The sequence below is a fragment of the Haemaphysalis longicornis genome, unplaced genomic scaffold (assembly GCF_048455015.1).
Source record: "Haemaphysalis longicornis isolate Haplotype H1 unplaced genomic scaffold, Haemaphysalis longicornis Haplotype H1 scaffold_56, whole genome shotgun sequence".
NCBI classification, from domain to species: domain Eukaryota; kingdom Metazoa; phylum Arthropoda; class Arachnida; order Ixodida; family Ixodidae; genus Haemaphysalis; species Haemaphysalis longicornis.
In genome coordinates this window covers 589802-733980 of record NW_027526397.1, presented here as the reverse complement: position 1 = coordinate 733980, position 144179 = coordinate 589802, and the positions used below count along the sequence as shown (strand labels likewise).

Genomic DNA, 144179 nt, shown 5'->3' with positions numbered 1-144179 from the left:
TTTCCTAGTCCTTCCGCGAAAATCTCGGGAAATTCAGATTCTTCAGTTCTTCAGTGTTGACCTGGTAAGTGGAGCCTCGCTTCCGGGAACATATATAGTTTATTCCGCAGAGTGAGATCCCCAAAGCAGGAAACCAGTCTCTTCCCAGCAGGCTAGGGCCAGATCCACGCACAACAAAGAGGCGAAGGCGGGCGCACTTTGCTTTGCGCGAGACTGTCACTTCCATGAATCCAAGAATCTCTAGGTGCTCTTTTGTATAATGTGGGCATCATCTTCTATTCTTAATCCTTGCCATTAGCATTAAGGAAGAGAATAGAATAATATAATAACGCGCCTTCGTTATTCTCACTGCTCTCACGCAGCACCGAACTGCCCGGCCGAGAGACTCTGCCCACAACGGGTTCGAGAGCGAGCCACGATTCTCGCCGCGAGTGTACGTTGTCAGTCGCTTCACCGGGAAGCGAGATATTTCATAGTACATGAGTTTATTACGCGGGACACCACGATACAAACGCTACACTGCACTACGCACCTAGCCCCTGGGGCATACAGCCGTCAGCGTGTGCAGAGCCCGTAGTCGGGCAGCAGTTAGCGTCCGCCGGCGTTGGCCGGCCGCAACGCTCGCTGACGTAGGGGAAGGGGGCTCTCTGTGGCCGCTACACATTTCAAGCCACTGGACTCGACCGGGCGACATCGGCGCTCGTCCGCTGACCTTAGACGGCGCAAGCCGTCACATCGCGGACGCGGGGGCAACCCACCAATGAGTGGAATATGCCCGCGGAGACTCGCCGGGCATCCTAGATAAACGCACTGATGCAAATCGAGGCATGCGCTAATCGACACGGTGGGTGCTCTGACCCACGGAAGTGGGAAACAACGGCCAATGCAAGAAACGGCCAAAAGTGGCCGAAGGGCATTTACGTACCGTGCGACCGCTGCGCGTCCCAAGGGTGGTATCTCCCGGGGAGTCTCCTGCGCGCATCCCCCGTCGCCTCGTAGGGAAAGGAGGGAGGCGCGCGATGAACGCCCTCGCCGCACCAAGGAGGAGGACGTCGCTAGCGCCTCCTCGCCCCGATTTGAGGGGCTTGGCCCCCACAATAAGAACGAAGTTGCAGAGAACTGGGGTGAATGTTTTGCCTTGGTAGACCAAGCTTATCCATGGTTCTATCACTGATGATGCTGCGGGCAGCTCCGGAATCGACTTCCATGGACAGTGGCATATTGTTGATGCGCATGTCCACAAGGCAGGCGAAGTGCGGTTCACCATGGCGGACTTGGGCGTTCCATGCGTAGGCTCGTCCGAGCACGAATCAGCAGCAGTGACAGGGTTGACGTCCTCAACTGGGTCACGGGACTCCAAAACGTGGTGGTTGCGTCCACGATGCGACTTTTTCTTGTGTCCCTTGCGATGACCGGATTTTGAAGCTTGCTTTTCTTTTGCAGCTTTCTTCCGACACGCTTTTTCGAGATGCCCCTCGTTGCCGCAGAAGTGGCAGACAGCTGAACGGTACGAGCAAGTTTGTGCGTCATGCTTACCAGTACAACGCCAACACGGTTGCTTAGTAGAAGCGGGTCTTTTTGCACCGTGGCGCTTACCGCTGTTTTGTAGTTGGTTGGCGTCAACGACAGAGTTAGCGTTTGATCGCCGCAGTTCTTCAGTCTTGGCAGCTGCTTCCTCCGCTGCACGAGCCAGGAGGATGGCCTTGGTCAGCTTAAGGTTTGGTTCGGCGAGGAGACGCCCCTGAATTGTCTCGTCGCGAAGGCCACAAACCAGCGATCACACAGAAGACGATCCAACCAGTCCTCGAAGTCACAGTAGCGAGCCAACTGTCGAAGCGCTGCAAGGAAATCTTGCACGGATTCACCAGGAAGCTGGTCGCGCTTGTTGAATCTGAAGCGTTCCATCGTGATATTCGGCTTTCCGATGAAATGTCCGTTTAGCTTCGCGATGATGTCCTTGAACGGCGTGTCTGACGGCGCCTTAGGTGCGCAAAGCGAGCGCAGCAGAGAATACACGTCGACACGGAATACACTGCACAGCAAAGCGCGCTTCTTGTCGTCCGACGTAATGTCGTGCGCTTGGAAGAAGAATTCCAGGCGTTCCAGGTAGACAGGCCAGGAAGAAGGCTCGGCCGGAGAGAATTCGCCGATGGTGGCTGGAGGCAGCATGGTTGCCATTGTCGACGGCTGGTGCTTGAAGAGCGGGGCTCTTGGGGGCTGGAGCGGGTCCAGGGAGTTTTGCTAACGCAGTCAGAGCGGGCTGAAGCTGCGTGCTTGGGACCGCGGCGATCCCATCCTCGTCGCCAGTGAGGTGTTCGCGAGTCGGGGTCCGAGGCAAAACTGTTTATTGGAGCCAAGCGTACAGTATACGTTGTGAGCGAGAGGGTCTCGAGAGAAGAGAGAGAAGCGAGAACATAAAGAGGGCAAAGACCCCTAGCGTGCCAGCGGCGGGCTGTAACACGAGACGTGGCGTCGAGGCGACTGTAGAGTTCACGCAAACGGAGTGGCAGTATGCAGGTTCGGGGCTTCAGTCTGCGGGTACATAACAGGGGTTGAGCTGTGGGAAAGACAACTTGAGACCAGCTCACCTGTGAAGCCCCGGAAGCTTGGGCCCTCATGTGTCCTCTGTCGCTGTCAGCATCCGCGGCTGGTCGGGACCTGGATCTGGAGCGGGATCTGGAACCGTCCCGGGTCTCGTGCCTGGAGCCTTCAGGTCTGTGTTTTGAGCGGGACCTCGATCGCCTATCAGCTTCCGTCGTGCACCTTTCCAGCGACGGCCACTGGCTGCGAGGACTGGAGCGAGATTATGATCTCAGTCTTGACCCGTCGTCCCACGAGACCACGTGTTCAGATCTGTCCTTGGATGCTCCTCTTCTGCCGCTTGAGTTCTCGTTACTCTTCTCCCAAGTCTTGCGCCGGAGAACGTATGATTCGCGAAAACGTTTGGGGCATTCTCTACACCCTGTGATGTGGGCGCCATTGCACAGGTCGCATTTCAGATGGCATGGGTGGTTCAGCGCTGGGTCTCTCACGCCGCACCTCTCGCAGGTGCGGATTCTGACGTTGATACATACGTCTGCTCTATTTCCTATACAGTGACAGTGGGTGCAGTATGGAATGGTCTTCTTATATATTGTAACGTAGTATTTTGGTTACATACTGCCGCTACTGTAGCATGAAGATCGGAAGGAAAAAGTCTAGACGTCGAAGAGGTTTTTAAAGGTTAACTTGTTTACTTTACAGATGACATTGGTGACATTTAGCACATATGAATTAGAATGAATACACTTATTACATAGATGAAAAAGGCAGTCAAAAGATTCAGAGTACTTAACGAAACATGGTTGGCGGGCGAAGGGCTCCCGGCGTCTGGCCCCGACGATCAGCAGCAAGCGGCTCTCTGTTGCTCGCCCTCTCGCCCTCAATAGCCAGAGGGGCCGCGTTATATTTGCCTTGGGGGGACGCATTGGGGGAAAAAGCGCATCCTAGCGTGTGCGGACTACCGGACTACCGGGAGCAAGTCTAAGGCACCCCCGCAGCCAATCAGGAAGACGCTTCTAAGCTCCAATCAGACATGTCCCCGCCAAAGTGAAAAGGACCAAAAACACAGACACAAGGTTTCGACTTCGAAGACGCGCGCCTGGAGAATTACGGGCGTAGAGCAAGTAGTTAGACAAAACGCACTAAAGTAAACAGGGGAAAAGGGAAGGTCGTCGGAAGAACACAGCGGCCCGCGTAGGCGCGCAACGGGGGTCGGAGACGCCAGTGCGCGCGGTAATACAAGCCGTGGCGAGGGTTCTCTTCCCCCCACAGCCGTCGTCTCCCGGTCGGCCGACGGGCAGACACACACTCGGAATAGGTTTCTTAGAAAAGCGGGGCCTCGGTGGCCGAAGAGGGATGCTAAAAAATTGAAAAAAGCAAATGGAACCGGGGCTTCGCGACAATATGAAGCATTTCATCTCTACGCCCTTGTAATAAATGTAAAATGGTACCTTATGACCTTGTGCCGTAATGACAACAAAGCCCGACATGCCCAGGCAGCGGCAGCTTAGGAATTTATATCCTGGGCACCAAATGCTGTCTAGACTTGCTCCATCGTGTACTGCGTTGGGACCCCGCGAATGACACCTTTGCACGAATCGTAAGGTGAGAGACCATAGAGATTCACCGGGTGGACCCTTCCTTGGACGGTGAGCTGAGTAATCTGGCTTAGGGCTTTTGCTGCTTGTTGGTGTGGCGTGCTGATAGTTAGAATGCTCTACTTCTCGTCGATGCGGACGCGTATTTCAGCTTCCCTCCATGACAGGTGGGCTGCGTTGATAATGCTCTCTGCCAGAAGTGCCAGGCTGACCGAGCCGAGGCCGAGCCCGTTCTTTGGGCGCATCACAAGCTTGCGGTCTTCCTGTGGTAAGGGCGGCGGTTTAGGCCTAGACGTTTCCTACCGTGGTTTTAAGGCTGGCTTCTTTGGAGTAAAGTCCTGCTGTTGCTTAGAAGTTGAATCGTTGGCCTTGTTTCTTCGTTTCGCTGACTTGCTCATTACTTCTATCCACTTGTCCCACTTGTCATCGACATTGGAATTTTCTCCTTCATTGCAGCGATCCATCTCGCCTCGTGCCCCGTGCTCACCAGGTACAGCGCACACAGCTTCGGCTGCCGCGCTCGTGCCCGCCCCGCGCTCCATACCCGTGGCAGGCGCCGACCACCGGGGTTAGGGTTAGCGCGGTGGCGTCCGCTTCCGATTGTCAAATCGTTGCAAGAAATGAACTCACGAGCTTGAGAATAGGTTCTGCGTGATCCTGGTAGCTTCGCGAAGACGTTCTTCTTGTTTGCACTGTCGAAAACTGAGACTCTCCGTCCACCTGGAAACAAATCGCAGGAGCTCATACGAGACACGTCTGTTCTATGCAATGGCACGTGCGCATCCTAAGCCACGATAGATATCCTCATGAAAACGCGCGATGGTAAGCGCTGGGAGGAGGCGCGAAGCTCTGGGATGCAACGGTCGTTGAGGCAGGTTGTACCGTATTCAGTGTCAAGCCACGAGAGACTTCACACTGAATACGGTGCAATCTGCCTCAACGATCGTTGCATCCCAGAGCTTCGCGCCTCCTCCCAGCGCTTACCATCGCGCGTTTTCATGAGGATGTGTGTCAGTGGACCTCGTTCTTGGAGCGGTTCAACGGTGCAGTCCGCACGAACCGTGCTCGATGTGATGGGCAAGATTCACTATAAAAAAATCAACAGCGCGAAACAAACTACGCGAGGACTCTGCGAGAAATAATTGAAGCACATGATAATGAAAGGCTGGATAGTAAGTGTGTGAGCAGGGCATCAATCACGTCCCAAAAAGAGAGAATTTCCGTCCCGACAGGTGCAGTACGTCGGGTACGAGATAACTTTGTATCGGTGTAGATGTGCCAAGTGCGTGCATGCGTGTTGATGTGGTGGTGTGCTATCAGGGATTCTAAGTCCGTTGTTTTTTTTTCATCTTGTATTTTTTACTGTTGTTAACACGAAGAGTGCATATTAAAGGTGCAAGTGTTTCTCATAATAAATTTGGTTGGAAGTCAGCGCTCATACCTTTGTCTTTCTGTGTTCTTGTTTCTGTTCGCGCTGTAGCTATTTTTAAAATGATCTACCAACTTGCCCAACAGTACACATTATTAAATTTCACTATCTCTACCTCTGCAGCAACCTGGTGGGTGAAGCAGTAGCCGCATCGTCGCTAGACTCCCAACAACTGAGCTAGCTGGGGCTATGTCATCTGGCTCCCGAAGGAGACGTTCAGAGACCAGCCGGGTTCAACAGCTGCATTTCAGAGCGCTCTGCGAACTGCAGCACGCGGCGTCAGGATAGGACGCGAGGAAGCGACGCAGTCTTTGCAACTTTGCCCAGCTGAACGTCCGCCCTGCCTCAACAATATAGACCTCCGAACCCGGGCAACACAAATACATCCTGGATGAATATACTAAGCATGTCCTACAGAGTACACCATAAAACACATCCCCAAAACATACCTTAGCGATCCAGCTGTTTGGTGTTGCCGGATGTCCTCCTTTGAACACTAAACTGAACGCCCGAAGAAAGCCCCATGCATTTCAAGAACGGCTCTTTTAAGACCTAGGTTTTCATTGTTAGTTTTATTATGTAAAGAGATTAGCATGATGATTGTAGACACGTAAAGTAATTGTACAAACCACCCCCTTGTTTGTTTTCATATTTTGCACTGCCGTAAGATCGTATGTTACAGCCCCCTTGGTTATGCTCTAATTGGCGAAAGCACTTGACTGGTTATTGTAGAGCCGAATAAAATCGCTATTTTGGCTTCCTAGGAACCTTACCTGTCGTGGCTTTCTTACTCTGCATGGCTGCATGGGTGGTAGCAAGGTACCTGGCCAGTTTAGGAAAGCGGGGTGGTTTGATAGCGAAATCATAGGGTAAGCGCCAATATCTGTATTTATCACTAAGCGGTCATAAAATGTGACCTTTGTGCAAAATCTGTAAGCACCCTAGTTTAAACGGCTGGTGGGAAAGAAAAAAAAGGGCTTATATCCCCGCGAGGGTGACTCGAGTAAATGCGTCGCATAGGGGGTGGGTGTATTGCGTTAACGTTTAGTGTTTGGGGAGTTGGTGGTAGTGAATGCGTTGTATCAGCAGCTTCTTGACGTAGTTTGAATGACTCAAGGATATAAGGCGCGTTCGTAGCCTTCCATTCTGTGTCGGCTTTGTGGCGCAGTGGGTAGATCACCATGTACCTTGCGTTCCGCCCGCAGGGTCGTGGGATCGAAACCAGGCGCCGGTAAGTATTATTTTTTTATACAGTGTAGGCGGAGGGGTGCGGACCTGTTGTTGAGAGCGAGGAGGGTAGCGTGATGCGGGAGAGGAGGAGTGGGGAGAGGGCGCACCTGGAACTACTGTTGCGGACGCCGAGGCACGCCAACGCCGGGTGACATCGTGAGTTAAAGAAATGCTCTGCATTTAAAAAGAAACATTTGTGGGAGTGCACTGTCCACTGCTACAGGGAGCAAGCAAGCGTGTACATCGAGGCACCCTAACGCGTTGCCGGGAGACTGCCGACTCCGAGACACCCGGCGCGCGTGCTGATCTCCCGAGGTTGGGAGCAGCTGCGTGTCCGAGACAAGAGAGAGGAATAACATTAATTCAAAAAGCTCCCCCGAGGTGGCGGTTGCCCACAGGACTGCCACGACCTGAAGGCGTCGGGAGCTGGCTAGATTGCTGATCCAAAACCTCGGAGCTCCGTAAGGCATGTTCCCGGGTCGAGGGTGTGGGGAGGGCTGGGTAGGGGATATCCTTGGGGCGCTGGCAGACGCAATGAAGGTGTGCGACCAGTAGTATGAAGTGCGGACAGTGGGGTGAGTAAAACAGATGGGGGTGGAAGTGCTGTAGGATTTTGTGCGGTGGGGGAAGGTGGGCGCTTGGATGGTACATGATCTCCATTGGTGATAGGATGTGGTGGAGGATGGGATGGTGTCTGCGACAATGCACCACGATACCACACGGCTGGCGAGAGGTGGAAAACCTCGCGCTCGAAGGCGTTTATTATTTATGTCTTGTACACATATATTGTACTCGAAAGGTCGGCCTTTGTTTTTAAGGACGATAGTCTCTCTTGGGCTGCTTAAACCCAAAAATGTTCGTCTGTATATATGTCTGTCTGTCCCTCGCTTCGGCCATCCAGCTAAAAGTTAAAGGAATTGTTGAACGAGAAAGTTGTATAGCCAAAACCTTCCCGAACAATGAACGTTACAGCGCAAAAATGATGAATTTGCTGTAGAAAACACTTCCCAAAAACAAATAAATCAATTTAAAAAAAGGAGATGCACTACTGGGATTTTACCTAGCGAATTAATCCAGACTTCTCGGCCATAAGCCAGCACTGTCGGGAACAGAAATATGGAGTATTGCGTACATATTTCTCTAGTTTTCGCATTCCAAGCAGCTTAGATAACTATTTCTTCACTAACGCTCGTGCAGTAATCTTCCCCCAAGTTCCTACAGATATCTCATTTCCGGCGACTGCATGCCTTCCTTAGGCAGAAAAGCGATCGCAAATGTGCGGTCGTGCTGCTGACCCCTGTGCTAGTCCACCCAGCGAAACTAGGTGCTTCCCGAACCTTGTTTTTGCTCTGTACAATAAAAGTATGGTTGAGAGAGAGAGAGAGAGAGAGAGAATAGTCTTTAATGATACTGGTGAGGTTAGCCTGGCCAAGGCAGTACACCGGGTATGACATGCCTTGCTACACCAGATGTATGAAAAAATGAAATCAATGAACAGGGGCGGTATTCTCGAGTTTTGTCCCTTTTGCGTCCCCTTCAAAAGTGTCCCTTTTGGCGAGCCCTGATTGGCTAAAAGCAAACAACCGGAAGTGACGTCACGCAAGCGCAACGAACCTATTGTCAACGCTTACTGCTTAACCGGAAGTACGTCACGATGAAAGGGACTCAAAGGGGACGTTTTCAAAAGGGACAGTTACGAGAATACCGCCCCAGATGATGATAATGACTGTGATGAAGATGACGCGCTCATCAAGAGAGTCGTGTTTAAAGAGTCTGATCAAGTCCTGTGCTTCATAGGAAAGACAATAGAGCTTTTGTCGCCCGAGATGCTCGTTTAGCGTTCGACCAAGGGCCTAGCACGTCACTTAGAGTTAGTCCTCTAGAGAGCGGACGACCCAAGGACACTAGAAGGGACGCTCTAGCTAGCTGCTCTATACCGCGTACACTCACTTAATACGTGGTTCAAGTCCTCGCGCACGTCACAAAGATTGCAGGAAAGAGAAGCGGCCTGTTTCATCTTGAATCGAAAATAACTTCTGTAAGCGACATTTAGCCGCACGCGGTGAAGAACCGCTTCGTCATGCTTGGAAAGTCCGTCAGGCATCCTAAAGGTCCCGTGCGGGTCTGTGGAGTGAAGCGGCGCGTAATGTTGCGGCGCAACAGCCCACATAGATCGCTGAAATCTCCAGGCAGCCTTGGACGCTAGGGGAGAAGCATCTCTTCTGGAGAACGGTATCGGTATGAGTGGCCCGAGCAGATCATGCGCTATCGATGCCGCAGTGTCCGCCTTGACGTTCCCAGTTACACCGCAGTGGGCAGGAATCCACTGAAGCTTTACATGATTGTGTGCATTTAGAGCTAGTAAGTGCAATCCATGGATTTCGAAAGCAAGCTGATCTTTCGGGTACGATTTTAAACCCTGAAGGGCCGCCCGAGAATCCGTGAAGATTGCCCACTGACGTGCTGGTTGCTCGATGATGTAGGCGAAAGCAGAACGGAGAGCGGCAAGTTCGGGGACCATGGACGTCGTCCTGTGGCTAAGCGTTGCGCTGTAGGCGTTACAGGAGGACGGAAACCAGATTCCTTTGAATTACTTAACCCATAATAACTTCGCTGACTCTTCTGCCACCTTTAATGTAATTGCAGGGAAGAAAGGGGAGAGCTGACTGCTGGCGTCTAGCAGCAGACGACACAAGAAACGTATGGTACGGACGCTTCCTTTTGTTTTAGTTTTGACGCGTGTCTTGCTTGGGAATATCTTTTTTACGAATGCGGCGCGCGCCTGCCTGACCGTCTTCATGGTATTGCCCCGAGTTTGTTCTGCGCTGGTTCCTTTATTCTTTTAAACTCCAACATTTTTCCCCACTCCGCGTGGCCCTAATATTACTGTGGCCGCACCGACCAATCACCACACTTGGATGACGTGCTCTTCATTCTTTCTCCGACAGTACACTAACTATGCATTTACTTGCTTCTTTCAAGAAAGATGAGAAAATCAAAGAAAAATTCCGTGCATAGCTGCGAGATCTCCTAGAAACGCACACGTGTACCAGTGGTAAAACTCTATTGATACCGGGGAGAACAGTAATCGCAATACGTAGCAGTTTTACTTGTACAGTGTGTCACTTCTAAACTAAAAAATCTCCCACCTCCCCTCGCGGGAACCCCTGTGTAGATGCGACGCATAGGGGGTTCACGTTGCAGCGTTGGACAGCGCAGGAACGGCGCTGGAACGATGGAGCGGAGCGGCGCAGGCACCGCGTTTTATAGCACGCATAACGGTGAAGGGACGCGCCGGCTCCAGTGCGTCTGCCGCGGCTATGACGCAACACAATCCAACACAATCCACTTTATTCCAATCCAATCCAAATCCAATCCAATCCAAGCCACACCAAACCAAGCCAAGCCAATCCTTTCGAATCCAATCCAATGCCCCTCGCGAGAGAGTGTTCGCTATCGGAGAGGAGAGGGGGTAAGCGGCGGGGAGCGCAGCTCCCGCGGCGAGGAGAATGGAGGAGGGGCGGACGCCGACAACAACGCCGACGCCGGATGCAGGAACAAGGCGAGTGAATGAGATGCAGTCGCATCTAAAAATAAAATTAAAGCCGTTCCACTGAATGTGAAAGCTGTCGGAAGTCCAGAGCAAAGGTTCGCCATAATAGGTGGCGGCGTCGGTATACGCTCACTGCTAGAGCCACTAAATAAGCTAGTGGCCCTACTCACTGCTACCGCCCATCACACTGGGAGCGGTTTTTCGCACTTGATTTCACCCTTACTGCTCTCTGCGCATCTGCTGTAGCAATGGATGCGCTGTTTTTTTGTGCCAGAGCTGCCAGTCCAAATGCGTTGCACGGGGCGACGCGCCGACAGCGGGGCTGATTCACGCCTCGTCCAAACCACACCAAACCGCCCGCGGCCGACAGGCCCAAACTTGCACCGCCGCAGAGTCACCTCTTCGTTTTGCGTCGCGGCGGCTCGGCCGAATCATGCTTCGGGTGAACGACCGGCAACCGACGGAGGTAGTTCGCGGAGACGGCGTGGGCGCCACCCTCCGTTTCCCCGTCGAGGCGGCTCGGCTGACGCAACTGCTTCGCTTCCATTCGTCGGATTTCAAACTTCGGCCAGCGAGAGTCGTAATTGGAGCGCTTCAAACTTCTCGGGGCCACAACGGACTTCCGGGGGTATAAAACCCGCCCGGAGGCACTTACCGTAGGCATTCTCCGGCGGCACTTTGCGGAGGCACCTAGCGGAGAGGTGCTGTCGCCTTTGTGCGAGACATGTAAACGCTTTGTTACCCCTGTACATAATGTATACAAACGTTGCGTCAACTTTTCGGCGGCTCGAGAACTTCATCGCTCTGCTCTGCGCCGCGTCGATAGCGGACGGAGCAAGGCAACGCCGCTACACCGGTGGCTGCGCTCGGATGGCCAGTCGCAACAGCGGTGGCTGCGGTGAGATTACCCAGTCCCAGTAGTGGTGACAAGCTGGGATGCGAGTCGCAACATTGCTGACTGCGGTGGGATGCCCAGTCCCAACAGCGCGTTGTCTGCTTTTAGGACGCCGCGGCGCCATATTCAAACGGGTGGGCGCGGTGGTCTCGCACGTCGAAAGGCACTGTCGGCAGCGATCAGCCTCGTCACCGCATATGAGACAGCGACAAATAAATGCGATCGTAAGGCACGAGGCATTCGGCGCATTTAACTTAGCCTAGTGACGAACAGCTGATCTGACAATTCCTGTCAAACTTCGATGTCAGCTGGCTGTGGCTAGGCTAACCGGCGCTAGCATGAGCTTCCTGAGGCTGGGAATTGATTGAAAAAATTAATACGATTAATCGACAGGCATTAATCAATTATTTGATCGGGATAATCGGTTGGTGGCAAAAGCTATAGATTTCGAGTTCGAAGTCTTCTTTTTTTTTGCAATGGGGTCTTCCCGACGGAAGAGTCAAAATTCTTGAATTTTAGGGCAGTTTATTTTTTATGTGTAGTTGTCCAGATGGCCTGGTAAACAGACCCTTGCGTAGCTGGCATATGGTGGCTAGAACCCCTGCTTAGTGTCGCTATTTCTCCAAGACGCGTACCCAGAGCCTCTCGTCGTTGCCACTTCAAACTTGCGGTTTTAATTATGGCACTATACGGGCGGGCTGTTCTGATGTAAGGTGACAGCGTGAGATCGTAGAGTTTTGGGGAGCTTGATTTCTAGTTTAATGCGCTCACGTGAGTTCAACCGATAAATAGGTGAAAAATTCTATCGCGATAATGTACGTATTGATCGGTGGGGTAATCTATGAATCATCCACCTCTAGCTTTCATCACAATCGTCGCTTGATATACCATCGAAGTCCTTGGCTCTCCACCATATCATGGTAGCGTGTGCTTCAGAAACCTACTCCACGATGCAAGTACGATATTGCCATTTGCAAGGGATGTATGCTTTGTTTTGAGTGTCCTGTTTTTACTTGATAAAGATGTTCTGTTACACGTGTGTTGTATAAGGGAAAGGGGGTTCTTGTGAGTTGCTCAACAAGCAGGTTTTTAGGTATGATCAGTTTCATGGAGTTACTAAAGGAGACAGTCCACTTGCCCGTGGCTGTTCTGGTTTAGTAAATAGTGAATCAACAGAAGCAGCTTCTTGTTTAGATACATTTCCATGCACTCTGTACCCCACATACGTATAGTCAACAAAACTGGTCCTATTTATAACATGTGTAAATATGCGCCATGCAGTTCTATTTGTCATAAAGTTTTGTGCAACGCTCCTATTTCCGAGAAACTGGCGTCACATTAGAGAGGCCGTTCTGATAGATTGAACTAGAGGGCTTTCAGTGTAGGCGATGTTAGTGTCACTAAAGGAGGCCTACATTCCCTTGGAAACATAGTGGATTGGCGTTTTGGTGAGACAATAAGTAGAAGAAGCTGTGTATTGTAATAGCTTAAATAATAATGTATTGCTTCATCTTTTTTTAATGTTGTCTATGTTATATTAGGTTTCATTCGTGGTGTGGGCCTAGATTCACACGAAACTGTCTTAATGGAGTGAGGAATTTTTCGGGATTTCTTGTTTGCTGTGAGCACCATTATTCAGTAATGTGGATATTGTAAATATTTGTAGTGCTTATGCAGAGGTTATATACGTGAGGGCTGTACCTGCATTGTGCTCATGTAAACGTGTGAACCTTTTTTCAACAAGTTGGCCTGCTAGACGCCTCACTTTCTTTTTTTCAGATTTTTCTGATGATTACTGTAGAAACTTTCTAATCATCATCGCGGTACCGATGCGAATATCATCATCGGGGCCTGTAATCTCTCGTGATCAGCTCTCGCTCGAGCTGCTTCGTTTGTCTCTCATCCACCATCTTGTTAATAGAACCACCACCGCATCACCGGGACGTCTCGGCCCTTGGTCCTCTTATATTTTATATGGTGCCGAAACCCGGGAAGAAGGCCCTGCTGCGATTCGGTTAGGCCTTTTGGAGGAGGAGGACCCCTTGAAACCGACGACGGACCGCTGTGATGGACTGAACCGGTGGAGGTATGCGAAAGTGACGAAGGCGATGGGCGGACTAGAAGACGACGGATCCTCACCTCCGACGATTTCCTCGATGGGCGGCGACTCCATAAACGGTGAGGGGAATGCTGCAGCGCATCGCGCAATGAAAGAAGCGCTTCATCTGCAACACGATTTGGGACTCGCTCAGTCTAGGACGCACGTTGAGAAACTGAAAATAACACGAGCAAAAGAGCGGATAATAGCTCAAGCACTGTGCAAAGAAGCAAGAGCAACATTAGGCCTGTGTATGACAAGCAGTGGCGTTAGCGATGTGTTGACAAGGTTGCTGCATGAGCTAAGGAAATCTGAAGTTAAATTGAGAATATTGAATGAAAAAATAGAACCGTTTATCGACATTGACCACCTAGACGAAGAATTTGCTACAAATATTGACTATGAAGGCGAAAGTAAGCATGTTATGATCCAGTTATACTATCGATTAAAAGACCAAAAATGTAACCCCATCGAACAGTGCCAGATCATCAAGAAACTGCGTTCCTCGAAAAACTTCAATGAGTTTTATACACTGAACGAACAGTTATATGACCCACTTCATGTGAAGAATTTCCAAGAATGGTCTGCGATAGTAACTTTGCATGAGCCACAGTTCCTACCGCAAGCACAGCGTGACCATGCGACAACTTCGTTGGCTGCGCGTGATCTTCAGACAGTAGACGCCTTGATATTCTGTGCCTTCCGAGAGACCACCGACATTGCCATGAGCAAGTAGGGCATCTCCTCGACTCCCTTGACGTCACCGCAAGCTAGGGATCTGAAGTGTTCCGAAACTGACATCCCGGATGTACCACCTGAAACACTAAAAGGACACGATGAAGCACAAATATCTGCAATGAACAGACAAGCGATCCAGGAAACTAAAGAGAGGGATCCGGACGGTTTCCCAAAACATCTACAGATAGCCGTTGCACTGACCCGTCAACGCATTCGGAAGGAAGCAATTCGCGGCAGACGCCATTCGGAGGACAACAAGGCATCTCACAACGACATCGCTCGAGAAAGGGGCCGATATAACTTGTCCCTTTTCATGAATCTCCGAAACTGCGTCGCACATCGAGGAGACATGTCGTCTTTTACAGCTCAGGCAGGCAATTCTCTTTCTGCACTTTCTCGCAATGTGTCCTTTGGTCAAACAACGGAAACAACGTCCGTATTTGGTAAGAAGGCTCTTCTTCTGTTCCATGGTTACGTTTTCAGCTGCGCAAGACGCTGCGTCATGTGAGGCGGAACAAAATAAGCACTTTCCTATCTCGGGAACTGCGGCATGCAGACACGCTCCAGCACGTTCCTGTTCGAAAATTCCTGTTCGCAGGTGTTGCTTGGCTTGTCGTCCTTAAACTTCGTTAGCTCCGACGTTTCCTGAATAACTGCTTCCACGCACTCAACATCGTTTCCAAAGAAGTCCATCAGTTCGTCAAACTTTTTCTTGTGGTCGATCGGTTGTTGTTCATGCTGCGTCTCGGATGTTAAGGCAGCAGGTGACTTCTTATAATGCTGATGGTACCTCAGGACCATGTCTTGAGGGAGCGTCCTTAGAAGTATCTGACGTAGCATGGAGCAATATGTTTCCGGGTTCGTTCCTAAGGTTTTCAAGCTTCTGCAGTGTATCTGCACGTCGTCGTGCAGCTTCCGTAGTTGAGTTACGTCAGTTGAGGACGAAACAGCTGAAACATCAATCAGAGCCTGCAGGTGGTCTTGCGCAAACTGGGACTGATCGCCGAACCGCTTCAGGAGTATTTCTATTGCGTCGTTGTAGCACTGCTCTGTCATGGGAAGCCCAGTTATTGCTGAAGCGGCCGAACCGGTGACTAGGTTGGTCAATAATGGAATTTTTCCGTTGCTCGCAGTTCCGAATTGTTGTGTACGGCGTGCTCAAACTGACTCCAGAATCTGGTCCAAATATGTCGGTCTCCGTCAAACTTCGTGAGTTCTATTGTTGGTAGCTTTGGTCTAGGGGTTGCGGGCTCGCTATGGGATGATCTCGTCCCAGGAGGCAAAACGAGAGACTCACCAGCCTGCTGGTCTCGGAATCTGTAGCGAAGCTCCGCCGTTATCTTCACCACCTTGTCACTAAACGATGTCGTGTTTGAAGTCTCTTCGGTGACCATTTCATCCATGATGTCCCCCAAAATGTTCTCGTCCAGCTTCAGGATGGGTCGATACATTGTCTCGATCCTCTCCAAGGATACCGCTGCGTCCATCGCCCTGGTCAGAGTGCCACTTCGGAGGCCGTCTTCCATCTCGATCAAGGCGGCTGAAAGCTTGTCTCGAAGGGCCGTTCGTCGCCGCAGCTTCCTCTCGATCGAAGTCATCCTTGGTCCTTGGAGGTAGGTCCGCCGGTCTCTCAAGCAGAAGCCGTCGAAGAAAGGCTGTCGGTCTTGCTTGTCGGTGTCGGCCTGGCAGACACCGACAGAATTTCAGAGTGGAGACATGGACTGCAAAGGCACTCTGCATGGGCTAAAACGACGGCCCAGTTGCAGTGTCGCCTTCTGATGGCCTCAGCGGATTGAACTGGAACAAACTGGAATGACCACGGCTGCTTTGTGGGCGGGGAAAATGGGGCCGGGGAAGATGTAGAAACTTTCTAATCATCATCGCGGCACTGATGCGAATATAATCATCGGTGCCTGTAATCTCTTGTGAGCAGCTCTCGCTCGAGCTGCTTCGTTTGCCTCTCATCGGCCATCTTGTTAATAGAACCACCGCCGCATCACCGGGACGTCTCGGTCCTCTTATATTTTATAATTACAATGTGCTGAACTGGCTTGGGATATTGTTGTGAAAGTTTTTTAGCAGATAAATGCACTGCAAGCAAGTCAACATCAACAAAGAAATTGTCTCTAGTCAAATCGTCCTCTCCTGATATCAATTAAATTTAATGGGCAATGTTATCCTAGCGGGATTTTTATCTTGTTTGACATTTTAGGATCCATCAAACAGTGCCCACGGTGCATTGTTTGAAATTTGGGCACCATGAATCCTACCCTAAATGTACGAAATAAGAAAAAATGAAATTAGGTGATCATCAATTGCATGACATCTGATCATTGAAATTTGAGTATCAGGCGCCCAACCACAGGCTTGTGCAAATACATTTTTTAAAATAAATGAATCCAGGTTCATGAATCCCGGGTGGAACGACCAGCCATCATTTGTCGTTCAAGCAGTTTGTTATTGATTAGCATAATCCAGTTCAGTCAATGAGTGGCTGTGATATATCTGTGACATCACGCCAGCGAGGCCGCCGTTATCACCCCTACTCCTGCTCCTCCTCTCCCTCTTAACCCCTCTTGCATAATGCTACTTAACCCGCGCTATCGCAATGAACGCTTTGTTTTGGCCCAGCCACTGCCCCGGCGTGTTAGTTTTTGTGGCGACGACGTTGGGATTAAAACGGGGCGTCAACTCGCTCCATCGTGGCCGTCGCACACACGGGAGGATACGCCAGCCCACCGCAGTTTGGCGAGACGAACGACAAATGTCCAGCTTACCAAGTTCGTCTGGAAGCCTTCTTTGAGGGCAGTGGCATCACGGAAGACAAAAAGAAACCGGCCCTGTTGGTGACTGCGCTGTCCACCCACACCGTGGACGTACTGAGTGGACGTTGTGCTCTGGACAAGGTGAATTAACTTTCGTACCCCCAAGTAGTAGCCTTACTGAAGCAGCACTTTTCGCTGCCACTGAACGAGATAGCACAGTCTTACAAGTTCTTCGCTCGCAACCAGCTGCCCGGCGAACCGGTCAAGGATTTTATCGCGTCGATTCGACAGATAGCGGGCACAATTTTGGCACATCGTTGGATAGCATGCTACGAGATAGCATCGTAGGTGGACTGCAAAGCGCAGAAGGGGGTCGGCAGCTACTCGCAAAACCACAGCTGACGAGGAGCGAAGCGGAAGAAATTGCGACATCCGCCGACATGGCCGAAGCTAACGCGCAAGATATGATAAGCCACGCCGCTGAGGGAAGTGTACAGGTGCCATCAAAAGTATTTGGAGCACGGGAGCGGTGTCCGCACACTACCGAAGCGTCATGTAGCAGCGCCGGGCGTAACGAAAAGGACCCGACAGTGCATGCGTGCTTGACGTACAGAGGACCCTACAACAGTTCCGAGTGTCTTTCTTTACCTCTGGTGCGATAACTTTTCAATGAACTTCATCGAGCACGCTGGCCGCAGTGATGGTGCTGATAGAAGAACGCGATGGGTCTGTAACCAGCACGTGTGAACTGCCAAAGAAGCGGCGGTATCAGCGCTACCTGAAGCAGCGTATTTTTGAGCGCTGTTTTTTTTATCAATGAGCAAGGGCAATACTGATGTAGCTTTTGTCTCGTGAACAACGCACAGTCGTAGGTTCGAATGGGTCCTAGCGCATCAATAAAAGAACAACCATGAAAACTTTCGTCTTAGATTTACTGCTCATCAGATAAGGCATGCAAACGCATGAGAACCACATGCTGAGGGGACGATATTTTTCGACGAAAGTTAAAAGCAGCGAGTATTCACTTCTTTTTCGCAGACACGAAGTGTCGATTTAAAACGCAATACTATCGGCGTAAAAGTTTCCTGCTTAGTCTCTACCGGCATGTCTTCAAGAGTGCCACGCGCCGAGCGGCAGTACATCTTTAGACTTGCATTTGAAGGCCGATCTCAGCGTGAGAGAGAGAATTTTATTTTTAACCAAAAGAGGGGAAATGTCTCTGTCGGAGAGCTTCATGGAGTCTGGGTGCCTCCGTCCAGGCTCCCACTGATGGCCTTCTCGATGAAGTCCACCAGGCGACGTTGCTCGTCCTTGGTCTTCTGGGTGGCCAGCCACTCTATAGTGCAGTGCCGTCTAATGTGCGCATAAATGGGGCACTCCCATAATATGTGCTGTTGGTTGGCGATCACATTACAGGTGCGGCATACGGGGGGTGTATCTGTCTTTCTACTTTGCATGAGGTGTAGTCTAGCAGGTGTGTGTAGTGTACCGGCTTGCGCTTGTCTGAATGTAGTATGTTGGTGTCTTTCTAGGTGTGGGTGCGGCTGCGGTAACTGCTGCCTGGCTCTCCTGTAGTCTTTCAGGTGAAGCTGTCGTGGGCTTGATTCGGTTTCACTGGGAGTTTCGCCGCCGTTCCTGGGAGCCCAGTAGTGCGCTTCACGGGCGAGATATGCGGCATAACAAGACGGTCATTTGGTGCTGTGAACCGCATCATTCAGGCTTACAGAGATGATGGCGGGCGCATCGATGACGATTACAGGGCAGGAAAACCCCGGTCAAGTACGCAAGACGGGGAACCAGCTTATTGTTGCCGCTGCCATTGATGACCCTTTTTTTAACTCCCGAGAGATCAGGGGCATGTTTCAGCTTGATGTCAGTGAGAGCACCATCAGGAGGCGACTACGTGAGGCTGGGCTCAATTCATATGTTGCTGCCCAAAAGCCGTATCTCACTGATCGACAAAAGCGCCTACGCTTGGAGTTCGCTCGTGCGCACGAGCAATGGAGCGTGACCGAGTAGGGTGAGGCGGTCTTCACCGACGAAAGTACATTTTCCTCAAAGTGGGACCAACAGCGGAAAGTCTGGCGGCCCTACAACTGCAGGTAACATCACCCTATGCTTGCGGACTTCAGTCCATTCACGATGGCCAGCCTAAAGCATAATGTCACGAGAAGATGAAGAAGCGGGCAGTACAGCAGACTGCTATGGACGCAAGCATTAGCGACGAAGCTGTGTGCGCGCGTGCACACAGCTACATTATCTGTATATAAGCCCTTCGCCCGTGCATGGACTTAACTTCTAACTCTTAAAAAAAGGTTGCACTAAACCTTCATGGTTGCTTCCGATATAACTGCGGCTGCTCACTCGGTGTGTTAAACTGTTGATAAAAGATTTTTTCCTAAATTAGAAGAAATTTTGTTACTGCATGCGTTTGCCTGGCTCTACGTTTGCCTACAGCCCTATTTAAAGGTTGCACATTTTATGCTAGTAAGCGATTGTGCGTGTGCTGGCTACGTTTATCTCGTTATTTTCTTAGACAGATACTAGACAGATTTAGTTGGGCGTTCCGGGCGCTAGCGTATTGCTGGGCGTAAAGCGGAGCGTACGCTCGTCGCGACGCGCCCATGGATAGTTTTAGTAGGGTCCCTAGAAATATGTGCTAGTCTGCCGTCCGCCGGCCGCGAAGGGGGCTCCTCCGTGATGCATGCAGCGGCGGCGCTGCAGTCAATCGGAGCGCGGTGGCCGGCCGGCGCGATGGGCAGCGGCGGACGGCGCTCTGCCGTGCCGCTGCTGCCTTCGTAGTTCTGCCCTATTTCTGGGCGGGGTCAGCCCATTTTAACTGCCCCTTTTCGAACCCGATTAGCCAAATAAGTTGGTTCTTACCAGTACGAAGTGTTTTAACCGGAGCGTGAAGTGACAGGAGTACGTTTTCGCGTATTATGAAGGATCGAGCCTTGTAAAAACCGCGGAATCGTGTCGCTATGCTAGCCCCCGAGTATGTGTCGAACCGATTTCGACACATACTCGGGGGCTTCGGGAACACTGCCGGCAAGGCATCGTTTTCCAGCTTGGAAATATCATGCGGGACTTCAGCTAGCAAACAACCGTTCTTTGTGAATACCCCCGCCATTGTTAACTGATGGATTAGTCAGCGCGTGAAAATGTGTGTGGTGTGTGGCGGCGCTCCGCTTTTTTCTGTGGCTCTTTGGAACCGTCTTTCTTTGCAAGTTTCCCAAGATGTTGTCCCCTGTACGTGTATGTAAATAAAGCAGCTCGAACCGGTGCCTCCTGACCTTTCGCATCGTTGATCTGGAGGCCCTTAAGCGCACATCTTCGCGGCCCCCTCAGTTACGTCCAGTCAGCTGGGAATCTGTTAAATGTAAATGCCGAATACAAAAACAAGACGTGTGCACATGCATACGAAGTTTTATCACCTTCAGTCATCAGATACAGTGATTTCTCCATAACTCGAACTCGGATATCTCGAAATATCGGTTAAGTCGAAACCTTTTTTTGCCGTGCATATACCTGCCATAGGCGACATTTTCCACCCTTTGTCTCGAAACGTCTTTTCGGGGATCACGGATATCTCGAAATGTTGACAATAGGACGCAATGCAACATCCGCTGCAGGCAGCTGATAAGCTCTCGGTTAAAGCTTAGCTCCCATTACGCGCCGAACACCGTCGCGAGCGGCAAATTTGCACGGGGTACGCACTGTGCGCGGCCGATGTCCCGTTAGCGGAGTGCTGTCCGGCGCCTACATCGTTGATATAGCTGGGGAAGACGCTTCTGATCATGTGGACGACGACGTGTCTCAAAAAGTCCCCAAAACGGCAGAAACAAGAAAAACATATGCTTTGCCTGCTTCACAGCAAAGATAGAATATAGCGTTGGCGACCAACAGTTGCATTGAGAAGCTCGAGAACACTTTTTTGGGACCAGATGCGAACACGAAACAGGCGAGCATCACGCAGTTCTTTTTCCGCAATACCTAAAAAAATTGTTTTTTCTGCAAATTATTTTTGCCTGTATTCCGGAAGCGTCCCTGTGCATTGGAGCGTTTGTTACCAGCACTAGCTCTTATTCCAGTGATCTGGCCATACATTTTTCGCATTTCGCTTAACCCAACACTCCGCTTACCTCGAAATTTTCAAAAATTTGGGTACTATCAAACCTCTTCTGCGTGCCTGTAATTTTCGTGAATACCACGATTTGAAACAATCGCCAGCATTGGGTACGTGAAACTGATTTTTAATAAAACCCGGCTGCAAATCAGTAACTTCGCTTGCATTCCTCATTGCACAGGTTCTTTTTGATCACCCACACACTCGGAGAGAATTGCGAGACGCACGCGGGGAAAGCAAAACGGGAGAATATTTGTGTTATGGCCAATCATATAATCGTAGCTGTTTGAAACCAAGGAGTAAAAATATTGAGGTTTATTTATACTGTCATGACCATATATACCTTGCTTTATCCCCCCTCCCCCCGCACTCTGCCCAAAGTATATAGGAACAAGTTTTTGCTGGCACAACATTTTACTCAAGCTTTCGCTTTTCTTCTTGTCAGCCTACCAGCCGGCTGCGTGCTTGTCACCGTCAGTGACGTTCGGGAATGACCCGGTAATTTCGATGTGGAACAAACACAGCTTCTGGTGCCGCAGGGAGTTCTTTTTGAACGGGATCTCACTGTCTGAACATTGGTGGTTGAACGCGAAGCTTTCTTGTGAGCGCTTCCTTGTCGTCTCAGTTTTGACTTTGACTCATTGAGCTTACACTTTGACTCGCACGCATTTTGGACTTATGATCGCGCCGGATTTGAAATCGACCCTTTGCCGTTTGATTTCACGCGAAGAAAGCTTCGTGTTCAACCATCGTTGCGGAGTGGAGGAGTGGATAATTTTTCTGACTAATTACATGTGCACGTCCATGCACTCCTCTCCAAATCCAAATTGCTTTGACCATGTTGGAATTGCGCATTTAGATAGACGTCGGCTTCAAAACGCGATGGAGCTGCAGCTTCGATTCTGATCACGGGAAGCGGTTTTTTTCCCCCTCTCACTTTACTCACAAACATCACCGTCGTCAGAGACAGTTGGCTTTCCCGCAGTGCTTTTTCGAGGCGACATAGGCCATCAGTGAGACATAGAAAGCTTTACTTTAATAATGGTCCAAGCGGTGGTAGTGAAACGGCTACGCTGGTTGCTGCGGTTTCATCCTTCGGTCTCACTCGCGAAATTCAACGGCCGCAAAGAGGCTCCGTAGCCCAATTCGCGAAAAACTCGGGGCGTGAAACTAAAAGGTCTTATAGTACTATCGTACCTTCAATTGTGAGCTGATGTACGTCGTACCATTCCATTTCACCGCTCTAACCCGATGCGCGCTCGCGTTCCGCGGCAGTATAGCGCGCGGCACAGGCCGGCCTGCGGCCGCTCTTGCTCCGGCCGCTCGGGCGCTCCGATTGCTCGCAGCGCCCTCTGCGCAGCGCTGTGCGTGCATCAGCGGCGCGGACACGCCTTCCCATAGAGAAAGCGCGCGGACGGCAGACTAGCACAATTTCTAGGGACCCTAGTTTTAGTACAGCGTTTTTCGTAGCGTGCGCTATAGCTTGTGGCGCCACCTGTTGAACCCAACGCGAAGTACCCAAATTTAACTTTTTTACGTGGCTAACCAAGGCAAACTGTAGCTGGACGGCGTTTCTTTTTTTTTTTTTTTTTCAATGCGTTAACGCTGGTTTCGATTGTAAAAATCTTGCAAGTACGATAAAAAATACCCTCTTACCTTGATTCAGTATTAGGGAAAAATATGATACACCCGTCGCGATTGTTTTGCTCAACCGCGCGACGCCGAAGTTTTGAAGCAACACGCAGTGCTCGGGATACTCACTTTATTCAGCTCTGAAATATGGCAGGACCATGCGACAAATACAACTGAGCATGGCATGCGACGCTAATGCGACGCGCAAAATGAAACAGCGGGTAGGCTGGCACGGCGGTTTAGTGATACACTTCACCCGGGTGTAGCAACTCAATAAGATACACGATGCGTTCCTATTACTCACTTCCTCTTATTCGTGGAGTCCAACTACAAATCCTTCACGTTTCACACGGTAGCGCAACGTCCTCGGCTCGCACCCGAGGGCGCGACGACGGCGCAGGCGAAAATTCTTGAATTCCCGAAATGGAGGCCGCCGATCTGCACCAACACTGCGCGCATTCCACCGCCGCGACACGCACACAAACACTGCCGCCCGCTTCGGGAGCCATCCAGGTTGTCCTTGGTCGCTCATTTCTGGTCTGCACGCCTGTTGGAACTGAAACGTTGTCGCCCAACGAGAAAAACACGCGACGGTCCGCGTTTTCAGTCGGGGAACCTCCTGCCACGACCGGCCGCCGACATCGCCGAGGCAGCAGCCATTTTGAAAGCAAGGGGCCTCCCAGCAGGTCCGCAGCGCCCCGCAAGCGCCCCGGAGCATACGCTCCCAGCCGTTGCGTGCGTAGCACCGCATCGCCGGGGCGTTTACGTAGCGTACTGCGCATGCGCAGTCGCGAGCCGCCCCGCCGGGGCGTACGCTCGTCCGGAGCGCGCGCCCAACTAAATCTGTCTATTTACCCAGCTTCGTGCGCGGCGTCCTGGCCAGCGCGGCCGATGCCCAGGCCGAGCTATCAGCGCTGAAGGCCTGGGTCCGCTAGTGAGGCTCCCCCGGGCGTTCAATGCAGCTGCCTACTGCGACCTGCTAGACAAACATCTTCTACCTTACATCTGCGGTGGCCCATTCCCGGACGGATTTTTTTTATTGCAGCAGGACCTGAGCCCTATACATACTGCAAGGACGGTGAAAACATTCTTGGAAGAGCGCGCTGTGCGAGTGCTGGACTGGCCGCCAAGGGGAGCGGACTTCAACATTATCGAAAATGTTTGGGGGACAATAAAGCATCGCATGTCAATGCTTGACCTCCGCACAGCAACCTCGGACGACCTGTGGCAGGCTGTGGAAGCTGAGTGGAACAATCTCCGCGAGGCAAACGGCTTCGTGGAATCCCTAGCTGTACGAGTCTTTGGCACAACGCATGGCTGAAGCAGTAAACGTGCAGGGAGCCTTCACTAGGTACTAGGCAGGCACTATGAAAAAAAGCCACAAGGCACTTTGTTGGATGAATGTATTTTCCCGAGTAGTGAGAAACTTCATATCTTTATTTCGTCTAAATCGTTATTATTTCGGAACAAACTGAGAAAAAAGCATTGCCTGTATATACATGACCATCAATAAATATAATTTGGCGAAGCAAGGAGGTGTACGTGCTCCTTTGCCTGCTACAAAACATAAAATATGTAAGGCGTTGTGCCGCTGAGCCCGAGGACGCGGGTTCAGAAACGTGCTCCACGTGACACGATACCAGCCGAGACTGTCGCCAGGCCCGGGACTAGAACAGCTCCGATGTTATAAAGTGCCCTCCATCCTCAAATGTAATTTATTGGGAGGCCTTCTCTTTCCAGGATGTGTTCGCAATATCCTCACATTTGTATAGTATACAGACAGTTATCAACACAAAGGCCGAATCAGTATCGCCCTGACCCACTGATTTAAAAAATACAGTGCTCCAAAATGCCCTGCTTCAGATAGCGCTCATACGGCCGCTTCATCGGCAGCTCGCTCGCGCGACTTCGACCCATGCGGGTCTGCCATCAGCGCCATCACCACTGCCGGCGTGCTCGATCAGCTGCAGAGGAATATGCTCGCGGCAGAGGCAAACAAAGGCACTCCGCGCTGTTGTGGGGCCATCGGTTCTTCACGCGCGCATGCGCTGTAAAATCCCTTTCGTTCCACCCGGCGCTGCTACATGGCGCTCCGGCAGTGTGCGAACACCGCTCCCGGGTCCAATTACTTTTGACGGCACCTGTACATACATGTGCGCTGGGGGGCCAGTCTTATCGCCCAAGAAGCCGGCCACAGACTGTTGCGTGCAACCGCTGCGGAGCAAAAGTGCACGGACCTGAGGATTGCCGCTTCCGCTCGGCGACATGTTTCAAGGTCGCCCGAGCCTGCTGCCGCCGTGAGAGCGGTTTCTGGGAGGTTCCACCAGTGCGCCAAGTACAGGTGCTCCAAAAATAATACGGAGCACTGGAGCGGTGGCCGGAGCGCGCAAAACTGCATGCTAGCGAGATCTGTGCGTAGATGCGCCGAAGATATCGTGAGTGCGTGGGCACATCCGGCTGGCCCCTCTCGATGTTCTGACGCTCGTCTTATCTTATCGCCGGCTCAAGCGAAGCCGCTCTGCTGCCACCCCTGCTCGACAGGGGCGCTTTCGGAGCTTCACGAAGGCCTGTTTACGCAGAGCATACGCAGAGCCTGCGAAGAAAGCTTCCTCTTCAGCGGGCTCCGCTTTCTTGCTGGTCACGAATGCCGCCGATGTCACTATGGGTGCCTGCCGTGCTTCGCGATCCGCTTGATTTTGAATCATGTGGTTAGAATAATGCCTGGCTCAAGCTAGCGCATAAAATGAGCAAAAAAACGAAAATTTCATGCGCGTACTGGCTGCATTGCCTTAACGATACAAATGGGCGATCAAATAAAATGGGAAGTGATACCATTGGAGTCCAGTTACTTCAACACAAATATACTTTATTACGCGGGAGACACAAACCTACACAAATTCACTTAAAAATGAAGTGTGTCCCGGCTTGAGAGGGCAGCGATTGGGCATATTTTGCAACAATGCTAGGCCAAATGAATCAAGGGTGGTTACCACAGAAGCAAATTCTGGAGCAGCCATTTTTCTTGTCAAGAAATTCTGTTTCAACTATTTGTTTCATTGTCAATACCTTTGATTCATTTTTTAATCAGTGCAAGATATTGTCGGAAAGCCCTGGCTAAGTTCACTGTATTCCCATTTTTTGGAGTTCATTGAATTTTATATAATAAAGCCTGTTTGTTTTGAAGCAACATGGCCTTTACTCCACTCACTTTCTCAATTCTCTTGAGCGGCGCTTAGAACCCTCGCAGCAATGCAGCCAGTACGCGCATGAAATTTTTGTTTTTTGCTCATTTTTATGCGCTAGCTTGAGCCAGGCATTATTCTAGCCACATGATTCAAAATCAAGCGGATCGCGAAGCACGGCAAGCACCCATAGTGACATCGGTGGCATTCATGACGAAGCAGCAAGCGGACCCCGCTGGAGATGAAGCTTTCTTCGCTGGCTCTGCGTAAACAGGCCCTCGATGATGACGATTAGTGGCTCTCCCTTTGAATCGGGGTGTCGGTTGTCATAAACCGACTTGCCTGTTTTATTACGCTTATTTGCCCTACTCCCAGCCAACCTAATAGATTTGCTTCCTCCCGCCCATCTCCCTTCGCAGTTCTAAATTCTCATCCGTACGATTACTCCTCCTGCGTACCCATACCTTCATGAAGCTCCGAAAGCGACCCTGACGAGCAGGGGTGGCAGCAGCGCGGCTTCGCTTGAGCCGGCGATAAGACAAGCGTCAGAACATCGAGAGGGGCCAGCCGGATGTGCCCACGCACTCTCACTATATATCTGCGGCGCATCTACGCATAGATCGCGCTGGCATGCAGTTTTGCGCGCTCCGGCCACCGCTCCCGTGCTCCGTATTATTTTTGGAACACCTGTACACGCCTTGTCGTGGCGGGAAGAAGACACGGCCACGGACGGTATGTTCGCGCTGGAGGCAGCGAACAGTCATATCGGCCACGTCGGCACCTTGGATTGTTCTGGGTTTCCAGTGGACATGCAGGTCGACACAGGCTCACCGGTTTCGGTCATCACGTGGCCCACATATGAGCGGAACAAAGCAGCGTGGCCCAAGCTGCGTGGTTCGCCACTGAAACTGACCTGATTCCTGGGACGGCTTCCAGTGCGGGGACAACTGAAGCTCAAGGTTTCGTGCGGAAACAGGTCGACGGATGGATCTTTGCAAGTCATTGGTTGCTCCGGCCCCAACCTCTGCGGACGCGACCTGATTCAAGCGTTCCACATGCTCGAGGCAACGGTGAGCAACTGCCGTTAGTCGGTGCTGGCGACATTAACGTGGACCGGTTGCTAGCGGAATTCGCTGATGTGTTCGCGCCAGGTTTAGGTCTCGTAAAAGGGTCTCTGGTACACTTCGAGACGCGAGAAAACGTGGTGCCGAAATTCTGGAAAGCACGCGAAGTTTCCAGGGTTTTTAAAAGTCCAAAGGTCGACGCAGAACTTGGCCGCCTTTCGGACGCGGGGATTAATTGTCCCGGTATCTCATTCCAAGTGGGCCACACCAGTGGTACCGCGGTAGTGAAATGTAGTTTCTGCATCCGCCTTTGCGGCGATTTTAAGCTAACGATAAACAAAGCCTGTCACACTGAGCAATATCCGTTGCCACGGGTGGAGGATATCCTGGCGACATAAACGGCGGCGAAGTTTTTAGCACGCTAGACTTGCGGAAGGCGTACAATCAGCTTCCGTTGGATGAGGAAGCCATGCTACTAACGATCATTAACACGCATAAGGAACTGTTCAGCTTCACTCGCCTGTCTTTTGCAGTCACGTCCGCGCCGGCAGTGTTTCAACGTCACATGGAAACCATTTTGCAGGGGCTTCCGGGTTTTCAGGTCTACGTAGGCGACGCCATCACGGCAGAGAAACGCAACGACTGCACCACACTGCGCGAAGTAATGAGGCGTTTCCGGGAATATGGCGTGCGCTTGAACGCGGACAATTGCAAGTTCCGCCAACCAGAGGTGGATTTTTTTGGGACATCGAATTAGTGCTCGGAGTCTTCAACCAAAGACGGAAAACAGAGACGCAATCCTTGATGCTCAGACACCGCGGAACCCCGCAGAATGAAGGTCCTACCTTGGCATGGTAACGTACTACCACAAGTTTCTCCCCAACACATCGACCGCCATGGCATCCCTGCATCAGCTGATCCGCAAGGAAGCTAAGTGGCAGTGGGGTACCACTCAACAACAGTCATTCAGCAAAATGAAATACCTTCTCAAATCCGCAGATTTTCTAGCACATTTTGACCCAGAAAAGCCGCTGGTCCTGGAATGCGATGCCTCCCCGGAAGGAATCGGCGCAGTGCTTTCACACCGTGTCGGGGGCGGTGTACTTCGGCCCAGGGTTCCGTTCTCAGTTATCGACGGAAGCCGAGCAAAATTACTCCCAGCTGGAGCGTGAAGCCCTGGCACTTGTGTTTGGCGCATCGAAATTCCGACCATACTTACTCGGCAGTACTTTCACATTATGACGGAGCATATAGCCGCGTGTGGGACTTTTTCATCCAGACAGGCCAGTACCCGTGATGGCCGCTGCGCGAATCCAGCGATGGGCCCTGCTGCTGAGTGCATACGATTACATCATCAAACACCAGCCCGGGAAAGACAACGTTACAGCAGGTGCCGTCAGCCACGCTGCCCTTGCCAGCAACTTCCCAGCCAGAGACGCCGAAAGAAACTGGGGACGGTGAGTATGTCCTGCTCACGGAAACCCTCAATGACGGTGTCATGTCCGCGAAGCAACTGGTCACTCTCACGGCGCTCGATGACGAATTAGCAAAGGTGCGAAAATGGGTTCAGGAGGGGTGGCCAAGAAATTTGAGGAATGAGGACCACCACAATTGATGTCATACTTCCACCGGAAGTCTGACATAACGGGGAGTTACGGGCTTCTCTACTGGAGCCATCACGTGATCGTCCCTAAGGGTGCCAAAGCAGCAATGTTACGTCTGCTGCATGATACCCATCAAGGCATTTGCTCAATGAAGCGGCTAGGGCGCTACTTGATGTGGTACCCCCGGATGGATAATGGCACTGAGCACATGGTCAAGTCCTGCCCAATTTTCATAGAAGCTGCGCCTACGCCCCCCAAGAAACCCCATGTTGCACGGCCTGAAACGGATGAGCGTTGGTCGAGGCTGCATATCAATTTTGAGGGGCCGATCGATGGTCACATGCTACTGATTGGGGTGGATTCACACAGTAAACGGACAGTAGCGATACCCATGAAGTGTTCCACCACGCCCGCAACCATAGGGGATCTGCGCACCTTGTTCAGTACATTCGGGTTGCTCCGGACGCTGGTATCAGATAATGGCCCACAGTTTACGAGTTGGGAATTTCGTAATTTTATGAAGCTGAATAACATATAGTACACCTCCCAACTGCGCCGTATCACCCCCAGTCCAATGGGCTCGCGGAGCGGGCTGTTAGAACTGTCAAGTATTTATTGAGGAAGAATGTGCAAGGGTCACTGAAAACCCGCCTGGCAAGGATTCTGCGTAGGTACCGCAGGACGCCGCAGGCCGAGGGCCTGACACCAGCGAAACTCCTAATGGGCTACGATTTTCGCTCCAGGCTGGACAACGCAGTGTCGGCTCCGCCCCCGCCAGTTGGCCGTTCCTCCCTCGATGTGTGGCAGCCCGGTGATCCCGCCTGGGTGAGGAACTTCGGGAGAGTCGAGCCGTGGACTCCAGCCAGCATTACGTCGACAGACGGAGCTCGCCTGGTGAATGCCGACGGTCCGGAGGGGGAAACCATTCGGCGCCACAGCGACCGGGTCAAGCCACGGGAGTCGGAGCAGCACCAGGGGAACGAAGCCGGTGACCCCAGTTGCCAGGAAACGGCTAATGGGCCCCTAGCAGGAGGGACGCCGAGGCTGGTGCCGGAAAGGAGCGGGACCGCCAGGAGTACCTCAACTCCCGTGTTGCGTCGGTCAGGCCGGGAACGCAAACCCCCACACCGTTACTCACCGTAGGGGGAACGAGATGATGTATCTGTGACGTCACGCCAGCGAAGCCGCCGTTATCACCCCTGTTCCTTCTCCTCCTCACCCTCTCAATCCCTCTCGCATAATGCTACTTAACCCGCGCTATCGCAATAAACGCTTTGTCTTGGCCCAGCCACTACCCCAGCGCGTTCGTTTTAGCCTGCACCAAAAAGAAATGTTTAAGACTCCGCACTGTTTTCTTTACAACAGCCGCACGTTTATTATTTTTTTTATAACTGCGGTGGTTTTGGCAACTTCAAATTTACGACGTAAACGGGCGTTATGCGGTGCGTGGACGCGTCTGCTCGGGAGTGTTCCATGCCATTTAACTGGTGGGGTCTATGAAGGAGCCGAAAAACTACCGCGTGATGAAGCGTGTCTTGCCAATAACAGAATCATTTCGCTTCCCACAAGCATTTTTCCTGGCCGAATGTAAAAAAACAAGGAATGCGCGCATGGTGAGAAACGCGCGCAAGGTCTTGAACCCATTGGGTTTTTAGGTTTCATGTATTTATTCATCAATCTATCTATTTTGTTTGTTTGTTTGTTTCTACAGCAGGCCACTATTGAGGCCCAGGCAGCAGGGGCAACAAAAAAAAAAAAAAAACGAAGCTAGCATCGTTTCCGACAAAGCAGGAAGCACATAAAATACATCAGAACACATCAAAGTACATTATTTCCATAAACGATACCGTAATTGCATAGTGGAGTCGATTTCTGAAGCAAGCGCCACAAAGATATGGTGCGCAGCCAAGGTCGTCAATGGTATCAAGCGACCATCGCGATGAGAGCCCATGCTATAAAAAAAAGCGCCGATTAGCCTAGCCACAGCCTGCGCATATCGAAATTCGTCGCTAGGCTGAGAAAAATGCGCCAAATGTATGGCGCTGCATGTTCGAACTTTTTTTTTTTTCATCTCGATCGGGTATGCGGCGGCAACGCTTCTCGCGCGTGGACGAGCGGCATGCCGCGCCCGCCCGTTTGACTTCGTGGCCTCGGCACAAGGAGCGGCCAGAGCGGCTGCCTGGAAGCAGACGACGCGCCTTTGTTGCCAGGGGCGGATCCAGGTTTTTTCTGAGGAGGGGGTCAGCTCCTATCAGTGATGATGATGCTAAGGAGGACGAGGATAGTAACCTTTCCTATTCACCGCAATTTTGTAAAGCCAAAACATAGAAAATAGAAAAAAAAAAACATGAACTAGGCGTTTTCTAGACATCTCCTAGACATCTTCATAACTATAGAGATCTTCTTGGGAGTATAAATGAAAAAATTAAGGGGGGGGGGGGGGGGGTCAGGACATCCGAACCCCCCCTCTGGATCCGCCAATGTTTGTTGCCATAGCAACGGGGTGCATACGCAAAGCAGTGGGGGTGAGATCAAGTGCGAAAAACCATAGAGATCGAAAAACGGCTCCCCATCACGCTATCGGCCGCCCTGTCTCACTCCTCTCTTGATGAATATGCAATTCTAATTTCCCGCTTTCGCAGTGCTCGCGCGCCCCATGCCTGAAACTGTGCCAGCGGAAGTTTTGTTCTTTTCGCGCTTCCTATAAAATTTCGCATGCAGGAACTGTTCTGCGTTATTTTATACGTGCCATTTTTTTTTTCTTGTGCGTCTGGAGCCTTTCTGCGTCATTCATAGAGTTAATACTACTGACTGCGTCATTTCGAACACGCCATTTTTTTTTTGCGGCCGCTTTTTTCGCTATCGTCAAAAGCAACCCAATGAGAATTCCTAACTAAATGAACTCGGGGGCTGCCGGTTATATACACAGATTTTGCCTGAAATGTACCGGCAGTTTTCTTTGCGCTAAACAACGGGGAGATGTATGACAAGCGCCGGAGGTTCACGAGGTTCGAACAGTAATGACTATTTAAATCGCGTGGTTTTCTAAGCCTCAGCGTGACGCCCTGACGACGGTACACCAGGCTGTACTTGGGTCCATTATCTCGCTGCGCCGCCTGATTCCGGCAGTAGCATCGACCGTTAGCGAGCTACGACGACGGGTAAGCCCATAAAATGCTCTGCACTTGTAAAAACGTAGGATGACATACTGCCCCTTCAAAATAGTTTCTTGAGCTTGAGCTGGTAATTTATTGACAATAGATGGTCTAGACTAGTGATTGCAGGGTGCTTGATTGCTGACACTAGTCCTTTGTAGTACCCGATGTAGAGCAAGCATTAGAATATTGCTTCAAAATTACACGCTTCAAGAGCAGATGTGAAGGCAGTATTAAAATATGCGAAATTTTTAGAAACTGCTGTTGCAAGTGAACGTTCAGTGTTGCATCTCAATGTTTATCATGTCCTCTTGTGATGACCTTTAAAATGTTCCTCGGACAAATGAACTGAATTATAACTTTTCAGTGTGAGAGGTGAAATTTGAAATGGTTGTGAATGTTGGCTAGCTGGCAGTTGGTTGTTTAAACTGAAGAACAAATACCAGATATATGCGACCAGGGTATGATGACAAGCAAGTGCTCGTGTATGGCCCTCAATATTATTTTCACGTTCTTGCACTATTTTGTTTTAAAAATGGGAAAGGAATGTAACAAAAGAAGGAGACAGTTTTTAGTTTTTTTATTCACAGTTTCACAGCCATAGACGATGAGAGGTATCAGAGATGTCCAGCACAAACGTTGTAATAGGTGCATCCAGATGCTTGTTGAGACCTCTGTCACTGAAAAGTAAAAAAGAAATACCCTTTTGAAAACTGGTCAAGCGCTACAAACATTTTCTTAGGAGCCTCTCATTCAAAATGCGAATGACCAAATAGCTTAGACACACTACACTATTATTGTGTCTTGCGTGTATGTTTTTTTATATGCGTACGGACACACTTTGAAGCTTCTGCGGCATCTTTTTCTTTTATTTTTTTTTTCTTGTATGCGCATGGTGGAATTCTGTTATTCTTTGATTAACCTGCTCATGTACCACACCCACCCCTTATTAAAGGCCAACTGCACTCAAATTTCACTTTGACCAAATTTATTCTTAATGCGTACTAAGTACCCCCAAATCACCTGGGACAAGAGTGGTAGCCCCGTGAAACGCCCCGTTAATCAGTCAGAAGCGTTTAACAAAACGCCGCAAACCACGCCGCACCAGCCGGCAAATTGCGTAAACAGCCATGACGCGCCACGGCCGGACCCGACTCTCCTCCTCCCGCGCTCCACTTATGGCCTCACGGGCATTAAAGGGACACTGAAGTGATATGTAAACATTGCGGGATTACTTGCGCAAATTGTAGTCCGGAGTCCCCAGGCCATGTTTCGACCACCCTGGGCGCGTTTACGCGATTTTATTTAGTAGAAAAATTAATTCGAAAATGCTGTCCTCCTCTCTTTACGCTCGCCCATTTTCTGCGGCGTTTTCGTGTGACGTCAGGAGCCGGCTCCTCGGCCTTCAGACAGAGTCAGTCGGCCCAGCGTTTCGTCCGCCGGCCGCCGACGGGTCGTCGCAATTCGTTCGCTCAGTTGAAACGAAGCCAGGACACGCTTGTGAATGGTAGAATTTGCCTTTCTTTACTTGGTTAGTTTGTACACTGTATCTAGCTCCAAGTCAAGGTCGCTTCACACAAGCGCTGCACAAGCGCACATGCGGCGCTTCGCTGACTGGTATGCCAGTAGGAAAATATAAGGCCTCTTGAAGGCGGGAGAAGAGTCAGCGAAGTCAATATAGGTACTAAGGAAATAAAATCAACTGATATTTTTACCGTACAGCGTAAAACTAGGGTGCGGGAAGCACTTTTTTGCGCTGGGCGAACAAGCACAGCGGTCAGCAGCACGACTACGCATCTGCGAACGCTTTTCCGTCTACGAAATGCAATTGCTAGACGTGAGCTATTGTGGAAACTCGGGCGACGCTTACTGCACGAGCGCAATACAACAAATAGTCACCTAAGCTGCTTGAAATGCCAAAACTAAATAAAAGTGTAAACTGGTTGTACAATATATACCCTATATTACCAATACCGGCGGAGCCCGCTCCGTGGCCGAGTGGTCTGGGTTGCTAGGTTTGCCACTGCAAGTATTTTGCAAGTCACGAGTTCGAATCCCCGCGGGTACGTGCTTTTTTTTTTTGTAAGTTGTCTGGGTTGCTAGGTTTGCCACCGCAAGTATTTTGCAAGTCACGAGTTCGAATACCCGCGGGTACGTGCTTTTTTTTTTTTGTAAGTTAACTTTTTCGTTTTCCGCCGATGTTTTCTATATTGAGTTCACCTTTTTTTGGGCCGCAACGTTCATGGCTCCACTAACTAGTTCACAAAACGCGCGCAGGCTGGCACTGGCGCGCTAGCGAGTTCTCGTTGGCGTGCTGTTGCCATAAGCACCGACTGCTTGCAGGCAGTGGGCACAGGCCAGAATGAACAGACCCTTGGCCTGGTGCGAACACGCTTTTTACGACACAGGCATGAGGGAGGCAAGCTCCAAATATGGGGGAAAAGCGCATGACATTTGGGCGTCTGCGGGTACGCGGAGGGCGTTCATGCACTGCGTAGGTTTCGGCTAGTGAATGCTACGATTCCAATCCGTCCTAGGAGGCTTATCTTTATGCATTTTTACAGCTGACAACATGGCAGAAGCGCGGTACGATGATTACTGAGTTATTGAGAATGCCCATCCAACAACGCCACCGGTTGTGTTTTACAGAACCGAAACCGAAACTTGTATGGTTGCTCACCTTGGGCATCGTCCAATTACGGTGCCCGCTCCTCCTAACGTCACAGCTTTAGTTGGTGCGGCCGCCGCAAACCGCGCATGGTAGTTTTTCTTCTTTCGCGCTTTGTAAAATAATTACCGATTTGTCAACCGAATAAACGATGAAAAGTGTGCTAATTTGAGCCAGTCTACGCAGTGCAAGCAAAAACGGGAGCTTGAGAAATTCACTTCAGTGTCCCTTTAATCAAAATTTCGACCTCTTGAAAACCCCATTTCCGTATAGTCTGCTTGAAAAGAAAGCAACGTGCCAAATACACCAACTAAAATACGCACATGGACGCCACAAGCGGTCAACAAAAATCAGCGATTTTGACCATTACATTGACGTTGCAGCCGTCCAGCGAGCCGCGGGAGAAGGAGAGTCGAGTCCGGCCGTGGACGCGCCTGTGACGTTGCAGCCGACGGGGGCTTCTTCCTCTGGCCAGCCACGCCGCTGGAGAACCGGTCGAGCTCTGCTGCGCACACTTCACCCACTTGCTGCCCAGTGCGCACGTAGAGCTTGCGCGCAGACTTTCTCCCGAGCAGCTGACCGTCCGGCTGCTCGCTGGACGGCTGCAACGTCAATGCAATGGCCGTGCTCTCATCGGTTTCGGTTTCAAAATCGCTGATTTTTGTTGACCGCTTTCGGCGTCAACGCGCGTATTTTAGCTGTTGTATTTAGCATGTTGCTTTCTTTTCAAGCAGACTATACGGAAATGGGGTTTTCAAGAGGTCGAAATTTTGAGTGCAGTTGGCCTTTAATGCCCGTGTGGTCATAAGTGTATCTTGAATACATAAATACAGAACATTAAATACATAGAACGACTGCATCTACAAATTAACGCTCCTGTAGCAATTAAAAAGTGTATAAAATGAATAATAAAATGGCACATTGCCACAAAAAGGCACATTGCCACAAAAACCCCTAACACAAATAAAAACACGGCCAACTCCAGCTTTCCTCAAAATTTTGTACACCAGTCTCTTTAAACCAGGCAATAAAACTGTAAACATCTTGCATACAATTTTGTTTGCGCGTAAATTGTAGGCAACCCAACTTGGGCGTGGCAGAAGCTGTCTTGCAACGATGACTTACTCGCCCGTCTCTCTTTTTGTGATTTTGCCCCTCTGCAAACAAGCACATCCTACAGTCGCCATAAGGTTGGTCGACCTGTTAACATGTTCCAAAAAAGAACGCTTTTGTATAACGCTTATTTCTAACACTATTTTAAAGTTCTTGCTTTCCCTCCTGTGACACCTAAGGCTGATATTGGCTGGAGAGCACTCCTATGTGGGCAGCAAGTTCTGTAGTGGTCCTAAGTGGCAATGATTCAGCAAAACAAAACCCTTTCTGGTGTAAGGATGATCCTCTGACAGGTGAGTGCAAGGGTGGAGATTGCTTGACCTTTGCACGATAATGCATTCATCACGACTAGTTCAGGTAGGTGTCCTCAACATTTCAGAGAGAAGTGCCAAGCAAAAACTGATTTGAAGAACAATTCAAATACTGATGGCCAGAAATGGGCGGCCATAATGTTACGGTCTCTCTTAACTCCAAACTAAAAACAAGTCAGCTTAAAACAAGTAAATAATACCTTAAAGGAGTAGCACCACTATTAAACGTTCATAGCACGATTAGGCTCTACTCTCAGGAGTACTGATACGAAATATCAAGGCTGAGAGAACTATGCAAGAAGTTTCCTTTGTATATGAAGATTTTAATAGCAACCGTTAAGTATAACATATTTTAAATTAATTTTAATCTTTGCATGCACGAGAAAGCTCGGAATGAATACCCTTGCAACTCTGGCATAAGCAAGACGCATTGAGTGCCTCGCCCCAAACTGCCGACATCAGGGCTCCAGTGACTTAGCCAACACACTGGCTGCTGATGGGGCACTCTGCACTGCGTTGTGTACCACGTCACAGTTTTGGGATTGATCTCGTGCGGCCCGGGTGCATGCCACCACGACCAGCCTGAGTGTGTTCGCTCACTCTAGGGTGCGCGTCCAGACTGACCATGATGCAACGAGAACAGTGACACCACGAGCGCCATTCTCTCATGGTGGCTGCCTTGGGGTTCATTTTGTAGAAGCCAAAACCGACACGAATAAACAAAGCTCAAAATAATTTACCCTGCGGTCGAATATCTAATGTTCCATTCTATGATTTCTGGGCTGGCAGGCACCCATATAGCAATAAGAAAAATGTAACACGAAAATTTCATACCAGTACTTGTTTTAAATATTTACATAGACACATGAACTGCCTGCTAACGGCCCTTTCTGCCAGTTGTTGCCCCCATCTGTCCACCATTCTTCAGCTGAGCATGAAAGACTGGTGCAAGAAAGTGTCAAATTTAGATTTTACAAGTCTACAAGCTGAGTGATTCAAATTGATCTTTTTGTGATATTTCTTGACAAGGATTTAACCTATAACCACTCCTCACTGGCTCGGCTCATGTACAATGCTTAAGCTTCATGCACATTCTGTACTTGGTACCGTTTCATTTACTAAAGCAATGCTTCCAGCCTCTCCCTGATGTGTCTGTAGTCTCCACCCAAAATGCCCTGCAGGAAATTCAACTTTTTCTGATGATGATGATGACCATTGAAGTGAAAAAACATTACAACGCTTCTCGTGATATGAACCGTACCTGAGTACCTCATGTTGTAAAGCTGATGTCTACCCCATTGCCCCAATCCAACACAGTCGAAGCAATTTGGATTTGCATGGATCAGCAAAATTACACAAGAAAATTCAGACCTCCATCTAACGACAATGGTTGCGCACTACGGAAGGTCATGGATTGCCTGCATCAGCAAAGCTCTCTAGAGAGCATAACTGCAGCAAACCGTCCCGACGAGAAACAGGTGCTCAGTACTGGGCTGGTAAATTTGGTGTTGGACTTGATTTTGAAAAGCTTCTCTTTCCCCTATTGTTGCCCTTTCGACAGAGGAGTAGTTGATTTTTCATTAGGTCTTCCCGTCAGTAACTAGGTCACGGCTACATACTTGGTTGGCACACTTCCAGAATGGCCTGCAAGCAATGCAGTCTGTCTGCTGCTAATTCCAAGTGGACCACAAAAAGAGCCACTTGTGGAGGCATTCACCTGCTTTCCATGGGTACTCAGAAAGGACGTAGACCAAGGCTTGCCCTCTAGGCCCTGCACCAACATCGTAGGCGCCAGGTCCAAGCACTTTTTTTTTTCACTGGAACCCCTCCTATGGAGATGCTGCCGGAACAGGATTGAATGCTGTGTCAGTACATGTGAAAATTGGGCGAGCTGGTAATACATCTTAGAAAAACAAAATGCGTAAAAGATGGCGATGCGGAATCAGATCACAAAGGACAACCCACTACAAGAAAAAGAACACACAGCACATCGTCCTGTGTGTTGTTCTCTGCAAAAGCAAACGCGGGCAATCTCTGCCGCATTGTTAATAACAAGAATCATCCGAGGAAAGGGAGAAATGAGTGCGGTGTTAACCATGCGCAGCCTTTTGTTCGGTGTACGATTGGCATGGTATACAGAATTTTGTTCACATGTAAGTCTGAGTATGTGGGCCAGACAGGAAGCTGTATAAACATCCGTCGGAGAGCACATGTGTCCACGATAACGAATTCAACAAGCAGAAATTTTCCTGCGCATTATAAAAAGTGTGGGTGTCACCCTTCGTTCGATGAGGCCGTGGTGTTGCACAGGCATAATAATAAGACTGTTGGGAAATGGTTAAGGCCTTCTTTATCTATGAACCTAGTAACAAGTGTGTCAGCAAATCGTCTATCACTCTACATGGGCAGGAGCACGCGCTAATCGGCACCATGTTTCTCTAATCTATGATTTGTTTTCGTGTATTAATTTTGTGTTTTTCAATACAACGGCAGTTGCTAGTACGGGCTTCTGTGTGTCCCTCCCATCTGTACCCGTTATTTGTGCGCTTTCAAGTTTCAATGGCTTTGCGCCCTGCCACATACCATTTGTCCCATACGCAGCTCCTTTCCTTCACCTTCAATGTACACTTTACTGGCAGTTGCTACTGGTGCCTCCTCATAAACGTGCCCAAAACGGTGCGTAACCTTTATAACCCCTCGTACGCTCTGATTCTGCCGCCGTCATTTGTTCTATCATCTTTCTCTTCCTTTTCCTTCTAATTTGGCTGACAATTTCGCGGCACCTTTTTTTTTTTTTTTTTTTTTTTGCCGCGATATTCTTACGCTCTAGGTACAGAAGCGACGCTTTCCATTCATACTCCCACCCCGCAGAGCAACTTAACTGCACGAAGAGCTAGACCTCTGATGCGTGCACACGACATACTCGCGAGATTAACGGAATCAAACACATACATACTTACGTTAGAGGCACTGCATCTCACAGATTCACGATTGCGCTTCGGGGTTCGCCACCGGTTCGATCAGCCTTGAGCAATGTTACGGGCTCCTACACAAAAGGAACAATGAAACGCTTGAAATTGCGGCCGGAGTGTGTGGAGACATAGCATCGTAATTTGAATTTAGCGCGTGTGCACACAAAAGACAAACCACGCTCTGGATACACGAAACAGCTGTTGGTTAGCAACCAACGTCTGGTTTGTTTTTTCCCATTGACCCAGTTGCTCGTTCAAGTATACAGCGCACATCATACTCGGTTACAACTCAAGAACGGCACCACCTCATGTAGTGTATCACTCCGCCAAAGCGCCGGACCCGTGGCGTCAGTGCGCGCGCGTTTTGAAAGGGGTTTGCTATGAATGCGTAATATCGTCTGCCTTGTCTCACGCAGTTTGTTTGTCGTCACTGGAGTCGTTTATAAGCATATTAAGTCGAAAAAATCACGGGAGCGGCTCACGCCATGTTCAAACTATTCCCAGTAACGCCCTACTTGCGCCGCGCGGAGAAACATCCGGCTACGGTGATAAGGCACAGCGGCAACTTGCGGCAACAGCGGGAAACAAATGTCCTTGCTGGGAAAATATGCGCATAGATGTTCTCTTTCCTGGTCTTCGGTGTCTGTGACAGCAAACGCCGGTGACCGGCGGCATGGCTGAGCCATGCTGTCCTAAGTACACCTCATCCGATAAGGAGCTCGCACGGTATATTCACGCAGCTGGAGCTTCCTTTGGTGGCAATCAGCACGCTCAAAGCTCATATCAAAGATCAAATCAGCACGGCGCAAAGCGTTCACTCGCGTACCTAGGGAAACACAGCGTTTATTTTTTCGTTATCCCGAGAGGGTGTTGTCCCCAGGCGCTCAAGTGACGTCATGTTTTGCTCACGTGAGCTAAGGATTTTCTTCCGCCCCGCCTTCTAGCCGCCCCGCACGTCGCGCACGTGATAAGTGGTCGTTGTGTTGGTTGTGTTTCGGAAACTTGCGGCTCGATGGCTTCTGTGAGTGTGGTGGGTTTTTACATGTGCCATCCTGTGAGTGTGGAGCATTGCAAGTGCCACCTGCATGTCTGTCAGCACAAAACGGTCCTACAGTGCCCTGGATTCGGCTGTTGATTGGCGGACAGTGTCGGCAACAGACAACGCGGTGTAGTTTTTATTGGAGGTGAGTGGGGTCTCGGCACGGTCGATCGTACTCGCAACACCGGAGGATTGTGAGCTGACGGAAACAAGTGTGACGGCGATAACTGGAGGATCGAGTTACGACGGGTTTGTTGGCCGCGCGTTGTTCCGCGAAACCTGAGCTGAGTCAACAAAGCTCAGGCGAGCATTCTGATCGCCGTGGCACGAGCTCTTTTTCTTTCCCTGCGATAAGAGCTGCGCGCGCTCAAACTAAATGGCGCGCGCATGTTTTATCTCGCGCGCGTTCTGTTCCAACTTTGTTTTCAGGCTTCGACTGTAAATGTGTAGGATCTCTACATGAGTCCAGTGTCGTCGGTAGAGTACGATTACGCATACGTGAGTGTCTATTCTGTCTCTTGTCCGTGACCTTTTTACGCGGCAGTGGTGCTCGGATTATCCGATGTGCCCACAATGCTACCCTTATTCCGTAGTCGTTCTGTGGGTGACGCTTTTGGAGCTCGGTCCTGCTAAACCGTCTGCAGCAGCCATAGCCGCGGAGTGCAGACGGTTCCGCATGATCGAGCATTGCATGCTGTTTGAGCATACGACGGGAATAGGGAGGGGAGGAGAAAGAAATTGGCGTTGTTGTGGATATTCAAAATAGAGGGAAATCGCAATCGCTTTCCTTTAAAACCTTAGCGCTGCAGAGCCCATATCCTGTGCGACTTCCCGTGACTCCCCCCCTACCCAAAATGCTCGGCTGAAACTTATAGGGACCGTTAGTGACGATTGCTAGTGGTATCCCGTTGTAAGCGGGGTAATGACATGTCATCTTACCGAAAGGAAACTAATGTGACCATGTTTTGTACTCTTCGTTTAATACTAGTTCTGTTCTTAGGGCAGGCACAAAACACTTTTTTCAGTTACTGGTGGTAGCTGTCCTAGGCAATATTCTTCTGTGCTTTTCGTCGCCTCGACAGCCTTGAGGTTAACTCCCTCTGCGCTACCCTTAAATCCTGGGGCTTATGGGAGCCGAATATTTCCCACATGGAGATTTGGATGGATGCATTCGCATTCCAGCACTATGTGCCGCATAGTTTCTGTTTCTTTGCTGCAGACCACACATACCTTGTCATTTTGTGCGTACTTCCCCACAAAGCTCTTAGTTCGCAAGCAACCTGCTCAAGCCCCAAAAAGCAAGGCACTGCCATTGGAATTATAGAAGATATTTTTGTTTGCGTTGTCCAATTTCTCGGCCATGTACATCTCTAACGACGTTTTAGCTTCCAGTTTTTCTCTCCATTCATTCGTTTCTATCTGCCTTGGTTCTTTTTTGGTTGTCTTGGCTGGCTTTGAATCTCCACTGTTCTTTCCGTATTTCATCGTTAGCCTTCTAGTCTTCCTTAGCCACTGCGTGTCCACACTTTTCATGTATATGTACCCAAAACCTTAGTTGTCCACCTACGTTGATCCATTGCTCTCAAATTCCCCACAAAACATATTTTACTCTGATCTTCTCGAACTTCAAACGACGCCCAGCCCATATTTCCCTGCACTGCTTCGTTAGTTGTTTTTCCGTGCGCTTCTAAGGCCAAATGGCCTACCGTTCTCTGGTTGACTTCAAGGCATGATAGAGCATCTGATTTTAATCAGAGCACTGCATTCGCAAATGGGAGGCCGGGAACCATTACTCCTTTCCACATTCCTCTCACTGCTTCATATTTGTTATACTGCCACAGAGCTCCATGCTCCGTTATAGCTGCATTTCGCTTTCCTTTAATTTTAAGTTGAGTTGCTCCTCGCGAGTTCTTAAGTAGTTGTACCCCTCGTTTATCCACGCCCCCAAATATTTATTTTCCTTGACCTGGGTAATTCACCATGCTAAATTGACACTGAGTCAGTGCTGGTGTCATTGAAAACCAGCATCCCCCCCTCTGTAGTCAGCTTCTATGTTGTGGGGTTTAATTGCACTGAAGCTATGGGGCGTGCTGCGACGCAGAGCTCCGGATTCTCCTCTGGAACTGTAGTTCTTTCGATTTTCAGCACGGCCATCACATCATGACCAGTGAGGATGATGAATACAAAGTGCGTGTCACATGAAGGACGCGTTTGTTTACATTTCATTGTGTGTGTGCGTGTCTGCGGACGATGGGTGTAAAGGTTTTTTTTTTTTAACATAGTGCTGATGAAACCAAATGGTAGCCAGCGAAGACGATAAGAACAGGCAGTGCCCACTTTGTTGGTGGTTAACTGTCTGCAGATTTAAGCTCTGTCTTTTTCCCCTACGATTTTCACAACAATCTACTGCAAAATGCTGCGGTTCTTTCTCTGCCAGGCTCTTTCCTGTTTTTGCTGTTTATCAGGTAATACTTCTCATGTCTTGGAATCTTGTGAGCCATTCTGAGCAGGTGAAATGAGAGGGCATTATGTTGACAACTATGAAAATTCATGTAATTCATTTCTGATGCACTGCACGGATTTTTTCGAGCTATTGCAGTTTTTCTAACTGTCACTGTTTGCAGCTGGCAAGTTTATAATGATTGTAAGACGTACATGTTGATGAGCGCGTGTTTTGTTGACCAGTGCAAGCTGCTATGTCACGTATTTCTTTTTTTTGGGGGGGGGGGGGTCTTAATTAATGGCGCTGGATCAGCACAGCAGAGATTTTTTGGCCCTGTCGCATTTTTTCACCGCTCACTGCGGCTACTGAGCTGATTTATTTATTTATTGGTATCTCAACGGCCATTTTGGGGGCATTACATGAGGGGTGGGCAGACAAAATGGCAGGTGAAAAACAGGCCACAGGTGTGAACAAGAATGGTTTCAAATCAGTATGCAGTTCCTCCAGGAAGAGCGTTCGAGTCATGTGCTGTGAAAACAAAAAATGGACGATGAAAAGTTGTAGCATGGGCGCTTGGGAGTAAACAGCGTTACTATGACTGTAGGGTGAGGCTCCGGGCAACTGATAACTGGGAGTATGATAACTGATTATTTTGGTGTAAAGAATTAAAGAACCGGTGATAAAGAGGCAGACGTGGTATCATTCGACGGAAGACAAGGGGAGAGGGGGTGAAGTTGTGATTTTAGGGCCGAAACACTCGAGTTATACGAATTCCCATTAATACGAAGTCCATGGTGAGTGCAAAAACTTTGAATTAACCAAATTTCTAATTAAACAAAAAGGCACAATGATAACATTGGTATTAGTCAGCAACTCATCTGTCTCCCTTCAGAATCTCGACTATTGTCCCCAAGTCAAGCAGACGACATGGGTTGCCATGATAGCTGAGACGTCTCCAAAATGGAAGCGTGCACCACACAAACTCATCACCCGGCCGTGCGTCAACTAAAAGGGGGCTGGGAACCTCAAAAGAGAGAGAGACGCATATGCTGGCCCAAGTGTCAACTGGCCTGCCACTTTTCCAACTGTGCGCTGCCTCATTTTCGATGGTGCGGAAATTAGTGCAGAACGTGGCGATGTTTTGCGCTTGAAAATTTTAGATTTTATCGAGAAAAGACGGTCATGTTGATGCTTTTTAGTTGAAATTACTTCCAGTTGAAATAACTTCCAAATGGAAGTGATTTTGAGTTTTAGCTTCAAATTATCGAGCAATTTCTTCCCTTCGATTGCGTGTAAAATTTCTCGATTCAGCACAGCACTTCCAATTAACTGGGAAATTTCAGTTGAACGACTTCGAATTATTCAGCGTCGACTGTAGTCGGAAATGATGGATGTGGCTGAACAGTTTTGGGCTGACTCAAGGGCGTTACAGAGGTTGTCTCAGTGCAGGGTGTAGGTGGTGTTGCTGTAATCGAGTTTTGAAAGGACGAATGCTTTGTAAGCAGGTAATCAGACAAAGGATGGTTCCATGGAAAGGTTGCGATGCAAATAGCCGAGGACACGATTTGCTGCATTAGCAACATAACTGGTATGATTGGACCAGGATAAATCGGGACTGATGCCTAATAACTTGGGAAGCGTAGGGAAGGATACAGTGGTATTGTTTAGGTGGTGCGTGGGAGTGCATAAGTTGGACGGCGGTCAAAAGAGATCAGAGAGGTTTCACTGACGGAAGTGTCATGAGCCATTTCTTGCACCACGCTGCGTGTCAAAGGCAAAACTGGTACAAAGGGGACAGGATGTGCACAGTCCCGTCCCCTTTGTTCTGCGCCCATCCTGTTCCCTTTGTACTAGTCTTGTCTTTGACACGCAGTTTTGCTGCTCCTAAAACACTGCACCAACTAGTCCAACAACATGTACTGAGAGTGAAGATAGTTTTGGAGGGCATTTACATCAGGGTAATTGATTATCGGCCGGTAAACAACACCATCATCCACGAAGAGATGGGTGCTGGAAGAAACAGCACCCGTCTTTTAATGGAATGGGCGCTGTGAAACAGGAAGAAATGGGTGTCGAGAAGGTCATTTATTTAAATCCAAAAAGAAGCGTCGCCAGCAATGGTCGTCGGCAGGATTTTGTCTTGACGGGGGCACACCCACTGCATTGCGGGGGGAAGGGAGAGGGTGAGAGGAAGGGGGCGATGGTTTTGGTGTGGCTTGGGGTTCAAGTGCCCCTTGTGCACTCACTCCCCACCAACACCCATGGCTCCAGCACTGTGCCTTGGGGGCCACCAGAAAGGACTGGGGATGGAGAGCTGTTGACGGTGTGCAAGAAAACATTGAATCCAGTTTAGTATTGACGGATGTAGCTTGAGGCTTCATAGCTTCAGTATTAGTCAAGAATGGGGGACTCTATGAAATGCTTTCCCAAAATCTAAAAAAAGGGCGTCGATTGGAATGTTGCGGTCAAGATGAGAGTGCAGGTTGTGAAGGAATAGAGCGAGTTGCGTGTCGTGAGAGTAACCTTCGTGGAAACCATGTTGGTTGGCATTAAGGAAGTTTACCAATGATAGGAAATTGCCAACGTTGGAGTAGCTGATATGTGCCATGATTTTAGAGCGCACACACTGTGATAGAAATAGAATGGTAATGAAGAGTGAATTGGTTTTCTTTCTTGAAGACATGGGTGATTTTGCCAATCTAATGGAACAATTCCTGCGTCCAAGGATTGCTGAAATATGAAGGAGAAGATAATTGAGGGTGTATTCATTGTTTTTGAGCGCTTTGGCTTTGATACCATCAATTCCAGAGGACGAAGGATTTCGTAGCACGTCAATTTAGCAATACCAAAGGCCAAGGGATGCGGCTTCGATCCCGGCTGCTGAAGCAGCTTTTCTGATGAAGTCGAAAAGCGAAAACGCCGGTGTACGATATTTCGGCAGGATCCCCAGTTGGTCAAAATTAATCCAGAGTCCTCGAGTACGGCACGCCTCATAGCCAGGGTGTAGCTGCGGCAGGTTAAACCCCACAAAATAAAAAATAATAAAATGAAAAGCATAAATACTAGAGGGATCAAAGGTAATGCTATAATAGGAATAATGTAGGAAATCTGGCAACTCTAAAAGGTCACCAGCAGGCTCGTCAGTGAATACCGAGCAGGAGGCAACATTCAAGATGTCAGCTACCGTACAATCTGGTAGAAGGCACCCTGAGCGATTCAGCTAAGATAAGATTACATTGTTCGGTGTTAATTGTCTTCCAAAATCGTTTTGGGTCGGTTTGCAGCATTGATGGCAATGGGATGGCAATAGCAAGCAGAACTTCCGCTTATTTATTTTATTTATTGATTCATACCGTTAGCCCGTGAGGCCCGATACAAGGTGGGAAAAAAAAATAAACGACGCTGGGATATGCAGCTGACAAAATAAGTAACCGGCACTTATAAGTAACAAAAACAGGCACTTCGAAAACACATACATTGAAGAAAAAAAGCACACATCGACATTTGGAAACACACAGTTCTTCATGCGCGAAACACTGATCAACAATACTCATAATAATGTCAAATATAGTCCTGCCCGTTACGTGGAGACAGTGCTGCCAACGTGCAAGACTACGAAAAAAAGAAAACACTTCAAGGTACTCATCGATAGTCACCCGTTTAAGTGTACATTTATAGTATCTGTATGAACAGACCTTACCTAATTTTCAAGATTCACAGACAGGAAGAAAAAAAAAAAACTACGAAGGAAAGTACGGTGAAATACCGTCCGTTCTGGGGAGCAGGGGGCTGGAAGGTGAACTTTAAAACTGTTGAGTTTCGATTGAGAAATGGTTTAACGCAGATTTTTCAAATTGATTTAGGGTTTCTGCATTTACGATTTCTTGCAGCAAAAGGTTCTATTCTTCTATTGTTTTACGAAGGAAAGAGTATTTGTAAGCATTCATACGTGTCATTATCGGCATAAATTGACCATGACGGCTTATTTTCGGCAATTAGCATATCATACTCTTTGGCAGCAGTGCAGTCTTTTTGCCATTCAGACTGCAGTCTTGTAGATTTAGCTGAACGGAACAGGTGCTTTTGTCATTGTTGAGGCATTTTAAAGCAACGTTAAACCAAGGAAAGCGGATATGCCGCTCAGTTGTTGGGGTAGTTGGTGTATAAAGATTTATCTAGTGCTGCATTTCATCCGTCAGGCAAAGCAGGACGGACAACGCCTATTGCAGCTAGTTTAGTTAAAAAAATGTTGGGATTAATCCAATCGAAAACTTTGGTGAGATCAATGAAAAGGGCTCCAGCATAATTTTCTGCATCAGTTGCATGTTGAATGTTGTCAGTGAAAAGACAGTAAAGCAAGATTGGAGGGATTACCGGCGTGGAAACGCAACCGGTGGGTTGATAAGATGTTGACATTTGATGAGTACTTGCTTAACGCCGCTCAATGCATTTTTCTATTGTTTTGCCAAAAGTGGGAGAGCTGGATGGGCCGATAATTAGAAAATAAAGTTTGGTCCCCTTTTATGAGGACCAGTGTGACCTTGGCTCTTTTTAGTCGGATGGGAAATGCACCCATTTCGAAAACTAGATTAATAATGTTGGCTAGTGGTTGTCGATCGCAGGAGCGATTCATTTAATGTTCAAAGGGCGAATTTGTTTGAGGCCTGGTGGTGTTGATGACTTCATCCGGGCTGGTTGGAAACAGGAAAGATGAATGTGAGGATCACTGGTGGTGCTGCACGAGACTCACTGGCGAGAATATAACGAAGGAATGCATTCGGCATGTTGACGAAATCTAAGGGGTGATTGTATACAGAATGACTGAAGCTCAACAATAGGTGCCTGATGATTATGATTCAGATATGAGGTAATTACTTTTCTTTGTTTCCTTACATCATAACTGGCTTGCAGAATTTCAGCTTCATAATCTCTACCTTTCGCTTCTTTTGACTGCTTATTTAGTACGTTGCAATATTGCCGCAGGCCATTCTCTCAGGTTTTTTTACTTGTGTGTTTTGTTGGCAGCATCTGTCTGCTCCAGGTTGTCTTGTCTTTGTTCGGAGCGTAGCACGTGTTTCCCTCTCTTTCTTTTGTAAGCCGTACAGGCAATCGTGTTTTTGATAGGGAGAGTGGTTCACACTGTTGTCACTACACCACAATGCTCTTCTTTCATCACCGGTGTTCTCGATCAAATTTGATTGTTCCAGAAAGAATAACGCGGAGAGATAAAAAAGTTTTGCAGGGCAAACACCTCAGCATTTGATTCGCCGACTCTTATCTGTGCACATTACTCTGCTGACAGCTATTTCGACGCCTTCTTTAAGTTCATTGTGGAGCACAAGTTCTCTCCAATAAGCTTTCTTTCTCCAAGAATCTGCATCATCCTTTGCAACGTGACATCTGGTGTAGGTACAAGGTGCATGAACTTTAAGCCCCAGGCAAGCTGCCAAGCAAATCCTTCCCGTGCCAGCTGTCGACACCAAGGTCTTCCCCCTGAATATGGTCTTCTTCAAGACAATTTGATGAAAGTGGAGACAGTGACAGTGACCAAAGCTTGCAAGTCCGTCCCCCATGGTTCTGCAACACCGTCATTAAAGGAGGCATGAAGACAAAATACAAGTTGGGTTTATTGGAAAGACTGCTTAGTCCCGATAACAATGATACCAATATCATCGCAATCCTTGAACAAATAACGAAGATATTAAAGAAAACGTGTGAAACAGTCGCGACCCATAGCCAATTTCCCGCAACTTTTCTATGACGTCACGGAACCTTGTTTGTGCGATTGGTGGCCGCCTCACTGACCTGTCGTGACGACACACGACTGGGCGTCTGTAATGGGGCCTCTAGTTCCATTTGACCGCATCACTTGAATGCTAACGTGCAGTTAACGCACGGAAAATTATGTTTTATTGTGGGCCCCTATGACGTCATTCTTGCTCATAACACATCACTGTGGCGCAAAATTTGAAAGTTTTTAAATACTTCTTGCTTTTTTGTCATTAAAAAAACATCTTTTGTGGCTGTAATGGAGCTTAGTGAGATACTGAATCCTAGTTCTTTCAAATTAAACGAAGTTGTATTTTCTCTTCATAACTCCTTTAACCGTTATCGTTCCGGGGATCCCCCACTGAGGACCCAGAAGAGTGTTCGGAGAAGCTGAAGCGCGTCCGTATCTTCAACGAGTGGGACGTCCAAGAAACTTTCTAGCGTGTGTTTTTCAATGTGAAAGATGCTGCTCAAACTTTGTTTAAGAACCATGAAAGCTCCCTGACCTACTTAACTCTATTCAAAAGCAAGTTCCTTAAAACAAAACACAGAAGCAAACAAACCAGGAGGCATGGTTCACGGCAATATTAGTGTAGTGAGCTCTGAGTCTAATATTCTGCGGTCGCTTTCCATTTTTATAAAAATTATTTTTTTTTATGCATGCTTTTAAGCAAACTAGTTATGATCCATAAATTATGGGGAGCAGGAAACTTTTTTGGCAACTTGTAGCAACTGAAGACTCGTCTAGGCATCTATTAATAAACTGATCATGCGCATCATTTGCATCATTAGATGCTAAAATATTGGACCAGTGTACGCTTTTTATGTGGGTAATAAGCGTGCATTGTGTTATCAGTTCTCAGTGTGTAAAAAGGTTGATTAGAACTGAGCAAACGACATGAACAACCAAAGAAAATTGGATATAGAGAAAATGATGCTAGCATCTAGAACGCCGTGGTGATATGGAGTTCAAAAATATGTGGTCAGTTAAAGTGCCTGCATGGCCAGCAACCAATCTGGAGGGGAGAGTGATTAACGATTTGTAGCCATATCCAAGAAAGCAGTTACTGTAGCCAATGCATGTGTGATTGTTGGCGTCTAAGATGACACATGACAAACAACAACATCAGTTATTTGAGATGAAACGGTGCTGGTGAGTGCGAGGCCGTGTCTTTTAAAGTAATGGACAAGCGAGAAGCTCCGAGAGAACTAATATTACAGCGTTTTTTTATCAAAAAGTGCTCCATGCATGGCCCTTTTCCCCGCTCACCTTTTTGCCAGCCTTTTGCCAGCCCTGGGACATTGAGTGAAAATAGCAGTATTTGTATGGCAGAAGTGTATGGTATTGTAGTTGCAGTGGATCCATTGCACAAGACAAAATACAAGAATTCATCATCGTTACGCACTCTCTTAATATGGTTACGTTGTCCTAAAAATGCTGTCTTGAGACACCTTATTAAAGCTCTAATTTCTGCGTCTGTAACACACAACTGAAAATGATTGTTTTTTGCTGGGTTCATGGATACAGTGGCATTTTGGGCAGCAAAATCGCTGACCGTAATGTAGCTATGGCAGCCCTCTGTAGTAGCACAACTAGTGCAGGCATACCATGAGTACCTATGTCGACATGAAATTGCTGATATGAAGGGGACTCTGTAAATACTGGAAGCTAACATGAGACACACAAACAAGGAACAAACTGCACACGGTAAAACCACACTTAGTACGATTCGCAACAAAGTATCTTCGCAGCTTGCACTCATTGTGCAAGGCTGGAAAATCAGCAGAGCTGGTGACCCGTCTCCTTCGTTCAGAGAACTGGCTGCTGCACCTCGCATGAATCTCCGAACTTGCCGCTGAAAGTTCTCCGTGACTGGCAGGCCCGGATCATTTTGTCCCCAGCCTTTCACATCTCTCCCAAAGTCGACCGCATTAGCATGCGCTAGAACCTGCGGCAACCGGCTTCGAATACTCGCCTTCTGTGCTCCCCACTTCAGGTGTGAACGTATGTGAACTGGCACGTAGAAGACTGCGACTGCGTGAGAGAGCACGCCGAGAATGCTGGGCAGAGTGTTCTCAAAGCTCGAGCTGGCCGGCACCGGGGCTCCTCACGAGGCACACGCTTATGTACGCTCGGTATTTTTTCTTGGTATCGTTTTTGCGAGCTCCTCACGTGGTAAAAGCCCAGGCGCAAGCCTGGATGACGCCGGTCACTCCTCCAGAGGTGCACGGTCACGTGCGCGCGGTATTATTTTTATTTTTTTTTAATTTTTTGAGCTCCTCACGTGGCTCAAGCCCACATGCAAGCCTGAATGACACCAGCTGTTCCTTGCGAGGCACACACTTCCATGCGCTTGGTATTTATTTATTTATTTAATTATTTTGTGAGCTTCTCACGTGTCGCAAGCCCACGCGCAAGCCTGGCCAACACCAGGCACTCTTCACGAGGCACACGCTCACGTCCGCTCAGTATTTTCCTTTGTATTTTTTTCTGGTAACAGTGTACGACGGAACTGTAAGTGAAACAGCTCGGCCGTTAAAAACAACAGATTCGTTGTGGTATCCGTTTGCAGACTTAAAATAGCTCACACACTCGTACTCTCTAAATGGCAGACATACACCAACTTGTAATAGGTGCTGTGAATGGCTGAACAACGCTTTAGTGCAGTGTGTTGCTTAGAACCACGCAAGATGACGGCACTTTCCTTGACATGAAAGCATCCAATTCCGTTAAACCCCTCATTGTGTTTAGGCGATCAACCAGTGTTTTCAACTGCGCGTCTTTTGTCATACCTTTATGACAGAATTTTTAACACTTTTTTTATACTGGACAAAACCTCTGACCCCCTCAGAACCGAGGCCATACTGAGGGCCCCCTTGCGTGAGCCAGAGCCTCAGACTCTTGCACGCTCTTCTCTAACACCATGCAGACGGAATCACCTCCTCTGCTTTGACTTTGTGTTGTGCTGTGCACTGTTCTCTCTCCTACCTGTTCAGGGTTCCATTTCATTTGGAGCACTCGTGCCCGTCCCTTCCGGCTCGATCCCATTGTCAGAGCCACTCTGTGTCCAACTGGTGGGGGTCACGCGCTTTCTTTTGAACTCTGAGCGTGAGGGAGCTTGTTTCTAGTTCATCTCCTGCCGTGGTGGGACCTTGGAGGTGCTCTGTGTGAGTGTCCCCGGTTTTGTGACGCAGTGTGTGGCCCACCCTGTGCGAGGGAGGCATGCTGTGGGTGGCGGTGCTCACCCTGGCCCTGGTGGCCGGAGTCCTGTGTGTGCCCCCAAGCATCGACTACACGGACGGGGGCCTGGAGGTGGACGTCGGGGATGCGCAACCCGGCTGGGACCTGTTGGTGGTGCGGGCCACCGAATGGGAAGAGGGGGGCCTCCCCTGTGCGGGCCCCTCCACCCTGGTGAAGCAGCAGACCATCCAGGTGAGCAGGGAACACCGCCTCGGGCCGGAAATGCCCTCTTGAGCAGCTGCAGCAAGAGACACGGCGGCACACCCAGACTTGGCCGCCTTGAACGCCCTGTCATACGTATTACACAGCGTTAAACTGTGAATTGCTGACTCGCCACTTAACTCTTTCGTCACGGCAGAAAAACGGCCGATTTTGAGTGCTTCCACAAAACTATTTCTTTCTCTTGAGCTAGTGGACAAATTTAGCATTGCTATGCATGGAATTGTAGCTTATAGATTGCGCTTACAAACACATAGCAGCAGTTTTGTGAAAGGTACAATTATTTACAGTTTATAAGTCAAATAATCAGAAAAAAATGCACAAAAAAGTATACACGCAACACATATAGGCGATTGTAATGAGCCTAAAAATTATTTTAGGAATTCTAAGATATACAAATTGTTCCTACATTTCTTGGCTATGATTTAATATATATATCAACGCCGTGCACCAAGTTTTCTATTTTTGTGGGCCCATCAACCTAGCGGAACTGACGGCTGTGCCCCACCTCGAAGCCACTGGAGTGTAAGTCGGTCATACATCCAAGCACACTTTTTTGTGTTCTGATACAAAATCCTTTTCACTTTAGTGGTAAAAAACCAGAAAAAAAATCCAGCGCTCTCGAGAAGTGTCGCACATCGCTCCGTAGTGGTAATCTGACACGAGTGCCAGGCTATCATGAAGGTGATAGCGCGATCTGACGCGGCGCATTTGGCAAAATATCCCCACCGTACGTTGACCAGACCCTACACATCAATGTGTAAAGCCGCAGTCGTCAGATAGGAAGCCCGTTTTGTTTATAAATACAGCCCAAAAATCGCGGGCGCCGTTTTCACACAACTCACCACTATCGCGGGTTCAAATTTCACTCTTGGCGCAGTCTCTGCACGCGAAATATCAACAAAACATAATAAAGTCGAAAAATTAGTTGTCAATAAATACGCCAGATGGCGTTAGTTGCCCGCCAGGCACTGTTTTTAGCTTTCGCAGGATGTTTGAAATCATCGGAACCCCATGTCTGATGGACGCCATTTTCACACAACTCGCCACTATTGCGGGTTCAAATTTCACTCTTGGCGCGGTCTCTGCACGCGAAATATCAACAACACATAATAAAATCGTAAAATAGTCAGTCACCTGCACTTGGAGACCCGCACCAGAAGACCCAGGAACATGTCCTAAGTGTCCGGCTTCGGCGGCTGAAGCTGATGTCAATCATCTCTTGTGGACGTGCAATGGAACCAGAACAGCTCGGGACAGTGCGCTAAGAGTGGTTGGTCTTCGGTGGGATAAACCGGGGGACTTCAACCGGTGGGTGAACGAAGACCGCTACTGCAGGTCGCTGCTGAACTTTTTACATGAGACCGGACTCCATGCCTACCTTTAGACTTGTACAGGGTCATCAATTTCCTGACTACCTGTGCTTTTGTACCCGGTATGTTTATTCTACCTAATGTCTTATCTTTTCTTTATATGCCGCATGGCAAAAATGCGAATTAAAAAAAAAAAAAGTTGTCAATAAATATGCCAAATGGCGCTAGTTGTCTGCCAGGCGCCGTTTTTAACTTTCGCGGGACGTTTGAAATCATTGGAACTACGTGTCCGATGGCCTATGGTGCCGTAAGGAAAGAGTTAAGAGTGCTTGCCCATTTTCAAACCACATGAAGCACCCAAACAACCACCTGCACAGTGACGGCAGTGGTGGCGGCTGCTCTTCCTACATACAGTCCCCCAGGATTAATGCCCGCATGGCAGTGCATCAATGTGAAAATGGCAGTGCCCAGAGAGCGTTGGAAAATTTTGGTGGATAGGCCCAGGCTAATGTACCAATGCACCTGGGATACCAGTGCACCTAATGGCATTGGTGTGTGGCCTAGGCCTTTAAACCAATGCAGCTTCAGAACAATACCAAAATAGCTATTGGTTTGTCAATTGGAATTTTTCAATACCTAATCACGCATGCATGTTTGGATATCAAACTTTTTTGTTTTGATAAGGGTTACCTGTACAAATGTCTAAAGAGTAGGGGTGTGCAATTAGTAATTTTTGCTTTTGAAGAGAATACAATGTGAATAATGATTTTGTTTGACTAGGTATACAAATTAAAGCAAATCTTGAGCGACTTCCAATAAGAACACCGAAATTTACAATTTTTTATTAAGCATGCTTCAGTAACTATAGCCTGAGAAATATGAAAGGCTTGTTTAGAAGGTTTTTAAAACCTTTTATATTGCATAAAACAAGCACAAAGAAGCTGTCCTGGTGCTCTTAGCTTTATTGATATATCGCATGAGGGTAGCTTCGACTTGTTGTGGTAACTTCAACCGCAAGTGCTTCAGCGTATTAGTGTAATTAGGGTAAAACTATACCGGGTGTTTCAGTGAACTTTAGCCACAGTTTAAAAATATGCTGATGCACGCTAAGACGATGCGACTAAATGCATGTTGCTCACTTTTGTAGGTAGTGCATCGCACTATTTTTGTATTTTGCTTAATTTGATAATTAGTCAGTTTTAGTTAGCCAACTTCTGAGGCAACAAAGCTAGGAAAAAGATTTCCAGTGAGAAAGTTGCAGAGCGGTTTGCAAAATGTCCGAATAAACAGTTTCTGTATTTCTATTAATTATTTGTGTTTTTCGGCTTACTGATGATGGCCACAAAATACAAGAAAAAAAAAAACCACGTGACACTCTCGCAGACACGTCGTAATTGCAGTGCCCCCAAGTGTTCTGCATACAAACAGCTGTAGGCACGCTGCAACTTAACTCTTTCCTTACGGCGCCATAGGCCATCGGACGATTTTATTATGCTTTGTTGATATTTCGCGTGCAGAGACTGCGTCGAGAGTGAAATTTGAACCCGCGATAGTGGCGAGTTGTGTGAAAACAGCGTCCACTGTATTTGGGCTGTATTTATAAACAAAACGGGCTTCCTATCTGATGAGTGCGGCTTTACACATTGATGTGTAGGGTCGGGACAACGTACGGTGGGAATATTTTGCCAAATTCGCCGTGTCATATCGCGTTATCATCTTCATGATAGCCTGGCACTCGTGTCAGATTACTGCTACAGAGCGATGCGTGACACTTATGAAGAGTGCTGGATTTTTTTTCTGGTTTTTTACCACTAAAGTGAAATGGTTCTTGTGTCAGAACACAAAAAAGTGTGCTTGGATGCATGACCGACTTACACATGAGTGGCTTTGAGGAGGGGCGTAGCCGTCAGTTCCGCTAGGTTGACGGGCCCTCAAAAATACAAAACTTGGTGTACAGCATTGATATATATATATATTGAATCATATCCAAGAAATGTAGGAACAATTTGCATATCTTAGAATTTCTCAAATAATTTTTAGGCTCATTACAAATGCCTATATACATTGCGTGTATACTTTTTGTGCATTTTTTTCTGATTATTTGACTAATAAACTGTAAGTAATTGTACCTTTCACAAAACTGCTGTTATGTGTTTGTAAGAGCAATCTTATAAGCTACAATTCCATGCATAGCAATGCTAAATGTGTCCACTAGCTCAAGCGAAAGAAGTAGTTTTGTGGAAGCACTCAAAATCGGCCGTTTTTCCGCCGTAACGAAAGAGTTAAAAGGCGGCAGGGCAGCAGCGTAAGCATTGGCTGTGCCACTTACGCCAGCGATGTGCTTCCCTCGCGACAGTTCATTATAGTGCTAAGCAGACGGAGCAGTTATCACTTGTGCTGCCGGAAGCAACTAAGCGGCTGCGCTCCTATGATTATGCGCAGAACGCTTGGGAGGACTGCAGTCACGACGCGCAAGTGCGCATGTCACGTGTTTTTCTTTTCTTTTCTTTTCTTTTTTAATTTTGTGGGCACCGTCACTATGCTGAAAAACACCAATACTTTATAGATAGAAAGAATGAAACGGTTTATTCGGACGTTTTGCAAACCGGTCTGCAATTTTTTAATTGGAATTTTTTTTCCTAGGTTCATTGATTCAGAAGTAGGCTACCTAATCCTAACTCATTATTCAATTTACTAAAATAAAAAACAATGTGACACACTATGTATGCAATATAGAACAACATGCATTTTGTCGCGTCATCTTGGATGGCATCGGCATAGTATTTTTAAACTCTGGGTAAAGTTAGCTGAAACACCCTATATATTTTGGCAAGCTATTTGATCACCACGGTATATTTCCTTATGAACAACAAGGCATGTAGTTGAAATTTTTATGGATCTTCACAAAGGCTTTCAAAAAAAAAGAAAAAAAAATGAAGGTAGCACTAACGCGTAAGACTTGAAGGTAGTGGAGCTCTGGGCAACCTTCACGACCACACGACGATTAAAGTCCACGATTGCAGCAGGCTTGCTTCATTTTCGCTGCCGCAACAACATTTACTCTGTCATTGTTGCTATAGGTGTGGGCTTCTTTCATTTTTTGGGGAAGATAATACAGTTGAACCTCGTTATAAGAGACATGGATAAAAGAGACAAATGGGTATAAGAGATACTGCCCACCCACATGGCTGGCTGCCCTATCTTTCCCACTAAATTGACCTCTTTTATAACAGACATCGGATGTAGAAGACAGTGGGTTATAAAGGACAAGTCATCCTTGAACTTTAATCAATAATCTCGCTTGTAACAGACATTTTAACTTACGCCTGCAGTCGCTATTTATTATTACTTCAGCAAACACACAGTGGTTCAGTCAGCTATGAAATGACGATGAGAAGCCCTGCCAATGGAAATGCAACTTACAGAAGTGATTGAAGCTTAGTGCCATCCATTGGAGCGCGACCGCACATGCGGGCTCTCCCACGTGCGTGGCTCCCAATCAAGAGGCATCGCACTTGTTGAGTCCTGCAAGCGTAATGAATAACCTGAGCAGACAGCGGAGGAAGCTGTGCGCTCTGGTTATTCATCAGGCTTGTGAACCCAACATCTACGATTCATCTTCCACAAACAGTGAAAGGAAAGAAAGCTTGTAGAATCGGTTGTAAAAAACAGTGTAAATGCAGTCATGAAGCAAACAAAGATTCAGAACTGTTTCATAAATTCTGGGGGCAAACATGAATTAGAATGAATCTATTGCAACATGCTGTAGCGTTCTTTTGAGCTTATTTTAGTCATACGGTGCCCACATTGAACTATGGCCTGATTAGTAAGTGAAAACATGGTTCCCTGCTTATAAGAGACATCTCGTATAAGAGACAGAAACTGCTTCCGGGTACATGTCTCTTATAAAGGGGTTCAACTGTAAATGTACGTCACCTTGGAGGGGCGTACACTATGACGTGTCTGTCTTGTTCCGAACAAGTGTGGCCACGATTACAGTGAACGCTGGATTTTTATTTATTTATTATTATTATTTTTGTCAATGTTAGCCAATTTCCTTAAGTGGAGTACTGACGCCAATTTTCGGCGTTAATATTATGGCACAGTTCGCTTCCTTCACTCAACAGAATACCCTGGCTGAAATATGAGCGGCCTGCGACGCGAAGAACATAGTTCAATTGGATCTCATTTATCGCGCCGACGGAGCAGCGCATGGAGCGGCACTCAGCAAATGGACATCAGCGTGACATCATCCTGCGATAGCCAAAAGAAGTGACGCGACAGCGCTCGTCAAACATTCGTGACGTCACTACACGCGCGCGGCCCCGTGAGCGGTGACTGGGCGCTGGCGCATTCACAAATGTGTGCACGAAGCCAGAGCTACCGGCATAACTGGTGCCCAGAAAGGCACTGTTGGCAAAAATAAAGTTCCACACACGGGAAAGGAAGCGGTAATATAGCCCGGAATCGCAATAGAAGTCGCCATCAGGACTTTTATTGAAAGCGGTCATCGAATTTCCGCCGCAATGGTAGGCCTAGCACCTTCAGGCAGCTCAGCCGTTCAGCTCCGGTGGTGGTGTGGTCGAAACAACGCCCCCACCGGCCTCTGCAGTGTTTTGACGTCCACACAAAGCGGTGAAGTCATGCCGGGATTCTGCCATATGCGCCTTTCGGGATGAAAGCGCGGGAATTTGAAATAAACTATTTTAAGGCCGTTCAATGTAATTAATTATCGCACGCTGGAGTATTTAAAGTGCTGTTTTGGGTTTGCCAGACCATTAAGCATCGATAAAAGCAACAAAAGTGGAACGTAAAATTTTCATGTGAGTACTCCTTTAAGTGGGTATGTTTGGCTTGATACACGTGGGCAGGGGACGCGGGGCAATCGTCGCGAGGCACGCACACGCAAGCGCTAGGCATTTGCTTGGTTTTGTTAACTGCCGGGCGGTCACCTGGGCTTACGTGTGCTCTCTCAGCAATTTCTTGATATTCTTAATTGCGAACATGAAAACTTTCGATTTGCTGAAGAGCTTCACAAACACTGGGGCATCGTAAGGCATGAAAAATTTGCCGATTCGTCTGCCTTCTGCATACTTTCATGGTGTGATGATATCCCCGCATTGCACTTGCTCGCGGCTCCCTTTCCAAGCCCTAACAACACAATAAATTTTGTTTTCAAAAAGAAGTTGCGTCACACTATCTGCACACACCCACAAGTCATGCGTAATGCATATCTGCCAGGTTTCCTGAATTGTCCGGGAGGCGCCCGTATTTCTATAGTTTTGTATGATTGTACAGCCGAAACATAAATCTTCCGAACATGCACCCGCCGGAGTTACTTGGCAAGGCAATCCAATCCTACACTGATTGGCATTGTTATCTGTGAAGAGCGTAAGCGGCCATGCGCATAAATTGAACTGTTCGGTACCACAGGAACACTAAATGCGAGAGGCAGTTCAATATAGTAAATGAAAATTGCACCAAGTTCTATGCAACCATGTTTGACACAAACCTCAGTCGCGTTCTTTTAGCGAAGTGTCGCAGGCGCGAACATTGTTAAGCTCTACTGTCATCTCAGGACTTCTTCCAAACTGTGGCGTCCGCCACTTCGATGATTTAGCGACTGACCACTGGTGCAGCTTGTTAGTAGTTTGGACGAAAAAGTTCAGTGCCTGCTTTGGTGCAGCAAAATGAAAGTGCGGGTAAGTTATTCCATTCTGTTGCTACTGAGCTTTCCACCCCTCAGCACCCCCCACACCCCTCTGACATCCTGGTTAGATCTCCCTAGTGCCATCCTTGCGAACCTGGCAGGTATGGTAATGTAAACACATCAGAAAAAGTTGACATCAACATCAGTGCCAGCAGTTGGTGACAAATGTGAGTGTGTGAGGACAAATGTGCTTGGCAAACCGCATTCGTGAGTGCCGCAGTGTTAATTCTGGCTTCTCAAGGAAGCTTTATCTCAATGTCTGGAAGTGTGAAGCTAGACAAACTAGGGGTGTGCGAATATCAATTTTTTTAATGTCGAAGCGAATTCGAATAATAAAAACAAAGTTCGAATCGAATCGAATATTTTTCGAATATTTTTCGAATACGAATACTTATTGTTTTTTGTAAAATTAAAGCTTTCACCATCTAGAGACACAAAAACTGCAACTTTATTGCACGACAAATCATACAAAGTAAAATTAGAAATTACACAATACCATTGCACTCAACAGGTTAAGGTCTGCACTCACTTAAATGTTAACATGGAGAAAGGTTAACTGCTCGGCATGTTCGGGGAGCAGTGACAACCTCCTGCTCGTCACGACTCCACCAGATACCGAAAGCAGCCGCTCACTTGAGACACTAGTGGCTGGCATGCCCGAGCCCGTGCACATTACCGCGCGCTGATACAGTAAAATCTCGATGATACTAATCTTGCGGGACCGCGAAAAATATTCGTATCATCCGAAATTCGTATGAACCAACACAGACCAAAAAATTGAGCGCTGAAAATAAAGTTTTCGTTTATTTCTTTTCCTACTTTCGCGTGAAGAAATTCGTGATTCTTTCTGCTTTTTTTAACCCCCATGTCGCAAAGCAGTCCTTTCTGGAGCACGTAAAGCTTCGTGCTAGTCTCCTCACTCACTGTGCGCAAGCTCGCTACACGCCGCAACAGTCAAGCGTGAACCGCATGGTGCGTTTTTGCACGCGATTCGCTCGCCTCGGCTCTGCGAGCGCTGTATTTTCACGCCCTCATCGACGATTTCGCGACCGCGGTAGCGCCTACCTCGGTCAGAAAATGACGCACGACGCGCGCGGCAGAATGGAGGAGCCTGACTACTTGCGATGAGATCGAGACAGCCGGCTTGGCTCCGCCGGAGATGGTTAGGCTTAGCACGCCGGCAACTATTTTACGGGCGCTTTCTAGCGGCGCGGATTATGTTTAATAGTACCGTTTTCGCATGCATTATCAGCTCCTTTACCGCACAAGCAACTTCGTGTCTCCCTTGAGCCGCATTTTAAAGAGCGGTTAGAAACGGTCGCTCGAGCGCCCGCGCCACTTCGCGGCTGGAGCCGATGCCATGTTGGCGCCGCCGGCCGCGCTGCGCGCTGCGTGGGGTGGGGGTGGTTTCCCGGCGGTGTCAGCACGCGTTGGGCGTGCGCAGAGCGTTTTCGCGAGCAGAAAACAACACCGATACAGTCTGCCAAAGCACGTACCGTTCGCCGGGTATATGCTTCGCGACTTTGCTGCTGAGACACGCTCTGATTTATTTTTTTTTTTTTTTTAGTTTTGGGTGGTTCGAATATTTCGAACCATAAAAGTGTCGTTCGAATCGAATCGAATACCAAAAAATTCGAATCGAATATTCGAAGTTTCGAATATTCGCACACCCCTAAGACAAACTCATCACTGTTTTCTGTCCCATATTAGAAAAGAAGGGAAATGTTACAGGCTTCAATAAATTCAGTGCTGTTCCGTTCTGTGAAGAAAAGTGACCAGTAAAGCTGGCCACAGTACAACGAGCACACGAAACGAAACACGATTGTTTGTAATTTGTCATTGAGCACACTTCCTAGTTAATTACCTGAAGGAAAACTTGGACGGAGTGTAGTTTTGTTCCAGCGCACAAACATGGGGCGGTCTGTTTCATTCCCGTAGAAGCCCACGTATTCACGGCAGGCGGGGATTCCGCAGTATTTACACCTCACTGCGAACTTTGTAATTACGAAATGTAAATGAAATTTGGTGCAACTTTAGAGTCGTTTTAGCGGCTACTTGTCGTACAACTTGGTCTGGGGTAATTCCAATTGAACAAGAGGTACAGTCGTGTTCTGCAGCAGTATATCGTACTCCGTGTGTGGACACCATGTATTGAGTGCAGACGGTAGTTGTGTAAAGTTTACACCTGCTCTGTGATTTAATTATCAAGTAAATTGAACTCGACGCAATAATAGAGTCGCCCTAGCAGCCGATTTCAGTGTGCTTACTTTTGTTCGATATACCTGCATTAAACTTGGAGCTACAGAGCATTCACCAGAACGCTGGCTTTGCCCGCTGCAAGATTCACAATTCCTTGTCTACGCAGCTCTGTCCACGGATGCAAAAATTTTCAGAAACTAGCTGTAGACAGCTTCATTATAAAAAAAGGATTAATTTGTGCAGCATTTGATCAGAAAATCAGGTGCAAGTTGAGACTATGGCAATACGAAGCTGGTCTTTCTTTATTACAGTGTTGACTGGGGCAGCTTGAGCGTGACGATGTTATCCGGATGCGAAGAGAGAAGCCGAATAAAATCCAAAGCCGAATTCGAAGCTGAATAAAATCCGAAAGTTTTGAATATTCACACCCCGGACAAATAAGTACTACTTCCACGGTTTCAGCTTAACCGAACTATATGTGGTGAATCTGGAATTGGCAGTAATTGGGTGTTTTACAAATTCCTCATTATCTGTTGTGCCCCTGAATACATCGAATTGGTATTTTCCGACAAATGCTACCTGCACAAACCAAAAAAAAAAATACAATGTAAGGATTTTGCCCAGAGATGCCGCCAGAAAACTACAGTGTAGACCATCTATAACGTAACCACTTATAGTGCAGGTCCGGATATAATGGCGCGTTTTTCTGGCCACCAGTAGGCCTCGCATAAAACTCAATGCATAAGTGCACCGCTTATGATGCAGTTTCCCGAAGCACAATACCGTTCATAGTGTGGCTTTTTGGCGGGTCCGCCGATTTCCCGGCGCAGCTGGGGCATGTTTTAGTGTCGCAAAAGAGAAAGAGAAAAGATTCAGCCATTCGACGCAGCCCTCTAACTTAGACACAGAAAATTTTAAAAATAGGCAGCCTTCGGTTCTCGTGTTCCGTTTGCACGTGCGTGATAACCACAACTAGCATCGCGACCGCAAGACGCGGACGAAAAAAAAAAAAAAATCCCACTTGCACTCTTATCTCGTTGTCTCGCCGGCTGCAGCTGGGCTGCTGCCGGCGAGACAACGAGATAAGAGTGCGGCATCCCTGCGGCATCCGTTCTTCTGGTCGCAAGAAACGTAGATCTTTCAAAACATAAACAGGAAGTATAAGTTAAGCCCACACTCGCGGCTTGTAAGACCATGCAGCAGCAGCGTCTGATGCGGAAAAAAAAAAGAAAAAAAAAAGGCAAAATAAGGACTGTACGTGTGTTTTTAAGTGGCGTTCTTTTGAGTGACGATAAACAATGATTGAAAGTTAGCTTGTGATATGTTTGGATTCGTGCATGTTTTGTTGGCAGTGCAGTACCATTTATAGTGCACACACGGGATAAGCGGTCTACACTGTAAAAGCATTTCTGGTGAGCATTACATCTGTGCTTTACTAGTGTAGGGATTTATGTCCTGAGCTGCTACGGGGAAACAGGTAGCGTAAAAAGAAAACTCATGCTAATTTGATTTGCAGCACATGCATGCTGTACAAAGTGAAACCACTCGCGAAACGGAGCTTGTGAAGAAATATGCACGAGCTCCCCTTCTTCACCGTGTGGATGTGCGCAACATCGCTTTGGCTCTCCTTGTCTCCATGTCGCAGGCTGGCCAGCAGAAGATCCTCTTCTCAGCCGATGGACTGGAGCCTGGCCTCTACTGTGCAGTGGTGAGCTGGGCTGGCCTGGGGTCGACACGCTCGGCTAGCTTGTTCGCCAACCAGGGCATCACCTGTTTTCTGGGGCCAATGGTTGAAGGCACTTTAACGACACTTGTTGCTGAGCTTGTTGGTGCGTGACTCAAAGAACAAACCTGCGAGGCTACACAGACTAGGATGAACAAAGACAAGGAACGACACATAGAGGCGCCTTATTTGTCATTTCTTAATTGCTTTGTTCTCGCCTGTTTAGTGTCGCTGGTGTGTGTGTGTGTGTGTGTGTGTGTGTGTGTGTGTGTGTGTGTGTGTTGCTTTTTTTATTTTTTGCTTTTTTACTCCGCCTTTTTGTTCTTCACTTGTCCGTACTGTAGTTTGTTTCAGTTCCCCGTCTAACCAGTTCGCTTCATTGCCAGCTCACCCTTTGCTCCTCCCCCACATCTTTGTCCCTCGGTGCATCTCGGGGAATCCCCCAACTGCCTGTGCTTGTTTTCTTTGCTGACTCGTGATCGGTGAAAGGCACACACGTACGGTCTCTTATCTTTCCTGACTGCGCACGATGCTTGCAAACAAATTCTTCTGACACTTGGTGATAAGACTGAAATGACCAGAGAGGCGGAAAAAGACGTGGAACTGTGCATCTGCCGTCTTCTGTTCATTGAAAAAAAATTTGAACGCATGTATGCACACAACATTCACTGTGCATCACAATAGGCTGCCGTCAGGTTCAGGCTTTCCCGCGGTGCTCTCTGCAGTGTCCCTGCACACTACGCTACGTTTTGTACGTGGCAACCGTTCTTATATGCCCTTGTGAACACGTCCTGTGGCCGCAGAGAAACCAAGGAATGCAAGGTCAGGGATAAAATACCGTATTTTCGTGCGTATGTATAACCCGCCCCTGCGTATAACCCGCACCCCCTTGTTTCCATCGATGAATGAAAACAAATGTGTCCCCGCGTATTGCCCGCATATTTTAAACGTAAAAGGATGGACCAAAGCTACTACTCAAGCAACATTACGCATTTGTTTATGCAAAAGCACTTGCCTAGCTGACTACGTAACTGTGCCATAACTACCTGATAAATGAATAAATGAATAATTTATGGGATGAATGATTGTATAAGTACGCATCGATTATACCAATAACCATCCTTTTCAGTGATAGATGTAGCTTAATGCTCATTAGTTTAGAGTACTGGTTTCTTGCTAATTTTTTTTCTCTGAAGAAAGCGACGACACATCAAATGGGATGGGAAGATAAGTAGACAAGCGCCTGTGCTTCTTCCAAAGTTACGTACCAAGCAGCCCAAGTTTCGACCCTTCTCAGGTTTTTCTCAAGGTTGGGATTGGCACCGAAAACGTGCCGAATATAGTTACATTCGTCAACCTTGTAGGCATTTCACTATTTAGGCTAAAGGTGATACGTGTGTGTGATAACATTACTTTCAATTTGTTCATGTTGTTGCCTTTAAACGTAGATGGAGCTTTCTGAGTACTGTTCCTGAAGTATTCTTTGCAGGTGTTCCCAAACTTACTGAAAAAGGCAGGGCCGCCTGAGAATGGTTCACTTGAACTTAGAAGGCTGGTTTTTGTGTGGTAAGTTGCTTAAGCCCTGCCTAATTACTTCGCAGCTTTTTCCAGAGATGGGTAGTTATGCTGACCACTGTAATTGAGGTTTCTTAGTATTTGGACTAAGCAATAGCTTTAATTTTGGGGCAGGCGTTACCTGCCGGGGAGTGTTGATCCTGAGAAGAGTGAAAGAAAAAAAAACAACAACAGAGGACGTTGCCTGAAATCAAGGAAGGAACAGTACAGGAAAGGTTAACCAGGGAACTGTCCCGTTGGCTATCCTGCACTTGGGGACGGGATACCGGAATTACCGCATTTTCCAGTGTATAAGTCGCGTTTTTTTTTTTTTTTTTTTTTCTGAAATTTTGGTGGGTGCGTCTTATCGACTGGTGCGACTTATGTGTGGAATAAATTTGGTACGTGGCGGCTGCACGTGGTCTGCGCTTGAAAAGGTGCCTGTGTGCTGCGCGACGTCAGCGCACGTTAAGAGACACAGCTCTATGGACTAAATTAATGAATTATTTGTTAGTGAGTTGGAGCAAGAAGGCTTTGATGGCTTTGCCTAAACACCGTCTGTAAGTACCTGCCATCTGTGTGTATCAATAAACCATTTTTGAGAAGTTAGTTCTGTGTAGGCTTTGGATGGTAGATGCATGTGTCTAGCACTGCTTACGGGGGGGATGCGTTCAGAGGCGGTGGCCGCCGCAACCATGTACTTTCGGCGCACGTTCTAACAAACTGATCCTCTATAAGCTTACCTGATTAACAAGTGTGTTTTGTTCATCGGTGAGTCTTATACTCCGGTGCAACTTATATACATTCTTTTTTTAAACTGCAGTTTTGAGGGGTGCGACTTATAGACCGAAAAATATGGTACCTAAAATTCTAAAAAGCTTAACTGCTGAAACAAAAATCATATGGCTGCATTTTTAGGACATCTTCTACCGCAGGGGGGGTGGGGTGGAATGCTGCTTCAACATCTTGCAGTCGATGCCTTGCAGCGTGCAAGGTGACTGCACCAAGCCCTTAAATTTCGTGCCGAGAAGGGCTGGCAGACGGGTCAAGTTCCTGGGGGCCAAGTTCGTGAGTGGCCCTGAAACGGTCACCCTCTGTGTGCAGGTGGTGTCACCGGGAAGGAACCTGACGTCGAAATGGCCAGCTGAAATCAAGGCTCCGCTAGGTGGGAACCCATTTGCAGAGCCCTCAAGCGAGCAGGCGCTCACGGGGCACGGGTTGGGGCGTGAAAGTTGGAGGTGGATGCATCCCGTGTGCCACGAAGATGGAAGGCTGGACATGCGCCTTCCACGTGTAAATTCCACTGCAGAAGTGCACAGGGTGGGGTGAGGGTCAAGTGTATGCGGTGGACAGGACACACATTTGCAATCGTTAGTGGGGATACGCCCTCTGTTAGCGTTTTGAACGAGCCAGCAGCTCTGCCCACTACGCAACAGCCCTTCTTCAACGCAGAGAGGTTGTGGTGCCTCATCACAACGAGGAAACGCCATGCGACAGTTGCATCCACACTTGAGGACCATTTATTCGTACCTTCCAGAATAGCCCCACACGTGGCTGCCCGAATAAATGAGATGATGAAACGCTAGCACAAAGACGCAGTTGAAGCAGTCCTTTTCCTGTTCAACCTGATCTGGGAAACAGGGCGGCTGCCCAAATCATGGGAACGTGCGGGCGTGAGCGCTGAGCTAAGATGAGAAAGGGGCCAGCGCTTAGCTGGAGAGAGAGAGAGAGAAATGACATTTATTTACACATCCGGCGTGCGGGAAGTCCCCGGCCTCGCAGGGCGCGGATGTTCCCTATCTTAAGACTACGGCTATTAGAGTCCGATAGTCCCAGAGCCTAGACCTCGAGGATGTTGTGCTCCAACTAGGCGACAGGTACTCGGGTGCCTCCGCGCCCGTTAGACGGGTCGTCGGCTCCCTTTCTCCGCTGCTAACTTCGGCCCAGTAGCCTGTGCAAGCTGCTTGCGTAACCTGGGGCTTTCCTTGCACCTGATTCGCAGCTCACATCACTGCACTCACTGGAATGGGTCTTGCTTGGCATCTTGTTGCACATCGAAGTTGCATGCACAGGCAAACCACTGACAGAGCTGCGTGCCGGTGACAGACTGGGCGTGCATTGGCACCTTGCAGAGGTGGCCATCACCTATCAGGGTGCAGGGGCAAAGCTGTGGCATGCTGCCAACTCCCCCGCGCTTTCTCTCCTTGGATTCACTGCTGTTTCTGACTGTCGGAATGGTTTTCCCGAGAACTGTTTAGAAGCAAAGGTCACAGTGCAACACGGTCAGAGTGATCTTCGTGCCGACCGGAGGCCGTGAAACCGTGGCAGATGTCATCGAGGGCTTCCGCTGCCATTCTCCTGACGCAGAGCAGTGTTCGTGCCTCCTCCAAATGAAAGAATTCCCATTAAGAACAACTTTTCTTTTTTACCACATCTTTTTGTCGCTGTCTCTCCATTTTTTTTTACTTCTGAATGGAGGTCCCAAAGTAGGTGATGTGGGGAAAAAGCAAATGTGTGTGGCTTGGGCAGCCTCCGGCCATTATTAGCCTCGGTGGCACCAGTGGCAAAGAACCATTTTGAACGCTCATTTGAAAGACCAAAGTTTAATGAGGTGTTATATTAGTTCCAAGTTGTGGATCGAAAACCTGCTTCGATTATTCCATTCACCAGGGTTATAGTATTGGAAAATGTAAAGATTACACTTTTATAACCAACACTGTTATGTCTGTTGTTTGACCAAAATTGGCTAATTATCCCTAAATTATTTTGGGAGCTAATTGACCAACTGAAAAAATAATGGCATATTTGAAGTTGGGGTGGGCGGGGGGAAGCAGCAAGACTGACGAGTTTCAACCTCATAATCAATCAATCAGGATTAGTGGGGGCTTGTCCCAGTGTTTTTTTTATTATTATGATTTAATTTTTTTTACAGAAAATTGTAGGTAGGTTACAGGAACTTCCACTGAGTCCATGTTTTTTCAAAAGCTGCAACCACCTGTTTTCAAACATTATTGCCCGTACTTTCAGTGAAGTGTTTTGCATTGTGATACAAGTACAATCGCAAGGCTTTTGTCGGTGAATGGGAGAGCTGCTACCCTGCACTACTGCCAGTGCCTATTTTTACATGACAAGCAACAGCAAAAGTCTAATATTAGTGCAAACGGCCCTGCGACCTCCCTGGCCTGTGGCTGCCATGGGGGGTAATCACACCGGCATTCCCTACTCATTCCCCCACACGGTAGCACCCTCTTCACAATGTGTAACGTGGGCTTTTGCGCTGCAAAAGAAATTTATGGAGAAATTGGAGAGAAATGAGAAAAAAGCTGACGGCTTTTGTTGTTCATTTCTGGACAAACGAAGCAATCGTTTGGCACCACAAAAGAGTCGGAACAGCTTTGAAAGGTGTGACGTTACAGCTTAAAGCAAGAACTGACTGAGACTGGTGTCCCTTTCACAAAAAGGGCAGCTGTCGCTGCATTTTGTGCGCAAAAAGAGGGTGTAAAAAGGTGTGGCAGGGTCTTGTTGGTTGTGTTTGCAGACATGGGCCCCAATCCGGTGAAGGAACCCCTTCAGGCCGACTGGTCATTTCCAGACGAAGTGAAGGTGGCGCCGTGCCTCAAGTGGACCGCCGTGGTCACCCTCAAGGGAGACTACAACCTGTGAGTTCTTGTCTTTCTGCCTGTTCACTGCTGCACCCGTCACGGTGCGTGAGGTTTGAGCCATTGGTTGTGTAAGCATGTTTCACGGGGGGCTTCAAGTGACAGCCTGCAGGGGCAGCATGCGCCTGACTAAGGTCCAAACACATTGGGGCTCTCAGCCATTTGCAACACGAATTAAGATGTAGCGGTCAGAAAAATTTGTAACTGCCTGCGTGTATGCTTTTGATAACCGAAATTTCACTTAAAAGCCACAAAAAACCCGGTCTCGTAAGTTATTGAAGGGACACTGAAGTGAATTTGTCAAGCTCCCGTTTTTGCTTGCACTGCGTAGACTGGCTCAAATTAGCACACTTTTCATCGTTTATCCAGTTGACAAATCGGTAATTATTTTACAAAGCGCGAAAGAAGAAAAACTACCATGCGCGGTTTGCGGCGGCCGCACCAACTAAGGCTGTGACGTTGGGAGGAGGGGCGCCGTGATTGGACGATGCCCAAGGTTAGCAATCAAACAAGTTTCGGTTTCGGTTCTGTAAAACATAACCAATGGCGTTGTTGGATGGGCATTCTCAATATCTCAGTAATCATCGTACCGCGCTTCTGCCATGTTGTCGGCTGTAAAATGCACAAGATAAGCCTCCCAGGACGGCTTGTAGTCGTAGCATTCACTAGCCGAGACCTACGCAGTGCATGAACGCCCTCCGCGTACCCGCAGACGCCCAAATGTCATGTGCTTTTCCCCCATATTTGGTGCTTGCTTCCCTTATGTCTGTATCGTAAAAAGCGTGTTCGCACCAGGCCAAGAGTCTGTTCATTCTGGCCTGTGCCCACTGCCTGCAAGCAGTCGGTGCTTATGGCAACAGCACGCCAACGAGAACTCGCTAGCGCGCCAGTGCCAGCCTGCGCGCGTTTTGTGAACTAGTTCGTGTAGCCATGAACGTTGCGGCCCAAAAAAAGGTGAACTCAATATAGAAAACATCGGCGGAAAACAAAAAAGTTAACTTGCAAAAAAAAAAAGCACGTACCCGCGGGGATTCGAACTCGTGACTTGCAAAACATTTGCGGTGACATACCTGGCGCCCCAGACCACTGAGCCACGAAGCGGGACGCGATGACCTTGCTAATATAGGGTATACAGTGTAGACCATTTACAGTTGAACCTCGATATAACGAACCTCGATTTAACGAAATTCGCGATATAACGAATTTTTTCAAGTTTTCTAACAAAATTTTGCTAAATGCATGTATTTTTGTCTCGATTTTACGAAGTAATTTTGTGCGGCGCTTTCGATTTAACGAAGTCACGGCAAGAAAGAAAGAACGAAATTCCGGTCGAGGCACGTTTTATTTTGCCTCTCAGGCCCTACATTGAAAAAATTCAGTACTCAAATTGACTCTTGAAGGCTAAAATGAAAGAAAAGCGGTGAAATCTACGGTTAACAACAATTAAAAGCGAAAAACGAAGCTGCACAAACCGCTAGCGGTCATAGACGGTTTAATAGTGCACCCACTATTTTGACGTCTCCATCGTTGCCTACGCCAGCGCCCTCTATGCTTAGGCTACCGAAGCCTACTTCAAGCTTTTTTTTTTTCTACGCGTCATTGCTCACGGTGCTGCTGCGCTAGGTTGTGCTCGCTGATAACCAAATTAATATTTTGTTCGTGCATCGTTAGGTGAGTCTTGTAAGCAGCATGAGCACTCCAAGAGAAAGAAAAGTGTTCTGAACAAGAGCCTGAGGAAGCTCGGTGAAACCGACAGCCACCGAAGTGTGATGGATGCCATCGATGTTCTGCGGAGGCACGCAGGTGCACACGAATGTGTAAGACCTTGTTAGCGCTGTCAGCATACGAGCGTCACGTAAAGCCCGCCCTGGTCAAGAAACGCCAAGCCCTGCTTACGGACTTCTTCACTACGGCTTGAACATCGAGTGCTGGTGGCAATAAATTGCTCTCTTTGAACGTGGTCATCTTCGTTTCACCAGCGTTCATTAGACAGCTGCGGTGCGGAGAAATCAGTTTCGTAAGGGCTCAGTGGGCATAAAAGTAATTGCTTAATCGAATTTGGCCGGAAGATTTTTAATGTAAGCTTTCCGCTTTCCGGATCACGTAAGCGCTGCTCCACACAGTGAAGCGGTCCGCGTGTACTCCGCTCAACTCGCAATCGTGGTTTTATCTCGAGTGTTGTGGTTGAATCACGCGCCCATACTGCGGAGCCCTTGTACATGAAAAAAGTCTTTCGAAAGTTTCATAGCAGCCTTCCGCTATTGGCCCGCCGCGCCTAAGCCTACCACTGAATGGACGAAAAGAGGCGTAACTTCGAACGAGCACCTCGGCGGGGTGAAGTTCACGGGACATGGACGCGGGTTCAATTGACTAACAGCGGCATTTAGTAGTGACCGAAATGAAAAAAGAAAAAGTGGAAACCTAGTCTGCTATCATATTTAATGAGCCGTTGCGGAAAAAGCACCGGTTTTACGATGACACATGAACTACCGTCGGCTATCCGAATTCCATTGCCCAAGTGTTGAAACTCTTAATTCACACAATTTTCGCGGCCAGTTTTAGTACAAATTTCGCTTTAATTGGAGAGGTAACTACATAGCAGTTGTTGCCTGGCGAGGGCCAAAGTGTTAAAACCCCAATAACTGGTTAAATGAACTGTAAAATCGAAACCTCGATTTTACGAAATTCTCGATTTAACGAAATTTGCGGCCCCAAGTACGACTTCGTTATATCGAGGTTTAACTGTATAACGTAACCGCTTATAGTGCGGGACCGGATATAACGCGGGTTTTTGCGACCACCGGTTTGCCTCCCATAGAACTCAATGCATAAGCATACCGCTTAAGATGCGGTTGGCCGAAGCACAATACCGTTTATAGTGCGGTTTTTCGGCGGGTCTGCTGACCGACCGTCGCAGCTGAGGCATCGTTTTAGGGTAGCAAAAGAAAAAATAAAGGATGAAATCGACCATCTGACGCAGCGTGCACCCCTTGCTCTCCTCTAACGTAGACACCCAAAGAAAAAAAAAAGGCACCCTTTAGTTCGTGCGTACCTGATAACCACAACTGACCTTGCTTGATGCACCTCGGGAGATAGCGACAGACTCCCCATCCGCGCGCGGCAAGTTGATTTTATCAATCGTGAACCGCATATGGCCCATTTTCGAGCGCGAATCATGCACATCGGCGTTGCGCGTGAGTTTTTTTGTTTTTTTCGTGCTCGTATCGACGATTCCGCGCTCGCGGTGGCTTCTTCGCGTGGCAGTGGGAGGGCCTGACGACTTGCACCGATGGGGAGACGCGTACCTAATGGCGGGAGATTCGAAGCGCTCCAAGCCGGCTAGCCGCGCGAGCCGCGCCAGAGATGTTTAGGCTTACCACCGCGGTATTTTTTTATGGGCGCTTTCACAAGCAGCGTGGATGGCAGTTTATATTCCACTTTTCACCCACATTATTAGCTCTTTTCTTGCATGAGCATCTTCGCTTGCGCCCCGTGCGGCATTTCAGCGAGCGGTTAGAAGCGGTCGCTGGAACTTACTGGAACTGCCTGCACCGCTTCACGGCCAGTGCCGACGCCATGCTGCCACGCCATGCTGCGCGAAGCCGCAGATTTCCACCACCAGTACGTTGCGCTGATAAGCAGCCGCCTTCGGCATCGTGAACACAAGGTGGGATGAAAAAAAAAAATCCCGCTGGCGTTCTTATCACGTCTTGCGGCATCTGTTTATAGACTCTAAAAACGCAGCCATGGTCTTTCAAAACAAACACAACGGAAGTTAAAGCCGCGCTCGCCGTTTGTGATACTGCGCTTTTGCCCTGCAGCAGCGGCTGATGTTAAAAATAATACGAAATATAGACCGTGCCTTTGTTTTTAAGTGCTGTCGTTTGAGTGATGATAAATATAAGTTGACTTGAGAGATAGGTGGCGATGTGGTTGAATTCGCGCGTGTTTTGGTTATAGTGCGGTACCGCTTATAGTGCGGATTTTTGCGGCTCCCGCGACATACGTTATAAGCGGTCTACACTGTATATTGTACAACCGGTTTACACTTTTATTTAGTTTTGGCATTTCAAGCAGCTTAGGTGACTATTTGTTGTACTGCGCTCGTGCAGTAAGCGTCGCCCGAGTTTCCACAGTAGCTCACGTCTAGCAATTGCATTTCGTAGACGGAAAAGCGTTCGCAGATGCGTAGTCGTGCTGCTGACCGCTGTGCTTGTTCGCCCAGCGCAAAAAAGTGCTTCCCGCGCCCTAGTTTTACGCTGTACGGTAAAAATATCAGTTGATTTTATTTCCTTAGTATCTATATTGACTTCGCTGACTCTTCTCCCGCCTTCAAGAGGCCTTATATTTTCCTACTGGCGTACCAGTCAGCGAAGCGTCGCATGTGCGCTTGTGCAGCGCTTGTGTGAGGTGACCTTGACTTGGAGCTAGATACAGTGTACAAACAAACCAAGTTAAGAAAGGCACATTCTTCCAAAGGCACATTCACAAACGTGTCCTGGATTCGTTTGAACTAAGCGAACGAATTGCGACCAAGCAATTTTTTTTAACCTCCTTGATTGCGACGACCCGCCGGCGGCCGGCGGACGAAACGCTGGGCCGACTGACTCTGTCTGAAGGCCGGGGAGCCGTGCAGTAGCGCAGCCAATTGCCAGCTCATCCCCTTCTGACGTCACACGAAAACGCCACAGAAAATGGGCAAGCGTAAAGAGAGGAGGACAGCATTTTCGAATTAGTTTTTCTACTAAATAAAATCGCGTAAACGCGCCTAGAGTGGTCGAAACATGGCCTGGGGACTCCGGACTACAATTTGCTCTAGTAATCCCGCAATGTTTACATATCACTTCAGTGTCCCTTTAATATAGTAGGTCGTGTCCTGATAGTAAACACGCCATCGTAAACGTGACCACCGTTTCCTAACCATTTATTTATTTATTCAAAAATACCCCTAAAGGCCCTCACTAGGAGGGTATTACCACGGCCGCTGGATGAAAGGTGCACTGACGTGCGGCCTGCCGCGTGCCTCCAAAGCGGCGTGAGTGCGCCTAGCGCCAAATACTGCCACCGCGGCACCACCGTTCCGGGACTGGTTGCGGCGAGTGCGGCCCGCGGGACGCCAGCTTTCGGGCCGCTTATTTCGAAGTTTGGGCTTATCATCGGCGTTCCACGCTCCACTTAAGGCATCTGCCACCACTAATGTTACGCCTGTTAAAAGACAAACATGATTAGCGGCTGCTGAGCTTCATTTGGTCAAGATGGAAGTTAAATTCCGTTCGCAGCAGCAGCATTCCGCGTGGATAGTGTGCCTTCTGTCTCGCATTGCGGTGTCGTTGTGTCTTACATCGCCCGGCATGCTCTTTGTTCACGCCCGGCAGAGATTTACGTTTTGTCTGCAAGCTGCGACTGCAGAGAATATATTAAAATTCCGGACAAACAGGAACAACGTTTTTGTGACGGGGCTTGTTATTTATGAGTACCAACACTTCTCAATGTTTAAGACATAACCAACTTTTATGTAGGTTTTTCCTCGTGCACTAAATAAAACCACAATTCATATTAATCTCACGGCACATATGACTTGATTACACATTGTTAGTTATGAAGTAATACTACCGTATTATGCGGAATATAGGTCGAGGCGAAATATAGGTCGACCCCCTTACCTTGTAGCCAAAAAAATGAAAAAAAAAAATTAGTTACCAACCATTGTTTTATTGAGACTATAACTTGTTTCGTCTCAGATTACTCATTTAAAACTGTCTGAAGTATCGTCGGACGACTGCTTCTGGCTCGCTGTCGCCCACACAGCAGGTCGTCCTCGGTGCAGTCCAGGGAATTGCTTATGCAGCACTTAAACACTCGCAAGACGATGTCATCGTGAAGTGAGCGCAAAGCATGGCACATTCGTGTGCAGACCGGAGCGACAGCCAGTCTGTGCAGGCGGTCAGCAAACATCTTGGGGTATCCATTCGTAGAGACATCGCACGACGCTAGCGGACAAAATTTGCCCCTTTGTACAGCAGCACAGATGCACAGAGCAGCGCCCATGTAATGAGGCCTTCCGAGCGTTGCATACGGAGAGCTGCCCCTTCAGCTAACGCTGCTAGCAACACTTCTTTTGGTGATACCGAACTGGCGCAAAGCGGACACGTCATTGGCCTTGGAAAACCCCCAACTTTTCTTTTAAATGCTGATGTAAACTGGCACCAAGTGCCTAAACTCATTTTGAGCGAGAAGAAAATTGCACGCACACATTCGCCGACAGCGAGAGAAGCAACAAAACAAAGATGGCATCGCGTCCAATTGATGGTGGTGGCGATGGTGCCTTTGGGGTTTGGATGGGCTCGATGGGCTGCCCGGTCGCCAGATGGCAACTGCCAGTGACTGCAATATAGGTCGAGGGGTGACTTTTCGGCAAATTTTTCTGCAAAAAATCTCGACCTATATTCCGCATTATACGGTACTATCACAGCTATGTCGGCCCCTTTTTTATTTTGACAATATATATATACAGTTGAATGAAAAGCAATTCCAGTTTCTACCTGATATTATTACTTGTTCCCTGTAGCCTCAAAAAAAATTAAGGAGAGCACATGGGATGTCCGGGTCCACAAAAAACTTTAAAAAAATATTTGGCCAGCTCGGCAAGCTAAATTTTTGCCCGAACACAAAAGAAAAAAGTGAAATTGTACAGAAATTCCAACAATTGCCGAATAATGCGTAAGCATTCAAACACCATTTTTCCATTTCAGATTTTCTTATTTTCTTTGCTATTTTAAACAAACAATCTACATCTTGAATATCGTAATTATTAATTGTTGTAACTGCGTGAATTACGCACTTTTTGTGCAGATACAAGGCACTACACTTCTTGCATTACGTAGAGATGTACTCAAAAAAGAAAGCTGACGTAATAATAACGTATGTGAAAATTTTCCTACGCTATGAAAATTGATTCCAATTGAAGCGCAGTATGTTCATAGAGCAAAACTATCGCAACGCCTTTAGAGCGCGCTAATTTGAGCACCTACTTGTGCTGCTCCAGGAGCCCGACCGCTAGCTTCAGGGATAAATGCATATGGGTTTGAATCGGGGATGAAATAACGGACGAAATTTACCTAGCGCTAGTTCTCATCGCAAAGTTTGAAAAATGCTAAGCAGCTAGGAGAGTGGACCGTACGCACTGTCTCTTGAACACAGCGCGGCGCATTTATTTTTCTTTCTATACAACCTCTGTCATTAAGTTTTCAGTAGCGTGTTTAAAAGCACTGTCGTGCCTGCGAAAATGAAACAACCCAAATCTCTATGCGCGGCAAGACATGATCGAGCCAGTATAGGAGTATCAAAAGACACGCATACCAAAATGTCTAGTCTTTTCAAATCCTTTTTGAACCATCCTATCGCGTGTTTCCGGTTTAGGAGGTGCGCATTCCGCCCAGCCAACATTTTTTTCAAAGAAGCTTTAATCCGTCGCCGGCAAATATTCGTCGCTCTCCCATGTGTCGACACCGCGTTTCCCGAGAAAAGGTGACATTTTTGAAATTTCGGACGAATAAATTCCCACCGTGTACCTGCCGCTTGAACTGTAACTAATCAACTTGCGGCTTTAAACTGTGCAACGCGGTTTACGTGCTGTGTGTGAGACGTTTTCAGACAAAGCTAACCCGTGGTTATTATCTTTTTGTTGAATATTATCTTTTTTTAACAATGTTGTCGAATATGGAACATCTTTTTAGATTAATATGGAAAATGTATTGCATTATCTCATTCAAGAATTATTTTAACTTGCTGCTTCAGTCACGGCCGGGCGGCTGGATCGAGCGACAGACTGACTGTAGATACATACATACGGACAGACAGTTTTCGCGGTTGAGTAGCCCTGGAATGACAACATCTTTTAAAACCCGTGCGCTGGCTGTCTCTCAGTCGGCGCGAGCGCTCGCCTACGGAGACCACCCCGCTCCGTCCCGAAACCAGTCCCCGAACGCTAGCGCCACAAGGGAGTCAAGCGGCGGCAAACGTAAACACCGCCACTCACGCCCTCGCCCGTTGAAATTCGGGCGACGCGGCAGGCCGCACCTTGCGTGCGCTCTCATCCAGCGGCTGTGGTATTACATAGGGGGCAGGATACATTGAGAACGAAAAAAAAAAAGAGTACTAGCAGCACGTTAATAGGCAAACAAATAAATACAAGTGGGTGTGAGGCAGAAAAAAAGAAAAAAAAGAAAGCAAGCAAGGAGGAAAACAAACAAAAAATCTTGAAAGAACTCTAGAACCTATAAAAGCACTTTTTAGTAAAGTTAACATACGAAGTAAGTCTGTAAACGTTCTTGGAATTTGGTCGGATCTGTAAAATTTACAATGTGAGATGGTAGGGCATTCCAATCCACAATGGTGCGAGGTATGAAGGATTGTGAGTATTTGGAAGTGTGGCATTTCACACGTGTCACTTTTAAGGCATGGTCCCGTCGGGGAAAGATGGTCGGTGTCGATGAAAAGAAATCAGGATGAAGAGAAGAGTGATGGTACAGTTTATGAAACAATGATAAACGTGGCAGTTTACGCCAATCTGATAGGATAGGTAAAGATGCGCGAAGTTTTAGAGCCGTGACGCTGGTGTGACGTGAATAATCTGAAAAGATGAAACGAACGGCACGATTTTGAAGGGATTCAATTTTGTCAACTAAGTATGCTTTGTCAGGGTCCCAAATGGCAGATGCGTACTCAATTTTAGGTCTGATGACAGTTGTGTATGCAAGTTTGCGGAGGTTAGATGGAGCATGTTTTAGTCTGTGCTTTAAAAAACCCAATGAGCGGTTGGCGGATGCAAGAATGATGTCGATATGATGATTCCATGTCAGGTCACAGTGCAAGTTAAGTCCCAGGTACTTTTAAGTGTCTGCTAGCTCAACAGTTGTGTTATTTAAGGAATAGGAAGTTTGAATGCGGGATGTGTGGTTTGTGAAGGACATAAGTTTAGTTTTAGAATTATTCAACGACATTAACCAAGTGGAACACCAAGTAGATATGGAGTCAAGGTCAGTTTGGAGGGCCAGTTGGTCAGTAGAGCAGGTTATTGTACGGTAAATAACACAGTCATCAGCAAACAGCCTGATCCTTGAAGAAACGCAATTAGGTAAGTCATTGATAAAAATTATAAAAAGTAAAGGGCCCAGGACACTGCCTTGTGGAACACCAGAGTGTACTTGACCGAAAGAAAAATTAACGTTATTAGCAGATGTGAATTGAACCCTTGATGACAGAAAATCTTTAACCCATGCAATTACAAGAGGGTGGATATTAAGTTGTGTAAGTTTGATTAGCAATCTGTGGTGAGGTACCCGGTCGAAAGCTTTGGAAAAATCTAGAAATATTGAGTCAATTTGAAGCCAAGCGTGAACGGATGAGTGAATATCGTTAATAAAACCAGCGAGCTGAGTGTCACACGAATACCCTTTCCTAAACCCGTGTTGGTATTTAAAGATGATATTATGTTCTCCTAAGTAGCTAATCACCTGTGAGTGGATGATGTGTTCGAGAAGTTTACAAATAGTGCTTGTTATTTACATGTTATTTTGTGTTATTTGTTTACATGTTATTGTGATCTGTAGCCCTTATATAGCATATTTACTCGCATAATGATCGCACTCGCATATTGATCGTACCCGCGTAATGATCGCACCCCTGAAGTTCGTCGTCAAAATACGACTTTTTTTATTTCCCACACAATGATCGCACCCTGAAGTTGCCGCAGCCATATGTTGTACGTGTGCCAAGTCTAGCTGACGATGGTCGTGCTTACCTATGTTTCCTCCTCTTTCAAAGCGGACGTGGCTGCGTTATTGCCGCAGACTTGCCGATATTAGTGATATCGGCAAGCATGAGTTCATTATTGGTGCGGAAGAAACTCTCCCTAAATGCATGTAATGAACTCACAAGACAAAGAAAAAAACGCCCTCAGCTTGCTGCGTCGGCAGCCGTGTCTGCAGTTTTGGTGTCCTGCTCTGTGACAGCAGCAGCCATTTACTGGTCGACCTGTTCTCACCTCACAGCAAACTTGTTCTAGCGCGTACCGGTATACATGAAAACACTGCTTTGCGTCATTTTGCAACGCGGCTGGCGGTGGTCCAGAGAGTTTTTATTATGTTTTTATTTATTATGTTTATTATGCTCATGAGGCCTATCATAAAAATTCCGACCTGCATCTTGCTTGCGTTTTCTGTGCTTAAACTTTTTTCGCAAAAAATTTACCTCGCGTAATGAACGCACGCCTAAATTCGCACCATATTTTAGGGGGAAAAAAAATGCGATCATTATGCGAGTAAATACGGTATTAAGGTAACAGCTTCAGTTTTGCTTTAATAAACATTTTAACTAGACAGAACAGGTAACACCAACAATACCTACTTAATGCGCCATAGAACGCTGAGGCGTCCATCTTGCTCTCTTGTATTGGCAAGGCATTGGTGGGTGGGAAAGGCGCGGCATTCACAAGATCGTGGTGGCAGCATTTCGTAGAGCGGGAAAGGCGAATGCTGGGTGAGCGATTCATGGAGGGATGGCGACGATTGTAACTCACAAAAACGCTCTTAAACGTCGTGGGCACAATTGTACGGGCCGTGTCGCAAAGGGATTAGGTTAGACTCGCCGTGAGTAGTCCACCATAGCAGGGTTCGCACAGGTCCTTGAAAACCTTGAAAACCCTTGAATTTAGAAGTGTCAATTTCAAGGCCTGGAAAGTCCTGGAATTTTTACATGGTCCTTGAAAACCCTTGATTTTTCCGGAGAGAATCAATGGCCCTGTCTTTTCAAAAGAATTTAAAGTGTTTGTCATGGATTATAGGTGTTAACAAATGTAAAGAAACATTGTAACAATCAAGTTTCAGTCTATTGCGTGAAATTACAAGTTTGGTGGATTTTCATTATTACAAGGCAACATTGGGAGCAGGCACTTGTCGATCCAATCCATATCACGATACAATCCAGTAAAAGCCAGCTTCTGTTCTCTATCTTGCATCCAGTCTGTGGACGCTTGCTCATTGCATGTTCACTGTGCCTCATACGCTCCATCTACGTTTGCTTTTACGTGCAAATGGTGGACGTGTAAATAGTTCATCCTGCCTTCAAGCAACACTTGCTCGATTTAATTTTAGCTGATACTCTTGCTGTCAAAGCAGGAGATGCAGGCAACATTAACTAAGCTTTGAAATCAAACAGCCTCAGAAAAACACAAAGAAAAAAGAAAAACCTGTAAACACCACCCATGAAATAAAAAAATAAAGCTGGGGGAGCATTTACGAACCAGTTAGCACCTATCTAGATGTGCACTAATGTGCTTAGGTATTGTGCAATAAAAAGCTTTTTCATTGTGTTGGAAAAGTTATAAATAATCCCAGATAAAACATAGATGGGGACCTTGAAAATGTGTTTTCTGGTCCTTGAAAGCCCTTGAATTTTTGCTTTTGAAGCCTGTACGAACCCTGCATAGGGAATTGCTTCTCGGACAGTGTGCGGCGTGTCCCAGGCTGTTGGTGTGAGTGCCCTCCCCTGCCCTTGCATGCCGTGCAGGCACACCGTTGAGGCCAACGTGGAGCCACGGGTCGACCCTGGCTGCGAGCAGTTGCGGGTGACCCTGTGGCATGTCACCGCGGAGGCTGCGGCTGAGGGGGACTGTGTCCACGACATCATGCTATCGCAGCAGCTGTACACACCGCTGCCAGTAAGTTCAACTGCCTGTGAGGACAAATGCCATTGTCCAACACCATGCAAGAGTCCTCAGGCTGGCCTTCTTATCTGGATCTTAGTACAGTAAAATCTCGATGATACGAATCTCGCGGGACCGCGAAAAATATTCGTATCATCCGAAATTCGTATGAACCAATACAGGCCAAAAAATGTGGCGCTGAAAAAAGTTTTCGTGTATTTCTTTTTTTACTTTCGCCAGAAGAAATTCGTGATTTTCTTCTGCATTTTTTTACCCCCACGTCGCAAAGCAGTCCTTTCTGGAGCGCGTAACGCTTCGCGCTCGTCACCTCACTCGCAGTGCCCAAGCTCGCTACATGCCGCAAGTCAAGCGTGAACCGCATGGTGCATTTTTGCACGCGATTCGCACACCTCGGCTTTGCGCGCACTGTATTTTCACGCCTGTATCGACGATTTCGCGCCCGCGGTAGCTCCTACCTCAACCAGAAAATGACGCACGACGCGCGCGGCAGGATGGAGGAGCCTGACGACTTGCGAAGCGCTCGAGACAGCCGGCTTAGCTCCGCCGGAAATGGTTAGGCTTAGCAGCCCGGCAGATATTTCATGGGCGCTTTCACTAGCGCCGTGGATGATGTTTTATAGTACCGTTTTCGCATGCATAATCAACTCCTTTACCACACAAGCAACTTAGCGTCTGCCTTGAGCGGCATTTTAAAGAGCGGTTAGGAGCGGTCGCTCGAGCGGCCTCGCCACTTTGTGGCCGCAGCTGGCCACGCCGCGAGAAGCATGCGGGGTTTTGCGGCAGTGTCAGCAAGCAGAAAACAACGGCCCGGCCGTTTCTAGAGAAAGAGCGACAAAGAGGGGAGAGAGAGCCGTCACTTGCTCGTTCGGCAGTCGGGCCCCTCACCGGCTTGTTCGTATCATCCGCCGGGCCACGCAGGTCCGTTTGGAACAGCCGAAATTTTTCCCATTGCTAACAATGCAATTTCGCCGGGACTTTTCAGAAATTCGTATCATCCTGGAATTCGTATCACCCAGAATCGTATCATCGAGATTACACTGTACAGGGGTTGGCGTTTTGTTTGGTTTGGGAAGTTCCTAATGAGGGCAAGGAAATTCTGCCTCCGTTTGGCCTGCAGCTGGGTGCTGATTTGCAGGCGGGCCGTGTGGCCCTCTTGAATGTGTCCCTTTTCCTTTCAGTGGCCTTTTCTTCTTAATGGGCACGTAATTTCTGCTTTTAATGGGCCATGCAAACAAAATACAAGTTGGTTTTGTTCAAAAGATTAGGTGTTTTACAGTGCCCCCAGCGCTTGTCCAGCAGCTAACGATGCTGTACTCTCTGAGAAATTAAACAATTTAAGGCAAAATTTCAAATCTCTAGTAAATCATGTGTTTCATGAAATCAGCAATGACGTATCCAGAGCAGATACTTGAAGTGATTGCTGGTACGGAGACTAGGGCTGAAGCAAACAGCCAAGCATGTTCTCTTTTTTTTTTGTTTTGTTTTTGACTTGCCTACCGTTCGTCCTCCCAGATGGCGCCACTATACTGCCCAAGACCGCTGTCCGCACTTCCTTTGTTTTTCAGCGGATTTGTACCTGGATAATGTTTGTTATGGTTGATGGCACTCAATTCGTGAAACAGTGGGCATGCTCAACAAACAGTCAACGAAGACAATGTGGCTTATGCCAGTTGGCCAGTGTAAGCTCAGTGCGCCTGACGACTGCGCGGATATAACAAGCGCAGTGTGCACAATGCCCAGTGGTGCTTATGTGTGTGTTTGTAACTTCTATTGTTTACCACACCATTCTTTCTACTGTCAAAAGAATTTGCGCTAAATTTAAGTGCCAATTCTGCAAGCCTGTAAGCCCCGCCTAACTTGCATTTGCTTTTTCAAGCCTCAGCCAGTTACACAGCTGCCCATAATACATCATAGATTCTAGTGCGGGAAATGAGCTAGTGGTATGCGTGGCCATTCTCTTTTTGTCCTTATTACGTAGCTTATTTGAGTGCCGTTTGTGTTCAAAGTGGTGTCAGTGTTAATCTAACGAGGCAGTCTTTTAAATCAACCAAACTTGCATTTTGTCTGCGTGGCCCCTTTCGGGGCTAGAGTTCCATGGGTGGAATGTTTGAAGCAGTGCAATAGCCAGCATCTCACAGCAGCAATCTCTGGAAGATAAAAAAAAATAAAAAAAAAGATGTGAAAAAAGTAAAGATAAAAGAAAAGGGCTGACAGGTACACTTAGTTTGTAATGTGGACTTTGAGAACAGCTGGTGATATTTTTATTGCTATCGGATTACATTTTTGGGTCGTCGACCTGAATCTAAGAGCAACGACAACAAAAAACCGGAATGGGCTATTCAGTGATGAATCCTGAAGTGCCCTGTTGAAGCGACAGGTCCTTGCGACGTTTCCCCCGACTGTGGGGTTTGTTCACTTGGTGTGTTAGTCAGCCTTGGGCCTGGTGGGGGTCGCAAGTTGTTGAGGGCCTGCAAAAGGGCTCTGGCCGCCAGCCGTGAAGCGGCCTTGAATGTGTGCACCACAATGACTGTTGTGCCTGTGATGCAGGAGCACTCTGTGGACGTGCGCTTCGAGGACGTGTCCCCTGGAAACTACTGTGTCCGGGTGAGTGCCGGGGCTTCCCAGGTTGGCCGATGTTGGGGCCTGTGTGGCAAGTCTTCTGGGAAGGGAACGAGGGAAAGGTGACTCAGCTGTGGCCCCTAGAGATTTAGATAGTCTGCCTTCTGCATAACTCTCCGCACGAAAGACAGCATACCGGTCGACCACAGCGCCGTTTGCAGTTGCAAAATTTTTCAAGAATTGCTGTTTCAAAAAGTTATTCTTTGCTTTCCCAACTCGGTTTTTTTTATGTTGCAATTCGTTCTGCGTTTGCGCAACTGCCTCTACCAATTGGTGCTTGTGCGGCACTCCGGCACAACGCAGGTTCGACGGGAAGTACGAAATTTGCAGTTGTCACTCGGCCTACAGCACACTGTATGCCGAAACTAATCCAGTAGCTGATCATGTGACTCTAAATAATCCTTCCAAGTTTCCGTAAAGCCGTCGGAGCAAATTTTTAACTCTTTGTTTTTTCTCGCCGAAAGACCGCAGATGACGCGCAGCAGACGACAATGCGCAATAAGGGGGTCATCTCGCCGACCACATGGTCACAGTTTTTTTACTACTGTTGCTTTGAATGCATAGTAAACACTTGCAGGTTGAACAAATTAGGCTCCTTCAGCACAACAAATTTATGTCAGCTCCCAGTTACCATTTTCTGCCCAGGTCGTCGGGCGGTGAAGCACCTGTGTAGTTTTTTTTGTCACCAACAGATGGCGCCGTTGTACAGAAAAAAAAATCCAAAACAGTGAACCAATCGTAGAATCACTTTTTGATGCATAGGGCCTATGGGGAGTTTCGCAACTCCTATATCAAGTAACTCTGGTCTATACGGCGTTCGTTCATCAACTCTGGCAACCCCATGACGGGCAAAGGCAAAACTATGTTCTGCTCCACACGCACTCCAACGGTGGTTCGATAGAAAAAAAATGCAAGCAAATGCCTAGTTTTGCGGGATGCCACTGTGAGTTTGCCTAACACTGTTGTCTACCGGACATGAAGCGAGGCCTACTATCTGATCACTTTTGACTCTGCGCTTGAGGTTTACCCTTTAAGCGGTGATAACGCGTTGCAGTGTCTGGGACCTAAGCTAGATAACTCCGCATATTGTAAATTTCCAGATATAGCACAACAACTTCGTTCCTGGTTCGGAGTACGTTCCAGTGTACGGTAGAACGCCTAATATAGTAGATTGGTAGATTATTATTATTATTATTATATTATTATAATTATGGTTGTTATAATTATTGTTATTATTATAAGAATTCCTTATTCTGAAGGGGTTACTGAAGGTCTCGTCATGGATGGAAAAAGCAGTGAAGGAAACGAGGACGTCGACATTCTTTTGGGCATCCCCATGGTGCTTTGCGAAAGTCCACAAGGACATGATGGTCTCTTTGGGTGGTCTGGCCCAGAGGAGGCAATGCCCTCTCCTGGAGGGTCCTGATGTTCGGCGGAAGATTGGCTTTTCTCTCCGCCAGGATCCCCGAAATAAATAAATTAAACTTAGCTGTAAGGGGCTGGCAGAGGCTGTCGTGGCAGCCCTCTGCCAAACGGCCTTTCTGGCTGCTCCAAGTTTGCTACAAAAGGCAATTTTGCCTGCTCCTAGGACTGCTTTCAAACCCACGCACCCTGTTCTACCCCTGCGTTAAGAAACCCTCTTGGCTTGTACAGCCGTTCCTCATTACATAATTAAAACATCGACCAGAAGGAAAGTTTGGCATCCACCTCAATGCAGCCGCACGGCTACAAAGAAAAGCTGCACAGCTTTCTCAGAAACTTCGCAGTTGAAGAAAAATTCGTCCTGGTCCAGGATTCGAACCCGGGACCACCGCTTCGAATCTGTTCGAGTTGTTGATCAATTTGCCCTCGTGCTACAAACGACTAGCCTCTGGTTAGCTCAGTTGGTAGAGCGACTTCCCCGGTTACGCGGTGGTCCCGGGTTCGATTCCTGGACCAGGACGAATTTTTCTTCAACTGCGAAGTTTCTGAGAAAGCTGTGCAGCTTTCCTTTGTAGCCGTACGGCTGCGTTGAGGTGGATGTCGAACATGCTTGATTCATGCTGATGCTGTGGCCCCATCTCCGCTTTGTGTGTTCAATGAGCTTCGTTGGATTGGAACAAGTTTTCCCCCTCGAGTTCAAGCTAATAAGATCCGACAGTATAATAGAACATGGCATACCGACCTGTAAAAAGCTGTTAGAATACATAGTCATGTCAGAACCACAAGGGCTGTGCCTTTCAGTGGAACAATTGTAAATGGTCTTTTGCCACAGCTGTAGTTGTAGCTTTGTGAGCTGTCTCTATTGGAAGAACGATTGGCCAAGTGGGAAGCGTTGCAGTGGTGATGTGCCATGCATTTTAGTGGCCAGCCTTTAGCGACAGGCGGCCACGTGCAAGTGGTTGGCAGCATGAGTTTGGCGTTGCGTTGTGTGTTGATATTATGCATTCATTTATGCATTCATGTTATGCAAGGGTGAAAAAAAAAACACCAAGAAGCCCTATGCCGGCGTGCGGCTCTTTGCTAGGGAACTGCTTTGGTTGGTAGATGCATGCAATGCTGCTTGTCCCTAGGTTTGCTTGGTTGATGCCATTCATGCATTTGGCCCACCGTGAAGGGCATTACGCAGGCAACAATCCAAAGGTCGTTTGAACTGTGGCAATGCGCGTCTAATTATTTTTTTCGTTCTGGGTTGTTTTGCCATTCACAGCGATATTGTCTTTAATGTCCACCAACTGGGAGAACTGGGAATTGTAATTGCAGTTGTGGAACACTCAGGGATATGTACTTCTACCAATGATGGGAACCAGCCTCATTTCCTCGCACAGTGTATCCGGCAGCGGTGCCAAGGCAACATCCAAATTGGATGCGACGCACACTGGGTTTTGTACGTGCTTCTGCTCAGTTTGCTGAGGACTCAACTTGACCCTACCTTGCGTTCTCCTTTCCAGCAAAATGGAGCTTAGTCACTCGGGACAATCCGTACAACTAGGGCAGTTTGGGAACCTGGGATTGGTGGGCAGCATGCTTAAAGGGACACTAAAGGGTGGGAACAAGTTGGCCTGTGTCAATAGAATTCAGTGCCGAGAGTCTAAATACACCATTCCCGCAACAAGCAGTTGTTTAATCGGGCAGAAAATGCACGAAACGAGAACACAGCAGACGACGCCCCGTACGCTTTTGGGTACTACCATTTGTGACGTCACAAAAGTGGTTAACGGCGAGAGCTCATTGAAGAAGCATCTATAGATGTTTTTCTCTAAAATAAACAGTTTCTAAGTGGTTGGACACGTGGAATTAACGTAAATAAACGCTTTCCGTGAGCTCATCGTACCGGAAAAACACAAGACTACAGCTTTTTTACGCTGCGAGGCAGGCTGTTTCCCTCGCTATTCAGTCAGCTATCATGTTTTCAGTTTCATTTTCGAAAAGCATTGATGCACAACTAGCGAAGTCAATAGCCTGCGACTGTGAGCGCCCGAGCTTCTTCAAGCAATATGCCCAGCAGGAAGTGGCCAAAGTCCCTTCATTAGAAGCGACAAAAGGAACAACGTGCACTGCAGGTGATTTAAGCGAGCCGCCCGAGCTTCCCATCTCCTGTCCTCTGCACGTGGGCTAGTAGGGGTAGGAGGAGGAGTAACACTTTGTTTAAAATATTGCTATCCTTAAAGCGTGCCTGGTTCAAACTAAATTGCCCCTTAAATGAACCTACTGCAAGTGGCTAGCTGACCGATCCACCCATTCACCTCAAGCTGCCGTTGCTAACCTGTAAAGCGTGTGTCGCTCTGCCCTTGTTATTTTTGAGCCAGCTGGAACATGGTGAAGCGTGTTTGTTTTACACTAGGTTTGCGCCGCGGCAGAGGAAATGAATATGGGATGGCTGTGATTGCCAGACGGCGTGAAGGGAAGGCGCCCTCCCGAAGGACGCCAGCTGGGATGCTGCACTTGATACTCGAAACGGCGCTTGCTACTGCAAAATTGGCTTTGTCGCAGTCCTCCAGGCTCCATGCTCGGAGCGGCTCGCTGGGGTCTGGGATGCTGGAGTAGGCGGGCATACCAGCCGCTTGAGAATCTAAAGCCGTTTGTCATTCCGTCGGTTAAAAATCATAAAAGTCCAAGCCAGCCTCTGTGGCCACAGAAACGTTGCTGTAGTCGGCCATGGCTTGGAAACGTAAAAGCTACCGATGCCAGCGTTTGCGCTCTAGGCCGCATCAGGGCTTCACTCCCATTTTGTGACGCAATGGCTACGTCACAAAAAAATGAAAGGGAAGCGGGCGAGAGAAATGCTAGCTTTGTTTGCTTATTTCTCAGCAAATAACACAACCTTGCTCACTGAACAAAAGCTGAGAGAGAGAAGAAACTTTAATGAGCCAAAATAAATTGTGGGGTGGCTTCCTAGTCCGGAAGTTCATGGGCAGTCCTGGCTCTGTCCACTCGGTCAACCAAGATCATCTGGTTGTCGAGGCTCGAGCTGGACAACATGCTCTCCCACTGCTCACGGGAAGGGTTGGGAATGGGAGGAAGGTCGGGGTTTCGGTCGCACTCCCAGGCGATGTGGTAGAGGGTGCCTGAATTGCTGCAAAACGCACACTCCGGGGAGTATTGTGTGGGGAATGGGTGATTTAGTCGTACTGGATTTGGGAATGTGTTTGTTTGAATTCGTCTTAATTTGTTTTCCTGCATTTTAGACAAACTGCGTTGGGTGGGGGCAAGGTCCTTCTACCTAATCTATAATATTGCGTTATTTCCTGGAAAGTCTCAATCGGCGTTGGACTGAGCTCCTTCTCTGGGGCCCGGTTAGTAAGAGCACGGGCCAATGTGTGGGCTGCGTTTTTGCCCGGGAGATCGGAGTGGGCAGGGGTCCAGACGATTCTGACCGTGCGAGAGGGAGGGGTTTTGCTCAGGAGGCGCAGTGCTGTTGAAGAAACTGCACCAGCCGCGTAGCTTCTGCATGCCGCTTGACAATCGGTGATTATCGTAATCGCGGTGGTTTCTGTTCTATTTCTGGCTCTGTTATGGCCAAGGCAATCGCCACTTCTTCCGCTTCCGGGATAGAACCGGTCTTGGTTGTGAGACTGGTGAGTGGTTGATCCCTTGAGGTAACCACTGCAATCGCTGCTCCTTGGTAAGGCTGGTATGGGGCGGCAACAGTGTACACTGCTGTGGAGTCTTTAGAATACCGCTTGTCGAGGGCCGCTGCTCTGGCTTTTCTCCTCCCCTCATGATGGTCTGGGTGCATATTTTTTGGGAGGTTGGCGACACAAAAGCTGAAAGAGTTGCGAAACGTGTGACCTTTCAGTTGAAACAAATTTTCATTCAGCTTTTAGTGTCCTTCTTTAAGGGTGAGCCGGAAAGGAAGGCCTATGATTGGGGGAGGGTGGCACTCATGGTGGGTACAGATGTGAAACGAGGGGCTGCCAGTGGGTCTCACTCAGTCACGGGGACTCGTGGATGGGAAGACCGGCAGGCAGTGTGGCTGCGTGTTGGTACCGGGGTAGCATTTCGGCTGGCGTACCTGCAAATTTTCCCGCCATTTTTTCGCGGGGCTACCATGGTTGCCAGACCAGGAATGCCCTCCCCGCTAAAAGAGCGGTTGCAGGTGGTCGCCAGTTTATGTGACACCTTCGCCTAATGTACCAAAGCTTTTTCTTTCTTTTTTTTTTTTCTCTCTTCGTTCGCTGCCTCCTTCCTCCCGCCTTCCCTCCCTCTCCCTCCCTTTATTTCTGTTGTCCCAGCGCCACTGGTTCCTCTCCGCCCGACTCACCGCGCGTAATACGCGCGCGTTTGAGGCCTGCGTGCGCGCAGCATTCGCTGTGTTTATTGTTTTTTTGTTTGCTTGTTTTGTTTTTATCACATTCGAAGCTACAAAAGATTCATGCATGCCGGTTCCAGCAGCGGCTGTGTTGATTAGCTCGCATCATACACTTGCGAGTACTGCAAACGTATTGGGGCCCGTAAAGCCCGCGGATATGTCAGTCTGCTCTGCTTACAAACCCCTGCGCTCTCGCGCCGCTGGCTCGGGCTATACCGAGTAGCTTGTTTCTCAACGCTGAAACGAACCATTTGGTGATCGTTTTCTGACAGCCCCAAGAAATGAAATCTGTTCATCGCGGAATATCCCCAAAATTTTTGTCGCGCGCATGTATCGGATTTGTTTTTCGGTAGGGTGCGTGCATTGCGTGTTAATGTTACTGTTAACGTATAACTCGCACATTAAAGTGCGTCATGTGTGTGTGTGTTATGCTCCATCACGTGCTAGCTTTGTCAAAGTCATGCCATCGATAAGGGAAAAAGAACTCCCACCTCCCCTCGCGGGAACCCCTGTGTAGATGTGACACATAGGGGGTTCACGTTGCAGCGTTGGGCAGCGGAGGAACGGCGCTGGAACGATGGAGCGGAGCGGCGCAGACACCATGTTTTATAGCACGCATAACGGTGAGGGGACGTGCCGGCGCCAGTGCGTCTGCCGCGGCTATGACACAACACAATCCAACACTATCCACTTTAATCCAATCCAAGCCAATTAATTCGAATCCAATCCAATGCCCCTCGCGAGAGAGTGTTCGCTATCGGAGAGGAGAGGGGGTGAGCGGCGGAGAGCACAACTCACGAGGCGAAGAGAATGGGGGAGGGGCGGACGCCGACAACAATGCCGACGCCGGATGCAGGGACAAGGCGAGTGAATGAGATGCAGTCGCATCTAAAAAGTCGAACGAGGCATTATGTGCCTGTGCTGGTGGCTCTCCAGGTGCCAGGGGACCCTATCACCGTTTCAGTTGAAAATTGCAGCCGAGGCTATACAGGCAGAACTCGTGCCCTGCAGCCTCATTTTCTCTTCGAGAAGGAAGCACGAGGGAAGCACGGTGGGATGAAGGGGGAGCAGTGTGACGGAGGGCGACACCGAAGGCAGGGTGCGGTCTGTAGCAGTGCTGTGGCTTGAGAGGAGTGTCGGAGAATGAGTGCCATCTCCGTGAGTCATTAGAACTGCCGAGGGGAAAGCAGGGCCTCCACGATCGGCTGCTGCCAATCGCGGAGGCTGTGGGGAAAGCCACAACGCCTACACTTCACAGAAAACAGGGTGCTGAAAGAGCAAACACATGCTGGCGCACAACGCTAACGCACGCACGCTACCGAAAAACTTATCTGTTATTTGCGCATGTAAAAAAAAAATTGCGGATATTTTGCAACAAATGGACTCCAAATTTCTTGGGGCCGCCATTATTTTTGTGCATGTGCAGTGCGCTAAACCCCGTTTTTCTCTTTTCTCTTTTTTTTTGATCTCGATACTACTAGACGTTCTGCCCCGCTCCCCCACCCAGATGTTCTTTCTTCCCACTCAGCGAGATCCGGTCTTGGTTCCAAGAGAGTGGAGATCGGTGACAGGCAATGTTCCCAGTCATTCGGACACCTGATCTACCGAATGAAGAGAGAAAAGCGAACGAAAAGAGAAAAAAAAAGAAGAAAGAAAGAAAAAGCTTTGGTACATTAGGCGACGGTGTCACATAAACTGGCGACCGCCTGCAGCCGCTCTTTTAGCAGGAAGGGCATTCCTGGTCTGGCAACCATGGTAGCCCCGCGAAAAAATGGCGGGAAACTTTGTGGGTACGCCAGCCGAAATGCTACCGGTACCGGAGGGCAGTATTCCTCCCCCCCCCCCCCTCCCCCTTCCCCTGCTGCCCCAGGTGACGCCCCTGTGCTTCAACAACTCGGACGACTGGTCACCCTCTCCCTCTTCCTCCCCCCACCCCAGGTGACTCCTTTGTGCAACATGTCGGGCTGCCCCAGCCCGTGCCTCAACAAGAGCTCGGACTGCCTGAGCCTCACTTCCCAAGTGCTGGAGCTCCCAGGTGAGCGCACCTCTCTTTACCAGGCTTTGCCACCACCTCTGTCACCCTGGTCTTCTGACAGCACTTCAGTGGTCGTCAAGTGCCTTGTCCTCATGCTTGGCACGGAATTTTCATCTCGTCGAGTTTTCAATCCGATTCCGAGGCTCTTACTTGCCACACAGGAATTCCTACCGGTGTTGCAGACTCTATCTGCAGCTTACGGTTCCACAGTAGCGCAAACCACCCTCCAAGCAAGCTTTAAAGGGGCACTGACACAAAATTTTGAAGGCGAGATAACGTCGGAGATAGATTGGTGGGAACACATATACATCATCTGCAAAATATCAGCGGCGAATACAGCCTAGAACATATTTAAAATCAATTTTGAAGTGTGCGAAACGCAACCGAGCAGCCAGCAGAGGACCACGCGCAATTGTAAATAAACAACATCCAAACACGTCACGAGTTTGTGTTTGCCGCTTCCGCACTACCGGCGTTTTACGCGGGCTCGCCCGGCTCGCCGCTCCAATCGGAGGGCCGGAGGGCGGAGCTTCTGCTCTCGAGAACGAACGACCCGATCGTTGGCGGCGGAGGCGCCGTGATTTCGTAAGCTCATCGGGCAGCTGGCCGCGACCAAAGTTCTACAGCGATTCCAGGCACTGTTTCTATGACTGTTTATTACCATTGGATGCGAAAACGCGCCGGAGGCACGAAAAGCTCACTGAGCTAGCCGCACGGTCGCTGTGCAGGCGGCGGCCACGGCCGCGAAGTGGCCCAGGCCGGCGCAGGTAGCTCGAGTGATAGCTTGTTACCGCTGCAAGAAATTGTCCCAAAGTCCCGACCATAGTGGCTTACATGAGAAAGGAGTTAATGATGCGATGGCGGGTTGCATTAAAAATTGTCATCTGCACCGCTTACGAGAGCGGCACTCGAATATCCTCCGCAGTGCTGAGCCGAACACATCTGTAGGCGGACCTGTAGGCAGACCGGCCGGCTGCTCCCAGCGCGCGTCTTGCCACCCACCGTCTCGAGCGTCGCGCGTCGTCTTTAGCCGCGGTAGCATTTGCACTCGCAGCGCCTGCGTCACATCCACGGTCGCTTTTTAATTAAGCGCCTCACGAGATCAGTACGTGGGGGCATTCGCAGAAACTGCCGTCGATGCGGATTCGACAGTGCTACGGCGGCTCTGCTCTGTGATATCCCTACGACGGTCACGTGGTCAGCTTTGTTCACACAAAATCCACAAAATCCATCGTTTCGCGGCACTCGCTGAAACCGAAACTGCGACTGGCCGCATTTAAAATCCCTCTAATTAAACAACCGTCGCACGCTGAAGCAAATGAGGTTTCTACAGGTTATAAGTAGGTCACTAGCTACTTATCGCAACGAAAAAAACAAGATGCTAAATTTTTGTGTCAGTGCCCCTTTAAGAGCAATCTTTCCCCCCGTCCCTCATAGACACCGCCTTCACTTTTCAGGAGCTCCAACGAGCATTTGATTCTCTGCACCACAACACTACCTCTGGCCGGAACAAAATCACGTGCAGGATCCTGATGAACCCTAAGTCAGTCTCTCAACTGTCTCTTCCAACTCATGTCGACCATGTCTGGGACACTGGATTGACCCCCTCGTCCTTGAAACATTCTGACATTGTTTTCATCCCAAAACACGAAAAACCTGCACTAAAGACAATCTTGGACGCATTCCTCTTACCTCGTGAATAGGCAAACTCCTAGAATGCATAGTGCTTACCTGCCTCAAAGGGCACATGGAACACCACTGTGCTTCCACTGCCCCAAACCGGCTTCCCTCAGAACATTTCAACACAGCTTTGCAAATTCCTGAGCTCCTCCCAACTTCACAGCCTCCTCACCCTCAACCTTCACAAAGCATTGACTCAGTATTACATGCGACCATGAGCTGAATGTACAACTGTATCAGATCCTTTCTCTCAAACCGCCCACCGTCCCGGGATCATCAGTTCCACCTTTTTATTTAGCCCCTGGCACCTCACAGGGCTCAGTCCTTTCTCCATCCCTTTTTAACCTGGCACTAGGCCAACTGATCCCCCTCTTTGTCCCTGTCCCCACCTCTCGTGCTCCATCTATGCCGATGATATTTCACTCTGGTCCCCACGTAGTAGCCCAGCCAAACTCATAGAAGCTCTTCAATAAGCATGTATGGTCATCAGGGTTCGTACAGGCTTCAAAAGCGAAAATTCAAGGGTTTTCAAGAACTTTCAAGGACCAGAAAACACATTTTCAAGGTTCCCATCTAATGTTTTATCTGGGATTATTTATAACCTTTCAAACACAATGCGAAAGTTTTTTATTGCGCAATACCTAAGCACATTAGTGCACATTTAGATTGGTGCTAACAGGTTCGTAAATGCTCCCCCAGCTTTATTTTTTTTATTTCATGGCGGGTATTTACAGGTTTTTCTTTTTTCTTTGTGTTTTTCTCAGGCTGTTTGATTTCAAAACTTAGTTAATGTTGCCTGCATCTCCTGCTTTGTCAGCAACAGTATCAGCTGGAGCAAGTGTTGCTTCAAGGCAGGGTGAACTATGTGCACGTCCACCATTTGCACGTAAAAGCAAACGTAGATGGAGCGTATCAGGCACCGACTAGATTGAAGATGCAAGATAGACATCACAAGCTCGCTTTCACTGGATTGTATCATGATATGGATTGGATTGACGAGTGCCTGCTCCCAATGTTGCCTTGTAATAATGAACATCCACCAAACTTGTAATTTCACGCAATACACTGAACCTTGATTGTTACAATGTTTCTTTGTATTTGATAACACCTAAAATCCATGACAAACACTTTAAATTCTTGTGAAAAGGCCGGGCCATTGATTCTCTACGGAAAAATCGAGGGTATTCAAGGACCATTTAAAAATTCCAGGACTTTCCAGGCCTTGAAATTGACACTTCTATATTCAAGGGTTTTCAAGGTTTTCAAGGACCTGTGCGAACCCTGGGTCATAAACAATCATGTTCGCTCCATAGGTCTCCATCTCCCCTTGCAAATCGGCCTTCATTATCGTTAGCTAGAACGGCAGAACCCCTGACCATGACCTGATCAACATCTCTATCAATAATATCCCAATTCCCGAAACGTACCCACTAAAATTATCGGTCTTACTTATCACTGCCCTTCTAAGTGTAGTGATAATCTGTTATGCATTCATGTTATCACATTGTGTTATGCATTCATTACACAAATTGAGCAAGTGACTCACCTCCTGCAATTCGCCAGTGTGGCTTGCACGAGCAACACATCCTTTGCATTGTAGATGCTTTTACCATGCCCTGCACACTGTATACGCTGCCATACCTGCATCCCACGCCCACCCAACTAACCAAACTAGAAACAGCTATCTGTAAGCTTTACTGCATAGCCCTTGGTGTGCCCCACTACACACCCGCTACCCATTTTATCGAGACCAGCATATATAGGTAACACTATCGAGGAACATACTCACATGCATAAACAGGCCCATCTTCAGCGCCTTCTGAACATCTTACCAGGGGCGTACACTCCTGTAGAAGATCACCTGCCCTACCGCGTTGCTTCCCCCAATCGCGAAAACTACCCTCCTTGGGCCACGTTTCCTCGTCTCCGCATAGAACCCTTCCAGGCATACCACCCGCGTCTTTCTACCCTGTAAAGACCTTACCAAGCATGTCTCCTTCCTACAAGAGCAGGGATCGGTGGTGTACTTTACAGACTAGGGGCATTTTTTTTTACCTTAACTGGTGCAGATTAGTGCAGTGTCGTGCAGGCCAGTGCGAAGTGCTACTGGGAATATCAATTAGTAAAAAAAAAAAAAATGAACTTATGCTGCACTGCTTGCACCAGTGCAGCCAGTTCAGGTAAAAACAAATGCCTCTCCTGTTTGCGTAAAGAAAAAATGAAGCCAGTCATGGCAGGATGTATTCTGGATAGAGCTCAAAGGCATCTAGTCATTCCTGTCGTCGTCACCATCGTGCCTGAAATTCCTACTTGGATGATTTGTTCCAAATCTCTTAAATTCTCCCCTTAGGGGCACACATTAGTCTTCAGCCATTTGATTTGATTGGTTGTAGGGTTTAACGCGCCGCCGCAACGCAGGCGATGAGGCGCGTTGTTGTGGAGGGCTCTGGATTAATTTTGACCACCCGGGGATCTTTAACATGCGCCGAAATCTCATACACACGGGCGTTTTTGCTTTTCGCCTCCATCAGAAAAGCGGCCGCCGCGGCCGGGAACCGAACCCGCAACCTCGTGCTCAGCAGCGCAACGCCTTAGCCACTGAGTCACCGCGGCGGGTCTTCAGCCATTTAAGAAATGGGCGGATCTAGGGGTTGTGCCTCTAACATTGCTGCCAGGGCAGTGAACGGCGGACAGTTCACAATGGCTTCAACTTCTATAAGTAGAGTGTAATATTTAGCATGGCAAAAACAGTTGGCTTTCAGAACCTTTCTCAGTGATTCCGCAGTTCTTGAAAATCTTTCCCTGTGTTAACCCACCAGGTGGCTTGTTCGGAGTTGAATTTGTAGTGTATTTGGTTTTCTCAGAAATATTCTAGGAACTTCAATTTTCTCTAATATATTCGAGCACTTTCTCGTCTTTTATAGTGTTCCAAATGTTTTTTTTTTTTTGTTGTTGTCTTTCGAAGCTCTTTTAAAACTGAGGCTATTGTCCGTACGTACTGTCTTGCAAATTCTCCTTGTTGCGATAAAACAATGAAATGCATCCAGGAAGTCTGGCGCAGTATTACTGCAAACAAGCTTGAGGCGTAATGCTCACTTGACAGCGCGGGCAAAGATGACAGTGTAGTGTTCCTTTGCGCTATCTCCTGTAAAGTCAACTGGAAAGTCCTGTAAAGTCAACTCCAATGACGCTGAATGGCTCACATTTAGTTACTCGGTTTCTTGGTTGAGGGGATTGCTCATTGGCTTTGCTGCAAACGTCTTGCAGATTAACCCCTCCCTTTTCTTACCACTTGACAATTTCCAGTAATTCCGTATCGTTCTCGCAGCTGCACCAAATTGTCCTGAATGGTGGCATAGAAAAATACAGTCGAACACGGATATATCGAACACGGGTATATCGAATTATTGTCTATATCGAACTCATAAATTATCCCCTTGAAAATTCTGTGTAAAAGTATAGGAATTCGTACGTTTATATCGAACCGTATTTTTCCCGAGATTGGGTATATCGAACGCCGTGCGAGCTGGAAGGTGCTCTTCGGCGGTCACTGCACCGCCGATTGAGGTTGAGGAGGATGTGGAGGAATGCGCGGGCATGGAGAAGACTGGCTCGCGGAACTAATCCCCCCTACCGGAACGAATTTGCGCTTTCCCAGTCGGGCCCCGGTACCGGCCGCCGTAGCGTTAGCGGACGGAGCCCGGTATGCTAAATCTCTCTAGGCACACAAGCCCGAACGCTCAGAAAATGTGACAGTGCGAGGTAGGGATGCCCCGACTGCGCACGTCCTTTTTTTTTTTTTTCGGCTGCGTACGTTCCCGGATTGCCGAAAAAGAATTTTTTTTTCTCTCTCTCTCTGGGTCTGTCTTCCCCCGATATCGTCTCGGGAAAGGGAAGAGGGAACGAAGGCGCTGACGGCATCCTCCTTCTTTTGCATTTTGCTGCTGTTGCTGCTGTTTGGCAAGTTGTCCCGCACCTTTCGGAGATCACTGTTTCTCTCGGAGATGACCATCGCGAGCGCTTTGTTGGAGTCCGTTCAGAGAGCCTTGGAATTGTTACCCTCAAAATTATTGTGGTACGTGCGCGCTGTTCTTCTTTTGCGTGCGTGTGGTGCATGGTGTGCGAAGGCGCAGCGTACTGCTGGAATTTTCTAGTTGTGCAGCCTCGAGAAGATCGAGACCAGCATCTTTAATTACATTTCCAGGACGAAGAAGCAGGCCAAGATCAGCGATTTTTTTTTTCACGGAAATAAAGCGTCCTGTTGCGTCGTGAGTGTGGAATTAGTTGTCATTCTTGAATGCGACGATCGATAAGTGATCGTCTGCCGTAGGTGAGGTCTCAGAGCCTATATTTTTATATCGAATTTTTCATATATCGAACTATTTCGCGATCCCCTTGGAGTTCGATATACAGTGTAGACCGCTTATAACGTATGTCGCGGGAGCCACAAAAATCCGCACTATAAGCGGTACCGCACTATAACCAAAACACGCGCGAATTCCACCAAATCGCCACCTATCTCTCAAGTCAACCTATATTTATCATCACTCAAACGCACAGCACTTAAAAACGAAGGCACGGTCTATATTTCGCGTTATTTTTAACATCAGCCGCTGCTGCAGGGCAAAAGCGCAGTCTCACAAAGGGCGAGCGCGGCTTTAACTTCTGTTGTGTTTGTTTTGAGACCATGGCTGCGTTTTTAGCGTCTATGAACAGATGCCGCAAGACGTGATAAGAACGCCAGCAGGATTTTTTTTTTTTTTTTTTTTACCCCACCTTGTGTTCACGATGCCGAAGGCGGCTGCTTATCATCGCAACGGAAATCTTCGGCTTCGCGCGGCTCGAATGTTCGGAAAGGGAAAGAGCGGTGGCTTATCAGCAACAACGTTCTAAAGCGTGAACCGCGTGGTAGATTTGGTATCGCGAAAACGTGCAGTGCACGCCAGCGCGGATACAACTGGCGTGGTGTGGGCGGCGCGGTAAAAGGCGGCAACATGGCGTCGGCACTGGCCGTGAAGCGGTGCAGGCAGTTCCAGTAAGTTCCAGTGACCGCTTCTAACCGCTCGCTGAAATGCCGCACGGGGCGCAAGCGAAGATGCTCATGCAAGAAAGGAGCTAATAATGTGGGCGAAAAGTGGAATATAAACTGCCATCCACGCTGCTTGTGAAAGCGCCCATCAAAAAATACCGCGGTGGTAAGCCTAAACATCTCTGGCGCGGCTAGCCGGCTCGGAGCGCTTCGAATCTCCCGCCATTAGGTACGCGTCTCCCCATTGGTGCAAGTCGTCAGGCTCCTCCCACTGCCACGCGAAGAAGCCACCGCGAGCGCGGAATCGTCGACACGAGCACGAAAAAACAAAACAAACAAAAACTCACGCGCAACGCTGATGTGCACGATTCGTGCGCGAAAACGGGCCATGCGGTTCACGATTAATAAAATGAACTTTCCGCGCGCGGATGGGTAGACTGTCGCTATCTTCCGAGATGCATCAAGCAAGGTCAGTTGTGGTTATCAGGTACGCACGAACTAAAGGGTGCCTATTTTTTTTCTTTGGGTGTCTACGTTAGAGGAGGGCAAGGGGTGCACGCTGCGTCAGATGGCCGATTTCATCCTTTCTTTTTACTTTTGCAACCCTAAAACGATGCCTCAGCTGCAGCGGTCGATCAGCAGACCCGCCGAAAAACCGCACTATAAACGGTATTGTGCTTCGGCCAACCGCATCTTAAGCGGTATGCTTATGCATTGGGTTCTATGGGAGGCAAACCGGGGGTCGCAAAAACCCGCGTTATATCCGGTCCCGCACTATAAGCGGTTACGTTATAAATGGTCTACACTGTATCCGTGTTCGACTGTAGTTGGTGAGCGGTTTCAATGATAATGTTGTCAATTTGTTAAAAGTACGGTGGGGTTCTGCTCGCTGGTTGCAACGTTGGAACCTTGTGGCTGCCCTCTTGCTCCAGTCAGGTTACCCTCATTTTGGTTGGGCGCACGAGGTCGCGGGTTCGATTCCCGACCGCGGCGGCCGCTTTTCTGCTGGAGGCGAAAAGCAAAAACGCCCATGTGTACGAGATTTCGGCGCACGTTAAAGATCCCCAGGTGGTCAAAATTAATCCGGAGCCCTCCACTACGGCGCGCCTCATCGCCTGCGTTGCGTCAGCGCGTTAAACCCTACAATCAATCATCTTGGTTGGGCAGAAATTTGGTTGGGCAGAACCACTGATCACTAGATGGGTCAAATATCGATGATGCGGTGACTGTCCGTGGATTTATAAGTACGAAATGTCTCTACTTTTTAATTCTCACACGTGTGCATGGTTTTCCTTCAAGGTTAATGGAATTATGGGCGGACAGCATTACCCAAGCTGTGAAGTTGAGAGACCTTGTCATGCTGTTGATCCTGTACAAAGTAAAAAAAATGAAAGAAGCTCACACTAACCCGCAATACTTGGAAGGTAGCAAAGCAGTACGCAACCTTCATTCCCAACCATTACGACGGTTTAAGTCCACGATTGCAACCGATTTGCTTCTCCTTCGCTGCCGCAATGCCCTTTGCATTGTTGCCATAAGTGTGAGCTCTCTTCATTTTCTTGGAAGTGATAATTATTGGATGTTGCCTTGGAGGGGCGGACACTATGACGTGTCGTTCTCGTTCCGAGCAAGTGTTGCCGCGATTACATCGAATGCTTGAGTTTTTCTCTTTTTTGGGGAGAGGGGGGGTGGCAATCTTGGCCATCTCCCCTAGTGAGTATGCTGGGCTTGACAAGCGTGCGCCAGGGATGCTGGGCAGTCGTCCATTTTCTTGGGTTTTTTAACTGCCGGGCAGTCGCCACAAGGCCTGCTCTCGCGTGCCCACGCTCGGCATTTGCTAAACAGCTTCGCTGTTGAAAGGCGGGAAACTTTGAAGTTGGTCACGCTGTATCCTGTATCCTGTTCTGTTGATCTTCAGTTTCAGCCCGGGTGCCTGTTGGTGCGGTGCCTAAGCTTGTACAAAGCCCCCACCCCTCCTCTTTCCCCGCAGTCCCGCAGCAGACTGGCCGCCCATCCGGAGGGGGAGCCCCCGAGGGCCGGCTGCTGTGGCTGCTGCTGGTGCCCCTGCTGGTGGCCTCAGCCCTGGTGATGGCCGGGGCCGTCTGGTGGGCTCGGCACCGGGCCTGGCTGGCTGCGCGCTCCAAGAAGGCCACTGTGCCAGTCCCCCCAGGCACCGTTCCACCCCGACAGCCACCAGGTCAGTGGACCGCCTTGCTTGCACAGGGGGGGAGCAGACTTGGCCACAGGCGGGGATGGTCAACTGCCCTCATGTAGAACAGGGAGCGGGGTGCATTAGACATGGCTAACCTATGTCGGTAGTGAAAACGTGCGGGAGAAGGCAGCATGCGAACCATTTGGGCCTGCCGCCAATACAGGCCACATGTGCCGGAGTAAGGGTGTGTCAGGGGTGAGACAGCTGTGCATATTGCGCAGTTTTGATACAAATTTGTTTTCTTGCGCCAGGCTGCCCCAAAAGCTTGAAAATTGCAAAAATTGCGCCAAACTGCTCCAAAATACTCAAAGAGCAAAGGATTTTAATGCTCCCGTCAGTTTTAGTGGGGAAAAGTGCTTACTGACGGCATAATTTTCCAGCACCTCCAAGGTGATGCTGTTTGTAAAGGTTTAGTTAATTGGTCATACAATAAAAAAAACGCGCATAAAATTGTCCTCTACAGTTTTTTCGAAAGTCACAATGTCGGGTTGCACATGTTACATTCTGCGAGTTTTTAAAGCTTTCTCATCGAAAACCATTGCAAAGTCTTGTAGAAAAAATACTTATGTGTACTGAGGTGACAAATTAGTTGTGCAAACTGATGAAAAAACGGCAATTTTCGAAGCACCGTTTCTCCGGAACAACATTACTGGGCGCCGCTATCTTGGTGTGGTGAAGATTGGAAAACATGGCTGCCGGGCGAAGCAGTTGCTCGTGGTTCTGGCAGAGTGCTCTTCGCCGATTTGTACCGTGGTTTTGGTTATGGGGGTGGCTGGGTTTACATGTAGTCGCTTGATCTGCTGCGGGAAGTTGCGCGACTTGAAAGATGGGAGTTAATGAAGAACATCGTTGTGCCCTTGAATTCGCCATACTTCGGCGTTGAATATGAGGCGTGGTGCGTGCTTGAAGTGAAATTTCGGACTCATTGCTGTGTTATAAAACGCTGTTATTGCTGCCTTTGACAGCAAGCTTGTGAGCGACGGGAATGGGATGATCGATACTGCAGAAGTGGAGGTGGCGCGGGCTACATTGCCGAAAATGTTCAAGCAGTGTGTGATAGTGGGACAGACTATTATTGCACGCTAGCAATAATGGCTCACCTGTCTGAAGTGAAATTTAATGCCAAAAGGGAGGTGGCTAAACATACCAACGTTACTCAAATTACGATCGTAGTGCACCTGCACCTTGGGAATTGAAATGAGAGGGCTGGTGGGGTGGGACGACCTTGCTTTGCACAACTTTTGCCGTGACTCTACACTTGTGTGTAAAGCCGAGTCTGGGATTACAAAAATAATAATTTCGGCATTCACATGATAATAAAAATGCCTTACCATTGCTTAATTTTTCAATTCGATATTTCCAGCGGCGCTGCACGCTATCTATGCATAGAGCCTAAGAATTTAAAAATGGTTCGTGAAAAGGTAGTGCAGTAGCAAAAGCTTTATTGAAGTGCTGTTTCAGTGTTATGTACGTTCAAACTCGATAAAAAGTGCACTTTTCTCCCTGGAGTTGCCAAAAATTTTATTTTTAAAAAGGCTCCTATCCTAAGGTGACATAATCAGTGTTGTTGTTCTGCTACAAATTCGAGGTTTCGCTGCTCCAAAAATTGCTCCCAAATCTGATTCAGCTGTTCCACCCCTGGTGTGTAGTTGCAAGTGTTTTGTTCGTTTTATTCGTGTGCAGATTCTGTTGGGGCTTTTTGAGCTTATGCAGGACTGGTAATGCTGGAACAGAAAGAGAGGATTGCAATTGTAATGTATATTATTGGGAGAAATGGCACAGGATGTGTGGAATTGAATACACTGAATGCAATGTGTTGAATGCACAATTTTTGAAGTATTTCCAAGTTCATAAACACAAAGGACAGTTGTTTCAGCGAACAGGGATACATGAAATTGCCCCATGTTGAAAATGAGAAAAGCCATCCTAAAACACATTCAAAATATATTCTCTGAAACAAGCATGAGGCAATTGGACACCGGGCACTTATGATCGTGTTGTTGGCTCCTCGTCTTGTCCTGTTACTCGCACCGTATTTTACGCAGGGCTTACCCATGTCATGCTTTCTGGCGCATCTTTGGTGTCAAGCGTGAAAACCAACCCAAAGGAGTGTACCGTTCAGTGAACCTTCAAAGCTTCTAAGCTTAGAAGTGACGTGGCAGAGCCGACTTTTACTGCCCTCTTCATTGATTCCAAGTATTCTCAAAGTTTGAACAGTTTGAATGGTAACACTGCACTGTGAATTGAATGGGGTAGCAAGTGGTACATGCCAAGTATTCAAAGTTTTGATTATTCGCACACGTGTGCCTTGAAGTTATGCTCTCAAGAAACGAGGCTGCTCTGCTCTTTGAGTCCCTTGGCCATTTCCTTTTTGGGATGCACAAGCCGTCGAGCAGACAGCACAGCGCCCTATTAGTGTGCTGACTAGCAATGTATGTTGCAGAGCCATTTTTCAGTGCAGAGCACTTTAGGGGCTCGCCTTGTCAACGTAGCTCGCTGTTGCGGTCGATGTCAAACGACTGCCGGCATCGAGTGGTGCCGCAGGATAGCGGACCCAAGTAGAGCCTGGCGTTCCGTCGTAGGGCATCCCGTAGACGCTTCGAAAACCAAGCAGTTTAAATGGTTATAACTGTTCGAAACTCGTGAATTGCTGGCACTTGTCATACACCTCCCTGTTCTTTAGTGCAAAAAAAAAAAAAAAAAAAAGACTACAGGTACATTTGACGCCAGATATGCATAATTAACTGGCAGCACCCACGTTCATTTAGTTAGGACCGCTTGTTGGGTTGGTTTTTACGATGGCAAGCGAAAAAAAGCGGCAGTGCAACGCCGGCACGTGTGAGAGGAAAAGCAAGCACAAAAAGAACAGAACTCCTGCTGGCGCTGTTTTAGTTAGGGGCTGCGCAAGCACGGAGGTGGGAAATTTGAATTGCTTTGGATGGTAGCAGTGAGCGGATAATAGTGCTACAGGCCATTATGGTTAATCACTTTCTGTGCACTTCCGTCAGCTTTCACATTCAGTGGAACAGCTTTAATCTTTAACAATCAAATTGCTGTTTCAATATCTCTTTCTTGCCTATGTCTCTGTTTTGGTACATTTTCTCACCCGAATAAGTTGTTCTGTGCATTTTGGAAGTGTGAATGGAGGTGCGAATGCCGCAGCGTTTGGCAGCTGTGGCAGCTGTGAAGTTAAGAGCTGTAAGAGTGAGGGCAAGTGGGGAGGTTGGAGTGGAAGGTTTGTCCCCTTCGGGGGTGTTCCCAACCTCGAGTGCCCCCTTCTCCCTCCCCGTTGCCCGCAGTGGAGGTGCGCGTGGTGTACTCGCGCGACAGCGCGGCCCACGTGGCGGCCGTGGGCCAGCTGTGTGCGCTGCTGCAGTCGGAGCTGGGCATGCGGGTGGAGTACGACGAGGCGGCCACGGGCCCCGCCCACGTGACCCACGACTGGGCGCTGGCCATGGCGCATCTTCCCTGCCCCCGCTTCAACGAGGCTTCCCAGGGGGGGAAAAAAAGGGTCAAGATGCTCGTGCTCGAGTCGGACGGCGCACTGCTCAAGCACCAGGCATACCGCCTGCATAAGGTGAGTCCCGCTTGAGGCAATGAATGAAGCCTGCATTTACTGATTCCAGAAAAGCGGAACGGTTGAAAGTCAATATTGCCGCGAACCATGCATTGGATTTGTTTATTTGTGTTTTGCTTTTACCGTCCGGTTGCGCCGGTCTGTGTTATCTCTGTGCCAAGGGAAGCGCGTGTTCCATTCTTTCTTTCTGTGCCGCATGTGTTATCTGTTCTGATAGGGAGAGCATCCCGATCTAACGTGAACAGCCCAGAATAATCTTCTTGGATCTACAATGTTCTCGATGTGAATCGACGGTTCGAGAACCACGCGCGCCAAAAGATAAAAAGCCGGCAGAGCAGACGTCGGGGTATTCGATTCTGCGACGTTCGCCGGCGCACGTCACTTTGTTGACCGCTGCTTCGCCGCCTCTGTATTCTTTTGAGTTGTTAGGGGAGCACAAGTTCGCTCCAATAAACTTGTTTCTGTTCCAAAACAACTGCGTCGTCCCTGGCTTCGTGTCATCTGGTAGAGGTGCTGGGTAGCACCCTTCATGTGCACTACAACCTCTGAAAGCCGCCAAGCCAGTCCAACAAGAGCCAGCCTCCGCCGGCAAGATTTACCACCCGAGTTCGGTCTGCTACTGGAGAAAGCGAAGAAGAAAGACGTCACAACCAGCACCATGGTCAACCAAGCCGATCGTCCCGTCGTTCTGCAGCAGCCAAAGGGATCCGCCATCATTCCGAGGAGCCCCCGCAGAAGACCCAGAAGAATGGAACACGCGCTTCCCTTGGCACAGAGATAACACAGACCGGCGCAGCCGGGCGGTAAAAGCAAAACACAAATAAACAAACCCAATGCATGGTTCGCGGCATTACCTCGATGGGACGACGCAGAAACGTTCCGGCATGTTTTCTTCTACTTGGAAGATTCGGCTCGCACTTGGTTCGAGAACCACGAGAGCTCCTTGACAAACTGGGCTCAGTTCAAAAGTGAGTTCCTGAAGACCTTTACTACCGTGGTCAGAAAAGAACGCGCAGCGCTTTTGCTGGAAACTCGAACGCAGCACCCCAACGAAGGGGTCATGATCTTCGTCGAGGAGATGAAGGAACTTTTTCGCCGTGCGGACCCAGAAATGACGGAAGAAAAGAAACTGCGGTTTCTGATGCGAGGTGTGAAGCAAGAGCTCTTCGCGTGCCTTGTTCGCAACCCCCCCAAGACTGTGTTCGAATTCACGTCTGAGGCCGCCGCGATGGAGAAGACGCTCGAAATCCGAACGAGGCAGTACGACCGCCCAATTAATTCGGTGGTTTCAGAGACTGTTGGTGCCGGCGCTATTAAATCCGACTCACTACGCGACACCATCCGTGCAGTGATGAGGGAGGAGCTGCGGAAACTTTTCCCGACGACTACGCCACACCCTCAAGTCGCTTCCCTGACTGACGTAATCCGGGAAGAAGTACAGCAGGCTTTGGGAACTTCTATGCCGTCCGAAGCACCCCGCGAGCCAGAGGCTATGATTTACTCCGCGGCTGTTCGTCGACACCGCCCTGTTCCAACACGTCGTCAAGAGGCCCCGCCCTACCGCCGCCCACTGTCGCTCGCCCGACCCCCTGTAGTACGAAACCAGACGCCGAGGAAGACTGACGTATGTAATCGTCCTCTGTGCTACCACTGCGGAGAGGCCGACCACGTCTATCGTCGCTGCCCATACAAAAGACTCGGACTTCGTGGTTTCTCCGTCGACGCACCACGCGCCCAACCCGGCCAGCACCCATCTGACATTAAAGAATACCTGTCCAACACCAGCCGTGGACCAGCCCGTTTCAACCATTCGGCGTCGCCCTACCGGTACCAGTCGCCGGACCGCCGTAGCATTGCTCACTTCGCACGTGGAAGGTCCCCCAGCCCACGCTGGGGAAACTAAAGGCGGCAACTTCTGGAGGTGAAGTTGCACAACGGCGGAAAACCGAAAACCCTCCAACGACGCAACGATTCGCCGAAGACTGTGACTTACGACATGCCCTCATCCTGACGACTCGACCTAACCCTGACGTGACTCCTGAACACGACGACAACCACACGGCGCGACACGTACTTGAAATGACCAAACCTGCCGCTGAGACGATGACAACGACGACGCACAGTATCCGACCGTCAACACGCACAAGCCGAGATGCGATGCCCCGACGCACCCGGAACTCGAGGAAGGCAGCGTCCGACGTCCAGTTGTCCATCGACGGCTTTGACGTAGTCGCCCTCATCGACACGGGAGCCGACTACTCAGTGATAAGTGGGTCATTCGCGTCTAAGCTGAAGAAAGTTACGACAAAATGGGACGGTCCGCATATACGCACAGCAGGAGGCCATCTCGTAACGCCAAGTGGAACGTGCACATCCCGCGTCACCATAGACGGCATCGCGTACCCTGCTGTGTTCGTAATTTTACCTAACTGCTCCCGCGACGTAATACTTGGAATGGACTTTTTGACAGACAACGGCGCAATAATTGATCTCCAGACCAAGTCGATAACTTTTTCCTCTGATCACTCTTCGACGCCGCCACTGAACCCCGATCACCGTGCTGCTGTAAGGATCGCCGACGATCACGTCACCCTGCCACCCCACGCAAGCTTGATGATCGCCGTTTACTGTGAGGATGCTGCTCCTAACATCGATGCTATCGCAGAGGGTGACCAAAGGTTGCTTCTCAACCGTGGTGTCTCCGTCGCAAGAGGCATTGCGCGCTTTAAGCAATGCAAATCTGATGTTTTGGTCACCAATTTCACCGAGGAGTACCAGCATCTAAACAAGGGCGCTGCAATTGTGTTCCTAGAAGAAACGCAAGAAGCAAGTCAAGTGATCGCAGTCGCTAACTTTGAATGCGCACGTGCAGATGCTTCCAAGCCGCCGCAACCTTTCGACGTGAACCCGGTGCTGCCGCAAGAAAATCGGGACAGATTACCGGATTTGCTCCGTCGCTACAGCGAGTGTTTTTCGGCAAACTCAAAATTACGTCAGACACCTCTAGCGAAGCACCGAATTATAACCGAAGATGGAGCCCGACCTACCCGACAGTCACCGTACCGCGTCTCTTCACACGAGCGGGAAGCCATCCGGACTCAAGTCGACGACATGCTCAGCAACGACATTATACAGCCGTCGAAAAGTCCGTGGGCTGCGCCGGTCGTACTCGTGAAGAAAAAAGACGGCACATTAAGGTTCTGCGTTGACTACCGGCGACTGAACAAAATCACCAAAAAGGACGTGTACCCCCTGCCATGAATCGACGACGCCCTAGACCACCTCTGCCATGCGAAGTACTTCTCATCGATGGATCTGAAGACCGGCTACTGGCAAATTGAAGTGGACGAGAGAGACCGAGAGAAGACTGCATTTATAACCCCGGATGGCCTATACGAGTTCAAGGTGATGCCTTTCGGGCTGTGCACGGCGTCAGCAACGTTTCAACGAGTCATGGACACGGTGCTAGCTGGCCTGAAGTGGCACACCTGCCTCGTATACCTCAACGACGTTGTCGTATTCGCCCGGACTTTCGACGAACACCTCGCAAGGTTGGAGTCTGTACTCGAGGCCATTCGTACGTCGGGGCTAACGCTGAAGCCTGAAAAGTGCCATTTCGCGTACGAGGAACTCAAGTTCTTGGGCCACGTCGTCAACGCCACGGGAGTCCTACCTGACCCAGCAAAAACTTCAGCCGTTGCGAACTTCCCAAGGCCGAAAGACAAGAAGAGCGTGCGGAGATTTCTCGGATTGTGCGCATACTACCGGCGCTTCGCTTTGTCGCAAACTTCGCACGCATTGCAGAGCCACTCACGCGCTTGACGAAAGATAGCACCCCGTTCAGCTGGGACAACGACCAAGAAAAAGCATTCGGCGAGCTGAAAAAACGCCTCCAAAGCCCGCCCGTGCTCGCTCATTTCGCCAAAAACGCCGAAACAGAAATACACACAGACGCCAGTGATATAGGCTTGGGTGCCGTCCTCGTCCAAAAACAAAGCGGGTGCGATAAGGTAATCGCCTATGCCAGCCGTGGTCTGTCGAAGGAGGAGAAAAACTACTCTGCCTCTGAGAAAGAGTGCCTGGCAATTATATGGGCGATTTCAAAATTTCGCCCATACGTGTATGGAAGACCATTCAATGTTGTGACAGACCACCACGCGCTGTGTTGGCTCGCCAATTTGAAGGACCCCTCTGGCCGTCTTGGGCGGTGGAGCTTGCGCCTGCAGGAGTTTGACGTTACAGTCGTCTATAAATCCGGCAGGAAACACTCCGACACCGACTGTCTGTCCCGCACCCCGTCGACCCACCAGCACAAGACTCCGATGAAGACAGCGCGTTCTTCGGAATCGTGACGGAGAGCGACCTAGCCGCCCAGCAGCGCGCCGACCCTGACTTACGCGTTATAATCAACTACCTCGAGGGATGCTACGTCACCGTACCTAGAACATTCAAATGCAGCTTACCAGCATTCAGCCTGAGAAACTCCGTCCTCTTGAAGAAGAATTTCAGCCCTGGAACAAGAACGAATTACCTTCTTGTCATCCCCGCAGACCTTCGTGACGAAATTTTGGAAGCGTGCCACGACGACCCGTCTTCCAGATATCTCGGCACAGCCCGCACAATTGGAAAAATCAAGGCGAAGTACTACTGGCCCCGCCTTACATCCGATGTCACCCACTACGTCCGCAGCTGCCGTGACTGTCAGCGACGAAAAACGCCACCGACGAGACCCGCCGGACTTCTGCAGCCGATCGCCGTCCCATCAATGCCCTTCCAACAGATTGGAATGGACCTTCTGGGCCCGTTCCCTACGTCACGATCCGAGAACAAGTGGATTGTCGTAGCAACAGACTACATGACACGCTACGCAGAGACCGCCGCTCTTCCGAGGGGGACTGCACAAGAAGTCGCCAAGTTTTTTAAGTGCAATGCACTTCTTAAGCGACCCTGAACCTGCGTCCACCGGTGATGTCCGAGCCTGGCCGCTGACATGGCACATACCCACGTGGGGGATTGGCCAGGAATCTCCTCGTCTTCCTTGGCAACGGGGGGAGATGGGCGCGCGTAGCCTGGCCGCTGACATGGCACATACCTACGTGGGGGATTGGCCAAGAATCGGGCGTGAGAAGGGCTAATGCACCTGCTTAAAGGAGTACTGACACGAAATTTCAAAGCTGAGATCCGCTCTAGCTATCAAGTACAACGACAACACAAATAGGTGTCTGTGAATAAATGCATCTTTCTTTCTTTGTAGTTGTGTGTGTGTGTGTGATCTCTCTTTCGCGAACATTACCAAACCGTGCAAATTCAACTCGTGCATTCGCACTTTCACATTCTTCCCCTTGGGGAAATGCGGGGAATTTTCATAAGACAAGTTGTGCTGCGACATGGAGCCCCTGAAGTCCTCATCACGGACCGCGGAACGGCCTTTACTGCGGAGCTCATGCAAGGAATCTTACGCTACAGCAACACGGATCACCGAAGAACGACGGCGTACCACCCCCAAACGGACGGACTAACGGAACGTTTGAACAAGACGATTGTGGATATGCTGTCCATGTACGTCGACATTGAACATAAGACTTGGGACGAAGTGCTCCCGTATGTCACGTTTGCGTACAACACGGCTATCCAAGAAACCACGCAGATGACACCGTTCGAGCTCGTCTACGGAAGACTGCCGACTACAATGCTTGACGCCATGCTGCCTCATGTAGAAGACGACGACGTGAACGCCGACGTCCAAGGATGCCTTCAGCGTGCGGAGGAGGCCCGCCAGCTTGCTCGAGTTCGTATAGGGGACCAGCAGCTGGTGGATGCCGGCTGCTACAACCTCCGACGCCGAGCCGCCGAGTACCACCCAGGGGATCGTGTGTGGGTTTGGACTCCCATCCGACGACGCGGACTGAGTGAGAAACTTCTGCGACGATATTTCGGACCCTACAAGATTCTACGACGTGTTGGCCAACTTACCTACGAAGTGATTCCCGATGGTGACTCCGGCACATCACGACGACACACGCGGCCCGAAGTCGTCCACGTGGTTCGCTTAAAACCTTTCTACAGACGATGACGAACTTTTATTTTTATTTGTTCGGACTGTCGCTTATGTTAGCATCGGGTCGATGCACTCTTAGAGGGGGGGGTAATGTCGCGAACCATGCATTGGGTTTGTTTATTTGTGTTTTGCTTTCACCGCCCGGCTGTGCCAGTCTGTGTTATCTCTGTGCCAAGGGAAGCGCGTGTTCCATTCTTTCTTTCTGTGCCGCATGTGTTATCTGTTCTGATAGGGAGAGCATCCCGATCTAACGTGAACAGCCCAGAATAATCTTCTTGGATCTACAAAGTTCTCAATGCGAATCGACGGTTCGAGAACGACGCGCGCCGAAAGATAAAAAGCCGGCAGAGCAGACGTTGGGGTATTCGATTCTGCGACGTTCGCCGACGCACGTCACTTTGTTGACCGCTGCTTCGCCGCCTCTGTATTCTTTTGAGTTGTTAGGGGAGCACAAGTTCGCTCCAATAAACTAGTTTCTTTTCCAAAACAACTGCGTCGTCCCTGGCTTTGTGACAATATTACATGCTTTGTTGGAATTTCCTTATCCCTGTTGACGAATCATGATGCGCCTCACTGCTTTCACACCTTGGTCTCTAAGGCCTTCCAGCAGATCGGCTTCAGTTTTGTTCATCAGATCTGGCTCAGAGATCACACCCTGGGAGCTGTTAAGGCTGCGGTGGGGTGTGACCCTGATGTCCAGATCTGTGATGCGAGTTTGAGTCAAAAGATTTGTCGCTTGTTGCTTGTTCTTAACTTCCACAAGAGAGCACACCCTGGGAGCTGTTGAGGCTGCGGTGGGGTGTGACCCTGATGTCCAGATCTGTGATGCGAGTTTGAGTCAAGAGATTCGTCGCTTGTTGCTTGTTCTTAACTTCCACAAGAACTTCACCAGTTCTAAGTTTTTTGGCTTTGTAGGATGTACCAACAATGTCCTCAAGATATTTAGAGATGAGAAAGACAGACTTCGTGGCAAGGGGGTTCGATGTGTCGACAGATTCTATTATCAAAAGGCTAGGATAGTTGTCCGGCTTTGGGAAACTCGTGGTTGGCAATGGAGGAAAGGTTACTTCGGTGCAGCCCCTTTTAGGGCACTGATCTTTGGATTTAGAACATTTAGATATCATATGGCATGTAAATGAAGCAGGGGACTGGGGTACTTTCTTCGTCAGCCTTACCCCGATAGCTGAAGAGGTCCCAGAGCTCCCTGCCTAGTAAACAGACAGGGAGCCCATCCACCATACATCCGTCAGACTGTACATCCCCAACCCGCACCGCTGTTTTAAATGCCAGAGGGTTGGGCATGGCACTAACTCCTGCCGTGGTCGGCTAACGTGCGCAAAATGTGCACAACGTGATCATCCCTCAGACAACTGCCCTTCACAAAATCTCACCTGTGAAAACTGCCAGGGACCACATGCTGCATACTCTCGAAAGTGCGAAAGATTCAATTTGAAAAAAAAAGGTAATCAATGTTAAGGTCCCGAAGAACATCACCTTCCAAGAGGCACGGAAGAGGTTCGCCTCTTTCCCTCTGGATAGGTACGCCGACGCAGCTCGCTGGGGGGGGGGGGTGGAGCGGCGTCTGGCTTCAGCGGCGACACAGTACTGTGAGTCAGACTTTGTTCCGCCCCCACCCCCCTTGGCCTGCCTCTGGTGGCCCATCCCGTCCCCACACCTCTCGCTGAGCCAGCAGCGGTTATGGAGACAACCATTTCTGCTGCATCCATCACTTCCGCTCCACCGTCCCAAACCACACGCGAGGGCACGGAGGAGATGGAGACGGAGGAACCAGGGGCAGCTCCCACCCCCGCCGCACTGCCTGTGCCATCCGAGGCGTTCCTGAAGACCTTGGTGGTTGCGGGCCAGGCAAACCGCGCCCAAAAGGGTGCGTGGTTCAAGGAGCTTGATCACTCAGGCACTCTGAGCACATGCGACGACGAAATGGACGTCGGACAGTTTCTGCTTGCAACGCAGCGCAAAGAACGTGTCCCGAAACGAAAGCCTTCCAATGAGCTAAAAAAGACTAGACTCACAGCCACGAAAGACATCACATAAACATATACACTCAAGTAGCTCTCATGGGAAGAGAAAACATAACCTAATGGAACTGTAGAGGTCTTCTTAAAAACTTTGAACGATCTGTACGATATACTGCACTCCAATCTGCCAAGTACCATGTGTCTACAAGAAACCCATTTAGTGGCTAAGGCATTGCGCTGCTGAGCATGAGGTCGCGGGTTCGATTCCCAGCCGCGGCGGCCGCTTTTCTGATGGAAGCGAAAAGCAAAAACGCCCGTGTGTACGAGATTTCGGCGCACGTTAAAGATCCCCAGGTGGTCAAAATTAATCCGGAGCCCTCCACTGCGGCACGCCTCATCGCCTGCATTGCGTCGGCGCGTTAAACCCTACAATCATCAAGAAACCCATTTAAATTCCAAACATACAAATTTCTTGAATAGTTACATGGTATTTATAAAAGACAGAGATGGTGGTGGTACATCTTCCGGGGGTGGGGCCATCATTGCCCGAAAGTCCTTGGCGTGTCACACTATCTAATTACAGACCGTCCTTGAGACTGTTGCCATTTTCAATAGGCTAATAACACTATGCTCTGTTTACATCCCTCCTGATTTCCAGCCCTCGAGCTCGGATTTCGAGGGCCTTATAGATCAGCTACCCTCACCATTTATCCTTTCAGGCAGCCTCAACACACATAATGTGCTCTGGGGCTCTCTCGCACGGATGCCAGAGGTCGCCTGATAGAAAAACTTCTAACATCTTTGGGAGCATGTTTGTCTGCTAGAATTAAGCTTAAGGCCTTCCAAGTTTTAACTCTCTATGGACCGGACGCATGTTGTTCACTTGTAGGAGGAAAACCGGGAATTGAAGAAAAGTTGGCCCGAACAGAAATATGAATGGGCATGAGAACTACACAAAGCAGTTGCCGCCACAGGTTCCAGCTCGCCGAGTAACTGCGAATCCCTCCCGGATGAAGAGCAACTTTCCCGCTTGTAACACAGTGATCCAATATTACTTGTTCAGCGTAGGGAGCTTTCAGAGCAACATTTTCGACAGTGTCTTTCACTGCTAACCACAGGCACATAACTGGCTTCGGGTTTATTCGTGCACGGGTTGGGAGTAGGCGCAGCAATAGGTTTAATGTCCTTTTGATGACATGTCTGTTGTACTGACAGGAAATTTAAATGCGGACGTCAGCTTGGCAATGGCGTTATCGAGTCTAATGCTTTGTGGATGAGAACAAGGGAAGCTAAGAGCGTCCTTGATTGCCTGAGAGCATCCAGATCCTCTTTAGGGAGTGTAAAATGGGGGGTGACTCAGGTGATTCTTGGTATAAACAGTGGGTGAACGTCGGATGACGTCGTGTTCCTTCATTCTTTGGAGTTGGTTATATATGGACAGAAGAGCATGGGGAAATCTTGTCTGACGGATTTGGTTACATGAGCGATAGGTTGGTTGTTCGAAGTCGAGGGTGACTTGGATAGATAGATAGGTTCATGAAACGCGGATCGAGGCTTGTGAGCAATGAGGAGGTGGAGCTTCCACTTTCAGTGAGCTCTGATGATGACTCTTTGCCGTACAAAGGTCGCTGAATGCTTTGCTGGGTGTATCGGCTTTCCACCTCTCTTACTCCTGCTTGCGAGATGGTTGATGGAGGGTGAACAATAAACAGCAGTCCTAATACAGTGTAGACCATTTATAACGTAACCGCTTATAGTGCGGGACCGGATATAACGCGGGTTTTTGCGACCACCGGTTTGCCTCCCATAGAACTCAATGCATAAGCATACCGCTTAAGATGCGGTTGGCCGAAGCACAATACCGTTTATAGTGCGGTTTTTCGGCGGGTCTGCTGATCGACCGGCGCAGCTGAGGCATCGTTTTAGGGTAGCAAAAGAAAAAAGAAAGGATGAAATCGGCCATCTGACGCAGCGTGCACCCCTTGCCCTCCTCTAACGTGGACACCCCCCCCCCCCCAAAAAAAAAAAAAACAAAACAAAAAAAAGGCACCCTATAGTTCGCGCGTACCTGACTGATAACCACAACTGACCTTGCTTGATGCACCTCGGAAGATAGCGGCAGACAAGATCCGCGCGCGGCAAGTTGATTTTATTAATCGTGAACCGCATGGCCCGTTTTCGCGCACGAATCATGCACATCAGCGTCGGGCGTTTTTTTTTTTTTTTTTTTTTTTTCGTGCTCGTATCGACGATTCCGCGCTCGCGGTGGCTTCTTCGCGTGGCAGTGGGAGTAGCCTGACGACTTGCACCAATGGGGAGACGCGTACCTAATGGCGGGAGATTCGAAGCGCTCCGAGCCGGCTAGCCGCGCCAGAGATGTTTAGGTTTACCACCGCGGTATTTTTTGATGAGCGCTTTCACAAGCAGCGTGGATGGCAGTTTATATTCCACTTTTCGCCCACATTATTAGCTCTTTTCTTGCATGAGCATCTTCGCTTGCGCCCCGTGCGGCATTTCAGCGAGCGGTTAGAACTGGAACTGCCTGCACCGCTTCACGGCCAGTGCCGACGCCATGTTGCCGCCTCTTACCGCGCCGCCCACACCACGCCAGTTGTATCCGCGCTGGCGAGCACTGCACGTTTTCGCGATACCAAATCTACCACTCGGTTCACGCTTTAGAACGTTGTTGCAGATAAGCCACCGCTCTTTCCCTTTCCGAACATTCGAGCCGCGCGAAGTCGAAGATTTCCACCACCAGTACGTTGCGCTGATAAGCAGCCGCCTTCGGCATCGTGAACACAAGGCGGGGTAAAAAAAAAAATCCCGCTGGCGTTCTTATCACGTCTTGCGGCATTTGTTCATAGACGCTAAAAACGCAGCCATGGTCTTTCAAAACAAACACAACGGAAGTTAAAGCCGCACTCGCCGTTTTGAGACTGCGCTTTTGCCCTGCAGCAGCGGCTGATGTTAAAAATAATACGAAATATAGACCGTGCCTTCGTTTTTAAGCGCTGTGCGTTTGAGTGATGATAAATATAGGTTGACTTGAGCGATAGGTGGCGATGTGGTTGAATTCTCGCGTGTTTTGGTTATAGTGCGGTACCGCTTATAGTGCGGATTTTTGCGGCTCCCGCGACATACGTTATAAGCGGTCTACACTGTATCTTGTTGCGAGACATGAGTGCCACTACTACCCAGCAATCCTTCTGATACCCATGCCCTGACTTCAGGGAATGCTGCTGTCTTTGAAACACCAAGGTGCTACAAACTTTGACCCAAGCATCATTTCTGCTGACAAGGGAATTTGCAGGCTAGCGGTAACTGTTAGTTGTGGAGGCTCTCGCGTCTATTTAGTGCCGTTATCCTGCTTGTTCCTGCCGTTATCCTGCCTGCTCATAGCCACGTTAATTTGCATCTGTCTCTCATTTGTTATACGTAGGCAGCAAGCACGTTCAGGTATTTGTGTCGCACCTCGATCGTAATTTGGCACCTGTCAAAGACCAAATCGTCGTGTGAAGTGTTGTTGGCGAAGGACCCAGCAGGCGGCCGCCACACACTGCAGGGGCTGGAGAGAGGGGTGCAGTTTCAGTGTCACCCTTGCCCTCCCCCGGTGCAGGACGTGGGCGTGGCGAGCGAGAGCAGCGTGGACGAGCTGTACCACACGACGTATGCGGCGCTGCTGAGCCAGCAGGCGCAGGCCCTGGGCGACTACTGCCACCTGCTGGTGGCCCGGCTGCCCTACACGACGCTGCCCGACCGGCTGGACCTGGTGCCCGAGAAGCGCTTCCTGCTGCCTGACCACCTGCCCCACCTGCTCGAGGCCCTGCTGCACGACCCGGCCAAGGGCCCGGGCGGCCAGCAGCAGCAGCGCATTGCGGCCGCCCTGCGCTCCGAGGCCCGGGCCCGCCTCGACCGGGCCCTGGCCCTGGCTGGCAGCGCGCACCAGGGGGACGGGCAGGGGGGACTGGCACACCTGCGGGACGTGCTGCTGGGTTCGGAGGAGCAGGTGTGATGACCTCCGCTCTCACTACCGCAGGTGCAGTGAACTAGAAGGGAAAGGTGTGTCGGTCAAGGCCAATTAGGGGGGTCCCTTTTGCGATGGAAATGTCTGCTGAGGAACTCCTGTTGTTAGCAACGCCCCTGGTGGCCGCCGCTTACTAGTTGGTTTCAGAAGTTTCATTTATTAAATTAATCCCTGTTTATGGCCCTAGATAGTCTTATTTCTTCGTTTTGTGGTATAAAGTTTCATAAAAACCCCAAAATAACTTTTTAGTTTGGTTTGAAAACTTATAGGGGGCGCTGGCTGCAACAGGAGTTCTCTGAGGAACTCCTGCGCTCCATACATTTTTTTAACCATAAAAGGGACCTGCGCTCTCCATTGGTTCTTCCCCTACATGACACACCTTACCTTCTAGTACACTCTACCGCAGGGGAAGTGTTAAGCCATGGTTGCGCTAGAGTGTATGTTCCCAAGGGTCCCTGGACTTAGTGAAAGTGTGGTAGCACTGACACAGACAAGGACAGACCAGCACTCTGTCGGCCTGGAGATGCTCATGATGGCAGGGCACTTTCACTGGGAACGTGTGGCAAAAGAAAACATTAGGGCCGATCCTTCTTCTCAGAGGAGTCAGTTAGAACATGGGATACCCGGTGGTGGCAGGTGGAGGTAGGGCCCATACAAAATCAATCACACACTCCACGGATACTTCGAAAGCATTGCTAAGAGTGTGGGAGGGGGCAATCGACATTTCTCCATTCTCCTGCTCTTTCTATAGTATTGCGGGCCATCGTTTTTACAACCACTTGTTCTGTTCCCTTTTCTTTGTTTCATTCATGTTGAGAAGTGCTCTAACCGCAAAAGTGAACAGCAGTGATTGTGAGAAACAAGCCAGGATAGGTTTCATGTGTTGTCTCCATGAGGAACACGTCCAGAAAGAGGGGTGATTTCTGTCGGTTAGAGGTCAACACATTGATGATCAATATGTGTCCATGACAAAACTTTACTGCATTGCAAACAGATCAAAAACAAGGCCCCAAAGAGGACGCAACTTGTTGCACATGACAAATCATTCGCACCCATTGAGTCCTCAGGTCACTCGGTTATTTTGCTTTGAGCGTTCCACCCAAATCACCATCCCGCAAAAAAAAGAAAAGAAAAAAGTAATCATTGCACCAGGTAACAAACATGTAACAAAGTTGTCAATATCTAGGCCTGACCGAACCATCTCATTTATCTTTCGGTGCCTTGTAACCAGCATAGTTTAAGTTTAAGTTTTTCAAGTTTCAGTTTAATATTGCGATAGAAATTTGTACAGAGTAAACTTTAGGATATCCCGTGTCAAAGACTAAGGAGGTATCACTTAGAAATTCTGGTTCTTGAAACGTTGTTTCGAACACTGGCAAAACTCGTAGCATACACTCATCTGGTACAGTATAAACCGGCCCAAACATCAACCGTCAATATAGAATTGACAATTTAGCTTGAGGCGAAAAAAAAAAAAAGCTGACAACAAGAATTCTGCAGAAAGGCTTCCCTGAAATAGATATATATTTTTTTTAATTTCTGGCATTGGCATTCCCGTCAGTTCAAGTTGCTGATCAGAGCTGTTGGAACTTCCCTTAATGGGGAAAAGCCCTTGAGCTTTATAAAAATGGCACACCCAAAACCTATGGCTTTAACCCTTTGAGGGTTGAATTTTTTCACCAAATGCGACCCCCCCAGAGTCGATTTTTGTTATTGCTGGTTTAAATTCTTCGGATCAATTTATTTCGATAAAAAAATATCGTAATTTTTTAGGGTGACCATAAAGTGACAAAATCGTTTGTGTTGCTACATACATGTGGTTTATTCACGAGTAACACAAGAAAAATTCTAAATAAAAACTAGAGAGTAACAAGCCAGCACCTTTTGAGTGAATCGAAACCAGATGGTCATCAGTTTCGCAGGCGCAAAAATCGGGAAGCCCCCAGAGGATGATACCAAAACCAGCCGCTGCCCCAGGCGCCCTTGGTCTGTGCCAGGCGCAAGAAGCGAGAGGCTCCCGGTCGGCGTAAGGGGCCTTAGGTGTGCGATACCCAGCGCGCCCCCTCGTTACCGGATGCGCAAGCGATAGCCGGCGCGCCGCTAAAGTAAATCATAAAAAAATAAAAAGAAGAGCCATCGGCGCAAGAAAATAATTTGACGTGTTTCTGCAGTGTGGCAACACATGAAGAGCAAGAGAAGTCGGTGAAAAAGGCGCGTTTTTTAAAAATACAAGCGGTGACGTACGCGTATGTTATTGACCATTTTGAAGGTGTTTGCAGAGGACGTACTATCGCGGTCACACTTAGTGGGAACACGGGAGCGCGTGGCGCGAACTGCTACTAGAGCATCCTAACGGCGCTTTGCGGAAACATTGCGCATGCGCGTTGCAGGGGAAAAGAGAGTACAGACCTCGTCGCGCGCATCGCGTTATCAGGCGGCAGTGCGTCGTCTGCTACTTGCCAGCTACCACCGCTCAAGAAGCAGTCGACGTTGCCAGTGGCTGCCGTGAACGGCAAAAATAAATACTGCGGCGCTGGAAAAAAAAGTTCAGAGATTTCTTTTGCGAGCAAAAAAAAACAACAAACGGTTGATGCAAGGAAGCAAGAACGAATCGCGGTCTTTTTCTACGACGCGCACCGGCAATCTGCGGCCATGAAGATCTAGCATGAGCCGTCACTGCGAGCTGTGGAATACTTTCAATGCTCGACCAGCCTGTCTATACGCGACCACCAGGCGCATTACGTGCAGCAGGCGTTGCAATCTACAGAACTTTCATCTCTGTGTGCATAAATAAGGACGAATATGGTCTGACTGCAAACCTCGCTTGAAACCAAAAAAGCGAGTCTTGGTCTTGCGATGCTCCTGTACCTTATGTTTTTCTGTGTTTTGTGAAATGTTTGCAGTAACAGCAGCTCCTAGTTTGCTTCTTAATTTGTGTATGGCTCGCGGCATAACTAGGTTTACTGCAGGTTGAGGAGGACCTTTGTTATACTGGAGAAGCTGGATAACCTGCGATAAGAAGTTGTGCAGCCTGAGAATATTAGGGGGAAGCTAGCTTCTCGATTTCAAAGAAGTTTTATTGCACGGCCTAGCCCAGCTTATATCAGGGAACAACTCCGACGATGTGGAAGTGTTCCGTTCTTGGTTTTCTGGCAAAACACACGCGCAACTTCCTCGTCTGGGCGTCAGTAAAAGTATCGTAAATTGTGGAGTGAAGCCGACCTGAAAACTTCCCGTTCTCATCCGCGAATTTGGTGAGAGGGGCGACATGGCAGCTAAAAATAAATTTTAAGTTTTTCGCATAGCTTCAAGTCTAAGTACTGCTACACTGTTTATATGCCCCCGGGGTCAGCACCAACACCACAGACACCACAGACCCATTTCCGCAGGCAGACCCATTGACACATAACACCACAGACCCATTGCTGCCGGCGATATCCCGCAAGTAATCTGGTAGCAACATGCGGCCCATGTGCAGCTCGTGTGTCCTTCAGTGGGAAGAATACAACGAATTTCGGGGCGCAGTTTCAAATCTCGGGTGAGGATACACCAGTCTACGCTAGCCACTCGGTATTCCCGGTCGTCGTTCCATAGGTGAGTTACAGAAACTATTAGGACAAGTCATGGTGCCTTTGAGCCAGCGATGACTGCTTTAGGGATGCTTTTTTTGCTTCCAAATGGGCAATAGAGAAACTGCTGTAGTTTCTTCAACCACGTTGGTTGAAGGTATTGCTACACCTATGCAGCTGTAACTCGCAGCTCGCGGTGACGGCTCGTGCTGGCGGTCTTCATGGCTGCAGAATGACGATGCGCGTCGAAGTAGGAAAAGACCGCGATTCGTTCTTGCTTCCGTGTTTGCGCGTAAAAGAAATCTCAACTTTTTTTCCAGCGACCCAGCATTTACTATCGGCATTGACGGCGGCCACTGGCAAAGTCGACTGCTTCTTGTGCAGCGGCAGCTCGCAAGTAGCAGACGACGCGCTGCCGCCTTATGACGCGATGTGCACGACGAGAGCTGTACTCTTCTTGCCTCCGCAACGCGCATGCGCGCTGTTTTCACGCGGCGCCGTTAGGATGCTCTAGTAGTAGCTCGCGACACGCGCTCCCGTCTGCGACCACGATAGTACATGTGTGTCCGTGACTCTGAAAGGGTTAAAGCCAACTTTCCTCAAATTTCACCTTGCCAAATTTACTTTGAGCGTGTAGTACGTACCACCAAACCGACTGGGACATAACTAGTAGACCCGTGAAATGCGTTGTTAATGAGTTATAAACGTTGAAAATAGCTCCGTCGCAGGCGACTCTGCACCTGGCGGCAAAATGTGCAAAACAGCTATGAAGTAAAAGTGTGGCCGGCGGGGTGCATTTTCCTTCGGCCAGCCACAAGAACCGGTCGAGCTCTAATTGGCACCTTTCCCCCTAGGGCTGCTTCGAGGGGGAAACGTTGCGCAGGTGCCCTCCAGCAGGCTGGCCGCTTGCGGCCGCTCTGTCGCCGGCCGGGCCAGCTGCAACGTCGCTTGTAATGGCCATGCTCTTCTCAGTTTCTGTTCCAAAATCGCCGATTTCTGACGCCTGTTTGCGCCGTACATACGCGTATTTGAGCTGTATTATTTTGTATCATCGAGTCTTTTTAGTGAAACTGTATGAAAATAAGGTTTTAAGGAGGTCTAAATTTCGAGTGCAGTTGGTTTTTAGATGCACCAACTGCCTTTCAGAGTTCTTGTTGTGCAAGCCCAATCGCTTTGCAGGTAATGGCCACCAGCGTGATTGTGGGGTCTTTAACTGAAGGCCCTCTTGCAGCACTTGTGGAAGGCCCTTTTGCGGCCCCCTTTGCGGCTCGTGACCCCTATTCTGGTTGATGCGGTGGGTCACTCACTGAACTTAGGTTCGAATGCTTGGTTGCTGTGCACTCCAAGGAACAAACGGTTGATAGTTTGTGCCTGTGTCGTGTTTCCTTGTCTCCGTCTGCGTTTTGTACTGCTCTGAGCAGCGCGAGTATTCCAGTCTGAGTTTACCGATTATGAACTCGCCCAAAGGGATGCTTTGCTTGGTCGTTTGTTAAAATATGCACGCGGCATCACCTCAGACCCAAGCGCAAAAAAAAAGGGACTGCATACATCAAGAGCATTCAAACAGAAGGGCTAAGGCTCATGTGTCATTTTCATCAGCAGGTCCGATCCCTCAACACTAGCCTCACTAGAAAAAATAAAATTCATCTGGAAACGTTATAGGGGATCACAATAGGCTCAATTTTTGTCGCTAGAAGCAGCACAACTGTGTCCTTGATGCTAAAATAAATGCGCACCATTTTTATTTTACAAGGAGAACAGGGTTTGGAGCGCGCTTTTATATCACATGGTCAGGGCTTCCTTCTTGACTTATCTGTTTTGCCGGTGCTTCAAATTCTTGAAATGAAAGTGCCTTTTCTCTTATCGGGTGCTCTATAGCAAGTTGTGTGCACCCTTGTGTGTGTGCTGCCACTCCAGGTGTCAAGTTGACTGTCCCCCGTCGTCTTTCTATTCCTGATCGTTGTAGTTTTGGACGACAGAGTGCCGTTCTTGAAACCCAAAGTGCCATGTCTAATATTGAATGCTATTATTGATTTTGTTCTTCCTTTTTTATACGTTAGTCTTTCCTTTTTTTTTTCATTTCATTCACAGCTTTGTGTCTCCTAATTCGCCCGTACTGTTGTAATCCACTTTTTATGTATGGGCGATTCAGAGCATGTATGATACTGCCGCGATTTTTAACAGATTTCTATTGCGAGCTGTGCTAGCTGGCACAATTCTTGTTGTGGCTGCTGTTCTATCTTTTTTTCCCTCTCTTTTATACCCAATCACATGGGTCCAATCAAAGTTGTAAACGTGTTGATGTTACTATGTGCTCAAATTTTTTTTTCTTGTTCTGCATGTACTAGTCTTGAGAGAGATTTCTATGCTTGCGCTCAAAATAGTGCTCATTTAATTTTGTTTTTGTTGTTGTTGTTTGTTTTTTTCAACGTGTACGTGAAGTTCTTAGTGTACAAATGTTGCAAACACTCCTGCCTTGGCAATCAACAGGCCGCTGGCGGTATCAAGAAGATAGATGAATAAATATTATTTTTCTTGCACAATGTGGGACTCACCCCTTTTTTGTTTAGCTGGTGGATCACTTGCGAGGCTGAGGATTAGAAATGAGGTTTGGCCACAGTTTGGCCAAAATTTGGCCACAGTTGGAAGGGGCCTTGCCCAGGCCCATCAAGCACTGCAGCACTGCACCAGTGTGCAGGGTCAAAGGGAAGACACAGCACTGAATTGCAGCTACACACTGTCACAAGCAACAGTAAGAAACGCCAACAACTGGGCAGTTCGTCATAAATAGTGTGGTGGCATAGCAAATAAAAGGAAACGCACGATAGCACTGTGGTGTCTTCCCTCCACGCTGTTCAGTGTGCGAGTGCATTTGATGGCTTTACTAGCTGGGGTAGGTGCAGGGTAGTTTCTTAATGACGAGGGGAGTCTGTATGCTGGGCACTTCATGCTGATGCCAGTAGAGGCTTAAAACCCGAAACCCCCTACCCACACACAAGTGAGGCCCTCGTGAGGCATGTAGCTCATCTCAACTGGGAGTGGACTTAAGGGATGCCAACAGTGCTGAACACCACGGAGAGTATAGTTGAGCTCTTTTGCATGTGAGAAGAGAAGTTTTGCAATGTTATGAAGAGAAAAAAGGCCTGGTTGAAAGCAAGTGGCATGTGTCGGGTGCCTCTGTGGCCTGTTGGTAGGTGGTGGGCTGTTGTGTCGGTGAGCAGGGCAGTCTTGGGGACTACCATTCCAGCGAATGCGTGCCACTGCAGTTGGGCGACCGACTTCTGTGGAATTAGTTCGCCTCCCCACGCGGTCCTGCAGTACGTTTGCTTCAAGGAGGCAAAGTGGGTGAAGTAAGCCTCAAATGAGGATCGCGTTTAAAGTAGACGCATTCTTGCCACACATTCAATAGCAAGGGCAGGTTCTGGCCATCGTCTAGAGCGTTTTCCCAGCAGAATGGTGCAGGCTAAACGTGCTGGGCTCGTAACCCGGAGGTCTGTGGATTGAAACCACGCCCTGCATAATCTCTAACGGTAGGTGCGTGTGTGCAACTTAGTGGGGATCCCCTTTACCTCACAGGGCCCCGCATGCACAGGCAAGCAATGCGTGCAACTGGCTGCCTCCCGAGCACATATAACTCAAACACGCTGCTATGCGAAGCCTAAAAAACAAACATCATGAACAAGGAAAGAATGCTGTTTAAGAGGACCTGCAACAGCCAAGCAGTGCTCAGGACGGCCATGGACAAGCTTGTCGCAAGCCACGAGAGACTTCACACTAAATACGGTGCGAGGAAGGAGGGAATAGTACAGGAAAGGCAGGGAGGTTAACCAGAATACTGTCTGGTTGGCTACCCTACTCAGGGGGGAGGGGATATGGGAAATGAAAGGGAAAGGAAGGACAGCGGTACATATTAAAGGAGAAAATGAAACGAAAAACACAAGGCGTGACCAGGCGACTAGAAAGGCAGTACAAAGGACGTACACAAAACCAGAAAATGCACAAAACTAATACGGTCCACTGATAAAATTGGCGAACTAAGGGCACTGCACTATAGTAATGTCCCTACAATCGTTCATACAGGCCCGTGTCCTTCAAAAAAATTCCCTCGCACTTCCCCGAGGGGGAGAGTGTGTAAGTGCGAATGCACGGTTGTTGGTTGCGCGATTACGGTGGATATCGTGATCTTAATGAGTAGTCGAGAGATTACACACACGCACACAACTACAAAGAAAGATATTTCACTCGTTATTGCTGGTACCGTTGCCCGGTCCGCCATCATCGTTATCGAGATGCAGGACCAGCGACCGCTCTCGACGACGGCGCGCGCTCGACTAATACCCTCCCGCGCCACGAGGCCGCTACACGAGCGCCCTCACGCGTCGGAATGCGGAGCGCCCGCTACGCGAGCGAGAGCTCTCCCACCCGAAGTGGAGAGGAGGCGCCCAACACCCGCAGTCACTGAGCGGAGAGAGGAGGAGGAGAGTAGCGCCCGCCGTTACGGCGAGGGCTACACGAGCGCCCTCACGCGTCGGAATGCGGAGCGCCCGCTACGCGAGCGAGAGCTCTCCCGCCCGAAGTGGAGAGGAGGCGCCCAACACCCGCAGTCACTGAGCGGAGAGAGGAGGAGGAGAGTAGAGCGCGCCCATCTCTTCCCGTTGCTAGGGAAGACGAGGAGCGCGCGCACCCGCAGCTGTTGCTATGCGGACGACGGCGGCGGACGATTCAGGCTCGCTTAAGAAGTGCATTCGCACTTAAAAGAGCAGTAGGGCTTTTATAGCCTTTTCGGCCTGTGACGGACAACGCCTATGGCACAAAATTGTCTGCGCTGTAAAGGGGAGGTCGTCGATTCGGCGAAGTGTGGTGGAGAGCTGTTGCCTCGGCGTTATGAAGCGGTCACAATGGCACAGAAGGTGTTCAATCGTCTCGTCGGTGGCACACGCATCACAAGCAGGGCTGTTGGCCATTCCAATGGTGTAGGAGTAAGCACCGGTGAAGGCAACACGTAGCCACAGGCGACAAAGTAAGGTGACGTCCGAGCGTGGCACGTTATTAGGTAGGTGGCGCTGCAAATCTGGGTCGAGCGAGTAAAGACGAGCGTTTGAGAACTCAGGGGTATTCCACTTAGCGAGAGTGACTTCCCGGGAAATGGACCGCAGCAACCTTGCTGCATCAGTGAGTGATAGAGGGATGCGGGTCAATCTTGCACTTGTGTGGGTGCCATGAGCCGCTCTATCCGCCTGTTCGTTCCCAGTAATGCCGCAGTGGCTTGGGAGCCACTGGAAAACAATATCATGTCTATGCCTGACTAATGTGTCATGTAAGCACTGGATTTCAGCCACAAGTTGTTCGTATGGGCCGCGGCGGAGGGCAGACTGAATGCACTGAAGAGCGGACCTCGAGTCGCATAGCATTTTTCTGGCGATTCCCGCTGCATGAATAGAAGGGCCTCCCAAATAGCTGCCAATTCAGAAGCGGTTGACGTCGTCGAGTTTGAAAGCTTAAAATGAATTTCGGTCGACTTTTGTGGTATCATAACAGCGCCGGCAGAACTGGACGTGGCGACCGACCCATCCGTGTAGACATGGACCCAGTCTCTGTATGCCTCATGTAGAAAGAGTAGGGATAGCTGTTGAAGACCGCTAGGTAGAAGGTCCGCTTTCTTTTTTATTCCCAGAATATTTGTGTCACAGCCACCAATACGGTGCAATCTGCCTTAACGACCGTTGCATCCCAGAGCTTCATGCCATTCCCAGCGCTTTCCATCGAGCGTTTTCATGAGGGTGTGTGTCAATAAACGTCGTTCTGGGAGCGATTCAATGGCGCAGTCTGCACGAACCAGACTCACTGTGGCGGGCACAATTCACTACAAAAAAAAATAGCTACAGTGCGAAACAGAAACTATGCGAGAACTATGCAAGAAATAGTTGAAGCACACACGAAATTGAAAGCCTGGGCAGTAAGTGTGTGAGCAGGGCATCAATAACATTGTCCCAAAAAGACAGAATTTTTTTTCCTACACGTGCAGTACTTCGGGTATGACATAACTTGGTATCGGTGTAGGTTGTGCCAAGTGCGTGTGCATAAGGTGCAAGTCTTTCTCATAGTAAATTCGGTTGGAAGTCAGCGCTCATCCCGTCGTTTTTCTGTATCCTTGTTTCTGTTCGCACCATAGCTAATTTTAAAATGATCTACCAACTTGCCCAACAGTCATCATCATCATCATCACTAGCCTATCTACGCCCACTGCAGAGCAAAGGCCTCTCCCAATGTCCAACTACCCCGGTCCTGCGCTAACTGCGTCCAATTTATCCCTGCAAACTTCTTGATCTCATCTGTCCATCTAATTTTCCGCTGCCCGCTGCCACGCTTGCCTTCTCTAGGGATCCACTCTGTTACCCTTAATGACCAACGGTTATCTTGCCTTCTCATTACATGCCCTGCCCACGTCCATTTATTTTTCTTAATTTCTACTAATATGTCCTTAGCACGTGTTTGTTCCCTGACCCACTCCGCTCTCTTCTTGTCCCTTAATGTTACATCTATCATCTTCCATTCCATTGCACGCTGAATCGTCCTCAATTTAAGTAGAACCCTCTTAGTGAGCCTCCAAGTTTCTGCCCTGTAGGTGAGTACCGGTATAAGATGCAGCTGTCATACACTTTCTTCTTGCTGCCATTCATTATCTGAGAATGTCTGCCGAATGCACTCCACCCCATTCTTATCCTTCTAATTATCTCTGCCTCATGGTTGGGATCCGGGGTCACAACTTGGCCTAAGTAGATATATTCGCTTACCACTTCCACTGCCTCGCCACCTATCTCAAACCGCTGTGCTGTCCCGAAGTTATTGATCATTACTTTGGTTTTCTGCATATTAATTTTCAGGCCAACGGTTCTACTCTGTACTCTGTGCCCAACAGTACATGTTATTGAGTTTCACTAGCTCTAACTCTGCAGCAACATGGTGGGTGAAGCAGCAGCTGCATCTTCGCTAGACTCCCAACAACTGAGCTGGGCTATGTCATCTGGCTCCTGAAGGAGACATTCAGAGACGAGCCGGGTTTAACAGCTGCATTTCAGAGCGCTCCGTGAACTGCAGCACGTGGCGCCAGGATAGGACGCGAGGAAGCGACGCAGTCTTCGCAACTGTGTCCTACTGAACGTCCACCCTGCCTCAACAATATCGACCTCCAAACCCGGGCAACACAAATACATCCTGGGGAATGATACTCAGTTTGCTCAGCGCTTACCGGCACGTGCAGACTGCGCCCCGATGACGCGACACCGCCTTGGCCCGGATCGCACTTCCAGCACAAATCAGCAATTTGAACTTCGCGCGCAACTGGCAGCAGTGCTGTGGGACAACGACGGATACCGCTGACTCGAGCATAGAGTTTCTTACAATATTATTTGTATGAAACTCTATGGACTCGAGGACTGAAATACCAGCCAGCGAACGTCCACTTCAGGCACGGCACTGCATCGAGTATGCACAAACATCAGCTACTGCTCTTGCAGCAACATGTTAATGCGCTCCGTTTCGCTCCTCTGTTCTACCAACTCTGCGACGTTCGACATACTTCCCTTGTTTGTGGGGGTGTGGAATGTAACCCCGGTCCGATGTCGAAAACTGCGGCGGAGGAGTTTGCAGCTGCTCTTCAGTCTATTGAGAAAATTCTGGCAGTACAAGCTGAACTGCTGGCAGATTTTCAAAGCATGAAGAATAAGCAGGCTTCTACTGCTAATAAAATCGTTGCTCTGAATTCTAGAGTTGCGGCCCTTGAGTTAGCCTTGGGGTCAAAAAAAAAACAAAAAAAAAACATCTGTGCCCGATGATGAGTTAAAAGAAAAAATGATGTTGCAGGATGTGTCAGCCCAGCTCACTACAATTACATCAAGATGCGAGGACGCAGAAAATGGGCTCAGGCGAAGTAATTTACTATTTTTCGGGATAGAAGATGAGCCTAAAGAGGACTGGAGTGCGCCTGTAAAGAAAATTCGTAAGTTGTGCTCCGACAAACTGGAAATTCAAATTAACAGTTCGCAGTTTGAGCGAGTTCGTAGGCTTGGAAAATATCAAGGGAAAATCAGACCTGTAATAGCCAAACTGACCTTTTTTTAAAGACAACCCAGACAACACACAATGTCCTCAGGACATCCTCAAAAGGTCCGAACGTCCTCACTGCTTTTGCGATATCCTCAGGACATCCTCAGTACGTTAGTGCGCTTGGTGTCATAGAAAGGTTTATTTGAGCACTTTCTCAGGATGTGCTAATTTTGGTCTCTAGAAGACAATGGGAACGCTCGCTAATCTTGTCATCTGCACACGAGCTAAAGGGTTTAGATTATTCAATTGGCGAAGGCTTCTCGCCGGCTACATGACAAGCTAGAAGGAAGCTGCTTGAATCTGCGAAACCCCAAAAAGTGCCGTTTAAACTATCAGTTGATCGCTTGCTGATTAATAAGAAGACTTACACATACGACAAAGTCACTGATGCAGTTGTGATGTCAGATAGATAGCTAGACATGAGCACGCGCCCAGGGGCAAACGCTCAGCTAGCTAAATTAGCCGGAGCCACCCATATCCGGGACATTGCTGGCAGTATCTTGCGCCCCATGTGTGACCCCCTCTTGTCGTCCTTGTCTTCCTCAGCACTATTCTTTTGCTGCAATGTCGTGCCAACTAGCCCAAACTGGCACTCTCTTCAGCAGCGGCATTTGCGGCAGTGCCGCCCTACTGCGGTGGTAACCCGGTGCCGCTTTTTTCCCTCGGGCACATGTTGGGAGGACTCGGACTCGGCTCGGCGCCCCCTCCCAAGTGGCGCCCGGGGCACTTGTACCCCCTTGCACCCCCCCCCCCCCCCCCTTAGTTACGCCACTGGATGTAACCGTACATAGAACCAAGCTAAGCAATAACATTAACCGTACCTCTCGCTACGAACACCCAGGCATACCTGAGTTAAGCCACAGCCAATTTTTTTTCCGGGCTGCCGAGGCCAGCCTGGACTTTACCTCTGGTCGCCCTCCAAGACATCACACAGCATTACCGCATCCTTAGACAACCTCTCCCGCCTCCTCTGCTAAACCTGCTCAAGCACAAAACAACTACTCTCCGCTGAATTAACACTAACAACTTTCCTCACCCCACCTGGCTACAATGCCTCTATCTAACCCGACCATTTTTTTCTTTTCTGCACGTGTTCTCTTTGGACCATACCCATTTTTGTCGAAAATAAGGATACTTTGATATCTTTTAGGTACGTACCCTACCAACACATTTATTCTTCGATTCGTCTATAAGACGCGAGAAGGAGGTGAACTTACGACGTGTCCAGGCGGCCAGATTTATCAGATACGCGGTCGGGCACTTCCTGTTTAGAGGTTACCTCTGGGGCCACTACCACCGCTTACACCGGCACTGTCTTGAAACCGTTACCCACATGATAAACGCACGCTTTACCCTGAAGAATGTCGAAGATCTCGAATATGGAATATTGTGATCGTTAACGTGATATTGGAAACGTGTTAAGGCGCACTTCTCTGACGTGGCTAAACTGCAGCGTCGCCTTGGACAGTGGACGGTTGGAGCTGGGCTGCGGGGAACGTTAGCTGTAGTGAGCCTCCCGCGAAATTGTACCACAGCAGCGTGGGCGCGCTTCGAAACACCTCCGGTGTTCTGTTGGACGTAAGGCAACTGGCAGTGGTGCTCGCATTCTCCATTTTTAAGGCAGTCACAACTTTTCGTATCGATCTGCTCGAGAAAGGTGCCGGCGACCGGGTCATGCAACGTCTCCAGTACCGCCGGGGCAGTATTTACGACCATTCTCTTATGGCCAGTTCTCTGAATAGGTACAGCCTGGAGCATGACGCCGCTTTTCATCGATAGTTCAGAAATATCTTGACGGAGATTGGGGTGCAAACAGCCAACATACTGCCACCGACTGAGCACGCCAGGTTTCTGAGGTATACCACAGGATTCTTCCGGTTTCATTGCATGCCGGTGTTTTTCCAAGTACACGAACAATTACCAACATGACCAGTGGCCATGTAGGTAACCTGTTGACTTTGTTGAATAGGAGGCACGAACTATTATCGGGCGTCACGGACTGTTGGAACTTTTTCCCCCGAAGACAAAGAAGTGATGGCACATGTGGTTAGAAGAGGACAACGAGGAACAATGGCGGCGGTCGGACGCGTTCTGCTTGTGATGTTATGTAAATACAGTTCTTTTCTCTAACGAAGGCGTTGTAGTCACGACATAGTGGTGCCGAAACCCGGGATCAACGAACGATATATGTACCTCAACGGTTGCGACCAATGCCTGAAAAGAACTGAAACCGCTCTCATCATGACCGAATCACGAACGAAGCATACTAGAGATCAGCTATACCGAAAACGAAGTGTTCAACGCTCTACTATAACGAGACTGATCTCCCAAGTGAAGGCTGCCATTTTCAAAGGGGACACAGCGGACGAAGAAATTTGTGCCATTAGCCAACGCCTTAACTACGAGTCCGACCAACTACGGAACACAGAACGAAACATCGAACCATTTTTAACTGGTGCCCACGCTGAGCAAGAGTTTATGGACACATTTGAGTTTCGTGACATCATCGTGGCATGGAAATCAATCTTACGGCAAGCGATGCAGTTCCCACGAAGCGAACTTTATGATACTTGTGTTTGGGCGAAGTTGCGTCGCAGCTTCTTTCCCAAGCCAGCACACACAACTCCAATTGCCCAGGTGATGCATCACGGGCCAACATGTCAGTATATCGGCTCTCTGACTGCATCCGCTCGTATCGAGGACTCTAGAAGCCGAGCTCTGATACACGAAACGACGCCGGCAGCTACCATTCAACTTGAACAGAAACCGCAAGGTCTGCGTGCAGAGAAATGCACTTATCCCGACGTCGTACTTGAACTCGATGGACAAAGCAACAGTGAACAGGATTCGTCAACGAGCGACACCCCAGCCAGAACTGGAGCCATTGGAACTAATTACGTGTCCCCAACGCAGTTGTGGCGTCCATCTGGCCTAAATGTAGGCGCATTGAAGGAAGACCTGCCAAACAGAACGCTGGTGAAACAAATACGAAAAGTCAAGAGGAGGGATAAAAAAGACATTGATGCTACCGCAAGATTTGCTCTTAAGCTCTCTCTGCACCAATACACGAACGTGAAACAAACGATTGTCGTTGCTCATGGCTTGCTTGGCAGTCATCGGGGTCATCGCCACGACCAAGACAGCTTCCACTCTCGAAGAAAGAAGAAGGGCCACGGCAACCAAATGAAGGCTTCTCCTGCTGTTCGGCATACCTGGAAATACAGGCGCAAGAACCGTCAGCGGGGCTACCGTTCGCTCAAAACGACTGGAAACGGACCATACAGGAAGCGACAGCGCTGGTGGAAATACAGACGCAAAGACGGAGGGCTAGGACTATCCCCTACGCATCACTATTTTTTCGCCGCGGAGGGAGGTTATTGGAACTTTTTCCCCCAAGACAAAGAAGTGATGGCACATGTGGGTAGAAGAGGACGACGAGGAACAATGGCGGCGGTCGGGCGCGTTCTGCTTGTGATGTGATGTAAATACAGTTCTTTTCCTTAACGAAGGCGTTGTAGTCGCGACAACGGACTATGTGTTCCGAGAAGTTCTCTTAGGCCAAACCACCGTATTGAACGACACCGTGGTGTGGGAGAGAAAACGTTTATTCAAAGGAGAAGAGGAGGTCGGCCTGAGAAACTGATCTCGGGCCTGCTACTTCCCACTGGAGGGGGGGTAATTGGGTAAAAAAGAGGAAGGAGTGAAAATGGAAGGTATGAGAAATGACGGTGAAAACGACTAAAGAAATGTTCATCGGGCCTTTCCCGAATTGGTTCCATTCTTCACGGCACAATTGAATTTCTGTCTTTTTTTCCTTATCGTGGGAAAATAAAAACTTTCCGCCTATGCGGCATATGAATCCTTTTAATTGACATTCTGCGTCGCACAGAAAGTGGGTAGCTTGTGCATATATCACGGAATGGAATATCGCTTCCCTGCCCATGCAGTCGCCCGACCCGCTAGAACCCGTATGGGCCAATATCCCCCCGTTGTCGTTGCTGTACGAGAGCAACGAGAATAGTAACAGCGATGATATTCTCTTCGGAGATACTTGTTGTGTCGTGGGCGACGGCGAGCGGCCTCGGCAGCGACGGAGCGAGGGACGGCCGCCGGGCCCACCCACAAGCCCAAGAAGAAAGAGTGCGGCCTGCTCGTACCAAGACCAGAACCCAAAGAGAACGTTTATTGTTCAACAAGACGGCACCGAGACGCATACGCACGTGACCCGTCACGTGCGTCCACAGCAACGACATCTAGTTACAATTCATACAACCAAGCGCACACAGTGAGCGGGCGCTCCACTAGAGGGCGACACTACACCACATCATCTCTCCGTGGAAAAAGAAGTTCGCACACTCTGCGAAATACATACAGCATCTTAAATGCACACTCCACATCATTCTCCCGTGCTTTGAAGAATGTCTGCATCTTCCTTTCACTTGACTCACACAACAGGCTATCAGTCGCTCACGACAGTTCTATAAGTCCCAAAAAAAAACCGTCCAAAACACTTTCAATGATGATATACGATTCAACACAGACATGACACGTCCAACATGACGCAAAGCCTGAACCGTACGTATACCCCCTACCGCACATAGTCGCGAAGCCACTGAGGCCGCTTAGTCTTACGGCGTGGACGCGTAGACGATGAACTTGAATTATCTGACGACCCAGACGCCCCCTCATTTTCCCTTGTGTTGTCTACATGGCTATTTGAATCTGTTTGTTCACTATTTTCTTCCTGACATTCTACCGTTTCCTGAGGAACAACGGATCCAGACCTTGCACTGGAAGGAAGCTCTGACAGATCAGAGTCTGTCTCGACACTGGGGTTTGCCCCATCTGTCAACGGTAGACTAGGGGACTGACTGTCACAAATGTCTAAGTTAGACGAAGAGTATAAAAACTCTTTATGCCTCGAAGAGAGTTCAACATTTTCAAAGGAATACGGTGCCGAGCCAATCTCAATTCCTTTCGGAACGACTGTGATTTTCGAAGCGTTCCAGATCTTTCCATCACTGAGCTTAAAGGTGAAAGGTGCAACCTGAGCTTGCACTGTCAACGGCTTACTATACTTCAGAAATCCTTGCTTACGGAATTTTACCTTCACGACATCTCCCACCTTTATGCGGGTCTGCTGCGCACCTTTCCTTCTGTCAAAGTACTGTTTAGCTTTATGCTGCTTCGTGAAGACTTGATTCCGAACATGAGGCAGGAAATTGTCCGATTCTGCTGCCTTTTTACGTATCCTGAAGTTGCTAATATCCACTTTGGAACGAGGCTGACGTCCATGCAGCAAAAAAGCTGGAGAAAGACCTGTCACTGAATGTGGTGTGACCCTATACGACCCAAGAAATTGTGTAATGCTTTTCGAAGCATCCTTGCCTTCAAGTCTGGCTACCTGTAAATGTTCTTTGAGAACTCTGTTAAACCGTTCAATCTGGCCGTTAGCCTGAGGGTAATAATTCGACGAGAACACGTGGCGGATACCTTTCTCCTTTAGATACTCTTGCATTTGTTTGGAGACCAACTGGGGTCCATTATCCGTCACTAAAACCTCAGGGAGCCCTTCCCGACTGAAAGACCAGTCCAACAACTTAATGACATCCTCAGTTGAAATGGAATTTGTGCCCAGAACCTCAGGCCACTCAGAGTAGTAATCGACTAGTGTAACAAGAAATCGGGGGTACGACACATCTAACGGACCGACGATGTCCATTCCCAACTTTTACCAAGGCCCTTCAGGCCATTGCACTGGCTGCAACGGAGCTACATGAGGCTTAGCAGACTTGTCTGCCAGCTGACAAACGTGACATGCTTTACATGTTCTTCAACATTACGATCCATTTGAGGCCACCAGTAACGTTCCCGGAGAAGTTGTTTCGTACGTACTATTCCTTGATGATTTTCATGTGCTAACTGGAGGAACGTAGGTACCAGTACACAAGGGATAACTACACGGTCATCACGCATGAGTAAACCGTCCACCACAGAACGTTCATCCTTCACATGAAAATAAGCTGTTAATTCACTGTGTACCTTTTTCTTATCGGGCCAACCCTTGGACACATACTCTGCTACCTTCTGCAACGTCACATCTGCCTTCGTTGCCAGCTGCACGGTTTCTTTATCGACTACTGATGTTACTAGTGACACTATCTCTTCCTTTTTAACAAGTTCTTGACCGGTCTGAATGGGTAATCTCGATAGAGCGTCAGCCACCAGATTTTCTGACCCTTTGCAGTACTCGATGTCAAAATTGTAATACAGCAAACGAGCTGACCATCGTGAAATCCTCAAAGGTCTTTGACCTGAGTCTCCTGCGGCTAACAAAGCCACTATAGCCTGATGGTCAGTTCTAAGTGTGAACCGTCTGCCCCAAAGAAAAATGTGCCACTTTTCACACGCGAACAAACAAGCCAGCGCTTCGCGCTCTCCCACAGAGTATTTTCTCTCAGTCTCGGACAAAGTTCTAGAAGCAAAGGCTACTGTTTCAAGCCTACAACCATACCGCTGCTGTAGTACCGCGCCAATTCCCACATCAGATGCGTCGGTAGTAACTACTACAGGCAAGTCAGGATTAAAGACCTTGACAACCGGAGAACATGTGAGGCACGCTTTCATCTGATCGAAACTGCGCTGAGCATCATCAGACCAACAAAACGTCTGACCCTTCCTGAGCATGAGGCGAAGTGGTTCAACTATCTCTGCATAGTTCTTTATGAACTTAGCATAGTATCCTGCAAGACCTAAAAATGATTGCAGTGACTTTATGTCCGTAGGAGCGGGAGCATGAACTATAGCTTTTACTTTGCTCTCCAAAGGTGAGATGCCCTCAGCCGAAATCTTGTGACCCAAAAAATCAAGTTCCTTGACCGAAAAAAGACATTTGTCGTTCAACTTCATGCCACTGTTTGCTATACATGTTAAGACTTAAACCAGGCTCGCGTCATGCTCAGCTTGAGTCTTTCCCCACACAAGAATATCATCAAGATAGCAAACAACATTTTTGCAATTTTTTAAGATCTGAGACATCATTTTTTTAAAAACCGCAGGCGCCGACGCCAGACCAAAACACACCCGCTTAAACCTGAATAAACCTTCATGAGTCACGAAAGTAGTCAAGTCCCTACTGCCCTCTTCCAGCAACAACTGATGATAAGCCGACGCCAAGTCAAGCTTAGAAAAACAAACAGCACCATGAAACGTCTGCAACAGCTCTTCAACATGCGGTAAAGGATACCCATCAATGATAATTGCCTTATTCGGTTCCCGGAGGTCCACACACAGCCGAATGTCCCCGTTCTTTTTCCGGACGACGACGAGTGGCGAAACCCACTCCGAGGCGTCGACACGCTCAATGACATCATTGTCCTCGAGGCGTCGCAGCTCGCTGGACACTGGATCACGGAGAGCAAGAGGCAATCTTCGTAGCTTAGATGCAACTGGAGTCACACCTGGCCGCCGTTGGATCTTATGCGAGACGTCCTTGACAAGACCCAACTCGCCGTTGAAGAGATGTTCGAAACCCGGGGGCACGTTCACGGGACACTGCACTGCACACACCGATGCTAGTCGACACGTAAGAGACGCACCATCGATCTGAATGCCCAGTTGCTGGATGGCGTCGCGCCCCAAAAGAGATGTCCCTTTGTCGGTGACGTAGAATGTGACGGAGCAAGACCGTTGCAAGACTTGAACAGGAGCTTGGAATGAGCCGCGGATGCCGATACGTTGTTTGGAAAAATTCCACAAGTTGACGGAAGCCTTGGACAGCCCATGCTGTTTACTGAAGTGACGCTTGAAATCTTCGACAGTCATCAACGACACGGATGCTCCGGTATCGACTAAGAGTTGCATGGTCACACCGCTGACTTCGGCTTGAACGACTAAGTCCTTTCTTGGAGGATTGTTGACGCTGACTTCCGCTTGGACGACTAAGTCCTTTCTAGAAGAAGTGCTGACTGTTAAGACGGAAGATCTCTCAAGATGAGTTGATCTCCGTGGATGTTGGATGCTCTACAGGTTCCGGTGTCGAAGCGGGTCCCGTAGCTTCCTTCGAAGAAACTCGATGCACTGGTGCCGGCTTACGGCACATCGATGCGAAATGTCCCCACTTATTACAAGAGTTGCAGCGCCGATTTCTGGCTGGACAATTTGGAAACGCTGAATTATGCGATTTATTTCCGCATCGCTCGCATAACTGAAGCTTGCCTGCAAACTTCTTCGACCCCGGTGTGGGCCGTGCATGTCACGCCCGAACGATACATCACGGACCAGTGTGCGGTGTGCGGGGCCGCGAGGGCGACCATGACCCACATGATGTGGGAGTGCAACGACGCGGAAGCGGGAACGAATATACTACCGCCCCATCTCGCGCGTGCGGTGCGCGAGACGGACAAGGACGCACAGAAAGCCGCCGCGCAGTTTGCGCTGGCGGCGATCACACGCCAGCAGTCGCGGCCGGCACCCCCCTCCTAGCGAGGGAGTGAGAGCCACCGTGACCTTTTAGCCGGCGAGTAAAGATGTTGTTTCCCCCCCCCCCTCTTCGCCTGGACTGTACCGCGAAACTCTGCAGCTGACTGCAAATGGAAACGTCCATCTTGGGGGCCACCATCTTGTCTTCCCGAACCCGGTGGAATGACGTCACGGCCTCTCCGGCTGGCCAGGCCATCTTGAATTCCTGTGCCGCCATTTTGAGCGCGCCGGCCTCCCCGGCGGCCCACGCCATCTTGATCCTCCACGCCGCCATCTTGATCGCGGCGGCTTCCCCGACCGCCATCTTCCGCGACGCCACCTTCTCCTCGTCGGCCTACCACTTGTACTTGATGATGCGAACCGAAGGCTTGGTTCGCCAACGACAACGATTCAAAACTCCGACCAATCTCTTCAGCTTCCTCCAAAGACAACTTTTCGCCATGTGCGAGCAGCTTTTCTCTAACCTGGGGGTTAGACGTTCCATGTATGATTTGATCTCGGACGCGCTCCGCGTACGTCAGCCCGAACTTGCAACGTACGGCTTTCTCCTTTAGAGCGGTCACGTATTCTAAAAAAACTTTCCCCCCGAAATTGACGACGGCTTGTGAACTCATGTCGTTCAACAAGCGTATTTGTGGACGCAGCGAAGAGCCGGTCCAGCTGCTCCAAAAGTTGGTCGAATTTCGAAATGGCCGGAGCCGAGGATGCGGTCACACTACAGTCGGTCGCGGAGTCGGTCACGATAGGGCTGGTTACATTAGCGTCGGTCACGTTACTGGCGGCGTCCCTCCTTGCTTCGTCCTGCTCCGCCTCAGCAAAATACCTTCGTTGCCCCTCCCTACCCAAAACGCTGACGAGCGCCGACGCGCGTCGTCCGTCATTCCAGTCGCTGCCGCCAGCCGCCTCGAGATGGGCCTGAAACAATTTTTCCCAGTTATGCCACGGAATCGGAGGCGGCCCCGGCAATTCGAGAAAAACGGGCAGGTTATCGAAGAGGCCCATGCTGCCAAGCAGGAAGGAGAGAGACGCAGGAGCAGAAGCAGAAGAACGAAGTAGGGCGAGGCCTAAACGACGGTTCGACAAGCGTCAGCACAAAGAACGCTAGGCCTCGCGACGCCAGACGCGCCGGACAGTCACACTCGAGCGAGGTCAAACGCACTCACGTTTTCATTCTGCCGGACCCGTCGACGATGTCGTCGCAGCAGAAGAAAATGATCCCATCCTCGTCGCCAAAAAGATGTTGTGTCGTGGGCGGCGGCGGCCGTCCCTCGCTCCGTCGCTGCCGAGGCCGCTCGCCGTCGCCCACGACACAACAATACTCTCGCCACCATGAATAAGAAGGCCTCGGTTGACATGATGTCGCTAGGCACATTCAAGTAATTTATTCTTTCTTTTCGGGATCCAACTGAGAGCTACACGAAAAGGCCGCGTTGCTGAATTGCTCAAACGAAGGGGTGTGCACCAAGTCACGTTGGTTTCTAAGGGCCTTGTAATACAGGTCGATATACATTTTGTGTGCCTTGTTTTCTCCTCTTTTTGATGCAGAGCATCTGATTCACTCGCCTTGTCCCTCCGGCGTCATCGTCGTTGTCGTCGTCGTCGTCGTCGGCGTTGTCCACCCCTCCCCCATTCTCCTCGCCGCGCCAGCTGCGCTCTCCGCCGCTCACCCCCTCTCCTCTTCGATAGCGAACACTCTCTCGCGAGGAGCATTGGATTGGATTGGCTTAGCTTGGCTTGGATTGGATTGGATTTGGATTGAATTAAAGTGGATTGTGTTGCGTCATAGCCGCGGTAGACGCGCTGGGACCGGCGCATGTGCAGTACTCTCTCTTCCGCGGTTTCCTCTCCTTCGGGCGCGCTGCGCATATAACCGGTGTGCCGTTCTCCGGCGAAGCAACATCCACGCTTGGCTCAAACACCTAGAGTCCACGCCGCTTTACAAGTACGCCAACGTCGTCATCGACTGGGACCGGCCTACGCAGTCCCCTCAACGTTATGCGCGCTATAAAACGCGGTCCCTTCGCCGCTCCGCCTATGCGTCGCATCTACACAGGGGTTCCCGCGAGGGGAGATGGGAGTTTTCTTTTTTCTTCAAGCGAATTCTGTTACCAACTCATATTAGCCCTTTCAGTCACCGTGTCTCCGTATGGAGACGCGACTTTCTTCGTCGTTTTCCTCGTGAAAACGAAAAGACTTCATGCTGCAGAGCGGTGCGGCTGATGTTCGAAACTTACGGAAGTGAAAGGTAGCACCATGTGATGTGGAATGGCGGAACCGCACTCATAAACATCGTTTCAAAATGGATGCCACCACATTTTGTGATGCTCTGGTGTGTTGCCGTCCTAAGTTTTCTTTTACTGCGGCGTAAATCATTTACAAAGGCTAAAGCACCTCTTTCACGTGCAGAAATTATTTCACCTCCTTGTCTGTAAACTGCCTCAGAATATTTATTCTTTTTTATAAGGAAAAGCAGGATTGAGTAATGGTGTCTCCGTATCAGGACGGGACGGCATTTGTGTGATACGTATTCTAGAGAGACTGAACCTTTAGATGCGACGGCATCTCATTCACTCGCCTTGTCCCTCCATACGGCGTTGTCGTTGTCCGTCCACACCCTTCCCCCATTCTCCTCGCCGCGCGAGCTGCGCTCTCCGCCGCTCACCCCCCTCTCCTCTCCGATAGCGAACACTGTCTCGCGAGGGGCATTGGATTGGATTCGATTGAATTGGCTTGGCTTGGCTTGGATTGGATTGAATTGGATGGGATTTGATTTGGATTGGATTGGATTAAAGTGGATTGTGTTGGATTGTGTTTCGTCATAGCCGCGGCAGGTGGTTCACGGCACGTTTCACGCTATGGGAGAATCAACCTAACGGAAACAACAACGGAACCCCCTATGCGTCGCATCTACACAAGGGTTCCTGCAAGGGGAGGTGGGAGTAATTTTTTTTCTTACCTCTAGACACTTGACACTGCTAAACCTCCAAGTATGGAATTTTTCTGCAGTGAATATAATAATTCGTGACTGAAAGGGTCAGTACCTGATATGGCCTAAGCTTCGTCTGTGGTAACGGGGTCACTATCATCGAAGCCAAGGTCATCACCACAGTAATTATCATCGTCCTGAGAGGACAAAGAGGAGGAAGAGGAGACATCACCAGAAGGGCGCGCGAGGAGACTGAGAACACGCGATAGCCGCCATCGTAGCGCTTCTAGGCACCAATCCACTGCAAGCCGCAACTCCCTCGTCCATTTTTATAGCCGGCAGGATCACGGGTCAACCTGTTTCCCAGGTTTCCGGTAACGAATCACTCGGCCCAACTGTCACCGCAATGTCCGCAGCCAGAGGCCCCCGAGTCAGACAGAAGGGCACGCAGTCCGGCGCACCCCTACGGCGACACCACTCGGCACATCGGCAGTCTCCGAAAACTCGCGAGGCCTCGATCAGGGTAAGCATACGCCTGCGTCACGTATCGCCAGGTTAACTCGAGTCGCCCAGCTGCAGCGGAAGGGCGTTTTAGTGCGGAGAACTTACCCGTCCGCTGCTGTGGTTTGGCGGTGTCGCCGGCTTCGTAACTGAGCGAACGAAGGGAACACCGAAGACCGAAGGAAAACAGAGGAGGAAAATGCGGCGAAAGTGTGAAGGGGGAGGGCGGCATGCCGAGGCAGCGTTAAACGCTCCCCGGCGGCGACGCGCTACGAGATAACCGAAAGAACGAAGATGCCACCGCTTATGAGCCCACAAGGCAGGAGGGCAAAATTATGGCGCAAGTATGAGGGGGAGGCAGTATGCTGAGGCGGCGCCATAAAAGGCTAGCATGCGCTGATTAATAATGCACGTGCATCAGTCCTTCGACATCGTCCTCGTTGCATGGCTAATTCGAACCACGTGACATTTGCGGGGGAGGTTCGCACACGATTAAAAACATGCTCGGCGGCGGCGACGTGCTGCTATATAACGGCAGAGTTGCGCGCGCCGCCGTGCGTTCGCGGATCGCGCTATCGCTTCTTGAGACGCAACAGCCACGCGCTGTGACCGACAAAACTGCAGTTGGCGCTGCGCACAAATTTCGCATTAGAGAGTATCGTAATGTTCATGTGATTTTTTTGTTGATGTGCTGCGTGAGGTAAAGGTGATTGAGGAATGTCTCATTGTGTCATGTCGCCCGGGTGCGTCTGCAGGCAACAAAGCAAGCGGAGGCATCCCCAACGAATGTCCATGACCACCGACCAAGGGACGACCGGAACACGCCAGTTAGTCCGTCCGCTACCCAAGAACCACAAAGGAATGCAAAGGTAGCTCATTTTCATACTTGCGCTGTGTGCTCATGCGACTGATTTTCTACTCGTACCGTGCCCAGTTATGAGCTCCCTCCCATGAGCGCATTCGGAGCAGTTGGAAGTCAATGCGAGAGGACTTCATTGTGCGGTGGCCAATAGGCTGATAATAAACAGAAAATAGAAACACCAGTGTGGAGAGAGAAAGGGAAAAGCTTTAATAAAATTCGAAGAGGTCAGCCCCACTAACGCTAGGCATTGCTATTCCAGATGTGGGTACCAGCTGTAAGACGAAAGATATAAAAAAGGGGAGGGGCCAGCAAGAGTAAAACCTCGCGAAATATTCGGGATACGGACAGTGAAATGCACGAAGGTAAATCAATTTAAATATCGCTACAACAAACATAATATAACTGCCCATGACGGGGAGATGTGCATACATATTTAAAACGTACAGTCATGGGCAGATGAAATGAGAACACATAAGTACAAACTACAACACGAAAAATTGAAAATGACTGTTTGGGGAGGTCCAATAACGGCGCACTATTGATATATTCAGAAAGCCACATTTCCCAGCGTTGTTTTTGTAATTAGGCTACGCAACTTTTTGACTTGCATGGAAAGAATATTTTCATGTTCGCATTTCATTTGTACATGACTGTACATGTACAGAGGGTTCACAGGACCAGCCAGGGCCACATGATCACAGGGTTCAGTCCAACCAGAGTACTGGAGAAAAGCAAATTGTTTTAAAGCAAAGCTTTCTAGGTCTACCAGCCAACGGTTCTTTCGTGGCGTGCGGGACAACAAACTCCCAACGCGGCGGAGCCGGCGCCGGGAGGAAAGGGGGGGGGGGGGGAGAGTTTCATTCGCGGAGCACACATCTTTGCAGCGCATAACGTGACTCACCATGGCCGCTTTCAGCGCTTCGCACAAGGCCTCGCTTTCAGTCAGTTTTGCCCAAAAGAGCAGCGGCTGCTGCGGCGGGAGTAGCCGCTCAGCTGATAGGCAGCCCCCCGCTGCCTCGCTGCCCGGCAGCTCCTGGCACACGCATGCGCACCTGGGTCGGGAGCCCGGTGGTGGCACTCGTGGTTCTCTTTTTCGTCCTTCGTGTGTCTGCGCTACCAATTCTTGATTGATTGATTGTGGGGGTTTAACGCGCCGACGCAACGCAGGCGATGAGGCGCGCCGTAGTGGAGGGCTCCGGATTAATTTTGACCACCTGGGGATCTTTAACGTGCGCCGAAATCTCGTACACACGGGCGTTTTTGCTTTTCGCCTCCATCAGAAAAGCGGCCGCCGCGGCCGGGAATCGAACCCGCGACCTCGTGCTCAGCAGCGCAACGCCTTAGCCACTGAGCCACCGCGGCGGGTCGCTACCAATTCTTGTTGGAGACTAAGGAAGAAAGCGACGGCGGGCGTTTTAAAGCAAAGATTTCTAGCTCTACCAGCCAACGGTTCTTCTACCAGTCAACGGTTCTTTCGTGGCGTAAGGGACAACAAACTCCCAACGCATCGGAGGCGGCGGCGGGGCGTGGGGAGAGGGAGGTGGAGGGTAGAGCACTGCACGGGCCGCAATTTTTAGGCCCGGCCCGACCCGGCCCGACAGAGTCGGCCCGGGCCCGGCCCGGGCCCGACGAATTTTTAAAATGTAAGCCCGAGTCCTGCCCGAGCCCGACGAATTTCTAAAAACTGAGCCCGAGCCCGGCCCGAGTCTGACAAATTTCTAAAATATGAGCCCGGCCCGAACCCGACAGAATCTAACAAAATAAAAAAGGCGCCTCTTTCCTGTTAGTTTTCCTTCCTCCAGTTGTGCCTGGCAAATATTCTGTTTACATGATGAAGTACAAACTAGCTCGCATCGACACATTATAAACATAGACTCGAAGAAGTTTGCTGTTACCCTAAAAGCGCCAGCAAAAAGCCAATACGACTACTTTGGATTTAATTTTCCTTTAAAGTTGGACCGAACTTTGTACAACACAAATATTCTCTCTTACAAGCTGCACTTACGTTATTCGTTTACTTCATTTGCCACTTCATTTGCCAGTCTTCGAAATCAAGGCACACCGAGGATACCTTAAATGATTCCGGGCAAAATGATAATTTTTTAGTGTTGCAATTCTTCAACAGATATTTCGGCTGTCGTTGTTTGAGCAGACGATGCGTCAGGTTTCAGCACTTCTTTTTTTGTCTTTTCCTCTAGTTAAGTCGGCTGCATTATTTCATCTGCACTTCTATTCTTTCTTGCCTTTAATCATGATTTTAAAATAATTCTTACCCGCAAAATTATGGGCTTTGCTTCGAAAATGGGTCCTTCAAACTCTGCACACAGTGCGAAGTCCAGGTCACGTTTTTTTCTGTTTTTTGTTTTATTTTGAAAAGCAGAGGGAAAAGACAGTCATGTTGTAGCCTGTGGCTGGAGTGCCCTTGTCTTTTGGCGCGCTTTCTCCCACCTATGCTGATGGGGCCAAAACATTTTTTTATTGATGTTAAGGCTTTCTAAATGCAATGGTACTTTTTTCACATCTTTTAATGGCGCCGTAGTGAATTGGCCTTTGGCTTTTTTTGTTTTCACTTAACCTTAGATATCAACAAGAAAACTTTTTATTGTCACGAATTTAGAATTTGCAGTACAGGATCGCCGAGCCTCGGGGTCTGCCCGGGCCGGCTCGGACCGGCACGGCCCGAACAACTTTTGGTTCAAGCCCGAGCCCGGCCCGGGCCCGAGAAACTGCGTGCTACCCGGCCCGAGCCCGGCCCACGGGCCGGGCCGGGCTCGGGCTTTCGGGTCGGCCTGAGCCCGTGCAGTGCACTAGTGGAGGGTTCCACTCACGGATCACTCTGTAGACGGCGCGGCGAATTTACCCAGCGTTCCCCGGGCGGAAGTTCCTGGTCGCCGGCGGTGGTGTCGGCGGTACGTTTTTGTCGTCTGCATTAGCGACGCTTGTTTTGGGCCTGTTTTGGCGCATCTTCGCGTCAATTGCGCGCTGACTTCGCACGGCTTCATTAACTTGTTCGAGAGCACCTTCAAGGTAACCCGCATCGGACGGAATTAAGTGGTCGTACGGCAAACATACGTTAAGGATTTGTTTGCATGGCGGGAAAACAAAATGTACAAACCACATACAGATATCTGCCGCTAGAAAAACGCTACCTTTTGTGCACTGCTTGCCACGAATGGGACTCAGTTTTCTAAATTGGTGAATACCAATTCGGTTGTGTTTTAAAAGATACGACAGGCCAAAGTAGCACCTGGCCCAATAAATAGCGATTGTAAAGGTTCCCTCTCCTTTCTCCCAATTCTCAAACTTAATTAACTGCACATTGCTAATCTACAAATTGGTGATGAGCCGCGTGGTAGTGGAGCGACCCGGATCAGTTTTGACCCACTGAGAATCTTCAACGCGCACCGCAATTTCGGCACAGGAGCGTTCTCGCCTTTATCAGGACAGCGGCCGCCGCGGCCGGGAATCGCACCCGCCTCCCTGGGCACAGCATGCTTTAGCCACTGCGTCACCGCGTCGTGTCTTTTTGAGACGACTTTTTGAGATCTTCGGAAGGAAAGGGGAGAAACATTCGTCGTCGGCAGGATGCGTCTCAGCAACTGTACTCTGGGCGGCCATACTTCCTGTCACTTTCTGGTGTATTTGTTCGTGTAACTGTATCGTGCTTTTGGGTCAAATTGACAATGCCGCTCCGACATCTTGGGGTGAAGAGAACGTTCCTTTTAACCCACGGGCCATGACTTAACCGCCTACAGCGTGAGCAGTAGACCTGCGAAAAACCCTCCTTTGGTGCCGATGCTGCCACAACTAATTTCCTCGTTATGCATATAAGCAGAAATTAAGGGCTTCTTTAATTGCTACACAAAGGAAGGCGAACGGTAGAGAACTTAAACAAAAGCCAGCATAGAGAACGTTTTTGACTGTTAACGAATAAAGATAACTGTTATTTTTTTGAAACGCTATGAAAGAAAGTTGATAAAAACACGCAATCGTAAAAAAGGTTGTGGGTTAGTTTCCCACTCGGTGGGCGTGTGTTTCCTGAAATTGTAATTCGTGTTTCTATATGGTAAGTTATAATAATCCTAATTCGCCTTTATATACCTTTATATTGGAAACTACGAAAAACGTACAATACAAGTCAAGGACACCTGACATCCATTATAGTAATATTGACGCTTACAATACGCACCTTCCATGTTGGCTGCCTATATTGCCTTCTCGTAAACACCTTAGGGTAAAAAAATGCCTTTTTATTGCTGATTTCTCAATATCTCATTAATAAATTTCAGATTAGGTACACCTTTAAACTTAAAAAATATTTGTAGCAGGCGAGGAGGATAAACATCTTTATTGTGGGAAAAAGTTGCGCGAACTCTTCAGGAGGTGAAGTCCTCAGTCGAGTACCCCATATGCCCTGCCAGCCGCGGCAGCCCGCTCCACCAGCCGAAGTTCGTCGGAAAGGCTGGACAGGGCACGCCCCGAGAGCTCGAGAGAGTTGTGAGGATTCGGCTTGGGAAGAGGCTGTGAGGGGCATCCACCGACCATGTGAAAAAGAGTGGAGTCGCTCCACAAAAGGGGCAGCTAGGAGACGTAATTTTTTCGGAGCAGTGGCAGACTCTTTTTGGCTGGGGAAAGGTGTTTGTTTGCAAGGCACGGTAGTGGTGTACCTGCTCGATAGATAGCTGTCGGTAGGGCGGGGGAAGGGTGCGTCGGGCCTGACGTAGATGTTCGGTCATCTCCTTGTGTACGCAAGCAGGGGAGTAAATCTCTCCGAGGCGGCGTCTTCACTCCTCGTGAGGCGTATCATTTTTTGCGGAAGGTCGTGGGCCGTCTCGTTCCCTCACACTCCCAGATGGGCTGGAGTCTATACGATCTGGATCTGTCGCTCCGGGGGGTTGCGGAGCAGTATTCCGGGGGCCGCAGGGTGCACCGTTCCGGCCTGGTAGTGCCGGCAGGCCTGTTGGCTGTCCGTGACTGCAGTAGGAGGCCTGGTAGAGGAGATGGCTAGTGCGATTGCTGCCTCTTCAGCTTCAGCTGGTGAGTTTTTTGACAGAGGCAGTGATAAGCCTGTCCTCCTTGGACGGGGCTTGCTGCCAAGGCGAATGCTGGGTAGGAGGGGTATGCTGCCGCGTCTGTGAAGACCGCGTCAGCATCTTGACTGTATACTGTCGTGAAGTGGCCTCCGCGCGAGCCTTACGCCGTCCGCTTTGGTGTTCAGGGTGCATATTACGCGGCAAGGGTTGTACATTAATAAATTCTTTAGTAGGTCGGGGGAGGGGCTCCAGTAGTGGGCCATTGTATCCCGGTGTATATATTCCCAGTCCTGAGAGGACCTGGCAACATTCTGGAAATATCTTGAATTGATAGGTACCTGGTTGCAATAGAAATTGTTCGCAGTGCAGTTTCCCTGTTATTCGCATTTCGGGTGTTATAACAAAACATTGTATGCGTGCTATTGCAAA

The 144179-nt window shown here is 49.0% G+C and overlaps 1 protein-coding gene and 1 long non-coding RNA gene across 3 annotated transcripts; one reads left to right on the top strand and one right to left on the bottom strand.

Annotated features, from left to right (window-relative positions):
• Positions 1 to 32173: 32173 nt before the first annotated feature.
• On the bottom strand, positions 32174 to 39256 carry LOC144140918 (uncharacterized). Its single transcript, XR_013316389.1, has 3 exons — positions 38663 to 39256; positions 37420 to 37542; positions 32174 to 32290 (listed from the first exon to the last, which is right to left on the bottom strand). It is a non-coding gene; the product is annotated as an uncharacterized LOC144140918 (long non-coding RNA).
• Positions 39257 to 39430: 174 nt separating this feature from the next.
• LOC144140917 (uncharacterized) lies at positions 39431 to 120384 on the top strand. 2 transcript variants are annotated; one of them, XM_077672414.1, is made up of 11 exons: positions 39431 to 39858; positions 51121 to 51358; positions 62253 to 62315; positions 64989 to 65049; positions 67423 to 67543; positions 79112 to 79262; positions 81816 to 81872; positions 89617 to 89713; positions 98413 to 98619; positions 101934 to 102211; positions 113865 to 120384. In XM_077672414.1, the coding sequence occupies exons 2-11, from the start codon at positions 51149 to 51151 to the stop codon at positions 114258 to 114260; spliced, it is 1641 nt and encodes a 546-aa protein (XP_077528540.1). In that variant the 5' UTR covers positions 39431 to 39858; positions 51121 to 51148; the 3' UTR covers positions 114261 to 120384. The 2 variants fall into 2 exon arrangements, with proteins under 2 accessions (XP_077528540.1, XP_077528541.1); XM_077672415.1 differs by lacking the exon at positions 39431 to 39858 and adding an exon at positions 40063 to 40211.
• The last annotated feature ends 23795 nt before the right edge of the window (positions 120385 to 144179 follow it).

Excerpts from the sequence above, each read along its gene's own strand:
- LOC144140917 (XM_077672414.1), top strand. The coding sequence starts at position 51,149 with ATGCTGTGGGTGGCGGTGCTCACCCTGGCCCTGGTGGCCGGAGTCCTG. Across the intron at positions 98,620-101,933 it reads TCCACCCCGACAGCCACCAG|TGGAGGTGCGCGTGGTGTAC; the intron begins GTCAGTGGACCG and ends CGTTGCCCGCAG. Across the intron at positions 102,212-113,864 it reads AGGCATACCGCCTGCATAAG|GACGTGGGCGTGGCGAGCGA; the intron begins GTGAGTCCCGCT and ends CCCCCGGTGCAG.